This window comes from Phalacrocorax aristotelis, chromosome 3, assembly GCF_949628215.1.
Source record: "Phalacrocorax aristotelis chromosome 3, bGulAri2.1, whole genome shotgun sequence".
In the NCBI taxonomy this organism is placed as follows: Eukaryota; Metazoa; Chordata; class Aves; order Suliformes; family Phalacrocoracidae; genus Phalacrocorax; species Phalacrocorax aristotelis.
In genome coordinates, this window is record NC_134278.1 from 105,584,420 (window position 1) to 105,728,598 (window position 144,179).

At 40.7% G+C, this 144,179-nt stretch overlaps 1 long non-coding RNA gene across 1 annotated transcript; it reads right to left on the minus strand.

The window, feature by feature from the left end:
• Positions 1 to 6,215: 6,215 nt before the first annotated feature.
• Positions 6,216 to 69,183, minus strand: LOC142055813 (uncharacterized). Its single transcript, XR_012660066.1, has 5 exons — positions 69,125 to 69,183; positions 65,784 to 65,920; positions 24,964 to 25,091; positions 6,861 to 7,003; positions 6,216 to 6,444 (listed from the first exon to the last, which is right to left on the minus strand). It is a non-coding gene; the product is annotated as an uncharacterized LOC142055813 (long non-coding RNA).
• Positions 69,184 to 144,179: the final 74,996 nt, after the last annotated feature.

The window sequence follows — 144,179 nt, forward strand, 5'->3', positions numbered from 1 at the left end:
AAGGCTCCCACAAACTGTTTCAGCTCCCCACACCTCTCTGCATCCTGCACTTCCCCACAGACATGTACTGCAGCAAAGACTGAGGTTCAGTCCTCCTCCTGCCCGAGGTTACCCTTCCAGCCCTCCTGGAAAGCCCTCTGCATGACAGAAATAGCAGCGATTCCCAAGGGAAGGAGACAATACAAATTATGAGAAATGGGTATTTCCTGCTGAACAGGATAAGGCAGAAGTTCATAACGTGATTCCCAGAGATGATTGAAGCCAAGGGGAGATCTGAGGTGGCAACTCGAACTTTTTATCACCACACTGCTCATGCACAACACAACATAGCTCACATCTATGCTGGAGGCTGATGTCTTGCAGGCAGGCAGGAGAGTCCCAGGGCTTACATTCACCGAAGCTGCAGGTATGCCAGCGCTGGGACTGGGGTGGGGGAGAAGCCATCAGGGTCTTGACAGCCCAAATATAAGCAGCCAGGTTGGGTACCTACAGACTATGCACTCCCAGAAGCAACTCAGAGTGCCTCAGTCGGGCTGGCATCAGTACTTGCACGCTACAGCACTGCTTGGAAGCCTCTTTTCATCCTTGCTGACTGTTCAGGCAGTCTAGACTGATAATTCAGGCACTAAATTCACAGTCTAATGCTAAACTGTGCAAAACCATTTTCTTCTTTATGGAAAATGACCTGCCACATCAGAAGTCTGTGCTTCTAACACCAGGGACCTGCAGGTACCAAACTTAGATATGGCTTTCAACTGTGAATGACTGGGGAGGGGGGGTTCTGCAAGAACACCTTTGCACACATGAGCACCTGTTTATATGCAGTTATCTGCTTTGCATGTGAAAGAGTGAGCCTGTGCATGGATACACGGGTGCAACCTCAGACATTTGATAATTTGGCCCTGGCTTTGCTGTCAGCTGCTGTCACTTTCCGTTTAGCGCAGCGTTCATAAGGCAGCAGCTAATGGGGCGGGAGCATGGGGAGGAATTCTGGCAAAGACCAAGTTGCCGGGATATTTATTTGGCTGTCCTTATGTAAAAGAGTGCAAAAATGGGGCAGTAAAATATTGTAAAACTTAAGCTGATACTTCCACTAATTCAAAGTGGCAGTTTTTAAATAGGGTTGCTTCTGTTTGTCACTTTCAATCATAGGATGCTGATAGTGGCACTTAGAAGGACTTAATAGTCTTAAGAAAACAAACTGGCCCCCTCCCCCCAGAACAGAACAAACAGAGCCATATTGTCATGCCTTGAGATACATCAAGTGTGCCGCACAGGGGGATGGCTGCACGCTTCCTCCTCGGCCGACTCAAGCGAAAGTGACAACTTGTCAACTCTCTCATCCTATTCACTTTGTGCTCTCTTGCCTTTCCATGTCTGGTCTCCCTGTTTCCACTCCCAGTCTTCAAAAGAAAAGGGCACTCCTGCATCGGCAGCTTTTAAATGCATTTTATTTGTGCACACCCTGTTTCTGAATTAAAAATAACTCCTTTCCCCCACTAGTTTTCATGTATCCACAGGACTTGTACCTTAATTGAACCAAGCCACAGGCATGACTTAGGCTTACCGAGGGAGGGAAGGTATTTTTGCAGGTAGGTTAAGACAGAGTAGGAGGTGTAGTGCCTCATCCCCTCCACACAGGCCAAGCTGGAAACAAGGAGCAGACCTGCCGTGAACTGGGAGGCTCCTGTGCCACATCCTCTTTCCCAGCAGCAGAATGAGTCCATGCCATTTGCAGTCATTATTTACCAAGCCAAGAGAGCTGTGCAAGGCCCCGCCAGGTGAGGCCCAGGGCCATGCTTCATGCATAACTCTGGTCTTGCTAAAGGGTCAGTGATGCGCTGCCTGCTCAGGTTTACGCTACATAGGGACCATTGGGCAGCACCAGCCATAATACCAGGAGTGCACTTCACTTTCCACATAGCCACTTCTTATTCATCGTTACACACCCTGCTCCCCTCACTCTGGCTGCAGCCAATTGCAAATCCAGTACCTTCTTTCAGCAGCAAGCAGAAGTGATAAATGAAACAGCAAATAAAGTTTGTTTTCTTTATGTTGAGTGGGCTTCCCAGACTGTAGTGAGGGAAGTGAGCCTCTGATCTGCCTGGAAGGACATGCACAGGTAAAACCCAGGCATGTCCTCCTGAGTATCCTTTGTCAGCTCCCTCCATGACTTGTTCAGAATTACTTCCTGAATGACTTTGCCCAGCAAAGGCAACAAACACCAGCAGGGACTGCCGTGGAAAACCTGCAGGTAGTGGGCAGCGGGGCATGGGGTGGGGGGTCCTTCAGTATGGAAAGCATGTTTGTAGGACTGGAAAGGGACTACACAGCCAGGAAACAAGGAATTCACCTGAGAGAGGAGATACGGGTCACTCTGAATCTCTTTCAGATCAAACCTTTTTGCCTAATAAATAAACAAGCAACAAAAAAGCAGTACACTTTAATAAAAGTTTCATCTGAATCAGAATAGAGGCAGGTTTATATTTCAAAGCAAAACTAGGTCTAATAGCCAAGATAAGAAAGCATGTGTTTGTGCGTGCATGTGTGCAAATCCAGGAGGGGGAGTCAGATAAGAAAGAACGATTAAGTTCTTGCCTGAAAGTAGTTAAGCTGTCATCTTAAGCTCACTCGGTTAGAATTATTGCTGTTTATTCATAAGACCACTAAGGAACAGATGTTCACCTGGCCAAGCAAACCTCCTGAAAGGAAGATACCCATATGTGGCAGCGATCAGAGTGTGCTCTGATTCTTAGAAAAAAAGTTTTATTCCCTGGTATTGGTTGAAGCTTAGTAAAAGAGTGGGAGGGAGAAAATAAAAGGTAGGTGGAGGAGCTGGAGGAGAAAACCAGAGGGAGAGAGTGCAAAGACACAAATAAGAGCCAAGGTGAAATTATAAAAGGTAGGAGGAACTCAGGGACATTTCTTAAATGTCACTAAAAGCATTTATAAGGACAATAGCTACACAAGAGACTGGATAATTAAAAGAGCACAAGCAGGAAAAAGAGAGATGAATTTCTTTTCATAGTTTCTTTCTTCATGTTGTTTCAAGTTAGCAGGCAAAATGTGCAAGCAGTGTCAGTTCTTCTCTACTTCCTAATGCATTTTCTTTGCTTAGCCTTTTGTCTTATTTATCTAATGGATTTAGAGCATTGGCATCCTTTTGTGTTGAAGTTTCCTGAATCAGCCTGTCTGCTACAGCCAGGGACAGGCACATCCTCCAAACACAGTCCAGAGTATAAACCAAAGAAAACACAAGAGACAAGAAAGACATAGTCTCACGGGTACCTCAGATGTAACAGGAATTTCATCTTGTTTGATATCTGTGTGGCTGCTCACAGCAGCTTGGGGTTGTTCGGGGCATGAGCAGTCTGAAAAAGAGCAAAAACTCAGAGGGGACAAAGAATGAGGGAGGGAATACAAGGCTGAAGAAAGATTATGGATACCTGCACCAACTAGGGTCCTGCTCCCTCTGAATTCACTATCTGGCAGCTCCAGAAGCACAGGGCCAAGGAGATCCTGAGAGAAGTTTCACTGTTCGGCACATCTCCTCATGCAGTAGGGAAGCAGGACATAAGCCTTTTCCCCACTGGCAACAAGTGTTCAGGACCTGAATGATAGTGTGGGGAAGATGCAGTGACCGTGTTTGCACTTAGAATATTTTTTAATGAAAAAACCTTATTATATTATGGTATTGCATAATCATCCTTGGAAAAAACTGCTTCTTCAATTACTACTTTGCAAGAATCCTATTAAAAGGCAATAAGGCAAAGTGTAAGTTAATTTCAAGTGTTTTTTCACCCAGATGGGTCCCCTTGTGTTCAGAGCAATGGGTGACAAAACTATAGCCTAAACCATGTCAAGCTGCTCTGTATACTCTGCAGTCAGTCAGATATTCCTTCTGTTGGAAAGATCACTAATTATTCAGTCGGCATTTGCCTGAATAAGGCCTCAAGATTTGGTCCAAAGACAGCAAATGTTCCTTCTTGATTATTTTTGCAAATTAAATGAGAAGAATTTAGAAAGAGAGCATATGAAGCTTATTTGTAAGACAGATGTTAAACAGACTAGCAGCTTCCCAGTATCCCTCTAATACTTATCCCCAGTACCAAAATATATTCTCTTAGCTTTTATAACGAAATGGAAGTACTTAGGACTTTATTGATAGCATCCTGAAAACCTTTACAGGTCAAGAAGCACAGAATTATTTGTGCTACTAATAATATTTTACATCAACTTCAGGTCATTTTGGAGTGGAGAGAATTTTTCCATTGATTAATGTGTTCACTGAGAAATGCAGTTTTGAATCAACCAGAAGTATTCATTAATATAAAGAGTCTCAAATGGGAAAAAAGAAAGAAACATTTTGGAAAAGTCTTTTATTTTTTACTTTTCTTTTGGATGCAATGCTTTGGTACTAATGGGAAACGATCTTTTTCATTTAAAAAGGGATATATTTTTTTAAATGTCTCATTTTGAAATTCAAAACAAGTTTTAATATGATTTTTAAGAAGATCATCTCTTATATCAGCTGACCTGAAATAATACTCTCTATCTTATGGGGGTGCTTGGGCCAATAACTGAAAAAAACCCAGGTTTTCCTACAGCTCTGAGCCAGTCGAGCCTTTGAGCTACCTTGAAGCAGGACTGTAACTTCCTTATGGTGAGCTCAGGGTGCTCCACCCCAGCAGCAATGGGGTAGATGTGCGCCAGTCCCTTCCCCCACTGTCCAAACCTACTTCACCTGCTCACAGCAGCCTCTGACGCATATGAGATATAACAACCGTTAGCACACAAGTTAATGAACATACATTGTCTTTCTTCCCAGCCCAGCCAGCAACAACAGTCATAACAGATTTCAAGATACGGCATATCAGAATCGTAAAGCAACTATTTGTTAGCCCTGGAGGGAAGTCAAAATATTACTCAGCAATGTTAGGACTGAGCAACTAGTATCTGAACAATATTAGGACACTAAAATAGATTTATTAGCTTTTGCTTAGTAAAGTGCATCTAGCCTTCTGAAAAGCAGCAATGTAAATAATAAAGAGGCATCCTATATAATTTTTTCACATTCCGTGCCTTCCATATGAGCTTTTGTTCTGTCTGCAGACCCAAAGATGCTTTTCCTAATTGCCAACTCTGCCCTTTCATCCTAAGACTTAAAAATCTAGCTGTGATCTCTCTGCTATTAAGAGCCTCATCAGTGGAATGGTTTCCACTGCTCCCACCTTCCTGGGATCTGCACTGACTTGGAGGGCCAAGAGAGTCCTGTTTGCACTTCCACAGCTGTGTTGGACATTGAAACACCAACAGGGATTCAACCACACAAGACCTAAGCAGTTATTCTACAATTTGGCACATAGTCTGCTTTCACTACAATAAGTACAAGGGCACTGGTTTTAGATGGCTACTTTGTTATACTTCAAACCAAAGCATCTTTTTACAGGGAACAGGAAGACTACATGCCGGATCTTTGGCTGCTGTAAAGGAACATAGTTTTTCTAACCTCAGCAAGGTCCCACCAGCTTACACAAGCTGAGAAACTAGCTCAGAAACCAAGGGAATGGGCATCACGAAGGAACACAGGAGACCTTTTTAGGCTCAAACTTCCAAACGCTGTATATGCAATCTTAATTGAAGTGAGTCATTCTTCCAACACACAGAGGGCTCCAACAAGCTCCACAACCCATAATGAACTTGTCCAGGCTCAGAACATTTGACACTGAATCTGTCATAGATCAGATTACTACACTGTCCTACTTCTGAATACATGGGGACATTATCTTAGCATTCTTACATGCCCATCTTGAAGATGATAGCCAGGGCTGTCGGCATGCAGCAGTGATGGATGATGTTTTGCTAAAGAGGTGGCACTCCCCGAGGACGAATTCCTGAGACCCAGAGATATGAACAACATAGATACATGTTGCTTACAATTGCCAGCAAATCCAGAAGCTTCCATTTATTTCTTTTCATATTAGGTCAAATAACTTGATTTTTAATCAAGATCAGTAATCATGCAAACATAATGTATTCCATCTGTAGCATCATTGTAATATAATGGATAAATATTGAAATACTGAATGCTTTCTGTCATATAACTACTACTGTATTCTCTGAAGGCTGGACTGAAGCACATAGTAAACCAATTTAAAAAGTGAGGAAACTCAAAGAAAATAAAGGTGAAATTTTTATAGCGAGGGTTTATTTAGACACACAAACACAAATGAACTTTTGCAAATCTCCAAGTTGAAACTTTACCATGGCTGTTCAAAACACTGTCTTGCATCTGTCAGTGGCCTAGCTGATGCTCTGGTTTTCTCCAGCGTGGAGAACGAGGTCTTATCACTTCCTGCCTGTTTTGAGTCCTCTCCAACTTTGCTCCTTCCAGCAGCAGTGTTTCTAGGACCATTCTTGATAACACCAGGGAAGGGAAATGGTCTGGAGGAAGAAGAGGCTATCGTGGCATTTGAATTTCCCAAGAAATTTCTTCATGTGACATTTTAAAGGCTTGTGAACAATCTCTGTAACATCCTGGTTCTTTTTTGCCTACAGATTAGCACATCAATGTTAGTAATTTCCTCCTTCCCCCCCACCATTCCCTCTTTCTTATGCTACCTCATCCCTCTTTCCTACCATTCCCACTTAGCTTTGAAATTAGACTGCTTTTGCACATTTCTTCATTAAAACCCATTTATAAAGTGAAGAAAATCAAACCTAAAACTGATTCTTGTTTCATTTCGCTCTTTACCCTTTCCCTTTTGACCTGAATCCTGTCCACCTGCAAATGCCTTCTTTGATATCTGCACCAGTCCTTCATCCATTGATACACCTCATATCCAAACCTGCCTACTGACCTGAGAAGCAATATTTTGTGTGATACCAGATCAAAAAGGTTTCTTGAGGATCAGATCAGTTATAGCCAATCCTTTCTTCAGCCAGTCTTTCGTGACTTTCCTTAAAAATTCCAGTAGATGATCTCTGCACTTAAGGACAGCATCTGCAATAATACCACAAGCCTCTTATTCTTGTCCTTCCTTCAGACTCTGATTTATGATTTTATTCTCTTCCAACTACTAAAATCAATCAAACCCACAGACGTGCAATTTTCTGCATCTTCCCTAGATATATTTTTGAGCTACTAGCTGAATTTCCTGTAGCCTGTGATACTGGTACTGTGGAATATGCCGAAGCATCGTTCCCTTATTGCACAACTGTGTTTCTGAAGCAAAACTTACATGTTATCTTGCTGACTGCTATGCTGGTGAAGATAACCTTGAACATATTAATGGACCATAAACCAATATTTATCTGACATTGCAGATAGCTTGAAACTGTAGCTTTGAGAGGTGTGGACAGCCCCATTCTCCTCAATAGTGTGTTAATTCTGAAACAAAAAATGACAATTTAAATTCCAGCATTATTAATGATTCCACTGATGATCATTTTAGCAGAAGCATCCAGGCAATGCGTTTACTCCACAATCGCAAACTGCCTCCCATGCCTTCCCAGGTGCCAAAAGCTCCAACTGTCCCCTACCCAACTGCCAAAGACTTCAGCTTCCCCATGGCAACTCTTACAATGCAGTTCTGCATTTTCGTTACAACATTGAACCATGTAGGGAGTGAGCGTCAGGAAAATAGCATCAATTAAATTGATTTCAGTATCAAAATAAATAATACCAATTGTTTTATTCATTTAGGTACTTAATTGAGTAAACTTTTATATAAATTTAATTTAAACAAATCTGCTGTTGAACTGCAGACTGCTTTACCAGAAGGCTGCAGGACTAAGGACCCTGCCAAATAATGGAAGTCCAGTTTGTTACAGAGTCCATGTGATGGTTTTGGCTGAGAAGGGGTTAATGCTCTTCACTGTAGTGCCTGTGGTGGTCAGGGACCTTTTCAGCTTCCCATGCTCTGCCACGTGAGTTGCTGGCTAAACCACAACAGTCCATAATCCCCAGAACAGAAATACTGCTTTAAGAAGTTAAACTCCAACATTATAGGCTGCTTCACTTTTTTTATATATAAACACTTTTGATGCAGTCCACAGCAAGGTGACAAACATTACTCCACTAGAACCTTCCCATGAAGTCCACAGAGTCCTCCCAATTCACAGCAGCTAGAAATCTGTAGCCTATCAGCCACCTCCCTCACCTTGCGCTCTTCTATAAACAGGGCCTTAAATGTGCCTGCCTGGGGTTATCCAACCTTTCCTGATGTTTTCTACTGAAATCAGACTGCGTCCCATCTGAACAAGTTATTTTGCAAGTCCTCAGATATTCTAATTTCTTAATAACCTGATCTGGCATGACCCTGATTTCCTTCAGTGTTTCTTTGTCCTCCCGAGGGAAATTTATGCTTGTTTCTGACACCTGTGTCTGCCACCACTACCTTCTTTTCAGAGCACGAGAGCAATAAACGCATTGAATATTTTAAGCAATACCACCTTTCCTTTCAATAATTTTTCTCTGCCATGTCTTAAAGGCCCTTCTGTCTCTTTCACATATCTCTTTTTCCTTGTGTATTTGAAAAAAGTCATTATTTTTCACAACCTCCTGTGCAATCTTTTTTTCATTCTCTATCTTTGCTTTTCTTATCAGCTTTAATACTTTCTGAACTTCACTTTGTAATCTTTCTGGTCTTCCCCTGTACTTGATGTTTAATACCTCACATATGCCTCATTCTTACCCTTGATTACTTTTTTTTGGGAGCTTGTTCATCATAGTGTGAATGTATTTCTTTCAAGCCTGCATACTGGATGGCCCTTGGGCATATATTAATTTCATTTCGGCACATTTTCAGTTTCTCATCAATGTTCTTGTCCTCTCCATTACTTTTCTGTCAGCTCCCTCCCACAGACTTCTGAAACTCATACTGAAATTTTGGAAAGCCGGTTGCAAGTCCAAAAGGAAAACTTAATGTTGATCAACACCGTTGTGACCAAGTTATCCTGGATGTGCCAAGCAATCAGACAATTTCATGCCTTTCCCAGGCTTAGGATCAACAGCGATCAAACTGGAAGCAGAAGTGTCTTGTGAGCTGAGGGCCCCTTCTGCCAGAGGAGGATCACCAGACTGGAGCACATCTCTGCACTGTCCTTTCTGATACTGCTGTGCTCCCTCCACATGTGAGGAGGTGGGTGAGTGAGCAATACACAGCTAACTGCATCAAGGTAGTAGTCTATCAAGGAGATAGACAGCTCGTTGCCTTATTCGCACCATGAAAGTTGAGCTAAAGCAATTTTGCTGGGCCAAGGCTGTGTCTTACTGCCTGTCCAGAAGTGCTTTAGACGACCTAGTCTCAGAGCTGAAATGGGAAGTCATTTAAAGGACATTTTAAAATGTCTTTGGGTCTCCATGATTTTCAGCAGCAATGTCCAGGCATCAGGGCAGAAAATTTAAAAAAGCACATGATTATGAATCTACCTTTGACACTGTCTCCCACAGCATTCTCCTGGAGAAGCTGGCTGCTCACAGCTTGGACAAGTACACTCTGTGCTGGGTTAAAAACTGTCTGGACAGCCGAGCCCAGAGAGTGGTGATGAATGTAGTCAAATCTAGTTGGCAGCCAGTCATGAGTGGTGTTCCCCAGGGCTCAGTGTTGGGGCCAGTCCTGTTCAATATCTTCATTGATGATCTGGATGAGGGAGTTGAGCACACCTTCAGTAAGTTTGCAGATGACACCAAGCTGGGTGGAAGTGTTGATCTGCTGGAGGGCAGGAAGGCCCTACAGAGGGACCTGGACAGGCTGGATCAATGGGCCGGAGCCAACGGTATGAGATTCAACAAGGCCAAGTGCCAGGTCCTGCACTTGGGTCACAACAATCCCGTGCAACGCTTGAGGAGGAGTGGCTGGAGAGCTGCCTGGAGGAAAAGGACCTGGGGGTGTTGGTTGACAGCCAGCTGAACATGAGCCATCAGTGTGCTCAGGTGGCCAAGAAGGCCAATGGCATCCTGGCTTGTATCAGGAATAGTGTGGCCAGCAGGAGCAGGGAGGTGATAGTGCCCCTGTACTTGGCACTGGTGAGGCCGCACCTCGAGTACTGTGTGCAGTTTCGGGCCCCTCACTACAAGAAGGACATCGAGGTGCTGGAGCGTGTCCAAAGAAGGGCAACGAAGTTGGTGAAGGGTCTAGAGAACAAGTCTTATGAGGAGAGGTTGAGGGAATTGGGGTTGTTTAGTCTGGAGAAGAGGGGGCTGAGGCGAGACCTTATCGCTCTCTACAACTACCTGAAAGGAGGTTTTAGTGAGGCGGGGGTCAGTCTCTTCTCCCTAGTAACAAGCAATAGGACAAGAGGAAATGGCCTCAAGCTGCTCCAGGGGAAGTTTAGGTTGGGTATTAGGAAAAACTTCTTCACCAAAAGGGTTGTCAGGCATTGGAACAGGCTGCCCAGGGAGGTGGTGGAGTCTCCATCCCTGGAGGTATTTGAAAGATGTGTAGACGTGGTGCTTGAGGATATGGTTTAGTGGTGGACTTGGCAGTGATAGGTTAGCAGTTGGACTCGACGATCTTAAGGGTCTTTTCCAACCTTAATGATTCTATGATTCTACCCTTTTATCTCCACTTAGTCCTGCTGAAAGCAGATGTTTTGGCTATGTGCACTGGGAACAGCTGAACAAGGCAACAGATGTGGACTTTCACACAGAACAGTTCACCCAGTGTCTCAGTAGGTGATTCTCCTCTCATCTCCCCCAGCCCCCACATACAAAATCCAGCAATCAGAGGTGCTGTGAAGATTCACAGCCTCCCTACAAGGGCCTGTAATGAACAAGTGACACCCACTGCCTGCAGGTCCTTCATGTGTGATAGATAGATGGACTAGCTATCTTGAAAGTGATTTCATCTTTATTAAGTATTTTCCAATATAATAGATACTATTTTTCCTTTTAGATTCCAATTTTCTTTCAATAAACACTGGTCACGTGTACAAACCAAAGGTCTGGCTGTCACAACCCTTCTGAGGCTTCAAAGTCCAGAAGGGCTTTCTTGGTTCAAAAACCAGAAATAAAGATGTCTTCCACCACCACCACCCCACAACCAGGTCCTGCCTGGAGACCAGCTCTGGCCTCAGAGGAGAGTGTGAGGCGATCACTTACTGCACTCCTCAACAATGGAATGCTCAGGAGCAAGGAATAAGGGGGCACAGCTTCCTCCACACACTCCAGTCAGCACCCAGAATAGCAATGATGTGGCACACACGAGTAAGTTTTCCAGTGGAAAGAGCTGAAATACCTTGCTTTCTTACCCAAAGTGGGGACAGAGCAGAAAGTCATAGTCTGTGCTATGTTTGCACTGCTGAGTCAGCACAAACATCAAGGACCCACTCTTGTTAGCACTCATTCATACAATCCTTCACAAAATAAACTTATGAGAATATTACATGTTTTATAGCTGGACACATAGAGTACAAGGAGTATCAATATCCTAACTCTTGTAAACATGCATTGCAGTTAAAGCTCTCTTCCTGTACAGAAAACACAGACCTGATTTAGTGTGAGTTCAGTGAAATGGCTCAGAACAAATAAAGTTCATCACACACATACACCTTTGCAAGATCAGTAAAGTTTTTTACCACCCAAAAACATTTTTGTTATTTCTTATGGAAGATGAACTAATTTTCATCTTTAGAATAATGCTTATCCCCTTCCTTCTTCCTATGCTTATTTTTTATTGCCCCCTAGAAAATTCTGTGTAAAATAGGAAAATTTAGGAAACCAAATTTTCAGGCTTTAAACAAATTCTGATACTTCAAATTCTGAGACTTAATCCTGCCCCTTGTGGTCAATGTCTGGAAACGTTCTCATACATACAGAAAGATGACATTTTGCACAAGTTTTCATTCAGATTCATAGTGTACTGTACTACCAAGTAATACAGATTTTTCATGAGTAATTTTCTGAGAACCACTACCATTTTTTTTCTGAGAGTTTCCATGTGAGATACCACACTGTAGCTATTCCAAGAGATTCTTTTTACAGATGTGGTTTATAGTAGACCTTTCCTGGGAGCTCCAGCCACAGATCAAGGCCATTGGTACCTAAATGCAAGAAGGAACATAGTCCCTGCCTGAAGGCCTCACTGTCAATCCAGCTGGGTGTGAAGATAGATAATTCAGCAATAAGTAGGTTTGAGTAACAAAATAGATATAACATAAACAGGAGTCTGACATAAAAGCAGAATCTTATTATCAGCCTAAGATATGTATTGAAAAAGTAATCTTCAACTGAGATGGCATCTTGCTGCCTCCTGGGACCGAGGTAAGAGCCAAGTGGAAGGTGGTTGTTGAGAGAGATGCAATATGGATCATGTTTGACTTGCGTGTGGCTAGAAAAGCCCTGCTCACTGTCACATCTGCACACCCCCGCACAACAGAAGCAGAAGATGACAGTGTAAGTTCCTCCAGACCTTATGGCATGCAGAAATTCACTATTTTTCCTAGCTATTCTTTTTTGTCTCTTACAAAGTTCAGATTGAGCCCTAAGGGCACTAACAAAGGAAAAAATGCTTCACAGCATTTTCCCTTCACTATTGCTTTGGGGTATGTGTAAGATGAGATCAAGTCAGTGCTACATGAGGAGCATTCCTAATTCACTGTGCAGTCTGCAGGCAGACTTGGATTTGACGATTTATCGCATTTTGAACAGAAGCACTGTGAAGCGAATGCAGGAGGCACTCTCATCACATCAGCTGGGCATTTGCCATATAGTCTTCTTGTAGGCTGAGAGAAAAATGGGAAGATTTAGTTGCTTGCTTTCGGCTGCCTCCACCCTGAACTGTGAGAAGCCTGGTACCTTCTTGCAGAGAGCAGCTTTTGCTGCTGCTGGCTGCCCTCCTCTTTCTGATCTGCCCCAGGAGTAAGGGAGGTGGCAATGCAAACACACAGGCATGCCCCTACTGACATCACTGCCTCTGGTCCTTACAGACATGTTCCTAAGACTGCATCATGGTAGGTCACCTTTAAAAGGTCAACATAAGCAATACCACCATGTGCTGAAGTGATGAGCAATTGTTGGACTGTGCTAAGCAACTTATGGTCTCAAACCTTAAATCTGTAGGACAGTGTTTATATTTGCAGTTACAGACAAAGGTAAGGCATGTCCCTCCCATAATGAAAAAGCGTTTAATGCAGCAAATACAATGCATATCTCTTAACCAGAAACCCCTCAGATCAGAAAGCCACTGACACAGTCTGGTCACAGACATTGCTCAGGAGAACCTGCAAGCAAAGAGAATCCCTTTCTTGCTCTGATCTGTTTTATCCGCATGCTTCTTCTCTAAGGTAGGCCTTTTATCACCATTTTCAGAGGAGAGGAACAGACATGCACAGGAGTTTCCAAAGTCATCAAGGAAAACTGTGAGGTACCAGGAACTGGATTACAAAAACAGTATCCCATTCCCCATGTTCTGTTGTCAGTATCTGTGGTTTTACCATCAGTTTTCTTTACACTTTTTTCCCTCCTCCCTCACCACTCCTCACCAAATCGTTCTCCATTTGCAAAAGACCTGGCTAACTCATAGATTCACAGATTTTAAGGCCAGAATAAACTACTGTGAGCCACCAATCTGTGTTTTAGGAAATCAGAGCACTTTACTCAGGAATTCCTGCAGCAAGTCCATGGCTTTGGCCAGAACACAACTTTTAAAATGACAAGAACCATTAATTGCTCTTTTGATTCAAGATTTGTTCCCCACTTCTATTCCATATCTATTTGATTTCTAAATGGCCATTAAAAAGAAACAGTGAACCTGATTGGGCCAAACTGATATTAAATTAATAAACTAAGTAAGCTGAAGGAATTGTGATGAAGATTTGATTTCCCAACTCACACTGTTTACATGAAAAGCGCCTCTTTAGTTTTATCATCAGATTTAGAAACCTAAAAGTACTTTAAAACAGTTACATACAATACTAGCTAGTGCTCCGCTTCCATTACAGAATTTTAGGATCAGGCAAATGATAGACAACTCAAAAATTAAATTGGATATTGACATACAGTGAAATTTCTACATTGGATTTCCTCAGAGAACCAGTTTCTGACCTGCTATTTAGAATGCAATAGCTTTAGAGATGTCTGCCTCTAAAATCCTGCATGATTATTGCACCTGTCTTGTTATTAAACAAGTCATTAAATCCATAGTGTTTTATAAACCACAAAAATTACATTGTTTCAACATCCACCACCCTGAGCCTGAAAAGGGTCCTGGTGTTCATTGTGTATTGGGGAGCTACATTACTATTGCACCAGACAAGTATAGAGTATAAGCAGACAAGGCTCAGAAATTATTTTCATAGTGCTGTATCTGTCAAAAAAAAAAAAAAAGAGACATAATCTTATTTCAGAAATGATGTAAAATTACAGCATTACAGATTGTGACATAATATGCGAAGACCTTCCACCCTGCAACAGCTAAATGAAAGTTAGTCCTCAATAAGCAGGGCTGGCTATTGCCCTACATTATTTAGCATGCTGGTGATTCCTTCCCTAGCTCAGGTATATCTACACAGTGCTGTACAGACAAAAATCTAATCAGTTTTGCTGAATAAGGATAAATTTCTGAACTGAAGCCAACACATAATTTATTTCTCACATTCACAGCTATCACTAAAGTGTCCATGTCCTGTGACTATCTTGCAGCTGCTTGTGAGAAACAGTTGTGCGTTATTTGGAAAGCAAGCTAAAAGATATAGGGAAATCTCAAAGAGTCAAAGCATGTTGCATCTGCAGTTAAAACATTTTAAAGGATCATAGTTATTAGAAATTCAAGTTTTTCAAGTATTAAAAATAAATCTTTAATTCCTCTACAGATTCCTAGTATCCAGAGTATTTTATAGAAACATCTGGATAAAGGAATAAAGGCAAATCCATTGTGTTTCTAGACATTCCTGGAGCACTGATGTTCTTGAGATTATGCTATTGGATTACTGGTATAAAAATAATAAATATTTTCAGTACTTAAAGCTGTAATGCTTTATGTTGGATTTGGATTTGGGTCTCATTTTAGTAAAAGGTGGATGGAGATTCAGAGTCTCTTCCTTAGCCAGAAGGATGTAGAGAGTTTATTGCTTAGTGACCTATATTTTTCTCCTCTACATATTTTAAAAGTTATTTAGCAACTTCCCTGCCCTTCAGTCAACCTTTCAAAATAGCTGTCAAGGCAAAATATGGTTAAGCCTCTGTTCTTCATTCCCATGACATATGAAAGTGAGGGTTTGTTAATCTATGCTAAGAATGCTGTAAAATATCCCGATCTGCACAAGATGCATTAATTTGTGTTCATTGGTTTAAATGGAGGGCAATAACGCATCAAAAAAAAAGGCTGGGTCTCACATGGAAGGGGTGAGAGAGGCACAGAAGTGAGATCTTTGGATATGTTTTCACAAGTGTTTGCAATATTACAAATATATTTTCTACAGGTCACTAAGCTAACTGGGAACTTAATGATGCAACTGGCTCAGGCTCCTGTTTGTTAGCAGAAAATGTATACAACCCTTGCCAGAGGTCCAAGGATTAAATAGTTACAAACTTCAGACTGTGCCCAGAATGTCACTCCACCATAAACATCTGGTACAGTTATGCACCCACCCTGAGCCTTTCCCTGCCTGAGAAGAAAGCACGAAGTGTGGCGGCACAGAGCAGGCTTTCAAAGCCCCACTTGTGCAAGGTCTTCACCCTTCCCGCTTGCCATTTCTCTAGGGAGCAGCAGTGTGTTGTGGAAAGTACTGGTAACCAAAGACAGCAATGCAATGCCTAAGCCTGATGGCTCCAGCCCAGTTCTTTCACTTTATCCCTTTTACTGTTCCCTCTCCTGTTGTTGCCTTTTTTTTTTTTTTTTAACATGCAAGTTGCCATGAAAAATTTGTTAATGAAATATTTGCTTAGAAGTCTGCTCTGGGCTAGGCTGATAACCTATCTGTGTTTGAGTTTGGCTTCCCATATTCTAAATACTCATCTTCTCTCTGTTTAGCTTATTGATTGGTTTGGCAGGAAAAGCAGCCTTGTCATCAGTGACCAAGGTCAAACCAAACAAAAAGGGACAGGAGGGGGAAAAAAAAAGAAAGAAGTTGGATGGATGAGCTCAGCGTGACAGGAGTGGAATATCTGACCTCCCGCAACTTTCCTTCAGGAGATGGGTCCTGGTCCGCCCAGGGGCCTGCCGGCTTTCACAAGGTCACAAGAAATCGCTGACATCATCACAGCCAGCATTTGTACATCACAGAAGAGCCTAGAGCAGGGACTGAGGCAGAACCGACAGAGGGATAAGGTGGACATGACCACACCAAGGACGGGCACAAATACCACAGGAATATGTCCTGAGAGCTCTGGTGCAGAGCAAATGAGGCACTGAGTCAAATACCTCAAACATCTAAAATTAGAATCTTAAAGCCCATGTCTACATATGCAAGCAAGAATCACCTGTTCCCAGAGGTGCCTGAAGCTCTGTTTCAGAGCACGGCAGCTGCATGGAAAAACAGGAGTTGGTGGTTGGGTTTTTTTATCTTGAACATGACTAGGTATGGACTTACAGATCTAACTCTTCAAACACAGTTTACAAATTCTGGCCTCAGCTTCTCAGTTCCACTCCTAACATCTGGAAACAGAAATCTGTGGAAAACAAGTCAGGAAGTTTACAAAGGGCTAACCCGGGACACATGTAAGATGTAAGCACATGCTCTCACCAAGGCAGCGTGAACCTTCCTATCGTGCCAAGTTCAGCCTTATTTGGGGGGACCTTTATTTTGCCTGAAAGTCCTGATTCACAAAATGCATAATGCCTTTACACCTATACAGTGTGTTCTACCTAAAAATGCAGATGAATCAATGAAAGATGTCCAGAACTCATTGGAAAAACCTAAGAGTAAAGATATGCTGCACTATCCAGCCATTTCAAAACACACTGCAAAATAGTCCTATGTTTATGCAATTCCCTGTGAATGGCAGTGTACAATTTCATAGAATATATGTGAAACTATAACAGGGAACGTTTTATCACAGCTAAGCAAACTGAGATCAACTGTACTGTACTGTGGTACCTTACTGTAAAGAAAATGTATGTTCTGGATGTTGCATACAGTACAGGTGAGGTTTTCTGAAAGGAACTGCAACAGACTAGACCTGCTAAATAAAATACCTGACAATATTGTTATCTGGCACAATACGTTCATGTTAGTGGCTTTACAAATGAGTAAGAGAGTGCCAGAGGCTAATAATTATGTGACATAAACTAACTGTTAAATCCTGCAGTTTTTACTCAATATTTATATAGTTCTGACTTGCGGGGAGTTTAGCTTGATAAATGCCAAAGTAAAAGAAGTAAAAGAGAACTAAATCTATTCCCAGGTTTCTCTTTAATCTTGTTACTTTCCTTCCCACTAAGGAACTAATTCAGTGATTAGTGTGTTATTCACAGTATATTGGAAACACTATTTTAGCATAAGTATTTCATAGTTTTTAGCACATGACTATAACAGTTGAGAAATTCAGCCTCACTGGCCCGGATGAACTGATGAAACAGAAGTCCAACTTCCTACCTGCCAGCATGGTCTCATTAATAAACTGAATAAAAAGGGTCCTCACCACAGCAAAGAAAACAGATGCAGAAAGGTTCTGCTTGTCTGTAGAAGGTGATGCCAATTTATCAAGGAAATAATTCTTCTTTCCATATCCCAACCCACATTTCATAAAAAGGACCACATTTTTCAGGGAATGCAGAAAGCAGAACAATGTTTTTGCACCCAAGGTACTGGAAACAAGGTTAGCTGACAACTGTCTGATTTGCATAAGCAAAGGCCAAAGGCTGTACAAGCACATAGACCTCTATTTTTAGTAAGAGCAAGTTTCTTTGGCGGACCAACTCTCTGAAATACATTGCAGAGGATGATTTTAAGGATGGGGTGCAGGCAACATCACTGAAAATCAGGCCCTGTCAAGATGCATCACTGGGAGCTCTCAAAATCACTAGTTGTTCATCCTTTGGGGCAGGAGGACCTGGACACCCCAATGGGTTGCAGGAGGAACCTCATGAGACAATTTCAAAGGCCTCTCTAATAATCTGGGCCTCTGTGTCTGGTGCTGATTTCCACTGCAGGAAGATTTACTCAGGATTACCCAAAGAAGATGGAAAACTGGGTAACAAGATCAGAAGAAATGTGATGTCCCTAAATAAACCAAGGCTCTGGTGTCTGACATGTGGATTTAGCTGTCCTTTGCCAAGAGTGCTTTAATTTGTATCACTGTAATCGGGTTAAGAATTATTGTAGCCAAAGTAATTAGCAGCAAGCTACCAACCAGCTTCTTGACACAGAAAGCAAATGGGTTTCTCCTCCAAGTGTGTGCCCCCCTGAGGGCTGAGAGGTAAAGAGCAGGAGGAGGGAATTAGGGGTGACCTTGCATTAATGAACAGGAACATGCTCCTGGATCAATGGGCAAACCTGGCATAGCTCAGAGAGGAAGCATGAACTGTTTCATAGAAGTATCTCTGATATCCATGGGGGTTTCGCAATGGATGCTTATGCAAAAGAGGTAAACACAAATGAGGCTGGTGCAATAGAAAAAAAGATCTACAGGAAGAGAGAAAGAAGGTGTAAGGATGTAAACTAAAAATAAACAGAGAGATTGCTGTGGAATGGTTTATTTAAAGAGCCTCTACATTTGCGTTATTGGATTAAGCATTTTGACCAAAGTTTGTAGAATTTATTTTGGCCAAAAATGACTAATATGAATATTGGCCTCATGCCTGAATAAAGGAATGTAGTTTGTCTCTCTAATCAGGTTGCAACAGATAAAGGCTAAATAGAAATGAGTAATTCACCGTGACTCAATATTACATGGGCTGTATTTTAAGAGCTGAATTTCAAGTGCATTTCTGTTCTGTATTTCAGCTGTGCTATCTTTCGCTCACCCTCACTACACTGTGTGTCAGTCTGGCTTGGCAAACTGGGAATAATTTTCTTCTGTAAGTCTGATGTACTTTTTAGGAGAGTCTGTCTTCCTGGAAGCAAAATCAATTCAAGTATTCAGGAGGCCCCTAGTGGCTTGTAGTTTCAGAGGAAGTTTCCTCTGAAGCCTAGCCTGTGAAGCTAGGAAAATATACAAAAGGTCAGGGAAACAAAAGGGACTCCCCACTTGTTGATTAATGCCATTGACAATAAATAGCAAAGCTTGGTCTCTGACTTCAGTATCTAGGAATCTGGCCTTCAAGGCCTGAGATACATTTGCACAAAATGCTCAGAACGTGCAGAAGAGAACAATAGACTCTTGGGCTTGTTAGTGTTTTACATGTTTCTAAGCATATAGTGGGAAAGAATTACAACGTGATGAGCTGTATATTTGAAACAGCTGTCAAAGGAGAGCCTATGCCAGTTTCATTTTGATCCACAAATGTAGATGCTTTCTATTACTGACACTAGAATACGCAATAGGTTTCCAATGTGGTGCATGGGTACGTAATTCCCCATTTGCAACTCCTTACCCAGTTCTCACACCAAGCTGAGCAGATAGGGCTGATCCTGACTGGGGTAATTGGCATCAGTCAAGCTGTCACTGTTTCCAACAGCTGAGGCTCTGGCCCATAGCCTACTATATACAAATACATAATATTACATATTAGGTGAGAGACCGGATCACCTGTATGCTATTTTCACATGCGGGGTTATTAAAAAGTAAGAGAAGAGAAATCATAAACGGACATGAGAGAACTGAAGTCCCGCTGTTCCTCTGAGAAGTTTTGGCCTAGACAGTCAATTCTTTCTTCATCACATATGTATTTCCCTTGGCCTATTTTTATATGTCATAGGATAGTCAAAGAAATGTCCTTAATTCCTGGCACTTTGATTCACCTCCACAAACTAAGCCTTGTTGTAGGTGACTTAGCAACCATGTGATCCACCTATTATTAGAACAGAGTTAGCCCTCCAATGCCCCAAACTCCTGCCTCCCCTTGTCCTTATATATATCTGTCTCCTAGCAGAAAAGTGGCACATGACCTCCTATCCTCAAGAATACTTGGCACAAGTCCCTGCTTCTCAGCCGAACCTATTGTTCTAGGAGAGAATGACACAGGCGTGTAAGAGTCTTGCTGACACTTTTGACTTTAAACATGAAATGCCATTAATCAATCAGCTGCATCTGTTTGGAAAAATTAAGTGGCTGGAATCAAGGCAAACACAATAAATAATCCTTAGGCAAACAGGAAAGAAAATAAGGGAAGACATGTTTTTGACTTCTTGCTACTTCAAATTCATTTGATTTGTCTTTCACATCCTCCTTACAAATATTAGGCTTACTGAGTGTACAGCATTAAGATACCAAAATCAGAAGGCTTATGCAAAGTACTGCCATCAAATTAAAGGTGCTAAGCTTGCAAGATATATGTGTCTGCAATGGAATTTACACATGACGTGGCAGCAGAGGAGGTCTAAATTCGCAGATGTGAACCGGACCAAACTAGCAAAAGATTGTGCCCAGGCATCACTTGAAAGGTTAATTTCTCTTGCTATTCAGCAAAGCTGAGGATGTGATTTATGGTCTCAAGAACATGTTCTTTCCTGCTACAAATACTTCAGAGACTTGATGCTAGATGGAGTAATTCCTGACAGGTGCTGATATCTATCAAAATCAGCATTTAGTGGAATTTCAAACAACCCATAATTTCTTGCAAGATGGGCACCCACACAAACAGCACCTCAGTATTTCAGTACCTGCTGCTGTCACCTCTGCAGGAATGAATGGTCAAGTGGCAGGATGCACCAAAGGTCCCTTACAGTGCCCTAGTGGGAAAGCATCTCTGGCAGGGAGGAGAAACAAGGAATAGCTGTGGACAAAGTATTGGGCTCAAGAGGATCTTTGACTTCCACACAGTCTCCAAATTGAGTCTAGTGCCCCCCTTACTCCTAGCTCCCATCTGCACAGCCTAGAGCCCAGGATAACAGTCCAGCTTTATTTGCCCCTAAAACTGGTTCAACACACAGGAAAAGAAAGGGTGTGAAACATTGCTCGCTGCTAATCAAGCAGTGTTTAACACTTCCCTAAAACAACCAAGCTCATTACCACAAAGACCTGAAAGCTTGGTTTAAAGAAGCCACAGAGAAGTCTCATCCCCATCCTCAGCTCTGAGGCTGAAAAGTGCTACTGGCCCTGGCCCACACAGCTTTGGAAACACAAAGGCAACCAGCTTACACTGTGGGCACATGCAGGAACTGAACTGAATCCACCTACCTATTTCACACAGGCCATTAAAGGAGAGCCATTTCAGCCTAGGCTGATGACACCCTTGAATTTCCATCTCACTGCCAATTCCTGCTACAAGTATTGGCCTGAACAGTGTAAAGTAATGACAGAAGTGATATAAACTGGTCAGAGTGCTACAGGAGCAGCGTGCAGGAACAGACACTCACAGGAGCAAAGCACTGTGAGTAAGGCCCATCTCTATTGTTAAAATAGAAAAAGAAGTATGTATTTGGCTTGACCAGAACTATTTGATTCGGCTCAATCTGAAGTCAGAATTTCTTTCACTTCAGGGGCTGCTTAATCCTTTTGAAAACAAGATTTCAAAATGAAAATGTCACTTTGAACTCAACACTTGCTTTGAACTGGCTGAAATACATGGGGGCAAAACACTTCAACTTTACAGAAAAACAAACAGAAATCCACTGTGAAGAGGGAACTAATCTATAGATATTTTTGGTCCCTTACACAATCCGCATTTCGGAGTGAATTTCCTGTTTGCTCAACAACAGAGCTTGTCAAACTCTGTGTGTTCCTGGAAAGCAGCATTTAGCTATGGCTCAGCCATGGACTGAGATTCAGCTGACATAAGTTTAACTCTCAGCTCTGCTAGTGTCCTTACAGAATGCACTTTACTTGTGATACCTCTCTTTCCTCTTCCACCATTGTATTTAGGGCAGAAACACTCCATTGCTCTTGTGTTTCTGCCATACAAGCCCCCAAAATGTTCATTTTACTGATAATAATATCTAGATAAATAAGGGTTTGTAGGAAGAGCTAATATCTTTATTAGACTAGCTGATATAACCAACACAAGTGAACAAGTTGTGGGGTTAAGGATCCTTCACTTACGCTAGAGTGTAAGTGAACACTAGAAAATATGCTAGAGCACTCCAGTTCCAACAGCATTACTGCTATTGGCTAAATAAATAGATAGAAACCTCACTGCACAGAATGAAGTGCACCTCTGAGATGTCCCTGATCACTTCCTCCAGAAACAATAGAAAAAGGAATAGAATGACATACAGATTTTTGAAGGAAATAAAATGTTAAGAAAATAAGTGTGAAGAGTCTTCTTTATCCCCAAAACCTTTTATATATGTAAAATGAGTCTGCAATAACAGCTCTCCACAATGCCAAAAAATCCAAACTGCTGTCAGTCATTCCACTAGTAGTTGCCTGGGGCAACTGCTTTCACAATTATCAGTGGATTCATGAACTTGCTGCAGTCACGAATGATGCAACTGATTTTTTTTTTTCAGTGGTCAGGTTGGAAGTGAGGGCAAGAATATTTAGATTTTCTAATCAGAAACTTTAAATAAACAAAAAGAAGTCATCTTTGTATCAGGCACATCTATTAGGCCAGGCCTTGTCAATTTGATATCTGGCAAAATACATGGATCACAGAAATGAAAACTAGATCTGTCACCATAGTGTTCCAACCAAAGTAGCAACTCCAGTGAGACTAGGATAAAGCTGGGACACAGGACAGCATGAGTTAAAAAAGCCCTGATGGTACCTTCCTTAGCAGATTCCTTTGACCTTGCTGATAACCTAGTGTTCTATAAGCTCTTTTTTGTAGGAATAAGAAGCTTGGTTTACAATCTCTGATCTTTAAAAGAGCACATTCAGGCATGAGTCCTCTCATATCATGGGTAATAAAACATACTGGGGGGTCAAAAAGTTCACCATAGGAAACAGCTAAGAGTTTTCATCCAGAAAAGCCAGATCCTGAATCCCAGTAGAGGGTGACATTCCTATATGCTCATTGCTGCTTTGCCACAAGTGCTTCACAAACTCCATCGCTGCCACAGAACACTCCTAAATACAGGAAAATCGAGGTTACACCAAGTTTAATTTAAGGAAAGAAGCTTCCCCAATGGATACTAAATCACTTCAACTACTGCAGTAATCACGTCCCTTTAAGGTTTACAGGGTGTTTGAGTTTTTTCCTTAATGTACTGTAGTTTTAAAATCAGAGTTTATCAAGCCTAATTCCTAAATGTCCTATCTTGGGCTCAGGGGAGCTTTGAATGAACACACCAAGACTCAATAGTGAAAAAAAAAAAACAGTAAAAGCTTTTGCAATACTGGTTATCTGACATGTCTGCATAAAACTAAAGGTCCAACTAATGACACAGTGCAGTCCCTTACAGATGACAGGAGCAGCCACAAATTCCATTGTGATTAAAATGCTTGGCACATCAAGTTAAGGGACCTTTTTAAGAGGCAGAAGACTTTTTAGGGGCCTAATGCACTAAAACATGAAGCCCAAGATAGATCGGTGGGAACTCTACGACTGAACGACAACAGACAAAATCCTCAGTGGCCTCATGGAAAAGACATCTAAATGTGCCATCTTTTTCAAAGCCATCCTTCTGGAGGCAGTTAGCTTCTATGCACATAGTGATAATTAAACCTTTAAAAATTAGTAACAAGTTCCATTAAGCCTGGCCAGAGTGTGCTGCTTCACAATTAAAGTTATGTCAGAAAATAAAAGAGCCTTTTAGAATCTTATAGGGACCAAGTTTCACTCTCATTTACAGCAGTTTCACCTAGAGACATTTCCATCATTTTCTCTTTGGAAGGCTCCTTTCGAGTCACTCCAAAGTTACATGAGATTAATGAGAATGAAAAAAAAGACAACAGGAAGAACTCTGATGTGTACAAACTTCTACCCAAGTTTCGATGAGAGGGCTATGTTTCCAGGAGCCTTGCAGCCCAGACTGGCAAGGCTGTTTGTTGCCTTCTGGAGGAACTGCAGTCTCTCAGTGCTTCAGCTGCAGTCAGACGCAGATCTGCTGGAGAATATGAAATATGGACCGGTGTGTTCTTTGCCAGCACTACTTAATAGTGGCTTTACATGAATTGGACCGATTGCAGATTCTCTAACAGACAAAGATTTCCATCTTATCTGGGCTGTGTTTGAGCCATTTCCATTTCTACCTTAGTTATACGCAGTTATAGTTATAGTTTCTAAGTTTAGTTATACGCAGACATGTACTTAATCACACCTATTTCACACAGATTTAATCTCCCCCATTTGGTTTCTGTATTAAACAGCTCTGAATTTGCAGTCCCTAACAATGGCCTCCTCTAGACCCAAGTGTCTAATAGTGTCACGGAGGTCCAGAAGTGCAGATTTCCAAACACACAGTGAGGCATTTGATGAAAAGACTTATACATTCCCAGATGAAAGTCAATTTCTGCCTTTATTATTCATTAAATGAGTTAAACCTGTGTTAACTGATTCAAGAGGCTGTAAGCCATGGTCAAGCCAGTAGCGTCATCCTTTCTCAGACCTCAATCGAGGCCGTACTGCTGGGCATAGACTGACAGGGAGGACACGTAGAGACATCTTCTGGGCTGCCACAACTCAGCAAAGCAGAGAACTTGGACCTTCTATAAGGGGAAACAATGACTCAGATCTTTTTGCAGTCTACAGACATTTCAGACATATTAACCCCACAGGAATGGAAATTATTACCTGTGCTACACGGAGTTACAGCTGGGAGTTGTAAGATGAAACTAGGAAGACCAACAGTGAGAGGAAACTTTCCAGGTACCATGAGCAGAAGTGACCAAGTTACCCCAGTTCTCAGCCATCAGCTGAGATAGCATTACAGACTATTTAAGAGTTTTTCTTCTAACCCAGCCATGGAACAAACCATGTTAACATGTGGTATTCAGAATATCTCTTCTTATTTACATCAGCTGTCATTTATGCTTACCTGCTGTATTTTGCTGTTGGGGCAGGTTAATGTGTTTTTCCTCATAATTACAGTGGGCTACTTCATTAAGCCTCGGTAACCTGACTGTCTTTGCTCACAAGTTCACACTCTGAAGCTGAGCAAAAGATCTGTAACGAGAGCACTGGAAAGTTAGTTGCTTCAGACTTTTAAAAATAAATTAGAAAGAGCATCACAATATGCAAGGTAAGGAGCATTGTAATGGCAAAGAGATGGCCTGAGTGATCTAACAGGTCTTTTCCATCACTAACATTCTGTGTCCAGGAACAACCCATTTAATTCCAGGCCAGTCATTTATTATGACAGAGAAGCAAAGTAGAAGGACATATATTCTACTGAGGAAAACAGTATTTTATTATGCCAGCTGAACTCAGAGGACAGGCAGTGAAAACATTCTTTCATTTTGTACCATTAGCTCAGCCAGGCCTCTGCAATGTAACATTCTGTCACTTTTTGTGGATTAGCTCATTTACAAAAACGTGCTGTTTTACTGAAATTAGCACAGAGAGAATATTGCACTTCTCGAGCTGCTGCAGCATAACTGTTTGTCAGTAGATTTATGTAATGGATTGTTTTCCTGCAATCCAGGATAAGGGAAATACTTAAACAATAACTGCCATGGGGAGTGGACAAGGCAATAATTACTTTCCATGGTGTTAATAAACCTCAAGGCTACTGGCCAAAGTATATTTGCACTGAAGGAGATGTCTATGGAGATTACATAGGAAATTTTAAGATAGACAAGGGTCAGGAAGCTCATCTAGCTCTGCTTCCTCTGCTGCATTAACAGACACCCCCCCGCCCACTCGTAACTGTTCCCAGAAAGTTTTTTTGATCAAATCTGTCTAGTGTTCACTAGTTCCTTCTTTGATGTCCTCTGGTGAGTGACTTGCTTAGTACAGCAACTAGGAGCAGACATAATTTGGTTGTTATCATTTTGTTTCCTGCTTAACTTTTTGTTTACAACTTTTTAGCTGGAAAATTGGAACTGCCACTCCACAGGAAATGCCTCATTTCTGTAAAAATAAAATTATTTAAGAATGATTGAAACTCTTCAAACCTGAGTGATACCTGGAAGCTCAAGTTCCACAGCTCAACTTGATCATAATTTCCATGAGTGCTGTGCTACCAGTTCTCTGCCAGACCTAGCAGGTCATGCTGGGGAGCCCCACATCCCTAAGACTCAAGCTGGGATTTTTCAGGCTTCCAAGGCTCCCGTCACAGCAGCAAAGAGATAAGCCTTGACTAAAATTAGAGATCTCAGACCTCTGGAGAAGCAGGTAGCCAAAAAGCAGGCTCAAGGCCTTCCAATGCCTGCAAGATTCAATAGTGCCTCATGCTGGTGTTTGCGAAAGTAACACAGGCTACATAAGTTTCTGTTTGCAGTGGGACGTCTCCAGATGTACAACTTGTCATAGCAGTCAGACACCTCAGACCTGATACAGACCTCTACCTTCGCATGGAGGTCCATCCAAGGGGATGTTCACACTTTGACCACTAGTCTGCAAGACATTTCCATGGAAACCCATCTTCACAGCCACATTCTTTTGTAGCAGAACAAACAAGGAATTAATTTACTGATAGTGAAATTAGTGCAAGTCTGGAATGAAATACAAGTCAGGTCCTCTGTACCATCTTCTGAAAGTTCCAGAGTTACCGACAGATAAAGCTTTGTCTCTGCTGGTAAATTAAAAGTACCTCGGACTGTTCTCTGGCACTGAGGCCAGCTGGCATGAAACAGATTGCATATATGCCATAAAACTCCCCTTGACTCCAAAACGGGGTGGCTGCATCCAAAACACCTACTGGGAAGAGTCTCTGGGCTGTGCTAACCCCCAGCCATGCCAGGGAGACATTTGGATGGTGCTAGGTGGCAAAAGACAAAGGTTTTTCTAATAATTTAACCATATAAACAAGCAGATTCCAGTGCATGGTCCTATGACCTAGCACCACCTGATTTATTGGGATAGGCTGGCCTATCTGTGGTCTACTCGGGCCTCACACATGCTAGTATTAAGCAGTGCAAAGCTACCAGTTGCTCTGTTTGCCCACATCACCAGCAAGCACGGCTTTAAAAGGAGATTGTCAGCGTTCTCAGCATGCTGGGACTGGCTATGCCCATAGAGGTCTCCAAAAAAATGTGCTTCTAATTTAAAAGCTGAGTCAAATAAATAAGTGGTAACCAAAATTAAGAATGGATATTGTGAGCTACATTCAACTGAAGCAATTGACTTAGACCATCCCTCACTATGGGAATGACTAATCACACAACTATTTGTGGGACAGAGCACATCACCCTTGTTCACATGAGTGAGCACGCACTAGCTCACACACATCACCCCCACTGAAGTGAACAGGAATAATCATGGGAAGAAACACTCACCAAAGTAAGGGCTATGTGATCTGGTGGTACAGACTCAACCTGCCTGCAGTGAAGGACATGAAAAAAATTCCTGTTGCCTTATGAACTCCAGACTGGCTTCCTTTTTCATCTGAACTGCCCCAGGTGAAAGGAGAAGCCATCTATAGCTCTCTCAACTCTGTTGCATTCTGTGTTGTGCTGCTGGAGCAAGCACCTTCACATCAGCTGATGACTGAGCAGAACAAAGCACAGCTGTATCCTATTCCCAGGACACTCCCTGTCTTCTGCCTTATGCAGGGCATGGAGAGCACAGCTGGTGCAGGGGGAAGATCCAGTAACTCTCATCCTTAGAGATTCTCCATTTTCACATAACTGCTTCACAAGAAATTGTCAGACAATATCTGAGAAAGGGCTTAGGAGAAAAAAGATTCTGGCCTCATAAGTCTAGACTGAGAAAATGGCTCTGAAAACCATAGGGAGATTTTATAAGGGCCTTAGGAACAGCAAAATGACACACAAACATACTTAGAGTATTGCATCAAACTCCATTTTCCATTCATTGCAGCAACACTAACTTGCACCAGCTAAGAATCAAGCCCCAGGTTTTTTCAAGAAAAGGTCTTTTCTATGAATACCCAGGAACATCTGTAGAAAGTAAATAGCAAAATGCAACATTTTAAAGGTAATTTGACTGAAGCTTAGAGGTATATTTCTTGCTTTCCTACCATGAGAAAGTTCCCTATGTGCATTCATATAGTCACAAATATTTCTCAATGAGTAAAAAAATTTTGGCTTGAAGCCCTGGTGGTTATCAGTACCATGGGAAGTCATCATTGCTTTAAACGTATTCTCCACAACAGTTAAGTATTTCCCTTATTTCACGACTGCAGGAAAACAAGACATATATAAATTGAGTAACTTAAAGCTAGCTGTGACTTCAGAAGCATTTTATAGTTTTTTCCATCCACATTTGGCAAAATAAATTTCAGTTTCCAGAGAAATTGGTTCCCAGTGAGGCCACAGGATGCTGCACAGAAGACACTTGGATGCTTCTGTGTGCAGTAGTGGCCCGAAATGACAGACTGGTTTTGCTTTCAGTTCTCTTCAGTTCAGCTGGCACAATGATAAGACATTATTTTTCTCAATTAATATCCCATCCTGACACTGTTTGCCAGTCTTCGAAGGTCACAAGGCAGTCCTGTGTCAGCCTGACACTTTCCTCCCTTCCCCATATTTCTTCTTCCTCCCTGGGGAAATTTATGTCCGCCTGTGGCATCTGTCCCCTGTCCTCCTTTTGTGAGCATCAAGCCACAGCATACATTACATTTAGAAATGTTTTCTGACAATAAATTACCTTTGCAATGTCTTAGAGGCCTTATGCTCTCCTTCACTGACCTCATGGCCCTTACACTCTGAAAACATTTCTCATTATCTACCTTAACCTCCTGTAAAATCTTCCTTTCATTCTCAGCCTTTGCTTTCCTTATCACTTTTTTGCACTCTTAATTTCATTCTGTAATCTGTCCAGTCGTCTTCTTTCCCTGGTGTTTTATACCTTATGCTTGGTTACTCTTTACACATCCTTGTCCATCTCTACTGATCATTTGAATTGCACGCAGGCTTCTGTTCCCCATGACATATGCAGCCCAGGCAAGCTCCCTCATCTCACCAGTTTCCCTTATGCCCTTCCCCATCATTTCAGGCTTCAATGGCTGAACTTTGAGCACCATTCTCAGTGGCTGCATCTTCCCTAAAACTTTAGCAACCTCCACCTCATCAGCACACCTCTGTTAACTCAGAGGGTGTTCAGGCTCAGCTCAAGAAGTGGACAAAGCCTCCAACTGATTCTCATTTTCCCCTTCCCAAGGAGAGGTGGACTAAAGGAAAATGTTAAAGTTGATTCAGAGAAAAAATAGGACAAAGAACATCAATCTCAATATTAATAATGTTAGGGTTTTCCTATGGCACCCTTTTAAATTAGTGGGATAATACTATTTCTACTGATTACAAGTAAAACTAATCCAATTCACGTCTGAAATTAAATAATAAACTTCCCTTTCTCCACTTATATTTCCCTGGAGATGTTTTCCATCAGAAAAATCTCTTCTACTGACTGAAGAGGGAAGCAGCCTGCAACTTGCTGTGAAGAAAGTTAGCTTCTGTCTGAAGCAACATCCTTACAGTCAACACCATGAAGCAGAAATTCCATATTGCTCACGCTTCCAAAACCTTACAAAAAAGTGACTTTCCACTGGTTTACCAACAACAACTTGGTCTCCTTTCACACTTGGACTGCTTCACTGCCTGGGCTCACTTTAAACATTGTCTTCACAGTCACTCTCACAAAATGTGAATTTGAACAAAGTTGTAGAACTGATTACCTGGCAGATAGCTAATGTATACGTATGCACACACTCAGTTCAGATAAAAAAATTATTTTGCTAGTGATGTTGTTTTCAATACTTGATCAGCCAAAGACATACCCTTCCTCTTCACCTCCTCAACAAAATGTGATAAATTTAGTCCTGTTAAATACTAGAGACAGTGATCTCTTCTGACTACAGCTGGTGATCAGATTATGCCCTGAAGCATAACGACTGATAACGCTTCTCCTTTTCATCCCAATTACTGGCCTTTCTGCAATGCAACTACCCCATTCTTCTAAGAAGCTACTGCAACAGGCAAAAAAATAATTTCCAATTGTACTCTGATAGCTACTCTGAATATATTTTTATATTAATAATTACTGATTAATGAACTGTGTTGTAAAGATGAGAGAGATTTTTCAGCAGAACTGCTGGGGAAAAAATCAGTTTCCCCAAAACTGCAAAGATTACATTTGTCAATAAATAAAATGGACCTTTCTTAAGTGTAAAGTAGTGAGGTTTTAACATACTTGAATTGAAATGTCACCAAAAACAACAGAAGACACATCTGGACACTGGAAACCAAATATTTCCCACTCTTAAAAGAACTTAACTTTGAAATTATTTGCCCTTTAAGAAGCAGGAAAAAATCATAAAAACAGAAAAATATTTTTAGGGAAAAATGCAAAGCAGTTTTAAACTGGATTAGGAAAGAAGGAACACTCAGGCAATGAGCAATACTGTCAAGGTGCGAACACATTTCAAAGACAGGAACACAGCAATTATCACAGTGTTTCAGACCCAGAATCTAAGAGGTAGAGAAGTACCCTGTCTGCCACACTGGATTAGATCTGAAGCTCGTCTGCTTCCAGTAGCTTGAACCAATGAATCTCTAATAGCGGATCAGTGTTCAGCAGATCTCAGGGCAGATATAGAGTATTTAATTTTAAATCTTTGCCATTAGCTATTATATAATTTTTAGGAAATTCATTAGCCAAACAGGAACCTATTCTAATCTTTAATCTCACTGAATTAATACTCTCCAACATCCTGTTGCAACGATGACTACAATGTAAATGCTTTTTTTCCTATATGTTTTCCTGTTTTTTGTCTCTTTCCTAAGGAAGACAAGTTGAATCCTTTAATTCACTCTCATTGAACAGTTCTTTCCACTCTTTCATATCATCTCCATTGTCTTATCTGAAGAGTAAACACCACTGAGGAACATCCCTGTGCTGAGGAGCAGCTCCTTCTGACCTTATGTAGGACCTTTTTAAAACAATGTTTCCCCTTCTTGGCTCAAAAAATACACAGGTATGTGTATATACTTTGCAAGAAAAAGCAATTTAGGAACAGTGCATGCTGTTTAACTATTTAGGAGAGTACATGGCTAAAGAATTGCTGTCTTTGGCTTTTTTAATGAATGTGGCCTCAGAAATCCCAGGCTGCCAAAGTGCAGTTACAGACTGGTGGAAAGTGGCCTGCCACAACCTAGGGATAGCCCCAGGTGCAGGTGAGCAAAGAGGGGATTCACACAGCCATGAGAAGTGTTACCAGGCCATTTAATTATGAGCTGGTTCTTCCCGTATACATTTATTTGCCTTTACTTGCAGCTTTTTCACTGCCACTATACTGCCTAGTCTCATGTGACCCAGCCAAATCAACACACTGTGTGCAGTTTTGTATACTAGCACAGTGTACCAACACGATGATGTTCTTTCCTTTAAACTCTTGAAAGTAACAGTGTTGATTTGTGGCTCTGTTTTCTGAAGTCATCCAATAGATACTCACTTTTCACACTGAAAACAAGCTCTCTATTCCCTTTTACTTACCCAGCACAGTATCAGTGTCAAGACAAACTGAGATTAGCTCTCTCCACTGAAGTTGACTGCTTACCCTTCTCCCCATCCATTCACTCCCTGGCATGCCTGATGGCTCTCCCAGCCACACTGCACACTGACATCACCCCTGGTCAATAGTTTGGGGTTAATTTCTGTCTCTTGCTGTGCCTGGCCATTCTCAGCCAGCTGAGCTCCAGACCATCAATCTGTTCCACACCTGCTTCTCAACAGCCTTCAGTTAATAAAACTCTTGCTTCTGACCCACTTCAGCAGGGTGAACCAACAATGTAGAGATGTCTGCTACCCAGGACAATCCCCCGAGTCTGCATTTGACTGATTTTCAGTAAAGCTTTTGATTTATGTAACAACCTTTTTCCTTATCCTTCTGATCATGAGAACATTAGGAAATCCCCCATTGCCTATTTACTGTCTCATTGCCTCTGGTTCTAAGATGTAAGAGTTACACTTCAGCCACCATCCACTTCCAGACCATCCTTCACCAGCTGTCACAAACTACCCATCCCTGCTCTCCCTGCCATCCCGCCCATTGAATTTTCCTTCTTATTTACTAAACCTTCACTTTCAGTATAATAAGCAAACACTCAGATCAAACTGCTCCGCACTAAAGATCACAGACAAGGAATTAAATATTGTATGTTCTTCATTCATCTTTAATATCATTACAAGTCTGTTAAAGGATTTGTGTCCATTGAACAAAAAAGCTAGAGGCATTACTGTAGCTGAATTCAGATTGCTAAATGTTTAACAAGGATGCTGACATTACAAAAGCTGGAGTCTCTGATCTTTCCTCTTGAAAGCTATTCAGGTTGGTTGCAGGGGAAAACTATGTCATGGGCACCTGGGCACCTGCATTTTATTCTGTCTCAGTAACCCCCTCTCAGAGGAAGTGAAGCCATAAGGTCCTGTCCCAGTAACAATGAAGAGAAACTAATGAAGAGCTGGTTTATAGCCTTTTCCCAATCCTGATGTCCTGTCTGTGTCTGGAGGGCAAGTATAAAACATGTTTTTCAATGCTACAGAAGGAAGTACAAGTAATTAGTCCTCACCAGGCAATTCACACACGAGGTTAATCAGGCCCCTCACCGGTTTTAAAGCAGGGAGGACAAACAGTTAGCAGGCTCAGCGCTCAGTGAGACGAAGAGGTCAGCACAAGCATAGGGGAGGCAAATGGGAGCCCATGTGCATCAGCAAAAAAGGGATCTGGGTGAACATTTTTAGGGAGCCTACCCTGTCCCTTTCTCTTATCCATTTTCTGGCTTGATCAGCTCCGTGCTCTGTGAACAATTGCCAGAAGAGCCCATTTAACCTGCCAGTCATACAGCTGTGCAGAAGGGCTTGCTGCTCTGCAGACGTGTTCCCTCAAGGACCCAGAGAAGACACCACACAAACTTTGCTCCATCCCCAGACCCAGCAGCCTGCTGCCCTCCTCTCATCAGTAACTGGAGGCAGCACTTTGGCCTCTCCTCAGGTGAGACTGCTTGGCTCAGAGCATGCCAGGTAAAAACTCAGGGACAGAACACATGGGAAACTCTTATTTCTGTGTTCAGAAACATCAAAAGTAGAGGGGTTTGGCTTGGAATAGGCACAATTCCTTCTCAAGGTGGGAGATTTTCCTCATCTTATTACCCCATGGAGGCTGAATACAGTTTTCTTCCTAAAGCACAGCGTGTTGTGTTCCCTCAAGAGGCACACGCAAAACCAAGCTAGCTCCAGAATGTCTTATCTAAATCAAGGATTTTGTAGTGAGCAGCAGAGGCTCTCATGTTGCTAACCTTCGCTCCAGGGCTCTGCATAGGGCACAGCACACCTGGCTGCACCGTGGGGCATGTCCACCTTCTGTTCATTGTTGTGTTTGGCCACTGTTAGAGAAACTGGACTAGGAGCCTACTGGGCTCATTAAATTTCATTATCATAAGATACCAGAATTTCTCTGGTCTTGAGAACACACCATTCTCTGAAATTAGGCATCTTGACTAACAGAAACATAGTGCTGAGCTGGAAACACCTACAATGTCTATTATTGGCTTTAAACTCTAGCCTCCATTCCAGGTTTTTCCAATTGCAGAGCATTCTCTCTCCACCACCATCTTTAGCTTTCTTTGTTAAGAAAGTATATTAGCAGTATCATAAAGATCCTACTATATTATCTGAGGTCAGGAGAATTCATCCAGTGGTTACCTTCAAAAACCACAGAGCTAGGACTTTGCTTTAAAAACACCTGGCTCTTGCAATACAAAGAGTAGTCAGATGCTGTTCATGGGTTTGCTCAGATGGAGCAGCTCCCCAGCTTTATGAACACAGGGTTCACTGCCTGTACCATAAAAACTGCAGCAAGATAGTATTGCCTTCTGCAGAAGAACCATGTGCAGTATTTTGGAGCCAGTAAAATATTTTTGCTCAGTTTCTACAGGACATTCACAATGCTCTTCTTTAAACAAGTATGACTCAACTTCACTTTGTATTGAGGCCTAACAACTGTGTGATTTTTACAGTAGTAAAATGTTCAGTCTGCACTTATTTTACTGGGCAAGATTTCCTCATTACTAATGTATTTGCCTTAGCAGTGTGTTTTCACCCTGACTTCTGTCACCCTCAGTTTGAACACCCAGGTGTAAAATCTATGTGCATATTCTATAATTGCATACACATAACCCTTTCAAATTTCTCAGCAGCAAATGCAGTCCAAAGATTCCAAGGCCTGTGTACACAGTCCTGCTAAAAAGCAGCAGAAGAAACCCTAACCTCAAAAGTTTCTGTGTTCTGCTAAATGCAAGATGAGGTTGTTCCTCTCCCTCTTTCGGACATTGTTCATGTAATATCAGGTTTTCCTCCCAATTCCTTTATTCATCCTGAATAGCATTTTACTCCTCAACTGGTCCTATTGACTTCAGTGGTACTCCAGACAGGCTAAAGGATTTGTCAGTGGGGATCAGATTGCAAGGTCAGGGCCTCTGATTGTAAAACCTTCCTTGCCTGGCATACTATTGTAAAGCACTGTGGACACTTACCTTACTCTGAGATGGATCCCCAGCACAACAGTATCCATAGTGCTGGAATTATTCAGAGTGCTTTTCAACAGTGTGCCAGGCAAGGAAGATTTTCAGTCTATGGCCCTCACCCTGCAATCCAATCCCCACAGACAAACCCTCATCCCTATACAAATCACTGAAGTTAATGGGCCTCCAAACAGATGCAGAATATTCCTGAGTGATGCAGATGGAAAGACTCTGGGTTTAAGGTACAAAGGGGCTAAAATTTGACAAAGCCAGTTCTGCCCTGTGAGAGTGGTTCTGGTTTCAAGAGCTAGAGGACTTTAAAAGCAAGTGAGATGATCATAAGGGTTTTGAAAGTGACAACATAGAGAAATTGGAAGGATAAATGGATGGTCTCCTCCAGCAATTATTTACATTATTGCCCACAATGCTCAAACACTCACACAACTCCTCTTTTTACTTTACTCCTTAGACTGGAGCTCACACATACACCCCAGATCTGATCCTTTACTTGCTGTACAGCAGTGCAATGCTGATTACTGCACCCATCGTTTAAGCTCCAGTCCAGTGAAGAGCTTGTGCCCATGTTACTTTAAGCATGTGAATCTATTCCATTGACATTACTAAGTCTGACTGAGTGTCTGCAGTTACACACAGGCGTAAGTGCTTTGCTGGATGAGTGCTTTGCTGGATGAGTGCTTTTTGTTTCTGGAAGGTAGAGGAGATGCAGGCCTGGAAACACCAACCAGCACAGGCCCACCTCTCATTTGTTTCACTTTTATAACTTTGAAACTCTTCCTTCACTTTGGTAATAATGTAAAGTATCAACTAAAAATTGCAATGCATGCATTTCATTTGAGTTTTATTGCCTTAACAGACAGCATTAGATTACAAAAGAGGACATTTTTCTTCTCAGTTTTAGCTTATTCTTATGATTTATGATTAGATACAGCAAGAGTTCATAAACTTCCCTGACCTGCTGACAGTTTTTACAGGCTCCTTGATTTATTTCCATCTCAAACTTAACAGCTTTCATGTGACTGATATTCCTAGAGTCCTGGCATGGCTGCAGCACAGCCTGTGAGAGCCCCTCTAATCTCCATGTTACTAATTTAAATGAAGTCTTGGTCTGTTGTTTAAAAAAGACATTCGTCATCTCACGGAGGTTTACAGATCCTCTTGTAATGTAATGTCAGACACTTCTGAGATATGAGTTTTATAAAGCCTCCTGATATTGAGTGTTGTAAGACACACCAAGGTCACTTCAATATGCCAAAGGAAAAAAAAAAACCACTTGCAAAACAAGAGAAGAGGAATTCCTAAGAAACTGCATTGTACCGAGGACATTTAGAAATGATTTATACCATCTGTGAGTACATTTCAAAGATAAATCTGGTATTGGGGAGAAAAGGGGGGGAGGATAAATTTGAATCCAGAAAAATCCACAGACATCCAGCCAACGGCTATGAGTTCCTGATAAAAAACAACTCACAGAGCAATATTCTCACAGTCATAGAGGTTGCAGCATCAACAGTTTCCCAGTGTGCTCTGAAGCTACTGTGCTAACTAAGGCTGCTCTTTCAGCAAAGATGCAGCTGGCATTCTGTTTTCATTGTACAATTTCCAAAAAAAAAAAAAAAAGAGGATACATTTTGTAATAACAAAGACCAAACTAGTAAGAGAGAGAAAAGGGAAAGAGAGCGAGAGTGAGATAAGAAAAATGGGTGTCTTTCTAAGCTCATATACCCAGCTGAAGGCAGAAAGATACCATTATTTTTGTCTCCAGAGCATTTAGAAACTGGCAAAAGATAAGTGACATGAAGGTGTATGAAGGTGGAAGGAACATAACTGGAAAATATCAGGTAGGTTTTCTTTGACGCTGATAGGTACAGCAGAGAGAGAACAACATCCGTAAATATTCGTGGAGCTTTGGAGGTTCTCCAGTGAATATGCTTAGGTGTTTGAGGTCAACTGTGATCAAGCCTTAGTCTGACAGAAAATTGCTTTTGTAATATTTGTAGATCAGATAAGAAAAGACAAGCAACACTAGGTTGTGACACACTGGAGATATAAATACAGGTTGCCCAGATCATATGATTGATTGAACCCTTTTATTTTTGCTGAAGAAATTTAGCTAGTGTTGCTGGCAACACACACAGAGCACTAAATAAACGTTACATACAGTAGCTTGTCAGAATTTATAAAAGAGCAATCGACATTTGCTTTACTGTCAAAACATCAGCCTACGAGTTTCCTCTCTTTGGAAGGAGAATCTGGGAAATAAAAGAATGCTATACAGCGTAATACCTTCAAATCACAAATGCCATGGTTAAGTCTGAACCAGAAATGATAGCTGCTCTCATGCAATGAGCTCCGCACGTCCTCAAACAAAAACAACATGCTTGTGAGTCTCATTGCAGCAAGCCACCAACAGCAGTTGCTGTATAGCACAAAATATAGAGACAGATCTGGATTTATCATGGAACTTCCTATTCTACAGTCCAAACTCAGATACTTTCACTGCAGATAGTGGTGGAAAAACAGTATCGCCAGTGCCTGCAACTATATTGCAGCAAAGCAGATTATTAAGAACACAATGAGATTTTATGCCTAATTTCAGAGTTTGCACACATATAGGAATTAAAGTCCAAAGATCTCATTCACAATTACACTGACGAACTTCTAAGATTTCTTTCCACTGTCCAAGCAATGTAAAAGAGTCATGTTGCACATGAAATAAGAACTCCCAGCAGTTTATCTTTCTAGGATTACGTGGTGTTTTCAATGTAAAAATCACATCCTCTGTTGGGCAAAGGTTCATTTTACAGACCAGATTCATTGGATCAAAACAAAGACAGCAGTAAATCAGCTTTGAGGAGCTATGCTGATTTTCCCTTGCTGGTCTATATCTCAAGAACCACCTTTCAGCCATTTGTGTAGGAGGAAAAGTTTGTTAATACTATCACCCTGGGAGATGGATATTATTCTACAGGGAATAAAAAAGAAAAAAAAGTCCAGCATCCCAAGAGCTACCTCTTTTCACTCTGATAAGGGCACAGAACATGTCTGCAAGAAGAGATCCATTGTCAGCAAAACTACTTCCCTGCTGAATTTAAACACATTGCTCATTCTTAATTTACATATTGCTAAAGGAGTATTTTTGTATCTATGTGTATATCTGTCCTTTCTTACAAGGACCTCTCACAAGAAATTCCCCCTCTCTCCCTGAGTGGTGAACCCACCTGCATCAAGCCTCTAGAGAACAGGGAGTTCAATGGGTCTCTGGCATCCATCAACAAGACTTCTAAACCCCCTGAAGATGTATATGCACAGACATCATTTTCCTTACTTCTTCCCACGGGCTAGCCAGGGGACAACAGACCTGGATAACAGGTCAAGGAAAACCACTTTTAAGACCTAATCCTTTTTTCATTCCTAACTGTACCTCACATTAGTCCATTTCTGCCTGTTTTGAAATGAGTAATATCTTCATTTTTGGTCATGTAGAGCAAATGCTGCCTCTGGCTGGAGGGGTACCCATGCCCTGCTATAGAAAGGTTTGAGGTCATAAAATCAGTAGCGTAGCCCACTACCTCTGTGTTAACCCTCTTCTCCAAGTTTTTCATTCCTTCTTAGAGAAAAAGTAGACTCCACAATAACCTAGTACTTTATCAACAGTCACATTAATGTCTCTGACTGTGGAAATATCAACAGTCAGGATCTCTGAGTTTTTTCCACCAGCTCCAATGTAAAAAAGGGTATGTTTGGAGCACATTCCAGGCCACACAGTGTAACAGCAACTCAAGACTAGACAAATTCTTCCAAACACTCTGAGTCATATTATGAACAGCTTCCACATGGCAAAATACATCTATCTCTGGGGCAGCGTAGGCATCATTCAGCTTCTTCCTTTACTGGATGGAGCATGCATGTGTCAGGCTGCACACAATCTCTTCTATCATGGTTAAGAATTGGTACCCATCTCCCAGATTTCATATCCTTCTAATGGGAAAGGTCAATAGATTGGTGGTAAGAGGCAAAGCATGAAATAGAGCTGAGAACGTAGCAAAAAAGGAGAAGGGAAAAAAGAAAGAATTTAAATACCATACACTAAATACCCAGATGTTAATAAAAAAATCCTTAATGGTTACTTGACAGGGTCTCACATAAGGAAAGCTTGAAAAAAAACCCCAGATCTCTCCATTGTGCAGCATTTTTCTTTGTAACTCAGTTGTATCCTTTATATCAGCCTTTCATCTTCCCAACAGGTAACTCAGGGCATATTTACAATAAAAACAGAAGTTGGGTTTGTTACAATTTGTTGAGACTGCAGATTTCCAATTAAAGGTGGTGATATTCCTTCTGTCTGAATAGTTTTTACTTGGCTACTGAATGTAATTTAACTGACCCTTTAGAATAGCCTTAAAAAAAATCACAAACACTGGTCTCCTTGAGAATTCACGCTGGATAAAAGAGGACAGTTGCTGTTTTGTTGTCTAAGGTTTACTCAGTAAAAGGTAGAGAATGTGAGACTTCACTAGTTGTGTACTGATTGTACGGCTTTATTTCCTAGAACAAAGACGCTGTTCCTTCAAAGAATACTACTAGTAGCACAGGAAAATCATTTTAATATTTGACATCCATAATATTTAACACTGTGGCTGGATTTTGTTCAAGTGAAAGGAATTTATCCATGCCAATTAAATAATTCATCACATAGTTCAAAAGACCCTGATTAGAGTTACACCACAAACCATACTGCTTTTCCTGCTTTAATTACAAATTTGTAGTTAGAGCACATGACAGGGTTTCAGGGCTGGGTTCCATTTCCCGCACTGTGACGGGTTACTGGGGGCAATTTCCTTCGTCTCAGCCTTCCTGGGCCACATCCTTTGCTGGTGCCAATCAGCAGAGGTCCACCAACTGGAAAGGCACTCTGCTGATTTACACCAGCTGTGAATTTGATCTCTTGACCAAGAAAAAAAAAAGGAATAGAAATGCATTTTCTGTGTCAGAACTTGTTGATGTGGGTCAAGGCATTTAAGAAGTTTCATTCTTTTTAACAAATGAGACCAATATCTAACTTCAAAGATAGGCATACAAAGAGGATGCAGTTGAGTATTTTAGTGTCTTTAGAATGACTAAACTGTATACTGCATTTAAATGATGAACAACATACAGAAACACATTCCAGGAACAGGATACCCAATTATGCTGTAGAATTTTCTTTCCATTTTCTTCATTATATTTGATTGAATATTTTCACTCTATCAGAACAAGAGAAATAAAAGTGCCTAAAGCAGCTCTGAAAACAATGTCTTGCTGCTTTTCCTATGGCTGCTCATATTTTTCAGGTGTTTAACTAACATGGGGAAATGGCTATTTCTTACTGATGGGGCTATAGTATGAGTAACCAAACTTCAAAGATGCCAGGCCAGACTGGATAGCAAACATCAAAAGCTTTTGACTCGTGCTGAGTAAACTTTGTATTCTGACACACAAGTTCTTATCTGTTCTGTTCCAGACTTGAGAGAGAGAGGGGCTGAATCTAACCAAATCACATTGTTTTTCCTTACAGCTGCCAACTTGGAAAAATTTCAGGGCACAAAGGAACCATTAAAAACAAAACAAAAAAAGACATGTTTTTGTTAGTTCCTAAGCAACACAATATTGCCAAGATGGTGGCTCCTATGAAAATTATAAAATATTAGTTACACATCACACTGTTATTTATTTATACTGCTCTGTGAAGCACTTTTTTTTCCTTCTTGCAAACTGACAGATATTATGGAAAATCTGTTCTTTTGGGCAGGGTGTTTACACCACAACTGTTATGTATGTTTTGTCAGCAGCGTATTCCATTTGTCAATTCCCATTTCTATTTTAACATTTATTTTACTAGTTACTGGTTTGAAAAAAAAAAAACAAGGAATGAGAGAGAGGGGGGAGAGGAAGAAAGAGAGGGAGAAAGAGAGAGAGAGAAAGAGAGAGAGAAAGAAAGACAGAGAGAAAGAGAGAGAGAAAGAGAGCGTGATAGAAAGAGAAAGAGAGAAAAAAGGAAGGAAGGAAGGAGGGAAGGAAGGAGGGAAGGAAGGAAGGAAGGAGGGAGGGAAGGAGGGAGGGAAGGAAGGAGGGAGGGAAGGAGGGAAGGAGGGAGGGAGGGAGGGAGGGAAGGAAGGAAGGAAGGAAGGAAGGAAGGAAGGAAGGAAGGAAGGAAGGAAGGAGGGAGGGAGGGAGGGAGGGAAGGAGGGAAGGAAGGGAGGAGGGAGGGAAGGAAGGAGGGAGGGAGGGAAGGAAGGAGGGAGGGAGGGAAGGAAGGAAGGAGGGAAGGAAGGAAGGAAGGAAGGAAGGAAGGAAGGAAGGAAGGAAGGAAGGAAGGAAGGAAGGAAGGAAGGAAGGAAGGATGGAAGGAAGGAAGGAAGGAAGGAAGGAAGGAAGGAAGGAAGGAAGGAAGGAAGGAAGGAAGGAAGGAAGATTTAAAACTTTAAATCCACCAAATCAAATCTTCTTGTTGAGACTGTCAAAGTCATTTAAGAAAATTGGAAATCTTATCCCATTACTATTATTTACACAAATTCAAGAATAACTTTTTAAAACCTCAGCCTGCTTGTTCATAGCACTCTAGGTCAATGTGGGACACAGGAAACAAGTGTGTTTCATTCCACCTTCTTCATCATTCAGCCACAATGAATTTACCACATGGATCCTCCTACTCATGACAAAGCTTTGATTACACTGATGATGCTTTATGGTAGTGAAGGATTGAAATTACAGCCACACCATGCTGGTGAAGGATTGAAATTACAGTAAGGTGACAAGGAAGTTTAATAGCTCCTGGGAAACGTAATTGCAACATCTGCTTTGGAATCAAATAGCCAGCCCTTACATTTTGTAGAATTTCAGTCAAGAATTCAGCCTCTGAACCTAGAAAGTCTGACTGCTTACCTGAGAAGGTGGAAGTCACATCATGCATCATTTCAGCATTCTGATGGAAAGCTTTAAAACACAGTTGCAAATGAACAGATAGTAGAGAACCATTTCTGATCTCCATGGAGCACTTTATTTCTACAAATACTCCACATTAGTTGTAGCACGTGCAGTCTTTCCATTATAACTGAAAGGTAACCTATCAGAGATAGAAGAGAGAGAATAGAAAATGGAAGCTGCTCTTATTAAAAACTTTTCTTTTCCTGATCCACAGTTCACAGACCACCTGTGACACTAGTCTACTGTACAGAACTCCCACCTTTGAAATAGGCTGAGTAACTGCTGCAAGGATAAATTCCAACACAAACACAGAAATCTGAGCACATATGAATACAAACACATTTCAATATGTTTCAGCTGCACTTGTTATAATGAATTGGGTAAATGTGGAAAGAGGCCTTTAAGGAGCAAAAAACACCATTAGTGCACCCCAACAATGTATAACAAAAGACCATAGCTTTTTCAAGGAAGCCACTGCAGCCTACAGTCAGACCCCTTCCAAGACATGCTTCCAGGACTTGGCAGAAACCCTCCAGCAGCACTCAAGGTGCAAGGTGAAAAATGGTTTCTGCGTGGAGCTCAGGCAGCACACCATAGCAGTGACCAGGGATGCAAACCAGAAAGCAGTGGTGCCACTACTAAAGTCATCACAGGGAGTGCAGCCTTTTGGACTGACACAACTGCTGTACTAAGACAGAAGGGCCATATTTTGACCTTCCTTCATATTAATAGGCATGGGGGAAACTCTGCCTGCATCACAGTATGAGCAACATCCCTTGGAATGGTCTTGTCTTCCAAAGTAATAAGGATCGTTCAACAGAAATGTTTAAAAACCTGGTTTTGAAAGTGCATAGGAAGGACATAAGAGCAAACAGCTCATCCATAATCAGGGTTTGACATGAGGAGATATGTTGCTGTATTTTTCAGCTTGCTGTAAATTCACTTCCAACACATTCCTGTCTTGTGCTTGATGTCCTGCAACCAGCACACTTGGGATGATTGAATTAATTGAATGAAACAATATTAAGAATTTTAGATTTCATTCAGCTTTAGGGTAATCCTAAACCCCAGTGATAGACTGGAAGTTTAACGAACAGTGTGAATAGACCCACCTTAAGGTTCTGAAACAACTAGGATACGGTTTCATGTGGACTTTCAAAAGATACCACAAAATTAATTCAAAACTCTACTTTCAACATTTACTAGCTTGTTCCACAGAGGACTTTTTTTGGCTTCAGTACTATTCAGGTGTTTAGGAAGACCTGAGTTTGATTCATTAACGTAATTGAGATTTTCTGTGTGATTTTTGGAAGATGTTGTTTATAGGCCTCTGTCCCCTGTCCATGTAACATGGGTACTAAACTGGTTTTCTCACTGGGGTGTCATGTAAATTAATACACATAAGATCAAGAGATGCAATAATAATAGCACTAGAATAAAACAAAACATTTTAGACAAATTTTCATGTGCAGCTACCCAGTTAGGGACCATTTTTAATCTCCTTCTCTATAACCATATACTTTAGACAAGTGTAAACCTGTTCCTTTACTTGCGTTGACATAGAAAACCATGATTGTACAAACACAGTAAAGAAAAAACTTGCAAAAAGAGAGAAAACATATTTCATTTGGAAATAAAAAATAATTGAAAACTTTAAAAAGTAAGCCATGTAAATGGCCAAGACTCAACCTAATTTTTAATATTTCCTTCAGCTGTATGCTTTTTGTAATTTAGTGGAGAATCCTTTGAAACCATTCAAAGATACAACCTTACACCTTATTCTGCTGTAAGATTAACTTTTGTGGAGATGACAGGCAAGATGCAAAATGCTGCATATGAAGGATGCAGATTTTTTCAAATAAAAGAACAACGCTCAGACTCATCTAGGCAAGAAAGGCTGCAGATGTATTTCAAGAACCGTTAACAACACTTGAGTAATCAAGAAGGACATTAAACCTGCCTCCTTATCCATAGTTGCAATGTGCCCTGTTGACACAAACTCAGTTCTCCAAACTAAACAAAACCATTTCCAAGTAAGGTTGGAGATTCAGCTCTGCCCTCTGCTGCAGGACTGCATGGAGAATATGTGACGGGGAACAGACCTGGGTTCTCTTAAGCCTTCATGTCAAGAAAGCTACTGCTGGATCTGTGCAGAGACAAGAGAAATTGTCCCAGGAATTCTTCTGGGACCTCTGAAGTCGACCTTTCATTGCCGCCCCCCCCCACGCCGCTAACCACTCTGAATCTTATCACTGGCATCAATTTTAGGCTATGCAGATATTCCAAGGCAGAATATAGGACTCCTACAGACATACTGAGGAGTATGAGAAATACTTGCTTTGAGGGAAAATTTGGAGGGCTATAGGACAAGTCTTAACCACATCTTGAATTTTCTTCCCACATCTAGTCTTTAACAAGTAAATTTGAACACATTTTGAGTCTTCACTGCTCTTGTGGCAAAACCAACTCATATCTAGTTGAATGATGAATTTGCAAGTACCCAAAATGACCTGAAATGAACAATCATTTTTCCTGCAGAGTTTGCAGAAATGTCTGCTTATTGGAGCTCTTAGGACTAAGGTAAAAATCATCAAGACAGAATAAATATTTAGCTTGGGCTGCAAGGGGAGAGTATGTTAATACACCTCTGTACTTCTGGATTTTTGCTGGAACTCGAAGCAGAAGTGTCAAGAAACCACAAGGAAAACTGATTTCACACTATGCTCAGATTAACTACAAGTAAGACATGCCATGAATCACTCGTTACATATCTGTTTTACTGAATAGAGAAATTCAAGACAATATAAATCTGCACTTTTCAGCATACACTAAGCAAAGGTCTCCAAGCACCTTAACTTAGGTGATAAATCTAATCTCACACTTTGCTGTGAGGCTTGCTGTGACACAGCCATAAGCACCATATTGCAGGTGAGGAACTAGAGCATCCAAGAACAGCCACACTGAGCAACATAGCAAAGCGATTTATGGCAAAGACATGATTTAACCCAAGTTCCCCAATCCCCAGTCTGTCCCTGAAAACTAGCTTGAAAGTTTATCTGAACTGAATCAGTGGGTTTTTTTTCTGATTCTTCTCACTCTACGTCAGTTTGGGACAAAATAAAGTAATAAACAACCAGGAATAATATAAGTCATATTTCTTAACTGCAAGGTAATAGGCACCTGCCCTTTGGGTTGGGCACTTCCAGGTGTCCCCTGTATTCAGGATTGCCTTCCTGAAACCCTGTCTCATGCATTTTTGCCGTGTCTGTGGAGAAGGACTTCCCATCACTGCAAAGGCGATTTCTGCTTAAAACACAAAGACCAACGTTCTTCTAACTTGGCTATCTGACAAAAGCCAGTTTTGTCATCCCAGACCCCAAAAGCCAGCAGCACCTGAAGGCAGAGCCAGAAGGCTCTGCTGCTTAGGCCAGGCTTCACCCCCGCCAAGCATGAATGTGGACTTTGTTCCTTTGTTTCCTTTGTTCTTTATGTAATGAGGGTTTTCCCCAGGTAGGGCTCTGCTTTTTTTTTTTTTTTTTTTTCAGTTGAAAAGCATTCTATAGGAAAAGGTATGCAGGGATATCAGTTTTCACACTGTTATTGACATGTGTCTGACTGCCCTCTTCTGTAAAGAGCTTTGGGAGAGAACTATCACCTAAACCAGCTCTGTCCTACAGCCGTTATATGCTGTTCTCCCACCTGAAGGTCTGACAGTACACTACAAACATGGCCTCAGTCCTTGCAGTGCACCACTGAGCCAGGCAAGGTTGCCATATTTTTAGAAGCAGCGGGCTCCCTGGTTGTCCAAGACTCCTCAGATGAGCAGGGCCATCAGTGGGTGAGTTCACACCCAACTGGGGTTCAGGGTGTCTTTGGAAAGGACACCTGCCTCAAATCTAATTTTACATGTCTTTTTCCTCTATGCTGACCGTGGCCCAGGAACAACTGGGTGAGCAGGTGCTGCTTGGTGAACAGGGGTGTGTGAAAGAGGATGCACATGCGTGCTGGTGTGTGCAAATGTGGCACCTCTTATGAACCCTTGGTACTGTTTCATTACCTGAATTCTTTTAATTAACAAACATCTGCCAACTCCTGCACTCTCTCAGAATATACCACTGATGTTTCCTTTGTAGTGCCTTTCATAACATATGTAAACAGGTGGAAGACAAATCTTGCTGTTATCATCTTTCGATTTTATGAGTAGCTGGGGCTGTTTAAACTATAAATTAACTTTTAATGGCCCATCTCCCTCTCCAACCACCACCACCACCCCCAGCAATGTTTGAATAGCCAACTTTCCCGTGCTGGTGTGTCAGATAAAGATCATTTTAGTAGGTGTTTAAGAGACGGAGTCTTGTTTCACTTAAACTAAAATCACAAAATTCATTTCATGCCCCCATATATGGTTTCTCCCCTCTCCCCCCAAGCAGTCTTGGATGAGTCTATACTCTTTGGGCCGAGATCCCAGTAATGTGATGAGTATCCTGTGTGCTACCATGATTGCAATGTTGGGGGCAGGATCGTTCAGTGTACTGAAGAAAATGGGTCTTTTCTTGCTTTTTCCATGTCAATACATTTTCCAAAGCTACATGTCTTATGCCATACAACCCAATTCTCTGACAAAGGAGAGACAAGACTGTGAATATATTGTCTAGCCTAAACATGAATTACATGTCCAGGAGATCTTTCTACCACACCCAATGGTGATATACCTCAGAATGGTAAAGGGTGTCTATGACAGTGATTATTCCGAGTGATGTTGTGTGAACACTACATGTACAGGTCTGCAAGTTGGATTGCATGGCCAAGCATATCACAGACTAGGTGCAACCTATGTGTGCTGCTTCTACAGCCTCACAGCTCACAGAATGTTTTTTGAAGAGATATTACTCCCCCACCCCAGCTGACTAAGATGCTTTTGTTTGCATCCCACCTGAAAATTAGTTGTGGTTGAAAAGTGGAAAGAAATACCATACTTTCACTGACCTCCATTCCCTGACTGCCCGTATTTCTGTTGCATTATTATTTGAATTGTCTTCCTCATAAGATTGCCCAAAGGACTAAGTGCAAAGACACACAGTAGCTATGCTTTTTAACAGATTGTCTGCAGTTGTCTTCTCTCACACTTCTGTACAAAACAAGCAGAGTATATATTTCCAGGCTTCCGCTTTAGGTGATGGAAACCAGCAACAAGAAATAGAGTACAATATACACAGTTTGAAGTGCTGAAGTGACTCAAAGTCCTAATCCCCTGCTTCGTTTCCCACATACCCTTTCCCCTTTAAATACTTGCCCTTTCTCTTGGAACATTATTTCACCTTAATCTGCAACCTTTGCTTCTAGTTCTGAACAACTCCTACCTGCACAACCCCTTTGTGCAACCAACTCTTCCCCTCAGCCCTGAAAGGAGCCTTAAAATCTGCCAGCCCCATCTCTGCTTGCTAACCCCTTTTTTTTTCCCCATTATGCTGCTCTTTCAGCTCCAGTCAGTCCTGCCATTTCCATGATCAGTTCCCAAGAGGACCTCAAATGAGGTCCCAGGTGAGACGTTTACTATTCTTTTCCTGGTCACATCATAAGTTTCACGTACTCTCCTGGGCTTTGAAGGTTCAAAGTATTTTCTATTACTCATTAAAAGTGAAGTCAGCAGCTGATGTGGCTGAGCTAGGTTTGGGTAAAGCACCTAGGTGTGCTGGATGCAGGCAGAAGGAAGTGCTTGGACAAACATTTCTTAATTCAGGAAAATATACTGCCACTCCCTCTGAAAATACAAAGGCAAATTTAATTTTCCCCACAAATTTCCTGCAAACCACTTTTTTTTAAAATCCAAGATATTTGCAGAGTCTGCTCTGTGCTTGGATTAACAAAGTTAAACTATCAACATAAGCACTTGTGAAAAAACGTCAGTCCACAGATACTACAGAGAGATGGCTTTTCTACATCAACCTTTTCTAAAGTGCTTGCAGCCACACAGAACATCTGAAGTGTTTGAACTTGTGCAATTAGAACAAGTTGTCAGGGACACAAAAAGCTTTTCAGAAGAGCACAGAAGCTGCCCGTATGTTATCTACCAGTGTCATATACCTTCAGCCTAGGAATCATCAGAGCCTAGGCAGCAGGGTATGAAATAAAAATCTTCTACGCCAACCATATTTCAGCAAGCTGCGATTTTTTTCTCTAATAAACCCTCTTCCCTGCAGCTTTTCCTTCTGTCTCTAAGTTCTTCTTTTTTTGCTCTCTGCCCTCTGTACTTTTTCTGGTTTTCCCCCACTTCTTTGTCTTGTCCCTCGTCTCACCTTATTTCTTTTCCCCTTTCTTTCTCTGCTTCTTGCCAGTGTATGTTCTCTTACCCCAGTCCCTCCTCAGCCCCAGTTCTTTGATTCTGTTCTTCTTTCTTGCCTCTTCCCCATTCTTCTCTCCTTTCCATTTTGATCTGAATTGCATTGCTGCAGATCTCTGTGCTGAGTCAAGATGCCCTCACTTCCTGCCTCATTCCAATGCACAAACCTCTTTCCTATCACAGAAACCGTAGATTCTTTCAAAATTTATAATTGGATTTTTATAAAAAAGTGCAAGACAGAAAGTTCTCCTCCTTTAAAAAGATTCAGCACTTGGATCTAGAGCTTTGGTCCCATGCCCTGTGAAAACTGGGTCCAGTTGTGTGTCAAATGAATTTTTCCAGATTTTGGCAATGGTTGGTGGCTGGCAAAGCCTGGTGGACGGCAGACTTCCGGTTCTGGATTTCACATACTGGCTTTGTTCTGAATCTTGTAGGGGAATAGACAGGGATCGGCGACCAGAAGATCACAGGATGTGACGGAAAGATAGACTCCTCCCCATAGGAGTGGCAGGAACAGGAAGCGCAAGAGCTATATAAGCGTGTGACACAGCTAAATAAACGGACATTTTGTATCCATCATATTGATGTCTGTGCATCACTGTCCCCAGGGTGGGTAGAGCCCTGTGTCCCGGAGATATGCGGCCCAAGATAAGTTCTCCCATAGAAGTGTACAGCAACAAATCTGAACAAAATGCCCAAATTTTACAATGCTACACAAAAAGTTCACTTTGACTCATGACATTTAGATTAGAGAATATAATAAGGAAAGGTTTATTTCAAAATAGAATTGGAAACGCATCCTTCCTTCCTAAAGACTGAAATGGGATGTCCTCCCTATATTTTTATCTGCACAAAATTTTCATAAATTCCAGGGCATTTTTCAAAGTGCTGTCATAAAAGAGAGGAAGAAATTGTGACAGGCTGGAGATCTTTGAGAAACTGTGTTGAGATTTTAAATGCCTTACATATATATGGTCCCCTGGGCACACACTGTTGTGCACTATCATGACAAACAGGATCACGTATCACCTTATCCTTGATGTTCTGTAGACAAAACTGAGCTAGCTTTAAATTAGCAAATGTCACCTCCACTAGCACCACAGTTATGGTAAAATTATAATCCCCATGAACCTAGGGAAATAGGAAGACAGATTGCCCAAAACAAGACCTCTTGTGCCTTGGCCTCACAGTTTAAGGTAACACAGGTTTGGCTGCAACAGCAGGAGTCACCGGGTTGATTTCTACAGGGCCTGAGCTGCTGGGGAGGAACAGTTGTGTACTGTGCTCTAGCTGTGCATACGCAGCCTGAACAACATAGAGGGGATTTCATCTGGGATTTGCAGTCAGCAGGAGCTGTGCGTAAGCAAGCACTGCATTTTGTCCTGGTCTGAGCGAATATCCCTGCACAACCAGAGTAACAATGCCTCTTACATGACAGGAGCCCTGGGACATGAAGGGTAGTATCAGTAATGGGAACTCTCCTGCATGCAGCTTGGGGCTGTGACCTGGGACAGTGTGCTAAACTCAGCACTGGTTCTTGTTAAGGGACAGCTGAAAGGACAAAGATGCTGCATGGAGATTTGAGGTAAACATTCTGTTTCAGCCATTGGAATCTAGAAGGCCCATCACGCAAGAACAAGTATGGCATCCCCTTTTCCACAGCCAGAGATGTGTTCCCACACACGCCTATCTAAGCAGAAAATGACCATATGAATTTACATATCAACCACTGCCCATGATGGACAGAATGGCTAGGGCATCTGCATATCCTTCTGAAGTGGAGTTTGAGGCACAGACTTCTGCAGACATCTAAAGGGTGTCACTGGGCAGAAAGTTAGGGGCAGACTGATGTGAATACTGGTCCAAATAGTCAAAAACATGTACAAATACATGGATGTGTCCAGCAGGACAGTTCAGTATATCCACTTAAAGAAAGCAGCGCTGCTTAGACTCCCAAAACCACTTCCCAGTGACTCTTCACTGTAACAGGATTCTTTCTTCCTTCCTTCTCCCACAGCCCACCTCTAAATGGCTCTGATAATTTTCTGAATTTTGAAGCTTACTCTGAAGGTTCATTATATGAAATTTCTATAGACCAAGGAAAAGAAGAAGTAGAGGTATGTCAACAGGCATCTCTGAAAGAATCCACTGAAGAATGGCTGGAAAGAAAATACAGATAGGAGTAGAAAAAGATGGAAGCGGATAGAGTCAGGACAGAGAGAATGGACGTGGAGGGAGGACAGAAAGATCTGGTTCACAGGAGAAGCTGTGGAAATGTGGTCCTTAGTAACGGAGCAAATCTTTCTAAGGTGTTGGCTATGAATTCTGGCCAGGCCTTAGACTGTGGCCAACTCATTCCTACAAACCTCCTCATGTACCTGCAAGACAAAACTCCACTGCTGAGTCAAGAGCAGTTCACAGACTTTCACTGGTATGTACTAAGTATGGAACATATTCGCTCAAGATGGACATTTTGCAGAGACTGCAGGGTAGGGGTGCCTTCCCTTGATCTAGTCCCTGTCACCGGCAGAAATAAAAACACAGCTCAGAAAGCACCACAGACACAAGAAGCTTGATGACTATTTTAAATACATCAGTCTCACAGCATCTTACAATGGAGGGTATTTCTCATTTTGCAGATTATGAAACAGAGCTGCTGAGGGTCCAAGTGTCTTGACTAAAGATGAGTGAGCAAAAATAGGGAGTGAAGTGGCCCTCCTGATTTCCAGCTCACTGCCTAGGCAGCCAGAGGGAACTAGCTTGAATACAGATATTATAAATGCTGCTGAGGGATGAGAGGACACCATCTGAAAAGGTTTTTCCCTAATTTGCATAATAATAAATACATGTATAAGTGGAATTAACTAGCAGGTATTTTTTTCGTCTGTTTGTTTTAATTATTTCAAACCGTAGTGTTTGTAAATGTGATCGACACTAAACCTTTATTTAGACTGTGCTTTGAATAAATGTATTGACATTAAAATTAGTCACTATAACCTATAAATCACAGAAAGGGTTTGGTTGTGAATGTTACAAGTGCTATATTAAGCTTCCAAACAGAATTAATTTCTTGCTCTAGGAGACCTTGAGAAGCTGTGTATTTCTAAAACAGAATGAGATACGCAACTTGGAACAGTTTTCTGAAATAGCTTTAGTTTCTGAAAACTGGATTTTCTTATTGCAGCCAGTTTAAGGACATGCCGAGAGACAGAATACTGTAAGTCAAATTCCCAGTATTGCATATGTGAACTCTGCCACAGTAAGAGAGATTTTCAGAAGTACAACTGAAAATTTGGCATCTCACTCCTTTAAACTGCCACTGGGAGTTGGATGCCTTTTTTGTTGTTGTTTTTGAGCGTCCAAAAAAAGCCTATATGTAATTATGTATTTTTATGGAAAGGATGGAATTCAATTCCTAAATACCTGCTAATTTGTACAGTATCCAAAATCCATAGGATATTAATTATTCCAGAGGGAGATCAGTTTATTGCCTTTTTCTTCTGTGATTCTACTTCTGTTTAAGACCAAAAATCAAGATGATGTTCTCTTAAGATTATAGTTTTCTATACTGATCCTGCCTTTGTTATCTCAATGGCTTAGTTTTTAGACAGAAAAGATATGACTAGGCATATATCATTGTAGAATACAGGAAAACTCACCGAGATTGATGCATAAGCAAAGGACAAGCGCATTAACAAATCTAGCTGTCCGAAAGTCAGGTCTAATGTTAACCAAGAAGCACATTACTGTGATTCCATCAGAATGTTCTTTTATTTATTTAACTTTCCCATTTTCATTTTTTATTTGGGTAAGATAATTGCCTGTGATAAGCTCTCTCTGTGTAGGTTGGAAGCATGCAGAAAGCCAGCCTTTAGAATGGAATATTTACGCTAAGCCTAAGCATTAATGATGTGTAATGGCCAGACATATTTGCATATTGAAATGATCTCAATTAAAATTCTTTATCAGATGACTTCAAAGACAGAACCTCTCAAACTGCAATATATTTCTCCATGAAACACAGCTTATTAGGGATGTAATGTGTTTATCTGCATTTCTAAAGACAATAATTTTAGTGTTGATTTTGTAAGTAATAAAAGATACATTTCTTTCCTTAGGCACCACACCCCAAAATTCTTTTATCTTTCTTTATAATGCACTTACCGAGCCCTGAACTTATCTGAAGGACAAAAACATAAAATAGTCCACAGAACTTGAACTAAATAATGCCTTGCCCTTCGATACTGTCTCTCATCCTGAGACTATAAGTACATTACAAAGATTTACAATGTCTAAAAGAGATAAGAGACTTACAGGGCTCTCTTCACCCACCACTGGAAGAGAGTCATCTCTGAGCAGGCACACAAAAACTTTATGGCACCGAGGAACAGAATGCAAGTAGAGAGTCTTTGCAAGAAGCAATGAAGTAACCTATGTAAAGAAGATAAACTGCTGAAAAAAAAAAAGGAAAAAGAATTCACCATTTTTTTTCCATTTCTTGATAGCTTTCCATTCATTGAAAAAAAACTCCAGCCACATGCGAATTTTTAGAAAATGCATTTAAAATCTTATGTTTTAAAAGGCCCATGGTACTTTTAAAAGGGAGGATTCTGATAATTTTTCTAAGGAATTTCAGTTATTTTCACAACATTTAAAAAGATTGGTTTGTTAAAATAAAGACAGTAGCTGGAAATCACACCGTTTCATTTATTAACAGAGAGGCACAGAGGTAATGAATGAAGAAATGGGGGGAAAATATGCCATTTAACATAGTAGACTCAAAGTTAGCGCATACTAACCATTGGAAGACTGGGTTCTGATAACATAATTTCCTGTCTCGTAGCTGGGATCTATCATTGAAAACCTGTATGGCAAATAATTTATTGATTTTTCATTCTTCATTGTTTTCTAAAGCCACATGAGTGATTATCAACTAGGTCCTGAACAAGAACTGCACACTGTCATAAAAATAACCATAAGCTCCAAAGAAAAAAGTTTCAGCACAAAGATTTTTCATCCAGAATTTCTCAAGGGAACCGGTGCCACCTGCAACTCAGACATCCAGCGAGAGGGAAGGAATGATACCACACAGTGCTTTGAGTGACCTACCACCCACTGCAAATAAAAAATATCCAAAGCAGAAGCTCTATTTCCTCAAATCTAATACAACATTTTCTCACACTGTAAGGAGCGACAATCCTGGAATCACCTATTAGGGATAAACTCCCTCAGATTATCTCCCATATATCTCACAAGACACAGTGTGCACAGGGAAGCAGCTGCCACATATCAGCTGCTCTGGGGTAATTACCAGTATATATTCTCACGGTAACAGTGAGGATACTTCCTCATCTTTCAATTCAGGGTAAACTACCTTGCATTTATGACCGGGTAAGAGTACAGAGAGCCTAGTTACCACACAGCCACTGATTTACAATAGCTTACTCCCTTGTGTATGTACTCTTGCTCCTCAGCAAATACAAAGTAAGTTGAATTAGCTCACCTTGAACTTAAACATTTTCATTATTTGAAATCATTTGTTATCTCGTATGCCAAGGGTCTTTCACTAAACAAGAAAATGAAAGCTATTAAAATAAATCATTTGTTGTTGCAAGAAAGTGCAGGCAGAGGTTTGTTTTTATCTAAGCTATGAGAGAGAAGGATTTGTAAGAATCAAAAAAAAAAAAAAAGAAACAAAAAGGGTTAGTTTTAAAATATAGGCAAAGTCACAGATGTTGCCTATGGTCTGGATAAGGCACTACAGTCTTCAGCTAGTCTTCTGACTATGAAATTTGAAGTCATGGAGTCCAACAGAAAATCAAAGAAGAAAATATCATTGAATCAAACCAAAAATACTGGCTGAGACTTACTGTAATTTCTCTCTTGAACCAAATGTGAGGATTTATGGGATCAGCCTAGATTTATTTACCCCTAAAAAAGGGTAAATGTGATCGACTTTGAAGAGTCTATAAAGTGTATTTATCAAAAGAATTTATTTTAATACTAAACACTATTAATATACTATATATTCTATAGTGTATTTAATACTGTTATTACATAGTATTAGAGGGTAGCATTAGTATCAAGCATTTAGTACCACTAGTGCCTAGCATTAGTATTAGTACTAGGTTCTAACAGTACTAAATAGAAGTAATAGTACTAAATGTTTGTACTAATAGTAGTAATATTTATATGTTGTACAGCTGAACACACCAGAAGACAATCAAGAGTAACCTACAAAGCATTCATCATCAGAATGTTGCTGCTGAAACAGAAATAGAGACACCAGTGTCAGGGAATTTGGCGGGGTGAGCACAAATTGGCCCACATTTTCTAACACACATTCATAGCATTTCCAGTGTGCTCTTTAGAGATTCTTATTCTTATACAGATAACCAGCCTTTCATTATTAGTATCAGGTAGCAAAAAATCTCCATCACCCGAGGTAGAACACCAAGTTACCACCTGTATTTTGGCAGGTGCAACATTCCCCTCAGGAAATGAAAGCAGTAAGAAGGGCTACTGAGGGAAGAAATTCAAAGGCATTTGCAGCAGAATAACAATATCCCATTTAGCTTAATGTTTCTCATTTTATTTAGAAGCTTGAAACATGTTACCATCACTCATGCTTTGCTGTAATTGGACAAAGTGATTAGAACACCTTTTTATATTAAATGCACATTTCCTTTTCAGTAATATCCATGGTAAATGAGAAGAATACTATTCAGCCAGTCAGCTGGGTTTGGAGCAATGAACTATTTTACCCTCATTTTTAAAGCTTTTTCTAATCTGTGGTTTTGTAGAGAAACTGTACATGAAGACTGTCAATATACGCTGACTTAGCAAGGAAAAGAAACAGAAGAGAAACTCTTCAGAAATATAGAGGATCCTGTAAGGAGAAGAACTGATTACTGCCAAATAAGATTTCTGAAAGTTTATCATTTAAAACAAGAGGTCACAAAGACTGGCATTGACAAGGGAATGACTGCAAAAAGCACTACAAGGAATTCAGACAGAATATCCTTCTGCAAAGGACTGTCATTGCACAGACTAAAATGATCTTTGCTGAAGTCAGTAATAGATGTAAACCGTGAACGTCAGTTCAAGAGGGAGGTTGAACATGTTTGGAGCAGGGAGTCAATGCTATGCAGTCATAAGAGAGATAACTGTGCATAAGATGGTGAGCTACCATACCTGGTCATTTGTATTTTTTGTTGCCAGAGGCAAGGTTTTGATGGACCGTGTGCTTTTCTCTGGGCTATTATTGCTTGTATGTCTCTAAAAAGTGCCCTCTGCTATCACAGCAGCCACAGTAATAAAATGTAAGTTAATAATATTATTTATCCTGTAACCATCACTCATGTTTACTGTTCAATCACTTCTTTTTCCCTTCCCAATATACCCCCCTCCTATTTGCATTTGAAGGTTAAAATCTCAACAAAAGCTATTTAGCGTACTAGTCTTTTTCAGCTCACACTGTCCCAGTACTGCTCTGTTGCCACATGCACAATGCATATACACATACATAGACGCCGTGTGCTCAGATACTGTCTTGAGATCTTTCTCCTCTTCTCTCCCCTATCTAGCCAAAACTGCTTGAAATTACTGTGCAAGATAGGGTCATGAGTCTCCCCCTGTTTTGCCTCTAAAGGGGCACACTTTTCAGAATCCAGCTCAACCAACCGTTGCCAAAACAATGAAACTCAATTGGCAAAGCCATGACCTCCCTCAGATGCTTAAGCCACCTTTGCCACAGCTGAATCTAAACTGGGATGTTCCTAATATCTCCAAATGGAGGCACAGTGATTTGGAAAAGAAGTTTAAATGAGACACAAGCTAAAGTCCATCCCAGCCTGAGAAACCGTCCTGTCACAACTCTTACATGTGCCCAGTGTTTTCTCCTTCCTCCAGAGGGCAGGAAGGAATGGCTAAATGCAAACCAGAGAAAAGATACCAGTGGGACTTGCAGGTATGCTAACAGTATTATCGTGCTGAATCACACTACTTTCAATACAGTAAGCATACATATAATACCTATTTGTCAAAAAAAATAGGAGACACAGAGCAAGTCAGCAACTTTTTCAATTATATAAACTACATAAAACAGGGGAGTGACTCCAAACAGAATCTAGAAAAGTTGACTACCAGATTTTGAATTTTTATAGAAAATAAACCCTCTTAAATGGTCTTTACATTACTACTCTTTAATCCCAACCAAAATAATCCTTACTGAGCCAGACATAGTCCTCTACACGCAGGTCATGCAGCCAGGCAGACAAAAGACAGAAGGGGAGCGCAGAGATGAAGCCACACGTCCATGTTCACCCAAACTCAGCACCAAGGCACAGCAGCCTTGGTCCCAGCTAAAATAAGGCCTTTTTCATTTCACACCATTCAGGAAACAAAATCCACAGCTTCATTTCAGTCAACACAGCAACATCAGTAGGATTCTAAAGAGAAGGCAACTGCCTCCCATCTGTTCTTGATATGAAATCTGCTGGGTAGACCACCTACACTTCATGCCAGGTCTAGAACCACCATGTGAATCCAAGGCACTCACTGAGGGGTACAGTCACCCTGGCCTCCCTCTTGCCAGTGTCTCCAGAGGGGCAGAGACAGGAATCTCTAGGGAGCAATTTAAACGACATAAAATCTGAACTGCTCCCTGAGATGACTATTACCCTTCACTGACTAAGGAAGAAAACCAGGTATCTGTCCCCTTAATGGATGTAGTTAAGTACCTTGTCTTAGATAAGATGCACCTGGGCCTATCTGAGAATATATTTGACTAGACAAACAAAATGGATTAAGGTGCTTTGCTTGTGATAGCATAGGATAGGCTAGGAAAACAACCATAAATGCATTGTCACGCACTGATAATACCGATTCTCCGCATTTCTACTTCAGCTTTCTTCCAACCATCATAAAGCACTTTACAGAACCAGAAGCCTTGACTATCTAGCAGAAATACATCATCTAGGAACCACTTCGGCCCACTTAGTGCATTGTAAGATGTCTTCTAACCATGAACAAAAGTGCAAAACCACTCACTCTCCATTTGCCTTAACACCTCAGACTCACTTTGCGTTGAGGGTTTATGCCCCTGCACTAATCCCCTTTAAAATCCCACTTTAAACACACTTTTATCCTGAAGAGTTTACCGTCTCCCTAGGAGAGTTAAAATAATCATTGTTTGTGCTCTGCAGAAGGGGAACTGAGGCCCAGGAAGTATTTATCATACCGTTGACACACAGTACTAAGAGTTGTTTCTCCACTAAAGTGTAGAACTATCAAGATCCCATAACTTAAGTGGAGACTGAACAAGGCAATGTAGAGGCATTGGCTTTTTAAAGGGGCATGGCTTTTGGCAAGATCGATGGCAACTAAGACTGGCCAGGAATTACACAGGGCCCAGCACTGAAATTTATCTGGTGCCTGGGAATGACGGCCAGGCAGCAAGTCAACATTAGAGCTGTTGCTTGTGTATGCTGGCCTACACTGTTAGGGTTTACTAAGTTATATACAGCACCATGCAACCGAGTGAGTTGTTTTAACTAGCCCTGAAAGTAGCTATCATATACACAAAAAAATACCTTCTGCAGGCTAGTCAAGGTCACATTAGTAGTCCCTGTTCATGAGGAAAGGAAACCACACTTCCTGAATCTCAGTGCAGTGCTCTTCCCATAAGTTTATTTGCCAAAATCTCCATACATTTGTAAGTGAAGGACAGTCTCTGAGCTCAAGTAATAGAAGCATTACCTGAAGACCCCAGTTGTAATGACACCAACAATAGACCCACAACAAAACTGTAGTGGTTCAAAACATAATTTTACATGACTAGCATAGCTGCATTACATTTTCCAATCTCAGTGCTACAGAAAAGAGGGTTTCTATGCTGAAATCCAGGCCTAAAATTGTGCATGCCTCTGAAAAATAGCCTGGTATTTCTATTTCTGTAGATGGGAAGGCTGAGGGGCAATGACATGAAGTGAGCTGTATGATGTCAAACTGACTTTGCTTCTGAGCACAGATATGTCTAGGGATCTGAATCTGACAACATTGACATGAGTGAAAGCAAAAGTCTGTAGCAGAACATAGAAGAATGATAACAGCATCAAGTGCAAGTCTCTTAGGGCTGGAACCATATAGGTATTGAAGCTACCACCTCCACTAGCCCTTTGGATCGTGGCACCAAAACCTAGACTACCTCTTCCCTATTTAGAACACCTCTTCTAGGTGTACATGGAGTCCCTCACAGACACAACAGAGAACTTTCTCTTACAGACACATTTATACATGTTAAATTGGAGCAATGTTTATTAACAGCAGAACTGCAAAATGCCTGCACCTTCACCCAGCTGAATGGACCAGGATATTTTTCAGAACAGGCAAGTGAGGCCTCTTCCCCATTCAAGGAATCACACATTAAACAGATGCATCCTCTCCCAACACACAGAACCTATCTACCTTTCACTGCTGGCTTACTAGTAATCACACGAACAGGCAAGATGGAAAGGGGAAAGAGAAGGACATAGCACACAGGTTTGTTTTTCAGAAATGGTATTATGGGAAGATCAGCTGGGGTAGGGAAAACAGGAAATCAAATACTGACAAAATAAATAAACTATAAAAACACCTATTGTTGTATCAGTATTTTGAACTGAAGAGTTTCTTGTGGGAACTATATTCTCCCTTAAGAACCCTGTGCAGAAAGAAACTTCCTATAAGAGAGTCCAGCGGTTTTCCCCATGAGAAGATAAGGGCTCTTCACTTCTATCTTATTGAAAGAAAAATAGCTGTTGTTTATCCTTTAACACTCCTTAAACAGTTAAAATGCAGGAATTAATCTTCAGTAATGTCTTGTTCTCCTCTAGGTGAATTTGTTTCCCTCTTCTGCAATTCCCCTTAAACCAAGATTCACTTCATTAGTTCAACAGATAGGGCTGAAACCAAACCCCAATGCCAAACACATTCTAAGAAATTCTGAGAAAATTCCACCCAGTGACAGCTTTAAAGGTTGATTCTGAAAGGCATTAAGCAGTCTTATGGCAGCCACAGAACACAAGAACCTTTAAAAAAAAAAATCCCCTTTCTCTTCATCTGTGCTTATTAGAGCTCTAGAGACTCAAATGACAGTATTACTGCACCTGCAGCTTGTCAGAGAAACACACCCTTCTTCACACTGCTATCAAAACCAGGCCAGCAACAAGAAAGTAGTAAAATTTCGTCTTGAAAACAATGAGACTACAGGTGTGAGAGAGGTCATAAACCAAAGACAGTGCAGTTCACAAGTGAAAATGGGGACAGAACTCAGCCTGAGTTCTTTATGGTGATGGTAGATGAGGGCTGGCTTTAAATTACTAGGCAGAATTTAGCAAAACTGAGGTCTGATAAACCCCAAACCCAGTGTATTTTTATTAATAAAATAAGTAAATTAGCACTGGAAAGAATAAAGATACAAATATAGAGGTCTGCATTGCCATTTTAAGAGTCAAGTTTTCAGAAGAATGGCTCATGAAGAAGTATATTAAACAACCTTCTTTTTTTTTTTTTCTCCTGTGTTAGGATATCATAAATGCTCCTTTGTTTCATTAACATGGAGGGATATTCCCAATATGTATGCCAGACTAGGATACCATACACTTCCATTTCAGCTTTCTCTGAAAATGCTTTTTTGCTGAATGTGAGTCCTACAGATAGGAGAGGGCAGAACCACAATACAGTGCTCTTTAAACACTGCATGCTTTTTTTTTTTCTAAATATGCCATTACTTCTCAGTGTTAGGCCTTCTTTGTAAAGACATTTACACTAGAAAGCTAAGAGTACTTTACAGAACCCTGCAAATTTCCATAAATAAAAATTGGCCATGAGAGTTTCTTTTCACCTATTCCATAGAGGGGGACTTCCAGACAACAGCCAGAAAAGGTGGAGATCGCTTTAAAATGCTTTCCTCTGTCATTTCCAGTACCCTGCCTAATTCAGCTAGGCCAAAATCTCACTTGAAGTGAGCTGAAGTAGAAGCTTTTTGTGTGTGTATGGAACCATATCCAGCTGGGAGAGCAGTTAAATGCTTGCCCATCCCCTTAACTCTGGGCATGTTAAATTCAAGACGAAGAGAGCTGTTTTGACGTTCTTGGCTGGAAATCACTCTCCACACCTATACTTTAATGCATCTACTGTACGTGGTAGTTTGGCTGCTTTCTCTCACTACCATCTGTTCTGATGGCACAGTGCCTGCTCACAAGTTGAATGATATATAGGTGCCAAGCAACAATGCGTTTTGATGGGCAGACTGCACAACACTGCAATTGTCATCTCTTGTGCATGAAGGCCACACTCTGTGCCAGCAATGAAACATTGGCACTTCATACCTCCATACACTTGTTCACACCTGTTGACGCTTACGTGCCAAAAAAGGAATACTTGAACGAGGGAGTTTGTGGGCTCTCTTAACTCCCCACTAACAATTAGCATTACCTGGAAGTATGTTCGGCCCCTGGCTCAATCATCATCCTGTGCCTCAAGCAGACACTGGGTCACAGCCTGGAATATTTCTGTGGGTCTTCACCTTAATATTTTCCTAGATCTGTATGTCTGAAGGGAAGAAGAAAGTATCTGCTCATTCAGTTGAAAACTGACTGGACCAGGAAAGTATTTTCTCTTCCATGGTCCCATCCAGACATTTAAGTGCAAGCCTATGCAAACCTTGTATTTTTCTCACGCCCCAGCTAAGGGCCCAATTTTAACATTTATTTCACAAGGTCTTCCACAAGCACACCCAGGCTTGCCACAGGTCCATGCCAGCATCACTCCTCTTTTCCACATTTCCATAGTCAGGTAGATCACCACCCCAAACCTCGCCTACAAACTCTGTTTTTTTAGAGTTCAGATCAGTCCCTCTTCACCTGTAAGATTTAACCACATGCACCAATCATTCAGCCCCATGAGTAAAGCTTATTCTTGTGGCTTCTAAAGTAGCAATTATTTATACTGATGGAAAAGAATGTCAAGAAAGGAAGTCAAGGTAAAACATCAGAGATGAGTTTAATGTGCTTTAAAAAGTGGTATGTTTGGGGGAGGGGAGAGTTTCCAATCCCTGCATTGGGTGGACACAGAAATTCAGTGATTTAGGGAGGAAAAGAACTTCCACACACTAGCTAGAACTAAAACACACAATTTCTTGAGGAGTGTGGAAAGACCTGGGAATGTGCAGGGACTGGACCAGAGCGTTCTGCTCTAGGAAATAAAAAAAAAAATTAAACCTTAATCTTAATCCTCACCTCTAGCAGAACAGATAACTAAAATCAGGTTTTTTGCATATCCTTGTAGCTGAGAAAACAGCTTTGCTGAGAAGGTGGGGGTAGGGACAGGTAATGGGGCTTTGCTGATAATATCTGGCAAAACAGACCAAGAAAAGGACAGAGGAGGCTCTGTCAGTAGCACACAGACCCATGCGTCTGCAGGTTCAGAGTATCTTTAGCAAAGACAGTAGACAGCAGGAAATCAGTAAAATGTTTCTCTGTTGCAAAAGCTCTGGAGAACTGGCCAGAACAGGTGGAAATTTCTCCAAAATGCTTTTCTCTCTTTCTACCATCATATGCCTAATGCACCTTGTTCAAAATCTTATTGCAAATGATACTTAAAGTGCAAGGGTTTTTTAAGGAGAAAATTCATCCACTGGGAGTGTCGGTAACAGTTGTGCATTACCTCAGCTCGGCATGACAATAAAAGGTGGTGAGAGTGAAGAGCATGGAGAGAGCCTTTCCAACAATATGTTGCCACATCTATGTAGCAACTGGCTTCAGAACCCACAGCTGGAGTATTTTCAGTCGGGACTTTTGCTGGATATTGCTTTGGGTGTCGGTGTGGGTTTGTCCCAGATGTACGTGCCCAAGACTATCTATACATTTTTATTAGACTACTGAGTATCATAAGATTATAACTTTTGACTAGTACAAGCCTGGCTTGTAAATACAGACGGAGAGGCTGAAAGGCTGTAGAGGCCCTCTCCAGCCTCCATCGTGGTTATACGCTCTTGGTCAGAGGGAGAAGATCCGTTGAAGACATCAGCCTCTGCTCTGCAGGCATAAAGCCAGTAGCTACTGGTTTCCCTGAGCAAGGCTTAGGTTACTGGGGGGCTAACCACCCAAGTCTTGTATAACTTACGTGTATACTTAGTAGGAAATAAAAGACATGCAATCATGTGAGTTACTGCATATTTGCTGCCAGCCGTTACCAGGTAGCTGTTATTTCTTTTCTATGAAATATCATAACTATGTAAATAACTCAAGCAATAATTGTAAATAGATGACTGTACTAAGGAAGGAGGGGGCATGAGCCATAACTGCGCAGCTGCTATGGCTGTGAAAATTCAACCTTAAGCAGCCTAAACATTCATTTTACAGTGTACACCACTGATTACTTAATTACATCTAAAATATAAGTCAGACTCACTAAAAACCCCAGGGAGTAAATTACAAACAGCTATGAAGCAATGTGCATGCATACACCCTACTTTGACTCTAAAAAAATTATTGTTTTCCAATGAGTATGAAGGATTTTTCTATTTCTGTTCTGGAAAACATCATTATGTTACAAACAGGTAAATATTTCTAAGTAATATTAGATGTGCGTGGGAGCATCCATCTTCAGCCTTTCACTGTGGACTCTCACTAAAGGTTCTTATCTTTATGTATATTTGAACAAGAAGATCTACATATGCTTGATCTCGGTATGAACCTCTGTATGACCTGATTTTGTTGCCATGGCCACCAATTAGACCAGCCTTGTTGACTGCAGAACAACAGTCAAAGCATCTCTATTAAGTTCTGAAAAAGAATGTCATATTTTATCAGCACGTTACAACAGCTTATCCTTGTGGTAGTGTTTGTTTCTTCCATTAGCTCTATATTTAAGTGTTTAGCTTAAAAGACAGGAAAAGTGGGGGGGGAGGGGGCAATGGCTATATCACTAGCCAGAAGCTCACTTTTTAAACTTTTTCAATATCTGCTGTTATTTTCTAGGTTTTCTCCTCTAGGAATACAGAAGACAAAGGCTGTGGTTCATCTGTGCTTCATGAGAACATTGAGATGAGCATAAAATCTTCCCTGCAGTTGCACCTTTGAGGATTCTATCAGCATTTTCCCAAATGCATTTTTTTAAAACATTCTCCATTCCAATGTGTGACAAACCAGTAGAGAATTGCCTCAAAGCCTCACTTGGCAAACAGTGTTTGTTAAACTACCTTTGCCCATGTCCTGGTTTCAGCAGTAGGTGTGTGTAAAGATACTGAATACTGTCACATGTACAGGAAAGACAGTTCAATGCCATCAGTATTATATTTTGTTAATGCCTACTTTAAAAAAAAAAAAAAAGCAACCAGCTTGTAATGTACTCAGTTTACATCAAAACAAATAGAGGCTGGAGGATCGCAGAGTTCCACAACTAAATCTTTTATTTCTCAGGCTTCCTCTTTGGAAAATAATTTTCTTAGTATTGTTTTCATAAAAGCTTTCAAATGCCCTAAAATAATGCAGAGAAATTGGCTTTTATTTTGAACAGGATTTCTCAATATGTACTGCATCTCTTGGCATATCTATTATATTAACTCAAGCCTTAATGATACAATGGTTAAAAACAGAGTACAGATGTGTATAAATGAAAAATGTAATAGATTTCCCTCTTAATGTAATAGAATTGGCACGAGGTATTGGAAACAGGAGTGAAAGTAGTCACTCAAGCATTGTGTTTGCATGTTATTTAAATACAAGTGGTTGAGGTATAAGTACCTCTAAGTACACCTGAAAGAGATGGTGCCTTGTAATCATTGTTTCAGCAATTGACAGTTGTTTACACAACAGCAGCACATTCTCTACTGATTTGAATAATAAACATGTTTAAACACCAGCTGGATAATAGAAGGATAATTGAAACATAGTTTAAAGCTCTGATTTACAGGCATTGTGGCAACAGTTTTATTTGTGGTACAATGCTATACTTCTGTGCAGCCTCTTGAAAAAATTAAATAGGCATTGTTTCAAACAACTTTGGGTTATATTTAACTCGATTAATCTATCGTACATTTGTGTGCCTACATGGACAGACAGACAGACAGAACAAAGAACACACCATCAAAACTTTAAAAAGTCTTGTGCTGGTGACTATATGCTGCTTGTGCTGCTTGGTTTCATGATATGTCAGCTGGGCCCTTACCTCGTGCGTACACTTCTCAAGCGTGAACTGTAGTGCTTACAAAGTTTAGAAATCTCACAGACCACAAGAACCCAGAGGGCTGCAAAGTAAAATTGCTGCGTAAATCAGAGGCAAAACAGGTGGAAAGAGAAGCAGTCCTACTTCCATCATTACATGTGATAGAAGATGCACAACAAAGGGACAGTAAAAATGCTGTGAGGTTAGAGGTGTTATCCACATCTCCTCCTTTCTTGTCTACACCAGAACTTTAACCCCTCAGAGGGTAGTGTTGAGTGAAAATATGGAGAAACAATGACAGTTTGGGCCTGTTTTCTAAAATGAAAATTCAAAGAGAAGCTGAGGCAGTCCTACTAAAAATGTACCTCTGTACTGTTCTTTTTTCTTAAAGACATCACTGCATATACATTCTTAATGCAAAACCTACTAGCTGAGAAGCCTAAATATGTGGCTGTAGATTGCCATCAGATCACATACTTCTTTAATTCCCAAGCATCAGATAATCAGAGGCAGCCTATCTGTCATTTTTCATCCTGTTTCTGATCCCTTACCCCAGTTTTGAACCACAGTTAATTCACTGACAAGTTTGGAGGTGTGGACAGTTTCCACACATGCACTTAGGTCCAGTTCTCTGACTCTGTCTGATATTTTATTCAAATGCTGTGGGGACTGCTTGATCCCAGCCTCTACAAAATCTATAACTCAAGAAGATTACAGATACCATGACTGGCTTCTTTTACATACCAAGGCCTATCAGTTCCTGCTGACTGACCCCTAAGTTAAAGGCTCTCAAGAATCACACCAGCTCAGACCCTAACTGAGAAAAGCTTCAAAGGAAAGACCTTACAGTAGCCCCTGTTTTCAAGTTCTTTACTCTGTACAATGTGTGAATCAGGTGTCAGGTACAGACAGGAAGACAGAGAGACTCAAGTCACTGCCTTCAGCACTTGGTCATGTTTTGAATATATAAATACAATAGGCAAGACAACTTTTGCCAACTTTTAGGAAAGATGTCTGACACTTCCATTGGAAACTTGTTTTCATTGTACTTATTACCAAAATTAAACAAATCAGCATGAGATTTTCCATATCTAAAATGACTTTTCATTATTATTTCTGCTTTGATGTTTTTATTTTTTCTAACGTTCTTAAGACAGTGGATCTCCAGAGCCACTATTTAAAAAATGGCCCATTATTTTCCTTACCATTTCTCCATTGATCTTACATAGTTATTGACAGGAAAACCAGGGTAGGGAATGGATACCAGGCTTGTGTGTTCATGTCGACCTGCTGCCTTTCATTCCATATGGAGCTTGTTCAGGGCATGTGACTTCATTCCTAGATATCCCAACTTGTACCTCTTATTAACTCGCAGAAAGCTCAAAAAACTGAGATCTTCAAGGGCAAGCCCGATAAGACCGTATCCCTATGTATATCAGTTTCACAGTATTAAAATTTTGAAGAGATGGGAAACAAAGCATGAAAAAGAAAACTACTTCATAATAAATCCTGAAACTTAAAGCAGTGGGAAGTCTTTTCTTTAATTATATTGATATGTCTATAACTGAACTTTTGTTGCAAACGAAGGTAAAAATATACAGGACTGATAAATAAACCACAAATACTGTTAAACCTGACAACAATTCAAGAAATGCTCTGCCCCAGGTATACAAACCTACTCACTTGCTCACTTTGGGGTCTCTCGTGTGTGTAGTATATCTGTAGATGTGAGGAGACCTTCCCTGGAAATAGTCTGCTAGCTATGCCAAGGAATGGACAAACACACACACATATGCTCCAGCAAACTTGACATGGATCAGCTGAAAAAGAGTAGGATCCAGATGTAAAACACAGAAAAGAATAGGACACGTCTATACATACCTCCCAGTTAACAAAAATGCAGTCTACAGCTGCATCTGGAAATTATGTTACATTAATTAAAAGACACTAATCTCTTTGAGATATGGAGCAGAGGTTTGTACAGTGTTGTTAAATACTATGGATGCCATACATTTTTATTTCTGGAAAAAAGAATAATCACAATAAGGAAGTCCTATCACCATATGACGGATGGATGCTCTGACATAGCCTTGGAAGAGACATAAAAGAAGAAATACACCACATACAGTGATATAGGAAGAGGCACAATAGCAGAGTGTGGATCAGACTTAGGGAGGCCTTTATCTAAGGAACTAACAAACAGAAGCTGCACTTGATAACAACTTACAGCTGGATAAGATGCATGGAAAAAATCACCATGAGCTTCCACAAGATATGATGGGCAGACAATGGCGTGTTGTAGCTGTGGGATAGTGTTAAGCAGTTTCAGTAAGCTGCATGTGTTATGGTTCCTGGGCCAGATTTTGGCCCTTTTGTGCTAGGTCTCAAGAGTGCCCTATAAAAGCCGGGGGATTTTCCTCAAAAAAAAGGAGCATTGCCAGGTGGCCAAGTGCCAGGATGACTCACTCTGCACTACCCATTCCTTACAGGAAGACAGAAGTTCCTGAATAGGAAAGGATGAGGCAGGAGTGCGCATAAATCCAGCTGCCCTGGACCCCAGAGAGCAGGTCTTGCCTTGCTAGCCCTGTTTGGAATTTTGCTCTTTGAGTGCTGAGGGAATCCAGGCCAGCCCTTCCATTCCTCTCACTGGCAGAACTTCTCTATATTCCTAGACCTAGGGGCAGAGGGGAAAATAAGGCCCAGGGCTGTAAAGGAAGCTATACTGATTAATTCTAACACACATAGAGAAAGGGGCCTATTTCAGTAGCTTTCTGAAACACTAAAGAAACAGAATAATAAAATTTGCCTTCATGTGATAAACAGCAAAGTTCAGAGAAAAGCTATGTTTGCAGTAGTGAGAAGTCTAACCCTAGAAAACATACTCGGGCCATGGACCTACACTGTCTGCACATGATAGAAGGCATTCACAGATGTTCTGTCTGCCTGCTTGACCTCTCTAAGGGTGCAAAACTAGTTGTTTCAACTCCCCTAGGTGTTTCAGAGTAAAGGAAAATAAATTCTTCTTCATCTAACCCACCTTTAAACTGGGGTAGTCCTGCAGGGGGGCAAAAATGTAAAAGGAGCAAGAAGGGATTAGATGAATTCCAGGCTGCTAGTGTCAGGATTAGTGAGGGGGGCTATAAACTATATTGCTTGGATGCAATCTCCGGGTCTGGAAATTGTTTGCCAGAAGCTCGGTAATGACATGTAGACAAACATACATGTGCATGCAGAAAAACTGGTAAGGCGAAGACCTCCCCAACCTACATGCCTTGCACAGCATACACTTTACTGGCATTACTGGGCCTTAGTGTGAGTCAAAGCACCGGACTAAAGCAATCTTCTGTTTGACTCTGTATAGCACTTGCTATGTTTTAATACCAACCTAGCTGTGTTCCTTAACACTGGATCCTCAAATGTTTACTAATTTAGAGGAAATCATCACACTGAATGCATAGGAAAGGAGACCCTCACTACCGTCTGATCTTCTCCAACAAATTCATGATGTTATTTTAAATATATTTTGCCAGACAAACACTTTGAGTCAAAACATCTTGTTTTCAAGAGTGTCTCAAGAGATATTAGCAACAGAGGGAAAATGACATTTCTTTATCTGCTATAATACACATAATGTGACATTCAAACACAACAAGTGCTACTCAATAGCTTGTAAGTCACAGAAGGTGAATGAAAACACTTACCTCTTTTGTTAAAAAAAAAAAAAAAGAGGTGGAGAATCCTCAACAGAAAGATCCACTTTGACTTAAAAAATAGGGTAGGGCAGCATTACAAATTTATAAGCACAAAGCCCATCTATTAAGATTCTGAACAAATAGTAAGTCTAGCTAGGAAGAAGTGTTCCCGTTAATGTATGGTTAGTTATGTCAAGGACAGTAAATGAAGCTGCCTTTCATATATCAGATTGATCTATCTAAATTGGGGCAAGCTGTGCCACCAAAAATGCATTTTCATCGTGTTACAGAAGATCAAATGTTAACAAACACAGAAAAATAATTAATAAACAATAACTTCCACTCCCCCAGTAGCTGTTTAACTCACACATACTGTTTATGTGATATTCATCTCAAATGAATGTTCTAGTAAATAAATTGCACAGGTAATGCTACAGAACTCCAGAGAAGCCAGAGAAAAGAGATATGCAGTTTTTAAGAAATGCTTGGGTTGAAAAACTATTCCCACACAACTGTGGGCAAGCAACTGCAGCTACTCCGTGAGACCGTGCTTCTATCATCTGCAAATGAAAGCCAGGCAAATTCAACTGAGGAATAAGGCACATAATTTAACATGAGTGTAAATAATTGGATGAAATGGTGGATTCATCTTTTAGATCCTTCAAATGAAAACAAGATGACTTTCTGGCTGATATGTTCTAGCCAAAGACAAATTTGTATGGCTCCATAAAAAAGTGACTGGATGAAATTAAATGGTTTCCTCTGATATTACAATGCACTATTTTTGGTCAGCATTCAATAAAGTGTTCAGGAATTTACTCACAGAACTAGGCTATATTTGCACTACAGAGGATGTCCCAAAGGATATCTATCTTTGCTTGAGCTGGCCACCTGGGCATCTCTTCTTAAAGCTGTTTGGGATTTAGGAAAGACAAAACCCAGTATTCTAAGTCCCTGGAGAAGCTAGGTATATTCCAAGCACTCATTACTCACACTGGTGATGGTGCCTACTTCTTGCCAAATAGTCTGGCACTTACAGCATTTATCTAAGTGTGAAGTCAACATATTGGGCCTCACTTCAGCCTGAGGCTTTTGAACTCCAAATCCCATGAGAGTGCACAGACCGTGAAGCTACAGAAGATTTTGCAACTGCTGGGCAGCCAGGAATGGAAGAATCACAGGGCCAGAAATATCTGATCCTCATCTAGTGGTTAAGCTACTCAGCTAGGAGAGGAAGGGCTTAGGGCTCTCATCCTTCTGAAAATTTTCTGTATTCAAGTCAATAATTAGCTACTATGGATCAGATCATCACCCCCACAGGGGTAACCTTACCTCTACACCACAACGTCTGACTCCATGTGTCTTCGCTTCTCAGCTGACCGGCAGTCTCGTTCCAGCAAAAGAGATGAAAAAAGTTTTGGTTTCTTTTTCTCTGAAAATTGCACAACTTGCTGCTTTGTACATATTCCTGGGATGCAGAACCTGTCCTTCCTCTTTATGTACAAGTGCCACAGTCGTCGGATTTTTGTGAGAAAGTGACACTTCCTCTCATCCTCTCTAAGAGAAGAGTGTCCTATCTGGAAAAAGACTCTGAATACCTCATTTACAGAAGTAACCTGCCTGCGGTTCTGAATTTGGTACCATAATTCATAGTTCCAGACAAATCATCTCGTTGGCAATTTCTACCAGCTGGCAGAGGTGCCTCAGAAGTTAGCTGCAGGTGATTCCCTGTCTAGAATCCTAACCCTCAATACTACACAGCTTTTGGACCTTAGGTACTGAACTCAGCTCTGCCATCACTCCTGGGATCGACCACTTTACTCTCTGAGGCTGCACATTGATGTCTGAGGACCTCCATGCCTTTCTTGAACTAGAGCTGTAGCTCTTCAGTCAGTTGTTTTACAGGCAGAAATGCAGCCCAAATCAATCAACTGTATGATCAATGTAAAACCCCTCAGGAACATCCTGTTATCCGATTTAGGATCTTCATCATCAGTTTGACTCTTACTGATAAGAATCCTCCATAACCTCAAATAAAACACAAGATTTTCCCACAGCTGGATAAAATATGCCCTTGTAAGAAAACTGTCATGCTCTGGTAAACAGCTGCCTGAAAACAAAATGTAGGCTAGGTCAGGAGTAATATATTCTTAGTAAATATACCCAGAAAGTCCATAAGACTGTAGAGACTCTTACCCATACATTTAAATACTCCTCTGGGTTACAGTTTTAATTTTGTGTTTCATAACTACAAAAGGGTTCATTTAAAATATAGTTCAGAACACAAATGTTAAGTGTGCGTTTTCTTTGCCCAAAGCAAAACGCACACAGACTCTGTGGAAGGTGGTTTAAATGAATAGCTCAGAAAAAGATGTAGACAATGTCTACTGTAAGGACCCTACCCAAAGGTTAAATACAACAGAAGACAGACTTAAAATTGATTAACATTCACATTGAGACCCATAGTAGTGTTAATTGCCATGGCTCCAATGAAATTCCATAGTCCTGTTCTAGTTTGCATCAGACAATGATCTTGTCCATAACAGAAGATATTTCCCTGTGCACTTCAGACAAATGCTTTGTGTATTTAAATGGACATGTCTAAAAGGAATATTACAGAAAGATAAATTAGTTTTGCATTCTGGCAGTCTCTGGGATAATGTTTCTGATGATCTGTTGAGAAAATAAAAGTGGAATGTTACTATTCCCAGCAATCATTTATCTACTGAGCCAGAACTTACTTTCCAGGAGCTGGTTCTCAGGATTCCTAATGTGATTTCCTCTTGTTTGTACCACTGGCGGGAAAATTAGGTTGCAAAAATCAACAGGAAAATTAATATAATCTCTGGTGTTTTCACAAGCATCAAAAGCTGCAAATGCAGCTGTGCCTGCTGAAGCCTGTGAAGCACTGAACATAAACTGTTGCAGCTTACATGAGGCCTGCCTAGGCTGGACCTATGGCACAGGTCATAGCGTAAAGCACCATCAGTGCTTTGTGTCATCAAAGTCCAGGACCAAGGTTTTGTCTGGGTAAGCTGAAGAGTGAACTTATTTACTTGACAGATTTGCAGACTTCCAAGTGATCATTATTAGTGTTTGTGTGTCTTCACATAGACATTTTTAATCGACCTGCACAAAGGGAGTATCAATTTCAGGGGTCAAGTGAAGGTAAACAGAGAGCATGAGTGAACTGACAGAACGAATACATCCATAAAGTAAAATGAAAACGTCTATATTCATTTTATGTTAATGTAAAATAGTAATAAATATATTTTATATTAATAAAAGTCCTTAATGGGAAATGCAGCTTTTGAAATGTTGACACTCTGCATGTGCAGTTTCCACATTTCTTTTTTTTTTTGCTTTTGCTGCTAAATACCCACACTTTTTTCCCCCTGAGAAAACAAGTCTTGGTCATCACTGATTGTATTGTACTTACTAGCAAAAAAGGTAAATGTTGCTGTGGAGAATGGACAAGGGCAAAAACAAAACCCTAAACTGAATATTCATGCTTTGGTAAACACCAAGAACCTTTCCATAAAATGAAACTTCCAGGTGAATACTTCCTCCGAAGCAAATTATTTCCTATGCTGAGAATGTCTTGTTAGTGAAAAAAAAAATCTCTTTTACCTAAGAGGTACTTATATGGTTGTGATCAATACACTATCCAAAAATGTATTAGGCAATGATCAGCCCATCTCCATGCCACCTGCCCTGACTCGCAGGATTGTGTAATCTTATCTTGTGGAGAAGAAATTGAGAGACAGGAAGAGTAATGATAAGATTTTCAACAATTCCCGGTGATCTGCACCATCTTGGAGTTTGAATGCTCAGCGCAAGACACCTAAATATTATTAATCCAAATTTCCGTAAGAAGTCTGAATCCAGATCTCCTGAATCTGAATCCAGTACCCTCACTAAACACATTGGCATGGATGCTTCCCAGAATGGCTCACTGCGGCTACAGTACTGACTTGGGTTTAGAGCAGCCTCAAAACTCCTCTAAATTGCACCATGGTGTTGGCAAAGTTCCCAGTTATACCAGGGAGAGCAAAAGTGGAGTACACACATAGCTGCACCTTCACACCATCTGTGAAGGAGATCTCGTGCTTTCTTGCAAAACAAGGTGAAAGTGTCTAAAGGGGTTTTCCCTTACAAAAATACATTTCTTAAAGATAACATGTCAAAGTGCCTTTGGAATCACCATACTGTGCTGTTTCATTCTTCAGATGCTATTTTCAGATATTCTTAGAATCAGTGCATTCGGTCAGTGTTATGAATATGGCCAATTTGAGTGTCATGTAACATTTTTAGAAGTCTTGCAAAGACTTAATAAATTTTGCAAATATTTACAAAGAGAATTAATGTAATATATGTAAAGATATGCACATATTTGATAATCTTGAACCAATTTAATAAATCCTGTCCAGTTTTAATAAACACTGGATTAGGGTTAAACTTATTACAAACAATAAATTAATAATGAAAATATTTAATGTGGAGTGTATATACAGTACTTTTAAAATTTCAATTGTTTTTCAAAGATCAGAATACCTGCAAGCCGTGTTACAGTTCTAAAAATTTTGTTATCCAGCAAAATATGCACACAACCCATACTGTCAGCAACACGACTACTTCTAACACACTACAAAACCATGGTTTTTTTCTTATCCTTACAGAAAAAAAACATTGTTAGAATCGCAACTCTATAACAAGAATCTAAAATCAACATGATTATGATTTGGGTGAAGACAGGACAATTCAGGGGGGAAAAAACACTTACTGAATATGTGAATGTATGAATTAACAGAATAAGATGCAACTAGAAGCATGTTCTTAAATCTACCTCTGTTCACATGTATAGCCACTTCTCAAGGGCAACACACCTGACATTATTAATTTGTAGTGAAGATGCATAACCTTGTGCAGGGCCATCCCAAGCTTCTTCATAATGTTCACCCTGGGGTACATGAGATTTCCAATTAAATAAGGAACTGCTGCTGTTGGAAAAATGGGACTGTTACATTTCTCACAGAAATGTACCAGTTTCAACAAAACTTTAATTGTGGAAAGTTTTCCACACCCCCAGTGGAACGATTAGTTGATGTAAAAGAGAGCCACAAAAATGCCACAGTACCCTCCATTTTAAAAATTAGCCAAATTAAATGTGGTAGATTGGTGATTTGGGAGTTTTGAACAGGGATTTTTAGAATCAGATTCATCCTGATGCACAATTTCTTAGATTATTTCATTTTGCTTTTAATCACAGGACGTTTAAAAGATATTTAAGTATCCTGGGACATCTGATCCAAGGGTGCTTGGTTATGGGCCTGCATTTCTGGAAAGTCCTTAAGATATAAAAATAAGTGAGGATCTGGGTGAAACCCAAAAGAAAGCTTTAGTTAGTAGGGAGTTATGTGATAAATGAAAAAAGAATTAAAATACAAGGTAAGGATCCGGAGAGGATGTGGGAAACTAGCTAATCTATAAAACAGCAAAATACAGATCCAAAGAATTTGGATGTTATGATATCTGGGGGATATCTGGAGAGAATAAAAGGAGAGTCTTGAGGGATACCTGTCAGTATGGAAAGACAAGGGAAAAAAAAACACGAAACAGGACACTGAAAGTATCCTACTGACACCTTAAGAAGACTCTTATTCACCTGTCTTTTTCCCCTTAATAATGTATTTACTACAGCACATGAAATCCTATCCACGCTGTAATGAGACACATGCCTGCTGCATAGAGGACAGAAACGATGAGCTTCATGTCAGACCAGGACAGCTGCAGGGCAAAGTCCATGCTGGTCTTGCAATTTGATTTCCATTTTACACTTCCACAGATAATTTCTGTGTGTTTGGAAACCAAAGGCTTTTTCTGTAAATATATCCTGTTCTAAAACACTATCAGGAGAAATGGCTTAACCTATGACCAGTGACTTGATTTCTTAAGATATTCAGGAGGGAACCAGCAAACTCAGTCACTCCTTCTGCTACTTTTCACAGTGAAAGCAGTCCTAGAGGTACAGCGAGCAAGCTGGCAGCTCATTGGAATGAAGAATTAGCTGTCTATTATTAAACAATTATAGGAACCAAACTGAGGAAATCGCAGTGATTCTGTAAGCAGAAAACCAGGATACATTCTCCTTTGGGCTCTTCTAGTAACTAAACAATTAAATGATATCATGCATATAAAAGTTGGGTGGAACTAAATATTCACCTTAATTAGGCAGAAAGATGGAGCAATATTGTTTCTGCCTTTCTAATTTTCCATTGGGTAATGTTGTTCTTTTTTACGGCAGAACTAAATATCTGAAACAATTCATTATGGATCTTGGTTTATGAAAGCTAAGATCTGTTCTGAGGAATATACAGCAGAGTAAGTGAAGAAATGTCTATTACAGAAATGAAGAGGAAGACTATTACTAACTTGAAATTGCTGTAAATGAGCACTTTATTGCCTGAGATTTGAAAGCCCACCAACCATAGCATCTCAATGTAGACAGAGCCAACAAAGTGCAAAAATCTTCCATTGCCTTCCTCCAACAGTGATTTGTCTGGTTCTCCACAGGCTTCCTTAGTCTCAGTAAACTGGTATTCTAACAGAGTTGTTTCAGGCACTGAAGTCTGCAATGGAATTATATTGATCTTAACAATCCCTCAGCAGAGCTTTAGAATGTATTCTGTTATTATATCCCACAGTGCAATAGCCCTTGTCCACCTTCACGTAAGAAGCAGCAAGAATTGCATTTTAACGAAACTGCTAATCTGATCACCAGCACCACTGTAGGGAGAGGGTCTTTGCATCAGTATAGCAAAGTTTGCCCTCCATACCGCTATAGATCAGTGCCTAATAAAATCTTTCCTGAGCAAATACTGACAATGAGAGGAAGTCCTGAACAGATTGCTATAATCTGTCAGATACAACTCTCTGCAGGACAGGCATCATTCCTCACACTTTCCTTTAAACACTTTGGCCCTTCCTGTACAAATGAACTGGAATGGTACAACAGCATTTTGCTTGGCAGGAACAAGGTTAACTCTGTAACACACCTTGATCACCAGCAGGTATCAAACTTTGTCAGGAAAGGAGATATCCTCCAAACAGGAAGAGACACAGCACTGCTAAGAATCCCCCATCAAATACAATAGAACATGAAGGTACAGCTCAGTTTTTAGCTTTGCCATCCAATAACAAGTCAGAACCCCGAGGACATTGTCTTACACAGAGATGTGAAATGCAAATGAACAGTAACATTGACAACTCAAGACCAAGCAGAAAACAAAGGACTTGAAAGCTACCTGGAAAGGTCTTGTGTGAACACACAGCTTTTTGCTTTCTTGTTGCCTTTTTTTTTTTTATTTTTGTGGGGCAGAAACGTACTCATTTATGTGAAGAAGTTAGACAGGTAATTTTACTGATCACTGGAGTCCCTGAGAATGTTGTAGCAAAAACAAAGCCTTGAGATGGTAGCATACAGAAATCACCTAACAGTGAAAGTCACCAGGAGCTCAGAAAAACTGGTTCAACATAAAAACTTGTGGTGTGTGAAATAGAATGGACAAAATCACTTTCCCAAAACTCAGTCACAGGGCTTTCCAAAATATTTTCCTTCTTGAAGATTTATTCCTTAAGGTGAGAAAATCTGTGTTAAATCTTCCTGTCTGCCTCTAGTGCACTGTCCTATATTCTCTAAGAAAGCCAGAGTAACACTGTTTCTACCTGTCTAATTCTCCTTTGGGTCATGCATTTGCACTCTTTTATAGTAGAAATAAATATCTGAAAAAAAAATCAGTATGAATCTTGGATTATGAGGGACAAGAATTATTCTCAGTAAGCAAAGAAATGTTAAGAAAAAGTAATGCAGATAAAGAACCTGTTTGGTTCACTCAGCAAGACCCTGAGGGATGCTACACAGATGCTTCACAAGAGGGATATGTGAGCATGTTGGCTGCCCACATCAGCCCCCACCATGTCATTGGCAAGACCAAGCCAGGAGGAGGGACAGCCACCATGCTGAGCTTTCAGTCCCAAGATACAATCCAGCCTGACGGGAGCACTGACGATTCCCCTCTTCAACCTGGGCATGCAGCTCAGAGCAGTTTTTCATCAGGGTACACACCAGACTTCCCTGTCCCCACCGTGGGAGGTACCCAGGGCACAAAGGGTGCCACAGCACCCTTGGCACCCACCCCACAGTGGTCCATCACAGAGCCACTTACCCCCTGTCTAGGCAGAGACCAAGAGAAGAAAGCAAGAGGATGAACAGCGGTCTCATGCTCAGCACAACATTCACACTACTGAAACCTGTGAGGAGGGTTTGCAACAGAACTAAAACCAGGTTGTTCCGGGCTGGAGGTTTGTTACACAATGAAAAGTCGTCATGTTTACAAACCTTCCAGTGAAAGTGGGGCCAAATTTCAGTAATCGAATGTCAAGGCTGAATTTAACCATCTCAATATAGGGTAGAGGGCAACTTGTGGCTTCAGAAAGAAACAGGACAAAACTCATCATGAGAAAACACTGCCTGATCTAAGGTGGAGGACATGCAAAAAATTAATGTGTTTCACCTGATTCCACCCCAGATATAGCTCTATTCCCAACATCCTGGGGAAAAAGATATTTTATTAGAAACTGAGGCCAGGGTCATTCAAATTTGGCCTGTGCTATCTGAAATGTGATGAATATAAAAACTTAGAGGAAAACTCAGGAGACCTAAGACTAATAAAAAATACAAAGTTTTTGTGAACCCAAAGACAGGAGTGTATGAGGAACAATAGCTTCAAAGCTGGGGGAAGGGTAATTGTTTGCTGTTAAACCTGTAGAAAAAACAGTGGAAGCTGTGGCTGGGGGAAAGATGTCAAAGAGCAGCGAACTAATAAACACGTGGAAAAGAAATACTGAGAGCCCTTCCTGGACTGCAAGCACTCTCCTCTTTTTTCCCCAGCAGCTGGTACATTTCCTGCTTTCTTGTCCTTGCGTGTGTGTGCACTCACCTCTCTAAGCGTTTTTTTTTCTTAGCTAGACCGCTCGGAGGTAAATTGGGAGGTTCAAATAAAATGCCTCTTTTGTCTCAAAATGTTGAACGTTGGAGGGACAAAAGAAAACAGAAAGTGGTTTTATGGCACATCAGACAATTCAGCATGGTAAAGCACCTGGTATTGGCACATCTAAGAGCTGTCTTGCATATGTCCTAGTGCAAACATAGGCACACATCTTTATTCCATCAAGAGATTTCTTGAAGTTTTTGTCTTTCTGTCTCCCTCCTTCTTCCTACCCAAAGAGACCAAATTCCTTTGTTGACACACAGGTCCTAGTCTGAAAGCCAGAGACCCTCAGATGCCCACTCATATCCCTACAGCTGTCTTATCTGTTTTCCACTAATAACCTCCTTCCCACAACAGGAGGACTGAGTTGTGAGCTGCTGAAACTCACACAGCTCAACCAGTGTTTGTCTAGTTTGCACTTAAAGCCTACCACTTGCTGCTGCTTGCACAGTATCCAAAGCAAGTCGGCTGACCAGACAAGTCAGATACGTGAAGAAGTTTGGGCTGAATGCCTCATCCCAAAACCAATTACCAGAAGTGTCTGACTGTTTCTACATGATGAATGGCTCTCTCCTGGCTGTACTGACGATGGAGGGAGCCTAGACACTTGGCTGAAGTGCTCTGAAACTCATTGTGAGGGCCAGACATTTACCTGCCTTGTACTGAAAGGGCAAAGTCAGGCTCTGAAGGGGGCAGTTTAAATCTAGCTCATTCGGCCCAGGAAGTCTCAAAAAACTATGTGTTTTCCTCATTCTTTCTTAGGATCTGATACTCAGAAAAACATCGCACTACACAAACAATACCTCTGAGCAATTCCATGTGCTCTGCCCACAGAACGTGCCTACAAGTGCCTTAAGAACCACATGGGGAAAAGCATACAGTTTAGTAGAAACATCACTACACACAAATGTATTTCATTCCTTTCCCAATAAGGCCTTTTGAATTTGTTAAAAAATATTTGCAGAGAAAATGAAAGGAGCCCCTGGCATCAGGAGTCCTTGGAGAGTGAGCTATGCATTGGCTAAGGGCTCTGCTGATCACAGTTGGAAGGACACCCTGACTTTATCAGGAGGATCAAGGAGAAAAAGAGATGGAATATGGGAAAGGTTGGAGGAAGATAAAAAGGAGGAATTTATCCATCAAGGTCAGCTAATTGGAGAGAAGTTTCTGCATTGGGGTGGCTGGAAGCAGTATTAATCCAAGCCAAAATTTTACCCTTTGGAACCTTGTGCATTCGTCCTGTAAGGCTTTTACATTGCCATAGAAAAGAAGGGTCTATTTTGATACTGAATCATTCTGGGGCAGGTTTTTCTCTCCATATGTTTGCATAAATCTACAGAGGGCAACGGAGTTACACCACCGCATGTTGGTGTGAGATCAGAGGCAAGCTCAGTATCTCTCACCTTGTCTGACAGACTCTTTGACCCATTTCACTCTTTTTTACTCTGTCAGCGTTCCAAGGTCAAAGACCATGCCCAAATCCAAAGCAGATCATAACTCAGATGCTGTATTTTAAAGACATAGTCTCAGTTTTTAAAATAATGCATTATTTAAAATACTCTTTCCTTTGTGTTAGCCTTATTACTACATCCAAATGATCTTGACTTGTGCTAGGGGGCACATGTGTTTCCAGGAAGAGGGATCCCATTTCCTTCTCGCTAGTTTTCATAGCAGCAGCAGCAGCATCATCTGCTTATTTCTGCCCTTGATCACATCCTCTGAAAAGCCGGCAGATGTGTAACCTGAGCTACCCATGGGCCCCCACACATCCCATAGCAGTAGGTATCCAAAATGGTTCAGATGATCTCTAATTTCTCTGTGGATTGTATGTCTCCTTCAGCAAAAGGGTGGGGAGCAGATGTGCAGAAGAGAGAGACAGAGAGACTATGATAATCATATTTCTCTTTCACAGAAGAGAGGGGTAAGTCTGCGTATTGGATTGGGGAGGGAGAAAGAGAGATTATATGCAGAAGAACAGCAGAATCTAAAACACAGGTCAGATTGGATATGTTAACTGTGTGCAAAAGTTTCCTAGTGAGAATATTTCCTTTTGGATGATTTAACAAATGTAAGCTGGATCAAGTCTCCATTATGCAAGAAATATGTTAGATTTCTTCTCTAGCTATGCACAAACGGCTGGGAAAAGCCGGATATAGTCCCATCCTATAAACTGGAATCAGAAATAAATTGAAAGATTTATAAATTGAAGGTGCAATTCTTCAGCTACATTGGTTTAAAGATGGTGAAATGAATGACTACAGCATTCACTCACAGTGTTTTATGAAGCAGATCTAATGTGCAGGTTTTGTGACCTGCAGTGACTTTAACTTCTCAGTAAATCAAAAAGCTTAACAAATATTAAGATGGCAAAGATTACCTGTGTGTGCCAGATTTTATCTTTTATCCGTTATCATTTAGGAAATGAAAAGCTTGAGTCGGAAATCAGACAGCCAGTCACGTGACTCAGGCGGTCTGGCAGCCCCACAAGACAAGAACCTGCAGGAGACACAGAAACTACACATTCGCTGATTAGTTTTTAGTCCTTAAGAAATGGCTCTTTTTATTGTTATTATTATTAGCAACCAATAAGCTTTAGAATCAGAGCAATTCCTTTCTAAATTCCACTGCAGTGAAAATTTATTATCAGAAGCTAGAGGAAGCAGCTGGGTGTTTAGCTCATCTCATGGCCAGGCTTAGGGGCAGCTCTATACACACGTGAGTTTCAGAGGTGTTGAGATTTGGCATACAGCACACCAGCACCCATTTGACAGCACAGAGGCCAAGGAATTCTCCTTTTTCAGCCTTGGCCTAGAGCAGCAGGAAACTGGCTGCCAGATGGGATCTTGGCTAAGCCACAGGTTAGAGATCCACAGCACGTGGGAAGAGCCACCACGGTTCAAGCAGAGCATGCCCTCAATTTGGTAAGACTGTTGCACAGTTACTTCCTGAGAGTGCAGAAGGTAGCTGCCCCAGAAGAGGTGCCGCGTTTTCATGGCTAGTCCTCCAAATATGCCACAGACCTTCAAGGTGAAACAAGTATTTATATTCTATCCCAGCTCTTAACATTTTCTAAACTAAGGGCTGAGGGAGTCAGCGTGAGATTAGTATCTAATGCTTAAGAAAACTCGGACATTTTCAAAATATTTTTGAAACTTTTGCTAATATATTAAATTAACTTCAGGTCTACTGGTGGGATACTGGATAAGGCCTGCTTCGAGGCCACAGAATAATGTAGAGACCAAATCACAACAAGAATTTAAGCCTTTCTAAAGTCCAGCCACAAACCCAAACAAAATAGCACCATCGGCTCTATTAATTTGTCACACACACGTGAAATATTCTTCCTTTTCCATACAGAAATGAAGATAATCCCAAAGGTTAGACAACCTCCATAACAAAATCAGACCTTTAACAACCACATCAACTATGGGTGACGCTGAAGGATCTAGGTTTGCTTAAGCTGTCTTCGCTCCAAGATGGTCCTCCCCTACTCCCACCTCTGCAGCCCTTTGTCCCAACTACCAAAAGCATTTACGGTCATCCTTTCCTCTTTCATCTCACAACTGTAAATGAATACATGTTGAACATATATTGAAGTGCAAGGAGAAAGAGAATGGAAAGACAGAGTTTCATAAAATGGAGGTTCCACTTTTTCCTCAGAATGTAAGTTGTCAGTTTCAATATGGCATCAGTTTTCTTCAATTCTGAAGCACACTATAGCAGTTTAATAGCAGGGAGGTGCTGATTTAAAGCACAGAAATTAACAACCCATTTCTCCTTTCAGCTGATATAAAAAGAGTAAGAAAGATAAGAAAAGCATTCAGTGTTGAAAAATAGGACTGGGTTTACACTGTCATTTCCTATGTAAATGTCCGTCTGCCACAGCCTGAAAAGGACCATTGGCCAGAAGCTGAGAAAGCCAAATGCACCATTGCCACCACTTCTCCTTGGTGCACACTGGTCAGGAAAAAGAGACAATGCCAAGCAACCCTGCAGCTGGGTAAGTAAGCTTCATTCCAACAGCATAAGCAGTTCATTATCAAGCAATATTTGGCTCAAAGTCTAATGCAAAAATAATACTACATCAAAAATAAATTACCAGGCCATTTGCAGGTAGATCAACAGAGAAGTTTATACATTAACTAATAAAGGCCAGCAATTAACAACAACAAAACAGTTCAATAGGAAGAGAATCAAACCTCAAAGAAAGAAACTATGGGACCATATATGTTAACTAAACAGGTTTGCTATAGGTATTAGTCTTCCGTTCCTCCAGATCCATGCAAAAACTACAGTGGAAACTCAGCATTAATGACTAAAATTTGTCCTGAAAGTCAGGCCACCTCCTGTGGAAAAGATGGAAATGCAAGTCTCCAGGGCCAGGCAGACAGACATCTGTATTATAAAATCCTTTCATATGGTATTATATAATAGATATATTTGATATAATTAATAATAAAATATTCATGGAATCCTTGCACCTGCCTTCTATTTTTAAACTTCTGGATTTAACATTAAAGGAAGTTGTGAGCTAATGTCCCTAGATTGCAGTGTGAACAGAACAAACTCTGTCAACAACTAGCAGAGGGCTAAAACGTAACTGTACAATCTGCTCTGAGCAAGGGGTGCTGTGTATCTCTTTTCTGCCAAAAGCAGATTGCGACTCAGCAAGTCAGCTTTCTACCCTGCTCTCCCTGACTTTGGGAAGTTATTTCATTGCTTCTCACAGCATGCAGTCACCCCTGCCACATGCCCAGCCTGACACCTATGGCCAATGGAAGGTGTGTGGTGGTGAGGGCAGCTTGCTTTCTATGTCCTACCCACTTCTGTCTCACTCCTACCTTGATTGCTCTGGGATAAACCCTTGCTGTTTGCACCAAAAACATGGCATCTGCATCAAACTGAGTCTGACCAAAGGAATTAACTCACACCTGTCTTCACTTACTAGTCCTGGATTCCAAAGGAAAGATACCAACAACTAAAAGTCAAAAAAAAAAAAAAAGGACAAAAAAACCCACCCAAAAAACCCCAACAAAACACAACTCTACAGGGCACAGTTTGACCACCACTTCCTGCCCACCCTACTTCAGGACCTGAAATTACATATAAAGACATGCTTGCTATTAAGACACCAGTATTAGTTTGTGAACACAGCAGGATGGGGTAAAATCCTCTGTTTCACCAGGGGGTGGGACAGTATTCCTTAAAGAAGTGCAGCTGTTTGCATTAGTACACGTATCTGATCCCTTATTTTCACAATCTTTGTTTAAATTCATCTAATTCATCATATTGCCTTCTGTTCCCACACATTACCAGAATCTGTTTTAAATGGTGTTTGCTCACATGCTGCTGGTTTTGTAGCAGCTCATGAATGAAGCATTACTGATCAGAATCAGGAGCTGTGGCATGAAAGCAGAGAAGCTGCAAAAACACAGGAAAAAAAAGAAACTGTGTTAACAGATACATGTAGGAAGCTTCCATCTTCTATGAGGACAAGTCTGAGTAAAGTGCATGGCATGTCCATGAAGACTTTAACACAAACTACATGCAGGGGCACTGCGTTCTTGCTAGCTGCAGGGTGAGTCACTTTAATTATGAAAGTTCCGCTATTAAATGGGCTTTAATAACTAAATGCATTGCTATTTCTTCAGCTTTTATTACGATTTAATTTACCTATTCATTTTTCTGTTCTTTGAGTTCTTAATAAAATGAATAGCTGGCATCTCCTAGGCCTGCTCCCTTTTGTATTCTTGCCAATAGAATAACATCACAGTATTTTGCAGTAATGCTTTTTGGGCCGTTAGAGAAAGAAAATGTCAAGTACCTCTTATATGCAATTCTAATATTTGCTTTACTCTCCCCATTGTTTCTAATATCCCCTGAGAACCTTGAGAGTAACATTATTTCCTTAACAAGTTTGGCCTTTCTTCCTTCTAGCTAGCAAATCATTTTCTTGGGGCCTTATTACTTGCTGTTATAGAACGCAAGCAACTACCATAAAATATTGCTGCTCATATATGTCTGGGCTAGCAAAAAGAATCTAGAAATAAATAAGCACGTATCTTGTTTTCTTCCTAATTTGTTGACACTCTGCAAAGGAGAACAATGCAGAACATTTCCCCAAATCCTGAGTTATTTCCATTTCAGTTAAACTTCTATAACACTTGAGAAATCGCTTAATACTTTGATCCTCCAGCTATAAAAATGGACCTGTGATGATAAACCCATCCCACCTTGTTGTCATTTAAAATAGGAGCAATAGCATTTATTGAAAAGTCTTATGGAAACCTCTTTAAATTATGAGAAAGTTGGGTCCCAGCAGATAAACTCACGCATGGGAGCCCAATGTGCAAGATGGATACCAGACCATACTACAGATGCATAACTTAAGTTGATCAAGTCGATCAAGTTAAGTGGACTCCTAGCTTTCATTTTCTAGGTTGAAAACTCCATGCTTTTGCTTCATTTTCTTCAGCAGTTTTTTGTTATTGCCACTTTGGTTTTTTCCAGAACACATAGATTTTTCACTTGGAAATATCTTCGTAGTTACCAAATCTATTTTAGCTGTTCAGTGGCAGGGGTTACTTTCCTCAGAATGGAACAAGACACATCAAGTCCTTCATCAAAGTCCCTTAGTACATGGCACATGGGGTTTAAAATCTTTCCATGGGGCTGCATGGGCTTAAACTCTAGTCATTAGGCCCATAGGATACCATAGAGCTGTGTAACACAGGGACCTGACTTCCAGCGTACGAGCCTTTCCCTTCCCTGTAAACCTATTTGCAAAGCATTTAGAGGACCTGAATCCCCAGGGTTCCCTCTTATCTATTCCTTTTTTTGCCTTCTAGCCTGCCAAAGAGAAACCGTTCCCAGGTTTTCTCCTCTGCAATGTAAGTGGCAAAAGAGGCAAAGGTAGTTAAACAGGAATTTACTTGTGACAGCTCATCTGCATAGACGCGCTTCTGGACAATACTTTTTAGCACACAGTAATTTTTAGGACTTGCATATATTTAAGAGCCACAGAGACTGGAAGCTCCCAGATCTTCCTTCTCTCAAGGTTGTGGCAGGTTGAGGCAGGAAGGAGGCTGAGCTGAAGTGTTTATGGTAGGTAATGCATGTAATTGAATCTCACTAGCATGCACACAAACTGTCCAGGACTCTACTTGCACAGGCAGAGGGACAACAAAGAACAGAACGCCCTGTTCGCATTTCACAGTCCTTTATTGGTTTGCTTCGAATGCTGCTTTCTAAAGGAAGGACATGGGATAAGTAACTCATCCGACAGGCCAAAGGAGTCACAATGGCTACTTAATTATGAAACTCTTCTAGGCACTTATATATTAATTCATGGTCTAATGTGGTGTCAAGCTGAGGCGAATAAAGGTTAACATATTCTATTAGTCCCAATTGTCACAAGAATTTCATCGAACAATATGGTTCATTAAATGCTGAATCTAATAATTATGTTCACCATAATAGAAATTATTCATATGAACATGATCTGAATAGTTGTGATTTATTAATTTAGACATAAATTTAATTAGTAATTGATTTCAATTGAGTCTCAATCTGAACAATAAGTTGTGTTGTAAGCCACGTACTGGAAGCAATATCCAAAATGAAATACGGAACTCCGAGGCAGAATGCTTGCCAGTATCCTTGCTTCATACCCCCACTTCTCACTCTGTAGGAACAGCACTCCTGTCCAGCACAGAATTCCATTTTTTTCCCAAAAAAAAAAGATGGGAAAACCTGTCTTCCACTGAATTCCATCAATTAAAAATCTCTTTTAGAAAGTGCTGGTGAGTAGAAGTTAAGTGGGCTCTCCCAGGACAGAAAGCAGCATGGAACAGCTCAGCCACCATGAATGGGAAGTGCTGTAAGAAGCCCATGTTGAGGAGCTGCAGTAAAACACATCACAAGATAACAAGATGAAAGAAACTGCTCTTAGCCACAAAACACCAGTGCCAAACTCATCCTCCTGAGGTTCTGCTTCACCACATCCCTGTGGCATTTCCCACTCCTCACAGTCATGTCCATGATTCCCTACAGAGCTGTACTGATCCAGGAGCACCCTGCACAGCACCACCCTTTGCTGTTACAGCAGGGCCACTTAAATTTTTTGTGACTTGGTTTTGCCTGTCTATAAAACAGGGATAAAACTGCAGTCTTGGCAGAGATCTGAGAACCTTAATTCACTAATGTCTATAAACCCCTCTGAGGTTCTTATTCAGAAGGCACTGTAAAAACGCAAAGTATTATCACTGATTCAAACTGACCTTCCCCTTGAAATATCACCATTTGAGCTATAATTCCAAATCCTGACTCTAACCAAGTGCTACGCTGTGAGATTAACCACATTAATGCTTAAAGCTGTTGCTCTTTTTTTTCCCCTCAGTGTTCACAAGCTAATGCTTGTATGGGTCTAATCTTGGACAATTCCTTAATGATACAGATTTTCAGATGAAAATTACTGCTATGTTTTCCTGACTTCTAACAGATTTTAGTCTCACTGCATGTACAATGTTGGAATGTTATTTAATTATAAATATAAAATTTTCTGGATAGTCCTTCCTAATTTGAGTGTATCTATCTGTTGCCTGCACACAAACTGTAAATCATTGTATTAAGAGTGATTACACACCCACTGACACAGAAAATTCATGATCTGGTTGTGAGACATAAGAGGTTTACCAGATTGAATGTGGCATGACCACATATTCTACAGAATTTATTATTATTTCTAATCAACTCTCCTCCCCCAAACCAAGATCCCTTAACTATAGGACTCTTGCTATACTTAAGAAGGAGATTTCAAATGGGTGTATTTTTAAAATACACTTACATAGCTACACACAGGAATGCTGTGGTCGTATTTTCAAACACAAGGTTATAGGTAGATAGTTGGGTTTCCATCCTTAGGCCAAATCTGGCTTCACTTGTACAGGGCTAGGATGTGGTCTGAGTGTATGTTGGCTGTTTTACACCAACAAAATACCCCAAATTACAGGATGCAAAGCAAAGGTGGTGTCAAACCTACATTTTCAATGTGTTGATCTGCCATAGAACTCTGCTCGGGCAATGCTCCTGCTACAGTCATTCAGGCTGTCTCCAGTGAGACCTCGAGCTTGTGCAATTTAACAGCACTCCTCACCCCTGCAATGCCAGGCTGCTGTGATTTTATCAGGTGCCCAGAAATTAGCATAGCGGAGTCATTATTATTATTAAAGGAATAAATAGTCTTAGATCTTGTTAATCTGTGAATCTTAATAAATAAACAGACTAGACACCTGTGGTAAAGGACATAATGCTGATTTGAACAATAACAAACGTGGCCAAGGCAGAAGGAGCTCCCCAGCCCCATCCCTGCCAGAGCCAGGATGCCATGACAGCAATGTAATTATTAAAATCAGGCATACCAATGCCATTACGTTAATTCTAGTATAGAAAAGGTCATTCCTGGGGAGGGGACAGGCCCAGACAACCCCCTTGGCATGGGCAGCCGTGTGGAGGGCAGGTCTATGTCCATCCCTACGTCCTGGTGAACTCATGATGTGAGATGCTGTTCTGGCAACCAACCTGTTTGGCTGCTGTGAGTGATCAGCAGCCAACTGTTCCTAAGGGTCTTCGGGGATTCCTGCAGTGCACAGCAGCGCTGCCATGTGCAGTTCAGTGCAAAGCCATCCTACCTGAGATGTGATTCAACAAATGGGGAAAAGAAGGCAAATTGACCCCTGCACCACAGGCAGTAAGGTAATCTCTACAGCACACTGCATTGTGCTTTGGGGCACGCTGTCAGGGTGCTCCAGAAATACCTCATGAAACAGAATTTTCTCTCATGAGGAATGACTGTAAGAGGCTCTGTTTTCACTCACCTACTAAGCTCACTGGTTTTAGAGTGCCCAGAAACTTGGCGTTTCAAGAAATATCCAAAGGACAAAGGCATGTACATATTTTGTCCCAGAATCCCAGACTGCAGAAGTCTGACAAAGGGGCAGACAGAGGATGAGTGAAATTAGCAGGCCAAGTAGGTCAGGACCAGTGTGATTCTCAGGCCAGTACAACACAGCACATTGAGAAAGCTTCCAAGAAGCGTAAACAGGAATGAATGTTTGAGACAATGAATATCCTAATTGGTTGCCCATTCTCACCGCTTCCCCCAATTAAAAAGAATCATGGATAATTTTGCCAAGATATTGATGGACAATGTAAGCATTGGCTTGAACACTTTTGCAATTTAATGAACCAAACCCTATCCAGTTGTGAATTACAAGCAATCTAAAAATAAACCCAGCAGAAAAAAGACCAGTAATGGTTAAGTCAAAAAGTTACAAAACGGTTAGACACTGAATCTTAATAACTTCTCATCAGAGATACTACAATGCAGAGCTTTTGATTTCATGTGTTGTCTTCATCAAGTTTTCTCAAACCTTGGAAGACTGGTTATGTTCCTGAAGACAGAATAAGCAGCTGCTTGAGCCCTTTAAATTAAGAAAAAGGAGAGCCAATATTTGCTCAAAGTGGAGATGAGTAATTCTGCTGACAGTCTCACAAAATGGCTTACAACACAAATACTGAGCCAACTGTAACCACATCTCAGCCCTGAAGTGAGAGGTAACTGATACATCTTCTGGACAGACCAATCCACAGTGACTAGTACATACGCTTCATGGAAAAATAGCTGAAGGCCTGTTGGAAGAACAGTATGAGATTAACCTGGAAATGACATGTGAGAATTTAGTGGCCGCTTGTGTTTTATCAATGGCTTTGAGGCCAGATTTACTCACTGCCCAGGCTGTTAATCTGGAGGTCATTCTTGCACAGCTGCACTGGAACAGCTGGAGAAAGTTCTGGGATGGTCCTGTGGTTTTAGAGGCACCCGGGAACACCATCCCTGAGAGGAGAAGGCTCCAGAAACTCCTCTACACTTCATCTGCCCTTTGAGGTTCATTATTACAAAATCAGCCCAGGCCCTGGCATTGCCTACAAATCCCACCTTCCTCTTGCAGCAGGAAGTCTACAAGGGCAGTGTGAGCATAGTAGCAGGGTTTGGTACAACTAATTTCTTTAGTGCCAAGACAAAACTCAGGAGCCAAATGGATATAGGCCATATGTCTAGTGGAAAAACTTCAGTGTGGTGTAGTTAGCTATGCCATCCATATGATGCACTGGCTGACAGCAGAATGAGGAGTGCATTGAGAGATGCTCTTCCACTGGAATTACTCAGTATTTCATATTCTAAGACCAAATTAAAAGGAAAAAACCCCTTTTAATACTCATGTTGAGAGGAACTCAAACATGTGGATAAGAGGAAGGAGAAATTAAAGAGCTTCCAGAGTCTAAAGTGTCTCAAAAATCTGCTGCTCTGATTTCATTGCAGACCATGCAGTATTTTGCTGTTCCCAATGCAGAGTCATTTTATGCTAGCTGAGAGCAGTCAAACCCCTTGCTTCGTAAAAGAGATGGGAAGATTGGCTCAGCAGCATCATTTAAGCTTGCCCTCAAATGTTTGCAGATAGACCTTGAAAAACAGGACATATAAAAACATGACCTTGTATAATAGTCCCATTCCTCTGGCTTCTCTGCATAAAAACACAGGCTCATGCAGATTTAACAGTATTATATTAAATACATTTTTGCAAAGTTTCAGTCTATTGCAACCTTTCACTCCTGAAACTTAGTGCACAGCACTTCACTGTGAAGTCAAAATGGCAAGAAGCAGAACAGAGGGTTTGGGTTTTCCAACAGTCAGCAGTAACGCTTCAACACCTGGTACTCTCACTTGCACTTTTGCTCTGTCTGATGTGTGCATAGGAACATTAAAAATATACTGGGAATTCATGACTGCACTGGCTCCTGGGAAACCTGACAAATCGGCAATGATACGATTGCAGACTGCTGACAGCAGCAATGAGACATGTATTTTACTGAGTACACCAGGGTGACCAGACTCATGTGGTTAGAAGAACTGACCAGAAATGTGGAAAGAGGACACAAGCAGTGACCTAGGGAGCCCTTACTTAAACAAGAACATCCAGAGAGCTCCAATTAACAAGCAAGCTAAAAGGGAACAGGCAAGAGAGAATCTTCAAGGTGGGGCATCGGTTCGGTGAACCAGCAGGCCTGGCCGGCAGCAGAGCAGTCAGAACGAATTGGAGAAGAGGAAGCTGGAGGACTCCCCAGGAACCACAGCTCAGGCAGCTGGTACAAGGTCTAGGTCCATCTTTGCCCTGGGTGATGGAAAGAAGGAGATATCACACTGAGAGCACCAGTGCTGCAGCAGGCACAGAATGCATAGTCTGTAAACAAAGAGAAGGACAAAACAAGATGAGCTGCCTCACAAGGGATGCCATGAAGTATGCAAAAAAAAAAAAAAAAAATTAAAAGAACGGGCTTTTGCCTTTGCTGACATTTGCCTTGGTGCAAGATAGTCTTTTGAAATGAAGGGCTATATTATTAATGTTTGAATTTTGCTAATATGAAAGACATAAAATGTATATTATTGCTTAGTATAGCTACATACTTTGAACACAACTGAACACTGTCAAGCATTTTAAATCATATAAAAACCTGTGGCTATTGGGCTGTATGATTTAAAAAACTTGAAAGCACTCAGAAACTATGCCACTTCTGGCAGTCATTTAACCCATATTTTCCTCTGCTTGCCAGCACACCCAGGTGTTCATGAATTGGGAGGGATAAAGCGTTGCAGATTTGTCTAATAGTTCATGCAAAACATTTCTTCCTGTACACAGTGCATTCAGCTGGACTACTAACTTTCTATACCCCATTGCTCATAGTGCATAAGAGTCTCCTAAAGTAGATGATGTTGTTACTGTCCCAGATTGGATTATGTCCAACCCCACAAGACCAAATTCAGACAAGTTCTTAAGCCCGTGTCTAAACTAAGTACATGAATAGCCCCCTTGAGCCAAAGACTCATTTATTAGACAAGTTACTAATAGGCTACAAGATGTGTGTAAAGGCTCTAGAGAGCCTTTAAGAAGACTATGCAATGATATCTGAAGAAAATGTTAATGCAAACTTGCAAATGTATAAAATATTTGCAAGCAACTGAGTGTAAGTGTTTGTGTGTGCACATGCACAGAGTCACCACTGTGACTGTTTTAAAAAAAAAAAAAAAAGCAAGCTCTGGTAAATGTTTCCAGAAAATAAAAATGATTACAGATAACAGGATTTAGTCACATTTTTAATTGAAATGAATACTCTCTATTCTTCCCTTACTAGCTCTGATGCTGAGTGTCCTTATCATACGATCACAGAAATGTTCTTGCTATCCAACATTGCTTTAAATTGCTAGGTTGGGGGTGGTGGGGATGATGGTTTTGTTTTGGTTTTTTTTAAGTCTCTTACAAATTTTACAAGGCTACATATACTTAGCAGGGCTCCATTTTCAGACGTGTCTCTCTCCCATAAAAGCTGCTCACTTATTTTAAATATAGCTACAAGCCAAGAGAAAATTATTACAAAGAACACTATCATTAGTTTGGTACCATCAGGACAATGTTTATATGAGTTTATACCACAGAGAAGCTCATATTTGAATAACGTATGCACATCATCCTCAGACAAGAAAAAAAAAATGTCGTCCAACCAACCATGTAAGCCAAGTCACGAAATTTAATTAGGAAGATAAGAGTTGGGTTTTTTTTTTTAGGTTATGGAAAAAAGATAATTTTAGGCAGAGAATTAGCATCTTCTAATAATCTTAGACAAAAAATGATTTTGTTTTGCTTTGGTTTGTAAATTAGCTCATGATTAAAGTATCTCTCTAGTTGAGCTTCATTGTCTTTTTGTGCCTATTTTCTGAATGCAACCCTGACCTGAATACTTTTGTAGCTCAAGTACAAGATTTGAGAGCATGAGAGGAACAATTATTATAAAGTGAAGTACTTACAGTTTTACTGCAAAATCAATGAACTTCCAAGTGATTTTTATCATATTTTGCAGCTGTTCTGTTTGCTTTGAATGATGTTTATCACATCAAAACTGAGTACTTTTAAAGGATGCTTTCTCTAGAAACTTCCTCCACCTTTATTTTCTTGCACCACCCAGTGCTGTAAATGCTGCTTCCCAAGGATATTTTTATCCTGTGATTTTCCCATGCCTCAGAAATTATGTCCCTCAACACTTAGGCCAGCAACTTTGCTCAGTCTCTGCCCTGTTCTCTCTCACTGTTCCTTAAATGAGGAAAAGTTCCAAGTTCCCAACTTAATTCACAGTTCTGCAGCAGTTCAGTTATCTGTCACCATTCAAGGCTACCTTTCTGACACTTTTACTATCTAAAGGAATGCTCCACGTGATCTAGGTGTGCAGGAGCTCGGACCACTGTCAGGAGCCATACAGCGAGAAGCAGGGAGGTGGCACTCTTCCCATGGGACCTGACCCACAAGGTCATCTGTGGACATTAGAGGTAAACATTCCACTGACTTCAGCGGTATAGAGTTAGAAGCAGCGCTTGTCTTACTTTCAGCTACATCTGTTTCCAAATCTATCCTTTACCTCAAGCAAAGCCATCTCCTTCCTTCAAAGTGATTGCAAAAGTCAGGCCCTTTATGAAAAGACCTGCTTGGTTACCTTTCCCCACCTTGACCCTTCAGCCAAAGCTCTATGCTCCTGCCCATATTTACCATATATCTGCTGCTCATTCCCAACTGCTATGGATTCTGCTGGATATTAACAACCTAATCCTACAAACCTTTCTCCCTGAGCAGGGCTCCATTAGCAGTCCCTTGGGCTCCAACATGACTAATAAAACTATTGTGGTACTCCACTGTATCAGACACTACACGTGCACACAGTACTAACCGGATGGCCTCTTACCTCAGATAATTTACAATCCAGGTTACAACCAGATGCAAGAGGGGCAAATCAAACATGAGGGGACGGGAAAGACAAGAGAGAATGGACTGACAATAAAAGGCAAACAAACAAAACAAACCCAAAATATGTATCAACTGGCATAGTCTTGTAGGCATTGCAGCAGAAGAGAGTTTATTCATGGTGCTATACCCAGCAGCATTGTATAATAAAATTATATTTTGTACATTTACCAGTACATAAAATTAATGCAGCTGTGTAATTTCTATTATACTTCCTTATGCATTTCATATCACTCCTGGCTCCTTTCTGTTTAAATCAATAGAAATTTAATTTTACTTAAATGCTTACTGATCACCAGTAAAACCTTTGCTTTCTTTTTTTTAACCTGAATTATTTGTTTTATCAGAGCTAATACAAAGAGGTGCTCACACTGTTTCACAGTTCAAGTAACTGGCAGTCACACCTACTTTTAAATCACATTCACTGACCTTCTAAGACCACATTCTTGGATGCTTCTGACTGAAACACAGATTATGGAAGTTTTACAATGCATCGTTCCACCACTCAACTTAGAGTAAATGAGCCTTAGTGTTGCTACTCTGGGGTACCTGACCAGATAGGTACCTCTGTTATGGTAAATAAGGTAAAAAGTACATCAGCTAAAACCAAAGTGAAGGCAATGACCACAGCCCATCTATTACATGGTAAATTGATCATACACCTGAGCCTGAAGAGAAGAACAGAAAGACTTTGCACACAAAAAGTATGAACCCCCTGAAAGTTATATAAATACTTAAAAGATGAAGCTCAGAGGAAATGCTACTTTGAGTACTGGCAGCTATGCCACTACAGGGGCATTCATTTAATGGATCCAAGCTTGGAGCCTTTGAACCATCTACTGCTTGTCTTCTGACCAAGCAGGATGATAACTATTCCCTTAAACTATTCCCTGGGGCTGCCTAATTGGCCTTTGTTTAAATTTACCTCGTTGTAGCCTTGCAATCACAGTTTCCAGCCTCTGTCTTATTTCAGCCAGCATTTCATCTTTTCACTTCCTTTTTCCTCTTTTTCAAAACTGCTGTTAATTAAATTTAACAATTGACAAACCTAAACAAGAATATAGGACATCCAAGTGGGATTATATCTACAGTACAAGTGATTTCAAGTGGCAAAGACATTTGAATCCTTGAAATGCAGATCTCAGCCTTCCAAATGCAAAAAGGCAAGTCCCACTTACAGCTGTTCCAAATTATACTGTTACAGAGGTACTCCTACAAACATAACCATCTTGATGCAAATAGAAAAAATATGTGGATTTTGGTGAAAATTTCACGAGGAAAAAAATCACAATGAAAATTTAATTTGGAATACCTTATATTTAGGAATTGCTTATTTTCAGAACTCTATTTTGAGTTCTTTTTATGTTACCTTAATCTATTGGTATTTTCTCTAACATATAAATATTTATACTGAATTACACATACAAATATAGAATTATAGTTGGTGGGGTTTGTATGTCACCGTAAAAGACCGAGACAGTTGCCTTCAGGAATGGAATCTTCTCTCCAGTTTGGGTGTCTTAGAACTGTTTAGCATTAAAACAGGTCATCTCCTTAATAATTCTTTTTTTAAAAAGTTATTTTAATTCAGATTAGTAGAAACACTGTTATATCATAAAACAAAATTTAAAATGTAAATAAAGAACAAAAAAGGAATTTTTTACTTCTCAAAATAATTCTAAAAAAAAACCCATATATTGTGCAAATCAGGCTTGATAAACTTCACAGAATTGTAACAATAGACAAGCACCAGTATTATAATTTATTTTCTTCTCTTCCATACTGTCTGAAGCCCTATTATCTCCCAGTTTGAATCCAAAAGCCCTGATTAAACTGGAGCACATCTTACAGCACAACATGCAATATTTTCCTGTGTCAGAGAAACCACTTCAGCCCTTAAATTGTTCCAGCAGTTAATTATCCTCCCTAATAAAAATGTGCCTTATATATAGTCTGAATTAGTCAAGCCTTGCCTGCCAGCCCTGGAGTCTTTTATAACTTTTTGCTTGTGTTACTGCTTGTATTTTTTTTTCCCCTTGTAGATATTTTTATCACTGTTTAACCTTCTCTTTGATAAACAAAATGTATTAACATCCTTGACTCCTGCATTCCAAACCAGGTTTCCATTCAGGTAATTCTTTCTGTCACTCTTCCCTGAACTCTAACCTTTTTAACTTCCTTGTGAAGTGTGACCCCTCAGAGCGGACACAGTAGCAGCTGCTCCTGCTTAAAGCCTTTCCCTCTCTCTAAGTCCAGGGATTTATTCTTCTGGCCACATTCGGCTATTTGCCCACCTGTAATCCAGAATTTCTTTGCCGGGGCTTCAGCAGAGTCAGACTGATGAATTCAGATGATTTTGGCTGCTAGAAGAGCCAGGTAAAAGGAAACAGAAGGAAAGTTGGAAAGAAAGAGAAGTCTGTGCACTTGGTTTGTTTCCACTGCTGTCCTGAACTCAGCGGTGCACAGGTGCAGCTTATAAGCAGCTTTCTGCAGCTTTCAGGCTTATTTCATTTGTATCGCTAATGTTACAGTGGAAGGAGCCACAGCAGACCTGTTAGCACCAAAATCTGAGCATATGCAACATCTCCTTAGGTAAGCTACCATCTCAATTGTTCCCGATAACCTATTTTAGATAAAGAGTATAAAAACATATGATCAAAATCTGTAGGAAACATTCACTATAGATAGCCTACAGCTCTTGTAACGAGAGCACTAAGTTTGGGAAAACCTGTTATCTGGCACAAATTCTAGAGCAGAGTGCTTATTTGAGCTGGTTGCCGCACAAAAGCTTTAAAGAACATTAAGGAGGAAAATGACAATGAAAACGGTTCCCTCTGCAACATTACCTGCTCTCGGCTGAGCTAACACCCTCTGTGGTTTTGCAAAGCGTTAGTGGAAAAAAAAAAAATCCAACAGCAAGTAAAGAGCCCTCAGGGTCTGGGACAGAAATTCATATTAAAACAGCCTTGGTAGTGACTATAAGTCTCTCTACTGAAGCTTACAGAAACAAGAAAAGTAGTCAAGATGCTTACAATTTTTAATGGATTGTTTGTCTTTTCTAAGAAATAACTTGCAGGGATGAAAGCAAGCCCTGCAAAAGCTGGTGTCATAGGTGTTGCTGGCTGACTGCTCTGTGTGCTGTCCCCACAGACTCCCTCGTTAGCTTGTGTGTAAACACAGAACTGAACCAAAGACTTTGTGAGGTGCCAGGGGATGCTACAACACACTCTTCTGGAGGAGTTTTAAAAATCTACATCCCTTCCAAACTATTTATGTGTATTACAGAATCAGGGGTTTTTTTTACATAAATGCCCTTGTATAGATCAATGCTGTCATTCACAAACATTCAAGTATCTTGAATTAGGTTCCCTTAAAGTCATTGTGCTACTGTAAAAAGCTTCTACACTTGATATATTTGATGCTGAAGTAATGTATTTGATGAAATTTCTATTTAGATGAAAAATTCTCAGGCCCTATACAGCATCTATTAAAAAAGCATAACTTGTAGCTCTGAACTATTCTGGGTCACACGGACCACATACAAAGGAGTGGGATCTCCCTTACTCTGTGTAGAATATGGTGGTGGACTATGATGGCATGTGTTCTAAACATTAGGGAAGGCAGACTTTACGTAAGTAATAAATTGCTGTATGTATTGCCTTAGGAGCAGGTTAGAAATTTCCCTTGTTCACTGGCATTTACAACCCTCCCCCCCCAAAAAGGACAACACTTCTGAAAGCACAAAGTTTAACACTAATAAAAACACATCTTAAAAGCTGAAACCCCTGTGTTTCAGTGCTTAAAAAAAGCAGCAGCTTGACAGACCTGGAGACTGACAGCAGCGGTGTCAGCCTTCCTCACACTTCTCTGCCAAAGCACCTCAACCTTGACCTGAGGAGAAAACCACGAAGGGTTTGAGTGGGATTTCATGCCCATTCACTCTGGCATCTCTGCTGAGATTGCCAGCAAGGGGGCCAATTAGTGCCTGCTTCAGAGGATCGTTTTTTTCACCGTGTGGAAATGACACCTGTCCATTGAAACTGGGCAGAGACCCACCAATTCCCTGGGTGCCAGCGACTGCACAGGTTACCGCTCCTGGTTACTCCCTTTGCACCAGGGGTGCAGCAACTCCAAGTCATTGTCCAAGTGGGACCAAATGCATTTTCATTTCCCAATAAGTAGTCCATTCGGTTTAAAATATCAGCTTTGTATTAAAGATGGAATTTTAAAAGTGATCCTCACTATTCAAGGTCCTGGGGCCTCACTGAAGATCAAAAGGCCAGTTTTGCTGTGCAACTAAGTAAAAGCCCATCAAGAAATTGCACCAGAGAAGAAGGAGATGAAAAGAGAGGGCTTAATCCTTTTTTATCAAACAGAAAGAAAATGCCACTCTCCTGCTGGGCTCTTTCCCACCTTACAAGACCTAATTGGCAAATACCTTGGGTGCTTCCTTGCCCTTCAGTACAACAGTAGCTGCCTTATCTGTTTGTAGAAGAGAAAGTGTTACAGAAAGGTTGTCCCCTTGCCAGGAGGTGGACAGGCTTGAGCAGGCTGGTACAAAACATGCAATTGTATCATAAAGCGATCAATTGGTCTAGTGGCCAAGAAGGGAGTAGTTGCCACTGTAATATGGGTAGACATAGCTCTCTTCAACTTAGACACTATAAAAGTCATCACACTTTAATTAATGACCTAGCAGTGCAAGCTGAATAGGAGCCCATTTGCAGTGTAAACTGTTGAAGTATTACTTAATGGAATGCAAAACTTCACTATGGATTAAAATAATTTTCTAAAAATTATCTTTCATAAATTCCAGTTCATTCAGCTTCATTTTGTCCCACAGAAAAAAAGGCAAAAGTAATTCTCTTTGAAATCAGACATCACTCTCCAGTTCATCTGTCACCAGGTCAGGCTTGCTAACCTCTCTAAGGATGTCATCTGACTGACTAGAGTTTTCTATCACTGTTTGTCATTCCAGGTGCACTTCTTGACAATTTTTTTAGGTTCCTGTCCATAGCCTCCTCCAGGAATCCAGAAGGACCATGAAGATTGCATCAAGGACTTGATTAAACAACAGATAACATGTGTACCCAACACACTAACCTCATTTGCAAGCTCTCACAGTAAATGATTGACAGCTGATGCCCTAAGCAAAACTGCTGTTTATAAAGTCCTTTTCAGTCCAGCTACATTAGTCTCTCCACATAGCAGAAGTCAGTACACTGCTATCAAAACCAAGTCTGTGACTGATAATATTGAACTCTTCATTACCCCAAGTGTTGCTGCAAGTAATACCATGAGTTTGGACACCACTGTTCAATAAAGGCTCATTATTATAAATATTCAGCTTATGTCATGACAAGAACAAACAGCTTTTCAGCCAAGGTGAAAGGGGTGAATTGCAAATAGGTCTAGGTTCTGATAGAGACAGTGCCCTATTTTTATGAAGTGTCCTTGTAGCCTGGTGTCAAACACAAGCTCAGTGAAAAACACGGGATCCTGTGTATTCAAACAAAACTGGTTGGTTGTTAGCAGTTTTCAGGAAAACTAGATCATGGAAGGAAGAAGTGCTGTCAAATGATGCAGACCAGGGTTTTTCTGTTGTTTAAATCTGATATTTCTAATACTTGTAGTAAGGTTCAAATCTTAGCAAAGATTTTTTTTTTTCCCCTTAAAATCCTGTAATAGTTTCTTAAATTAGATAAGACACCACAGATAAATTGTTTCTGGTATTACACTTCATGTGGCTTATAAGAACTGAGACTTGTCCTGGCCTCCTCTCCACTCCAGAGGTGGCTGCATGCAGTACTGGCTGTTTGGAGCTGGCTATGCACCAGAATCTCTCAGCAAGAGAGCTGCTAATCTCTCCCTGGGAACAGCACCCAGATTGCTCTGCCTGAAGTCACAACACACCCTTCTGGTTCCTTTGTCCACTCTGTATTTCAACCTAATTAACCAACAGTTTCTAATGATAAAAATAATAAAAGAAAGACATTACTTCCCAGAACCATGAATACATTGATTCACATGTGCTGGGCAGTTGCCCTGCCAGCTTTGTTGCAAGAGGAAAAAGGAATAATGGAACAGACTTTCATATGACCAAGTTCCTTATTGCAGTTGTGTGCTGTGTGACTCAAATTAATCAAGAACATCACTGGATCTGCTGATGGGTTGTTCCCTGAAAATCTGGGGCTGATAAGGGTGCTTGATCATCTAAGATGGACTACAACAATGGTCTGCGTTTACAAAATGTTCTCAAATCCTGCACAACATCTCAAAAAGCAGCAGAGAGACAAGGGACTCTAGCAATACACACACCATACCCCTAACCCTTCCATATTATGTCCTTTACATTTATCACCTCTGAAGGCAGCCTGTTTTCACCTGTCCCAGGTATACCTAGGGTTCCTCTTACCTCAGCATCTGAAAATCTCACAACTACACGAAACAAGTACCATCCCAAGAAAGTACAACTGTTATTATGATGCACCAAGAGTTAAGTGGGGACCCCAAGACAACACCAAAACACTGCGGTCAAAGGGGAAACTGAAACAGACCACCAATGGCATAGCTGAAATACTGATGGCCAACAGAGAGCAGAACTAATAAGGAACTCAGATCCATAAGAAAAGAGGATGAAGCACTGCCTTGTCTTGTAAGAAACAATTATAAAGGCCAGCCCATCCCTCTTTCATAAAAGGAGAGCAAAATTAATTTCCTGGAGGCAGGAAAGCAGGAGAAAGAAAGTACTTATTTTTTAGGGAACTCTTGCACAGGAGTGCAATGAATATCAAGACAGAGTGAAACAATTCAATCCTACTCCAGCAAGAAAGTCCCACTAATAGCAGACATATGTCTCAGAAAAAAAAAAAATTAGACATGAAACTGAAAACTTAACTTCTTAGAGAATTTTTCTAAAAACATTAAGCATCTTCCTGCTTAAGGAGGAAGGAAAAAAATGTGTGCTGAGGGTCTTTCAGTCATTTTTTTAAAGATTAGATCCTTAGAAAGTTTTCCTTTCTACCTCATCAGCCATTCACCCCTTACAGAACTGCAAAAAAAATTCATTCTCCCCAAATGACCCCCCCTTACCAAAGTTACTGCTCTCACATGAGATGTTCAGAACAAGATGAGTGTCACCCCTTAGCTGCTGAAATTTGGTGTGGTACCTGCAATGGAAATAGGCCCTAAAACGCTCAATGTGGCAGATGAAGGAGGAGCATTCCTGTCAGGTTCTCATTATAAACCAAGAGGTATTTTCCCTAACCCGATTCAGGGCAGCTTTTGGAGTCTTCAATAACCACTAGGTCACTATATGTTTTGACCACCTCACTTTATCCTGTTCAGAATCTTCTGGTCTGACAGACAACATTAAAAGAAACGGCATGGCCACTCCTGAAATGTCAGCTTCTCATTCATGTACAAAGTTCATTTCCCTGTCAGCACAGGGGGTATGAGGCAGAGTATCTGCTCAGCCATAACACAGGCCATTCATGCAGTTCAAGACACCTGAGACAGTTCCCATCATCAGCTTTCCCACTGAATTAGTTCCAGCTAATGTGGATGTATGTCTGAAAAGGGGAATCATATTCAGCAGCAACATCTGGAGAGTAACTCAGAAGAAACTTTTTGTTGGTCCAGCAGCATAGTTTTGTCACCTATGATGTCATTCAAATTTCAGTCTTCAATCTTTCCAAACAACAGGTCCTTGGATGGCCAGCGTAAATCCCTGCTGTCACTGGTACGGGCTTAACACAACCCCACAGCAACAAACAGAGCAAGTCTTGAATTGTACTTGCTGATGCCTTCAGCTGGGATGATGCAGTGACTCCTGCCCTAGGACACCTGTCTGTCCTTCATACTGGAACTACCCAGTCTATGACTGGGGATAATAACCTCAGAGCAGGGAAGGATCAGTTCTTGAACTGCTGCAATTTACAGGCCAATATGTGAAAGAAAACCAGAGCCAATGCCAGTTTACTGTAATAAGCTGGGCTATAAATGGTAACAGTTCAAGAGTTGCTGGGCCATCCCTGCTCTAGAGCTAGCAATCTCAGGAGAAGGAAGCATAGGGGAGGGTGGGTGGTTTGGAGCAATGACACTTTAGCCATACCAGTTTAATCTGAAGCCATAAGTGAGTCAACACCTCCGCTGAAGTGATATGTCTCACCAGAGATTGCACAGCTTTTCCCCCAAAGAGGTCACTAGAGAGAAGGAGAAGATAAAACACAGAGAAAGCAGACATTTGACATAACAGTCTCACAGTCCTTATTCATACAACCCATACCCTGAAGAGCAGAATGCCACCTGAGCAAGAGCAACATGCATAAGTAAGCAAACCTGAGTTATTTAAGGCACTGTACTATTTTAGTAGACAGATAAACACTCAGGCAGTTGACAGAGCTACATTACTACATAGCATTACCCAAGGCCTTGCCTCAGTTTTGCAGACGATAAAATGGGGACACTCTTTCATATTGCTACAGCTGGGAATCCCTTGATAGCATTTGGTGGAGGTTTGGGGAGTCTAGAATGCTAGATGCCTTTCAGCTGCAAAATATTATTTAATAAGACACAACTAGTGACCAGCAAAAAATATAGGACCTCATGAAATTACCAGGGCTGTTTCTGTGCAAAGGCAATGCAGGCAATTGTCTGTGGCCACAGACTGCCAAGGTCAGCAAAACAGGCAAACAAGGGTAGCATAGACTTGGCTACATCAGTTCTCCAGAAAGCCAGACCAGCTGTTTCTGTCTCCAAGAGAAATATCTCTGTGCCCAGGGCATTGGCTACTGCTGAGGAGAGGAAGAGGGTTCCCCCCCAGGAAAAGCCACCTCTCTCCCAAACCCACTGTGAAGAGCCACATTTCTGAAATCAACCCTGCATGGCCATTTCTCCTGCCTCTCTCCCTCTGGGAGCCGGCATGGCCTCTCCTGGCTGCTTACACTATGAGCATTCAAATTCAGTGGTTCCTATGCTGCTGAGAAACTTTGAACCAAACCCACATGTTATCATTTCCTATGTGAATGTTACTCACACGAGCCACCCATGAAAGTAAATACTGTGATTCATGTGACAAAGAACTACTACCTTGAGTAAGCCTCATAGGATCAGGTTCACAGATCATCTGTGATAGCCTAAACAATTAGCGTTTATGCAGAATCAGAAATAGACACGAGAAGAATTTGCAATTTAGGGCCTCTATCCAACAATCCATGCTGGCAGACCTGTAAAGGGGTTTGGACATAGTACAATGAGCGATAACAGTAAACAATGGGAGAGAAGAGAGTGAGGGTCATAACTGCAAGACCATCTGGTTGTTTCCATTTGCTGTGTACACATCTTGCTAGTCCTGCCGCTAGAAAGGCAGAGGGTTGTTGGAGTACCAAGTTACTAACGAATAGTTGTGTTTGTGTCTTATATACCATTATTGATATCAATAGTTGTAGCAGCATTTCAGATACTGGTTTCTGAGGAAGGCCAAAGCGTGAACATTTCTAACTGGAAATGTATCAATATGCAAAATAATTTGGTACATGCGACAATTTTGTTATAAGAATTTTTAGGCATTATTTCATGGGTGGGTGTTTTTCCTTATCCTTTAAGATTTTCTTTAAGAGTTCTTAATTCCCTTGCCAGGATCATTAGCACTTGGATGGTCAAGCCCATAACTAGAATTCTAGGTACTAGGACAAAAGAATAATTTACAATAAAATGAGGAATACTGATTAGTCTTTGGTAGGACACATGAAGGAGACTTGATTATTTGCAATTCATCAATATGGATCAATATTGGCTTTATCTTTAAAGAATCTCCACTAAGCTTCCAAATCAATGAAAAGAAAACAGATTAGGCAGATGCATCTTGCTCTGTTCTCTACCTGCAACCAGATGTGGGCTTTATGAAACCACATGTGGGAGTGAAAACAGAGCCAAGGGCCCTTCTCAGAGAATCACCTGCCACTTGACCATATGTTTTCAACCTTGGAGTCAGGTAGCAAGGGCATTCCAGCCTTTTGCAATTTGCAAGCTGCCAGAGTGGGAGACATGCTCAGAGAAACTGTCAGCTACCCAGGAGGGGCAGAACCAGGGCTGGAAGTAGAGAATGGCACCTCTCTCTGCGGAAGACGAAATCTTAGATTTGAGCATCTCCTCACTTAAATTAGTGTAGTTTCACAATAGCTCCATAAAGGTCAAGAGCGTAAAACTTCAGGAAATAGAAGATACAAGCCTGAGGTTTGTTTGAACATCCTCCATCTGAATTCTAACAAGGCTGCTCCACAGCTTAGGTACCCAGAAAACTTTTTCTAATCCTTAAAAAGAAGTGAGGGGAAACTTCGAGTTGCTCAGGAGATAAATCCCACTTTCCATACTGCTATTTTAGCAGACAAGAGGATGTAAAGCAGACTGCCAGGGGGCTCGAGGGGCTTTCTTTCCTGCCACTTGTTTTTCATCACCAATCCTGAACAGACCCCAAAACTCAGACTAATTAAAGACAAATAATTAAGCACATTCAGACTGGGAAGGTTGGCAGACTCCCACTGTATTGTGAGACCACCTTGGCACTTAAATGGTTAGGGACTATATCCCACAACATCATGCTCATCTCATTGTGGTAGAGAGCTCTTGAGAATGTTATTAGCTGGGTGTTCGCCTTGCCGTTTTTCCACATGAGGCAGATGGGTAATTACGAAGCTAATAGTCTGATTGAGAGAAATCAGATGCAGTGGTTTGCCCAATTAGATGATACATTAGCTTCCTTCTTTGTAAGCAGCTAATGTGTGAAGCAAAGTGGTATTTTTGAGGGTCAGAATCCTTAAACAAGTGCCGAGTTGCAGATTATTGTGTCTCTCTTTTTTTTTTCTAATGGAGGGAAAGTGCTAAGTCTTCATTACTAAAAGCATAGAAAATGCAAATCAGGCTCTGAAACAAAAGAGTGAAGGGACAGGCGAGAATATTTGGTGTCCAATGTGTCAACCTACAACATCAATTACATTGAAATGCAATGCATGGGAGCCTAATCAAGGATAGTATAATTGTAATAATTGCATGCTTTTGTTGGAGAGCTGCTGCCATTGTTATTGTCAACCATTTGTTTTTCTCTATTGTTTAAGGGGAGAGTATTTAAAATATATATATGTGTGTGCATATATAAATGTATAAATTACTGAAGAACAGCATAGGTAGAAGGTTGTGTTAATGCACACAGAATGTATGAAGTCTTTCTTATTCCTGCTCTCAGATGGTGGAAAACCGACAGCCTGAACTCTGGGAAGGCAGGTAACGCCCAAAACTGAGAAATGGACGTTGACTTACAATCTGTGCCAAGCAATGAGAGTTACTTTTCCTCTTGCTGACGTGTCCCCTGGTCCGAGGAGGTGAGTTACTCCCACTGACTGGCAAGTCATGAAGTGAGCCAGTAGTAAATCATCCAAACAATCCCCAGGACACCTCCAGTCTGCCTTCTTACTTCAAAATAAAAAGAGAAGAGGTCAAAATAAACAGTTTCTCTCTTGTTATATTTCCTCCAGAGCTGCAATCTGTTTCTGCCATTTAACAGGGTCTTAAAAAAATCTACGATCTTGACGAAGACATTCAAGATAAATGAACACAAAGGAGAGTACTGCATGGAAAAAAAATGACAGCATGAGTTTATTCAGAATCTTCTCAAGGGAGAAAGAGGGACTAAGAGCCTCCTGTAAATAACCCAGTGATATTTTCTGTATCCTGAAGTTGGGCTGGAAATTCTTCTTATAGCAAAGTGCTCAACATTCAGATCGAATGAGAGGTTTATTTTCTCGCATCACTTGGGCTTGCCAATAGGTTGAAATGGAGGCACAATAGAAACGGGCTAAAACATTTAACATAGCTGTTAAATCTCATTCTCCACAGCTAAAAAAGAACAATGCTGTACTGTCTTTACTGAGAATACACTCTCCTGCCATAGAAGGCTTTTCATGTATCTCTAACAATCCTGTACATACTCCAAAACTCACACTAATTAAAAGCAAATAATCAAATACATTCAATTTGAAAAGTTGGCAAACTCGCTTGTATTATTGTGTTAGCACCTTGGCACCAAAATTATCACATCGTGCTAATCTCATTGTGCAGGAGAGCTCTTGAGCATGTTATTCAGTAGGTCTGCTCCCTGCCCCCTACCTTCCAGACCCATCCCATCCTCCTCTACCACCAGCACTCTCTTTCTTCAACTAGATAAAGAAATGAAAGCATAAGCAAAGTTAAGCAAACCCAGGACAGTATTTTCATCATATTTCACTCAGAGGCAATCAGAAATTGTGCTACCTTTTACAAGGATTTCCATTCATCCTGGTTTCAGTTTATCCCCACAGATACAGCTGGTAAACCTGAAAGGTGCTTTAAAATAAACTAAGTAGACTGCATTTGTTTCTCACTAACTCTCATATAACATTATTATATTATTGTACAGGGTACTGGCTACCACAGCAGTGTGAAGAATATAAATGCGATAAATAAAAAGCTACATGAGTTAGCAGCATATGACTGACCAGATGAAGAAATGCAGAAGGAAGCATATTAGGATTTCTTCTCTTTAGAAGTTTATTTTACAGGCAAAATTTCTTCCATTTGCTGTGCAATAAAAGCAAAGCTGTCTCTGCTAACAGCAACATAATACAAATGAAAAAACAATGTTTTTTCATACACTGCGCACAAGAAGGCTTTGTTTTCTTGACAGGCTTAATTTACACAGAGGAAAAACCTCTCTATAGTGACACTTGTAAAAACATGCCTGCCCTCTTGGTAAGAGGCCACCACTTTCTGAAGGACATGATATATTGTAAACATAGAATGGATGATATTGTAGAAAGGCCGCTAGTTTTATGGCCGAGAAAAGTTGCACAGGACAGCTTATACATATGACATTATTGAAGCATCAGGTCTCTCTGGGGACTGTGTTTTAAGGTTGTGAAGTCTTTCATATACAGGCCTGTGCATCCACCTGAAGCTAATGACTGACACCATATAGATGGTCATTTGTGCACTATGAAGAAGTATCAGATTAATTTTCTGCAACCGTCTGGGAGGAATTTTCTCCAAACATTCCAACAAATCAAGACTGAATAAACTTTCATGAGAAAAGATGTATTCATTGCAGTGTTTCTAGCCACTGTATTTTTTATGACCCCAATGTCTACCACAGTACCTATGACCAAGGCTTGGGTATGACCATGAGCTGAGGTAGGTATGATCATTCATCACTCTATTTTCTACCTGGATGGCTTGAATCTTTATATTTCTCCCAACGTTGTCCTGTTCTAGGCTAAAGGGAGAATTGTCCTTTCCCATAAAGTTTTTGGCTGAGGTCCTGTGTCAGTGCTTGGGTATATATTTGTTTATTAAACATATGATCCTTATGCGTCCCTTCCAACTTGAGATATTCTGTGACATGGCCTGCCATCCTCCAGCTGCCATTTGCTGTGCAGGTGATATATTTTTCCCTGGGTTACAGAACCTCTTCTGAGAAAGCACGACCTCTAAAGGACAGTATGTTAAAGGCCTGTGTCAGGAGAAATACACATTTTCTTAATTTCTTAACATTTATTGGAGAAAAACACATTCAAATTAGGCAAGGGTTCATGCTGCAGAAATGCAAAGCCAAAGACCACAGCATTTCAAAGAAGAAAAGGGGTCACCGATGGACCTTACTGACAGGACTGGAAGGGTGCCACTCAGCTTTTACCACAAAGACACGCACAGGAGAAGATGGCATACTGATACACTCTTTAACTGGGGAGGGTGCTACATAAAAGAGTCCAGTTAATTTGTGACCTTCAAGACAGTTCATAACTGCCCATTTGCACTTCATGACTGAATAATGAAGGAAACCCATATGGCTGAGCCTCTTACAAAACAAAAACTATTGGAGAGTCAATCCCACTGAATAGTCCCTGAACTTCACAGCGGAGACTGTGCTGTGCGCACTGCACCACCTTCTATGGTCCATCCCTGCTAGCAGGGTCTGAGGGCTGCCCAAAAGCCTGCAGACAGACCTACATCCAGTGGGCCCACAGGGGTAAAACCAGACTCATTTTGGAGTGAGGCAGTAAGGGTGCCCTAACTGTACCAGAGCAGCATGGTAAAGCAGCACAGCTTCCATACACCCTGCTCCTTTAACTAGAGTTTTTAGGTAATTGTAAGCCTGACTTCTTAAAACACACATTAATAGTTCTGTTGACTTCAGCAGGTTGAGATCAGACCCCATATATGGACAGGGCAAAAGATGTATATTGATGTTATTTATATTAACTACTATTATATATTTGTAGTACAATGTCTTGTTCATAAAGCTTGCAGTTAAATCTTGCTAAAAGGAAAACTGATTCTCAGCAAATAAAGAGTTATTTGACTAAGCAAGTTCTACTTTGAGTTTTTCCTAAATTTGTCTGTCATGAAGAAATGTTGATCAGCCAACACAAGAAGTATCGACAGCACTGCCCAAGCTTGGAAAGCCCTCAGTCTCCACAGGGAGGGCTCCCATTGATACTACCAGGAGAAATGCTTGTAGACAACAAGATAGCATATGGCCTCTGAAATCAATACTGGTTTGCAGCTTGACATATGGATGGATAGATACCACAGAGAGATTGAAATAAATATGACAAACTAAGTCATACAAAGAAAAACATGTATACACAATTGCACTTGAACAGATGCTTTGGCTGAAATAGGTGATTTAGAGGAACACATTGTAGATCTGAGAAATGGAAAATTAATCTAAAACTTACAGTAGCGTAAAGCACTTTTGCAAGCAAAACTGAAGGAGGACTCATAGAAACTCCTCAGGGACAATGCTAAGTGAAGATACTGGTGAAGTTGTTGATGAACCTGCTGCAGATTTAACAGCAAATCTAACAGAATATTTCCCTCCCCCAGCTTCCATATCAGTTGGAACAGAGAGCTTTCAAAAAAAAAAAAAAAGAAAAACAACAAAAAAAACCAACCCAGCCCCATAGCATGAAAGAGAAGGAGAAGGTGGATCTGTCCTAGGCATTAAAACAGGCTGATGCAAACACTTCCTTCTTATTTGTGGTTTAATGCATTACCCCAGAGATCTGAATGTGAAATCTGGACTTAAGGAAGAAAATCCTCATTTAGCAAAGAAGGCACTACAATAGCTATGTGTGAAAGTTCTTCCAGCGCTGTTTTCTGCTTGCCATATGGCCAACTTTACCCACATTAATAGCAACTACTGAGCAAATCCTCAGCATTTTGAAAGAGAGAGAGAGAGAGAGAGAGAGAGAGAGAGAGAGAGAGAGAGAGAGAGAGAGAGAGAGAAATGCAAAAGTCTCATCAGCCAGTATGACCTAAGGAACACCCAGTTGCCTATTTACGCTGATCCTTTATCTTTGTATAATGTTAATAAAATAAAAATATAGGAATTATCAGTCTCAGAAAATTTGGAATACATAGTTCAGTGGTCTCCTAGCCACATTCTTAGTTTTGAACCATGTAAACCATTCTAGTGTCTAGTGTCGCAGGTCTAGTGACTGTTAGAGAAGTCCTAAGGTCTTTCTATAGACTTATGAGGCTCAGGAGCTAGCAGAAATGCCCTGTTTCTGTTACATACATACATATACACAGCCCATACAGAAGAGAATTCCCCCAGCCTTCCATCCCGTGAAAATCACTCCTCACCTGTGCTTATCCCTGAAATGCAAGCCAGGAGGAATGTATTTCTGGTTTTCAGGGGAAATGGATATGCACCGTTCACTCAGAATCAAGATGCCATAAATGTATACCAATGGGAAAGAATTTTTTACCTCCCTTGTTACTGGGGATTCAGGGAAGTGTTAGCTGAGCCAGAAAACAGGTCACTACATCCCTCTAAATCCAAATGTCTATATTTACAACAGGTTATACTGTTTACCTGAAATGGGCTGCCTCACACTTTTCCCCACACCCTCAGTAGCACAGCCCTGTGTAACACAGGGAGGAGTGTGATCAGCACCTGTAGCTGCAGGGGCAAGGAGCTTCCCTGTTACAGAGAGAAGTCCCCAAACCTGGTGGTATCATCTGCTCAGCAGTGTTTGAGACTACCCAGGCTCCTATCTCCTGTTTATCTTACACAGCATCTCTTAGCTGGAAGACTCCTTAGTCAGGGCTTTCAAAGACTCAACTTTCACATTGCAACAAGTCCTGAAACAAAGAGAGTTCTGAAATAAAAGACCTCACATATGAACTATTGTTTTATATTGCTTTCTCTTTACTGTTTGTTAATTATTGAAGGTAATATCTGAGCATGTGCTTTCTTCCCTTCAGCCTCCTTCTCCCTCATTTAGATCTCCCAGTGAAAGTCAGAGTCCTGGCCGTGCCACAGTATAGTCTGCTGGCAAACAGACACCTCGAACATCACAGCCAGAGAGCACTGGAAGTTCGTTGACACATCAGTAGGAAGAGGGAGCCTGCAGCAGTTAATAAACAGCTTTATAATGTTCATAAATGAATGCTGTACTTCTAAATGGACTCAGACCAAAGAAAATCAAAACCTGGTTTATCTAGAGGGTAGGTACTCCAGGAACAAACCAATTGTGTCTGAAATTGCCCTGCAGAAACACACCTCAGTCCTGAGCTACAGGAACCAACTTTAATGCCTCTGTATCACTGAGATTTTCCTAAAAAATTCCCATTACTGTTACTGCTGACAGGAGCTTTAGTGTAGACAAGATATTCATCACTGCCAACATTTTTATGATTATGTCTTCTAGTCTTTCTGTTTTCGAGGTTGGATGACATTGCTTTGCTTATTCATCACTTTTACTTCTGGGAGCTGTGCTTGGACCTATTTAGTAACAGCAGGAAATTTTAATGTAGAAAAAGGCTGCTCTGCTGCAATATCTGCTTAGCCCTTGGCCTCTCTGGTGAAAGCATCATCAAAGATGGCGGTAAAGTGATGTGCAGATTAAAAATTTAACAGAGACCACCCATTCATTCACCTGCCTCAATGAATAACCTTCACACAATGTAACAAATTTCAGGCTCACAAGAAGGCTAACCCAGCCAGTTCCATAATCCATCCCTAACTATCAGGGCCTGAGAAAAGTAAACTAAAATTTTTTGCATAGGTGTGAATATTCCTTTTAAGAATTAAGCAGAAATGGTAAGCTTGTGTGCGAAAATCAACAAACACTAGCACTGGTGCCATTCAAATCCAGATTGTAGTTATATTTTATATCATATTTGGAGAATTCTTTGGTTTTAATCCTGGCAAATTAAAAATAAAAAATTACTAAGGTAAAGAACAGCTATGTTCAGTGAGCTCTGAAGCCTGGTAAATATTCAGTTTTTAATGGCATCCACTTCTATTTTGTTCACTGAATTATTGGGCTGACCTTAAATTAGAGATCTGGATGAAGCTGAATTGAATATTGTGAAGATGAATGTAATTACCTTGCTTCCCTTTATTCCAATTCATTTTTATTTTTTTAATTCTTCAGCTGTGTGACAAACTCAATGTCAGAGTGCTTGTGGATTTATACTCACAGTAACAGAGAGCAGAACTGATAGGCCATACAGTGGCACAAGGAAAGACATATCTGCAATGCGGTCAGGGGTGTGACTGCAGAACCTTCCTGTCTTCCTCTTAGTAAAAAAGCTGTAGTTGTATATACTGTCCAGCCTTTAACATATGACAAATAAGACTGCCAGGGTTCTGGCACCTGCAAATGAGGCCCTTGCCTTCCTAGAATTTTCATCCAAACCAGCTGCACCTAAGATTAACTCAAGTGGTTCTGCCCACCTCAAACCACGGCACCTGGGAGGTAACCCTTGCAAGCGAAGCAGCGTACTCTCTCATCCACTGCTCCATAGAGCCAACTTGGCCTACACCAGTTATAAGGATGAAGCCACCTATGCTCAGCATCACAAGAGTCATACCACAGACCACCTTCATTCTGCTATCAGTATGGTAGGCTTGCCTTACAACTGACTAATAGATCTGGGCAAATAAATCTATATCAGACTTAACTGTTCTTATTATCCTGCCCTTGAGTCTCAGTTTCACCACTTACAGTCAATATCATTTTGTACCTTCTAATTTACTTCCAAAACTTTCTGAGGTATTTTTTGGGTCTGTATTTAAACCTTTAAATATTTCCTGAGCATCTCTTACAATTAGTGCTGCCTGGCCTCTACATATTTCATTGCTGATATCTTATCTCACAATTATTTTTCCTTCAGCCAACCTCATTTTGTGGAAATATGACTCAATATTATTTGGTAAGTCATCAAGTAACCACAGACTTCTCTAGTTAGTCAAGGAAGCTCACATTCACCAGCATGTATACAGATGCCTAGCAGAAGTAGATGTAGAAATAGAGAGACTCCAACTGGTTAATGAAAATCTATACAGCAGGCAAAAAGGAAGAAGGCCAGCAAGAGCTCTTGATAGCCCTAAGAATATGTGCAATGGCCCTAGCTGTGTTTGATGGTAAGTGTCACATCTCATGTCAGAGCCTGCCTGGATAAATTACCCCTGAAGACCATATTGCCTCAGAAGTTAAGTATTAGCAGCTGCATGCATGTCATTAACCCCTCACCTGCCACACAACTTTGTACTTGCCCAGGGCCAAATACTTTAAAGAAGGGTTGACTGACTTCAAAGTGTGGGGGTAAGAGAGCTGCAGGACATACAGTGTACAGCAAAGAGTGTCCATGTACGTATGCCCTTTTGTAGGACATTTGTGATGATGGCACTGAATATTCCAGCAGTTTCAACTGATTTGAAGGATAAAACTCCTATTAGCTGTTCAGCTGAATAACAGACTATATTCCATGTTCTCCCAAGTATTTAGTAATCATGTTTAAATATATTGTTTTATCACAATACAAAAGGTATGGGAAAACTTGTCTACATTGTCTTAATTGTTTTGTGGCTGTGTACATCTTTTTTATTAAGTAAACTTGAGATGGATATCTTGACCCTTAGTGCTTGAGATAAGTGTACAGAGATGGTGTCAGTAGGAAGGCTAAACTACAATACAAAGGGCAAATCTGCAAAACAGTTGCACTGTCCACAAAGAGCCATGTGGAAAACAAAGGGCTTCATCACCTTAACCCTCAGCATGAACTGAGATTTAGTCCACAGGCAACAAACTCAGTAGTGAAATCAGCCTAGAACAAGGCATCGGGCTCATAATGCCTAATGTAAAAAAGTAGAAATATTCATATCAACTCCAACCTGAGAAAATGGTCTTATAATTTAATGCCAGCATAATAGGATGTGTCCAGGATTTTCTATTTTAGCCTTCCCATGATGTCCAAGACTTCACAACCATATTTCTAAAAGCACAATATCCTCTCTTTTGCCTGCTATTCTACAGAAACATTTTTAAAGTTTGCTGAGGGCCATGGCCATAAACTTTGATCCACAAACGAATTCACCGTAAATGTGAAACAGTATGGGAGGGATTTACACTGTCTAACTTAAAAATCTAACCTCAGGTGCCCACACTAAGATGCTACATAATCAAGAGAGAGAGGTGAAACAGGATTTTCCAGAAGGCCGTTCAAAGGACTGAACTCCAATGTTCCACAACTACCTCTAATTTTTTAAAAGTTTTGGTTCTATTTTCCCTTTTGCCACTTGAATCATTTTTAAGATCTGAGAAATTTAGAAATGTGGAAAAAATGATTAAATTATTCCTGGAATAATTCACTTAACAGCATTTAGAAATCAAAAAATCAAAAAAAAACCCAAGAAATAACAAAAATGGCAAACTATGAAAAATGTACCTTTTAAATTGAAATTAAAATTTCCATTCCAATGAGTCAAAGGAAAATAACCATTAATACTGACTAGTAATTAATGAAAACTATTTTCCTATGAGAAATGCTGGTCTTCAGTAAATATGTAAATACATACATACATATATATATAGCTGGAACTTTGTATTACAGCTTTAGGTAACACAGAAGACCTTCAAGGAATCTACTGAAATACAGTTAAGTCTTAACTATCACATGAAACAATCACAACAACTGACCTCATATCCAAAAATGTAGAAATATCAATAAAAAACAGTGAAATAAGGCAGAATTTTCAGCCATGTTAAATAGAAGAAAAATGGAAAAAATCACAAATCCTATAGTCATGGAATGTTGAAAAAGGCAGAATGGAAAAGTTCATTACAACTATGCAACAAATCAAGTGTCATATCTGACAACAGTAACAACATTGGTACCTGATTTCTGAAGCCATACAAAAGCCGCTCCTTCCACGAATTCTACTAAGTTGTCTAGACATGAAAGCATAGGGTCCTATACATGCTCCCCAGTATGTAACGTCTAATAGCTATCAGTCCGTATGGGTAAGATTTGGATTGATACTTCGGAGTTCATGCTTTCAGAATAGCATTCTTGGGCTCCCTGATTCACGCTTGTACTTTCCTCTCATATTATCTCATACAAAGTCCATGTTGTCTCTCTCAAGCTAAATGACCTAGCATGGAACTATTTTGGTGTAGTGATAGCATCATTAGATAAGGATGAGTTCAATGTGTTAATTTGTTTTATCTCTTCGTAATATTCTGTTTAAATAAAACCACAGCCTGATCTGAACAAGGGGATATAAGTCACTAGAGACAGAATAAATTTTACTGTCAGAGAAGAAAGAGAAAATAAGTGGACCTTCATTGACCTCAGAATACCCAAGACAACAGTGAGCTTCAGGACATTGCCTCAGACAGGAGGTGGAGGAGCTGTCTGCATAAACTCTGAGCATACTGTTGGGCCCCACTGTTACAGTCAAACACGCATCACCGAAAAACACTCTGTCATTGCCCAAGATAGAAATAAACCTGCTATCATAATGTCTAGAGAACATACTGTGCAAGGCAATACAGACAGCACAGACTGAGCTATGGAGGCAAGGAAGAGAGCAGAGAAGAACTGGAAGAGTAGTATTTTATCTAAGCCAATCTTTTTTTGAAAACCTTTTATATGCACAGCCCACAGAAACTTTATTAACAAAATCAGAGAGCTCTATTCAGATACAGTGCAGATATTGCCTCTCTCCAGGGATACGATGTCATGTATCTGAAGCTGAAGCACAGGCAGATGTTGGTCCCAGCAAGTGGGATGGGAGGGTTAGTGGTGTACACCCACACAAGCTACACACACTGCTTCTTTTTGCATGGAAAGCAGGGCAGTGAGGAAGATGTGATGCCCCAAGGTTTGGCCCAAAGGTGGAGTCAGGATATAGTCAAAGCTTCACATCATGAGGGAAGTAGCCCAGGCTACTTCAAAACAAAGCTTGGCTCCTGTACTACATCCTACAATATAATATCACACATTATTTCTCAGTAAGTAGCCCCCTCGTTTACTTCAGTGTGGTCAGCTTTGGAGGGATACATCAGTGCCAACACACTTGTTGCACTTGTAACCCGACCGGGTATGACATGCCTAGCAGAGTCTGACTGAAGGATTGTGACCCACATTTTCAATATTCTTCCACTTGTTAGATTAGCACAGAAAGGGGTGCAAAGATGCTGCCTTATTCTATTCTGTTTCAAAGAAATAGCTGGGACCTGGAAAGTCTTCCTGGGCTGCCCTAATTAAAGCACTGCTGCTTGGATCTTACAGAGGGTTCATGGAAGAGAATAATCAAAGCACACCTAACTGATGCAGTGGTAAATGCTCAAAACTAGTGTGAGAATGTCAGAAGCAAATACAACTCAAAGAATATGCACGAAAATTACGCACAAAACCTTGTCATTTTGCACCATTATTTCCCTCAAAATCTACCACAAGCTTTCGAAACAAAAGATTACTCCATTTAACATAATAAAACTGCTCCATACTCAAAGCTATTATTATTAATGGATCTGAACATGCTCAGCTATGTCAGATCTCTAAGCACTCAGTGGAGAAATACCCATTTCCAGCAAGCTCCACAAACAAGAAAATAGTGTCAGATCTAATTCCTCCAACTCAAAGAAGCAGTTGCACAGTTTACCATCTTTTCTAATTCCCATTCAGAAATTAATGGAGAGGCTTTTAATAGAGCCTTTTTGCTTTTTCTAGAGCAAAACAGGAAATGACTAATAAACTGGGATTTATTAACAAAACATAGAGAAAACCGTTAGAAAAGCCATATTTCATGTTCTTCATCCTCCTTCACTGGCAAACCTGGATATGAGCAGCAGAACAACTTCTTTCCATATGAACAGCGTTCACCAAAACAGAAAGAAAATTATTATCTACTGCCTGCCCACAGAATGACCTGCAAGTTTGCAGTCTTGTAGTGCTCAGATACTCAAACTCAAGGATCTACCTTAAGCATCTGAACCAAAATATATGCTCCATAATGCCAGATCCTATTTGTACACAGGGTCCAGGTTTTAGAGCAAAAATTCATTGGCAGACATTTGTACGGTGTTGAAGATGCAATCTTGGCTGAAGTCTTCCTTCTGAATCAAAGACACGGCAGTTCTCTCCAAGACAATGTGCTGTTCATCTGAGCCCTTCCTGCCTAAACAGTACATCTGACCCATCAGCAGCTTCAACTAAAGATTTCTGGGAGCGGATTTCTGTAGATATGGGCTTAAATTGCAAAATCTGGGTTATCAATCAATAGGTCAGATTTGAAAGCAAATGTAAGCACCAAATTGTAATGAAGTTTTTTCTGTAGGTCCCTATGAATGTACAGTCACAAATGCTTCAGCATATCTATCGTTACCCCCACAATTCTTCTCTATGTTGCTAGTAAACTCAAAAAAAAAAAAATCCTTCAAGGGATTTCTGGCTTATTTCTACAGTGCCAAGGCATCAGTTTGTCTTACTAGCTTCGGGACTTCCCTCTGGGTATCAGTAAGGCTTTATTATCAAGCAGCAATCTTTAAAAGTAGCTATTAATGACTACTTTGCCGACAGATTTTAATTCCAATGACTAAAGGATGGTTGACTGCTAAGCAAATTGGGCAACCTAGAATCTATTTCTAATACTCCAGTACATTCAGACCTCCATTATGCAGCTGAAGATTTGGTCACAACCATCCAAACTGGCTATCCAGTGGCCCCTGAAACAACCCAAAAGTACACACAGTTCCTCCACAAGACCAGAATGACACTTTGCAGTATTAAATTTAGGCCTTTGCAAAGCTGGCTACAATGTTTATTTCCTTCTCTGCTATTCCAAGCCACATTGAACATACGGGAAGACACGTCGAAGATTTGTAGGTAAAACTCAAATTTGTCTGTGGGACAGCTTTCTGTCACAGCTACAGATTAAAGGGCATTTTGACTTCTTAAAATACAGCATGATAAACTGAGATGCCTGTAAAGGACCTGTTATGGTTCAACACAGTGACCAGAATTATTTTCAGCATTAACCTGTGTTATCACAGTGGAAATATTGGGGTGAGAATTAATTCACACTCCTGGTTGTCCTTGTTTCCAATTGTCATTGATATCAAAAGCCATCCTGCATCTGCTCTGAAAATAAAGTCATCATTGTATTAGATATTTTTAAGGTATCTAAATAGATATTTTCCCTAATAGATGGAATCAAATCCTAAATTCATGACAGTCCATTTCACTGGTTTGGTCAGATAGTGAGTTCTGTGTGTCTGAAACCTTAACTATTATTTTCTATTGTATCAGCTCAGCTAACAAAGGTAAGACGTTTCCCTACAAATCTCTCAGTCGTCTCTAATATTCTTAGACTGTCACAGATATAACTTTATACTTCATGTCTTTTCAACTAATGTACTCCTCCTATTTCAAATAAAACCTAAATAGAGAATAAGCTACTTTTGTTGTGCTAATAGACCACATTCTGAGCTTGTTAACAATTTGGTATAAATTGAACTGCAGAGAAGCTATGTCAGAGTAAAAGAGGGGAATCTAGTGTTTTCAACCAGGTTTGAGCCAGCAACGCCAGTAAATGCTGAAAAATCTTATAAACAGCAAGGTTAGGTGAAAGGGTCAGCTTTAACTTTCTGATGTTAATTGGGAGATGCCTTTCATATTTAGTGATGGCAGCTCATGCCATTAAAGCAATGGGAAGAGGTGCAGTGCATTAGATACCTCACCGCAGTCCATTGCGTTAGACGGTAGCAAGCTGAGATTGACAAGCAAAGTGCGTTATGTAAAAGCCAGGTATTTCCACTGATGGGTTTGCACCACCATAGATTTTTGTGTTTGGGAGTAATTTTTCTTGTAAATATTCATCTAGCTTTAAATGTAGCGAGACATATTCTGATAGTCTGATTTCCTAATCTGCATCCATAATCATAAGAACTGCAGCAAAACCTGGCTCTAGAGATATGTAAGAAATCATTGAATCTCTACCTGTACTTAAAAAACTTTACTATATCTTAAGACGTTTGTTTCTGCAGTGAGGGGACATGGTTGTAGAAGGCTGAACCCCCAGGTTCTCTCAATCACATCTATCTCCTTGTACCTCAGATTATTTCTGCCAAGCTGGTTATATTTTTTTCCAAGCAAACCCTAACTATCAGGGAGGTCTAACACACTGTTCCTTTACCATCAGCTTTGTTTTCAAACATACAATGGTTTGGCATGACTCCAGTCACCACCAGGTGATTTTTGGCCCTTGCCCTTTTTATTATCTGGTATCTCTTAGGGAACCACAGATGAAACCAATAGAAAAGGAGAGAAAAAGAAAAAGCAGGAAAAAAGAAAGAGCTTCTCCTTTGCTTTCCTGGTAACATGACATCTTGCCCTCTTGCATTATATATTTTTGTCCAGCTGATGCTTTGTCCTAGTGGAATCGTGGTTCTAGTATTAGCTCCAAATGGTAGGCAGGCATTTTCATTAAAAACAATTACTATTTCCAAACAGGAGCTGGTTCCTCAGTTCCAGCCATTCTTGCTGTAAAACGTTCAGCAGAGAGGAGCAGATTGTTCCTGCTGAAAATGAATGGAATCTGGCAGGAAAACCTCATGTTTTTCCAATCCTAGTTTTTTACAAAGAAAACACTGGGATCTTGTTGAAAAATTACAATTGTTTTGGTGGGCACATTATTTTTCTCAGTTGAACTGTTTCCAACGTCGGGAGACAAATCTTGTGCACATGAATGTGTGTGTGTGAGTATATATGTGTATATCTACACATACACACAATTTTTTGTATATAATTGTTATGTAGAAAATTATTAATAAGTCAAGGAAGAGTAAACATATTTTTGTTACTAAAAAGCATTTATGCAAATTAATTTTTTTAAACAGCTTCCACATTATGAACTTTCAAAAGAAAGTCAATGAGTAAAATACTATATCATAATAACAGCTAGCCTCACTTTTAATACTAGGAGAAGAAAGAGGCCAAGGTGACTGAACTGTTTATCCCTTGGTTATTCTCACTAACTTAAAAACATTGTCAGACTGAATTATTCTGATAAAAATATCAAAGGAGAGAAAACAGAAGACACTATTACATTCATGAAATGAACAAGCCACAGAGGTCCCCATATTGATCACTTGTATGGATGCTGCCATTTGTTAATAAGTGATTTTGTTTAGCTCAAACAGAAATAGGTAATAGGTCAGACTGACCTTGCGTCCATAGTGGGGTGCAAACCTCTCCTTCTACTAGTTGCTTTTTTCTCTTCCATATGAAACATTCATCCCAGAGCCAGCAGACAGCCAGTGAGATGGGACGTTGGTGTGTCTTGCGCCTGCTGCACCTTAAGAGTTTAAGGGCACTCTCCAGGCAAAGTTCAGCCCCCACATTAGCAACAATACATTGCAACCTTCAAGTCCACCTCCTGTCTCAGGTCCTGACCTTCTGTGCCAACAAGCAGGCTGGATCCAGACACTTTTTAGTCTATGGCATCTCCACCCACAACCTTCAAGATAACCCAGCTGCATTGACCTGCACCTGACAGTCAAATTCAGATTGGGGCAGGAAAGGGACAGCAATGAAACTTTCTCTACCAAAAATGTGCAGCAGCTAGTACAGTAGTATAGACCAGCCCAAAGATGATCACTTCAAGGATATGGTGCCCAGCCCTCTGATGCACTTCGACTGCAGATGCACAAATGTAACAAGTAATACAAAACCCCCTTGAATTTCCTGAGACTGAGAAGCAGAGTCCCCAGCGAAGCCAACTGCAAGTCACTGATTTTCACTAGTCTTTTGGGTCACCTTTTGACCCAACATCAATAAGTGACAGAGTTTATAATGGAAAGGATGACAAGTATTATAGCAACTGTTCATTTTAAGAGTGATCACCTGATAGAAAAAGGAAAAATGAGAAGCATTTCCCTTTTCTGTTACTGCCCAGCTAACAGAATTTCTTGTCTCCCTCTCAGTTGTTCTTGACCAGAATTTCATCATTATAATAATAAATTTAGATAAGTTTACAGCCAAAAAGAACCTCAAGAGATGTGCTGGCCCAGCTCCTTGCAGCCAGGCAGGATCAACTACACTGAGACCTTCTCTGATGGATTCAGGTAGTCCAAATTCAACTTGGACTTGAAAACCTTCATAGAAGAGTCCAAAACATCCCTTGTGAGTTTGCTGTTTCAATTGTTTGTCCTGGAAATTAACCTGCAAATCTACCCACTCAGCACAAAAACTACAACACGATGAAGCATGGCATCACTTCTGCCCTCTCTGCTGTCTTCTGGCCTCAGCACACTGCTCTGTTAAGCCCTAAAACCTCCCTGGGTGGACAGGGCTCAGCAGTTTCAGACTGTAGGGCTGTGTCCCACTTACCGCTGTCCCAACTCTCTGGCATTGCACAAAGGCTGCAGTTTTATTGCTCTGCTAGGGTATGGGACTTCACAGACAGAATTTGAATGGCACAAAGTACTTAGAATAAGTTCACTTTTCTCATTTCTTAACATAATTTAAAATCAGGCTCTAAATAAGGTGTCAGCAGGCTTCCCACAAGGATCCAGCTGTTAAGTCTTTATAGTTGTGTTTGCTTTGAAGTCGAGAGGGAAAAAAATCTTGTTTGCCAACTTATAATTCAAAAAATGCCAGAAGAACCTTCTTGCAAACAAACAAGATGCAAAAGAAATGCTGGCACAAAAGTGGTGCAGCCTGTGAATTATGGAGCTACGGAATCATTTTGAAAGCAAATTGTATGATACATAAATGTTCATAAAATTCTTTCTGTAAATAAGAGTAGATTTCTTCCAGACAGGGAGACACAGATCAGAGGTACCAAGTGCTGTTCGTGGTCAGCCATTAAGGACTCTTCAGTTTGTACATAGATATGCAGCACACAACAAAAGAGATATTCTAGTGTTGAAGAACTATGCAATAAAAATTAGGGGAAACCTTCTCTTTTTGTAAAGCACAGATGAGACCAAAGTCCTGCAACTCATACTGCGTAAAAAACTACTTCTGTCACTTACAAATCAAGAAGCCTGCCTTTGTCAGCCATTTGTACATGTTAGGGATCCAGAGTGTGTATTGCTCAAATGAGTCAGTCATTTTCAGGTGAAATAAATTAAAGCTCTGATCACTGCTGAAGGACTCCTTCTGTGTTGTTCCAGCAACTTCTTTATATACTCTATTTGTTTTGATTTTGTCTGATTTATACCGTTCTCCAATGATTTAGCCCAGCAGCATTCATTTTACAGAAAAACAAAGTATGGCGGGGACACTAAAATGGCAGACACCAGATACCACCCCTTCAGTTCAGTTACATGCACCAGAGCATTCACCAGCACCTGAACCCAAACCTGAATCCCACCGTGCCCTCTAGGGCCTTGCACTTACTTGTCAAAAACACCTCATTGTAAGCGCTGTTCCTGTTTTCATTGTGTGTATGTAAACACACACACAGATTTTTCTGTGAGCACCTCATAGGCCTGAGGATGTCTCTTAAATGTAAATGCAGAAAGCCATATTGCAGGTTGCCATTCAAAATGTCCTTTTGGAGCACTACCAAAAACAAGCAGAAAACAAAAGCTACGTTAAGGTAGAAAGAGCCTGATGTGGCTGTTGAAACACAGCTGTTGTGAGGTACCTGCTGCAACACAGCTGTTGTGAGGTACCTGCCACCCTCTGAAGGTGTGCTGAGCCCACAGCACAAGAACATATCATTAGCTAACCACCCACCCCACCAGCAGACCTCACAGCAACAGCCTGAGAGCCTCAGCCTGCAGCAGGAACTCTGTGGGAACACCAGGACCAGCAGAGAAGGAACACAAGGAAAGACTTTTCCAACATGAATATAAGACCCAGAGATCAAAGTTCTTCATTTAGCCTTGGGAAGATTTGGCTCAGGCAAGCTGTCAAACTCCATCTAGCCCTCTATCCTTTTAAGGTTCTTCCTGTGAGTAATTAGACCATTTTACCTCCATGTGCACATAGCTCTGGTAGATAGTGCCCTTCAGCCATATCAAGCACACAAAGGACCCGGGGGTGGTGGCACTCTTGTGATGACCTAAACTATGGGTGCTTGTCATTTCTTGACCCAGAATTTAACACTCACAACCAATTCACCACCTCCTGCTTTCTGCTTTATCTTGATCTGTGGGCTACGCAGCATGTGTGAGCACTCCCTATTTCACTCCAGGTCAAATATCCCAGCTGAAACCACAATTTCCAGTTTTATAAACTAACCTGGTTAATTTTCCCTTAAACAATTTAAAGAAGCAGGAAGCAGTAACTTCTGAGAAGGAGGACAGTAATTTCTTCTATTTGGCACATTTGGATTCAGAGGGAATAAACCCTCTTTGGGGAGGCTTTCACCCTAAGATGAAAGATATGCATCCATAAAGGTGAAAGGTATGGAAATCCATGGAGCTCTTCCATTCCCTCAGGAGAAGCCCGAGTTGGTTGCCTGCAAGATATCTCCACCTCTAAGCTCAAATGGAAATCAGACATCACCAGTCCTGACCCCAATGAAGTCAAAGGCAGTTTTGTCATTGACTTTAACAAAACTAGGATTTACCCTAGGGTAAGGGGCATTGTGTTTTTCAGCAGTCACCCATGTGGAAATTTTGCTTAGATGACTGACTGCCTGGAAGGTAGCAGTGCTAGGCCAGAAAATACCAGAAATGCTTGTGTTAACCCACATACTCCAGCATCTGAAACGGTGGATATTGGAGTACACTCTTGTCCTCTAGAAAGAGTATGTTCCTACACCCTTGGCTTCTTTACTCCACCTGAAACTGGTTATGCACCTGATATACCTAACCTGTTGTTCAGCTGTGCTACTGGGTCTGACTGTTTATCAGGAAACATCAGAGAGGTTTTATGTTCTCACATTGTAAATAATGTGACAGACCTTGAAAATATACTATGTCTTTTTATAGCTACTCTATGCATTGTGAATGAAAACAACTCCTGAAAATAGAGTTGAAAGTAGGCTATTACATTCATGCCTCATGTTCACTCAAATTCTGATTAAAAAATCCACTTATAATGTATGTTCAGAGCATAGGGAAATGGATAAAAACATAGGACGCAGGAAGCTAAAAAAGAATCCAAAAGCATGTCTAGGAAATTCCTAAACTAATTTCAGGAATTCATCTGGTACTTAGGCTCCAGGCTGAATACTTTTCCAAGCTGGAAAGATCCAACATACATATGCAAAGTAATTTCAAAAATGCATCTCTGAGCTGTGAGTCTGAACTAAAGTTCTTGTTATTACGGAAATGCAACAAAACTCCTTGGCAAGATTGCTTGCACACTGGCTTTTCAGTATAAGGAGTCCCACACTTGGTAACAAAAGCAAATTAATTTGTGCACATGCAGATTTGGTTTGGTATTAAAACTGCCATGAAAATGCATACTGTGTGAAGTTATAAACCACGTTGCAGTGTAATAAACCTTGTGCTTAGCAGAGCTGTTTCTACCTGCTTTAATTACAGAGAGCCTCACAAAAAATAAAAAATAAAAGTCCGAGATGGAAGGAAAGCATCAGAAAAAGCAGAAGGGTTGTAAAAAAGGAGGAAAGACAGAGAGATCCAAATTTCAGGCTTTGCATGTTGGGCTTCTTTCCAGTTCAGAAGCACTCACAACAGCTTCCACAAGGTGGGTTTCTTCTTTCAGTTTCTTCAATCTAGAAATTAAAGCAGGAGAAAGGGTGCCTCACAATATTTTCACCGTTTCCTGCTTCTCCCATCTGCACTGTGCTCCTCCAGGGCACTTCTGTGCTTCCACTTTTGGGCCAAGCCACAGGGTAGTTCAGCCATCTAAAAAATTAAATCTATCATAGCAGCTAGAGGTGAGCAGGCGTCTCCACCTAACATCTGATAGATGCCACATTTTATGGTTCTGAAGTGAGTCAAAAAGGAGTTTGGGGAGAGCAAATGAATCAACCTTCTTTGCTGCATCTGCCTGCAGGCACTGATCTGAAGGGCAGAATTTAAAGCTGTGACTGTCCCATGCAGTTTCTGCAAAAAGGAAGAGAAACTCCACAGCTACACACAGGCCAGTCACAGTCTTGCCCAGTGTAGCTGTCACTGGCACCAACTATACCAGCACCTTGCACTTCTTTAGCATCATCCATCATGGGTCTCAGAGAGCATTAGAGTTCCCAGAAAATGAAGGGATGGAGAATGACTCAGTGCCTTTTCAAATAGCAAAGTGTTATTTTCATTTTACAGATGTGAGGCTGAGGCTAAAGGAACCTGAGTGACTTTGGCAGACACAACAGGGCCAGAAGTAACCTCAAATTTCCTGAACACCATTCCTATAACACAGGAAGGACCACTTGGATCCCTCATTTTCCTCACTCCCACAAAGAATTCTTCCATCACTACACAAATCAGGGAAGATATTCTCATACATCCCTATCCCCACTTATGAACTGCCTCTCTTTGAGGTGTATTTTATTTCCATCCTCCCTCTTCAGCTGCCAAAGAGCTTTCTACCTCAGTACTAGCACCTTACAGAGCAACCACGAAATCCTGCAGTACAGCAGAGCAGAGGTTATATGGCCAAGACAACTGCTATTTTCATCAATTCTTCAGCAAACCAGCTGATCATAAAAGCTATTCTTGACTAGCCTGCCTTTGTAACACCAGTCACCAGGAGAACACAGCACATACTATTGGCTGTGGCCCTCACTAAAAATACACTGCATTCTTGCACAACAACAAAAGCTCCCACTAGGGCCAATGGACAGCAGACTAAAAACAGTAACCAAAGGCTTTAAATTGCACAAATTACAAAGGTAGAAGAACTGAAAGCAGCATGCCACTAAAAGCCATCTGCCATCTTGGCCCGCCCATGTGTCCCTTCTCCCCAGCAGTGTTTTATATTAGTAATGATGTCTCTGTATTATGTATGACAGAGTCTCTGCTGCTTTGAGCAAGCAATAATATAGATGCTCCTTCAGTCTGATGCCTTGCATATACACACTAGCTGGGGGAGCAGAAGATCTGCCTTCCAGTCTCTCTCTCTGGATATAGTTCAGTTGGAAGGCAATGTTCACATGCATATATTCTCAAAATCACATCTACAGACTGTATTATCAGGACTCCCATGCACATTAATAATACACAAAAATATACAGAAATAAGCATGGATTCAGCCATGATGTGAATTAGATAAGATTGGACAATGTAGAAATACAGGAGGAAAATCAGCAAATGTTTAGTCTGATTATGGGCCTGTTTCCAGGATATAAAAAATGTTTTGGGTTTTTCTTAATAAGTTATTTTTATTAGTAGGTTAATGGATTTACCTGTCACTGAAGCTGTCACTTCTAAGGATCTTTGAAGTGAAGACTCAGAAGAGTTTTGAAGGATAAGGAAGATGAAGACAGCCATTGGGCTAGCCTGAAAGAAGCTGCAGAGATGGATGTGGAGACAAGGCTGGGGCACAGCAGTTCTGCACAGAGAAATACCTGAGATAACTGTCAGCGATCAAGCACAGGTACAAGAAACAGTCTTCTCAGGTTAACACACCCTGTGAAGGAACAACAAAAAAAAAAATTGTTAGCCCAGAAAAGGCAACATACTGATCTGTAAAAACTGCTTTCAGTACCTGAGCTAACAGGCTAACTCAGGTGTCTTCATGCAGCCCTGCAAATAACACCTGAGCCAACAGCCCATACTGAGAAAAGAGAATGACCAGGGACCACAGGAAAGACAGAGGAAAAGGTGAGAACAACACATGTGGATAGGCAGACCATATTATGAATCAGGGAAAAGAGCTTATCAGGAGCTGGTTCAAGTGAAATTACTACTTTTGCAGCTAACTTCGGAAACCACTGGAGGGAAATGAAGTGGGTTATTGGAAAGCTCATGGAAAAGTTTGTTTCTAATTTACAAGTTCATTTATTGAGGGCATTTTGCAAAATACTCTGCATAACCCACTTTAGGCTGATGCACATTGAAAGTATGCAAATACAAAACAGTTTAGCTAGGGTTCAGTGGGAGTTCTCACAATTTACAGTGCGTGTAGCACTCCATTACCACATGACTACAGACGTTGGTTAGTTGACCTCCAACTACCTGCTCATAGAGATTTCCCCCTGCTCCAGTTACTTCCTCAGCTTTCCCAGGGACAGTTGCAGAGACCCTGACAAGCATCTGAGTAGCTGGGAGGTTGTGTAGAGACATCTCATCACCACAGTTCAGCTTTCCTCAGGAGATGGGTTGAAGGCACAGGATATAAAAGGAGATACCCAGGGTGAAGGCCAGAAGGATTGAAGAGGTGCATAGCACACAGAAGAGGTGAAAAGGTATAAAAGCAAAGGAAGGAGGAGGCAAGGAAACTGTGCTGAGAGAAAGATGGAGAGAGAGGAACTAGCAGAGAAGAAGGAAAACAGAAAACCAAAACCTGACAGGTAAGTCAGATGTAACTGTGGATAACCAGCTGGTGAGGGAAGAACAAAGTCTTCAAATAACAGAGATGGCCCCATGGAGTAGTTGGGCCAGGATCAGGAGAGTAGAACAAGCTGTCCAGGTTCAGAAAAACAACAGCAAAAAACATGTATTAAACATAGTTTTCTTTCTCCCTGTTAGAGCAGACAGATGATAGCACACAAGAATTGTTCTACAGCTGAGCCGGGGATCCCAAGCCAGCACAGGATGTTATATATTATCAGACATTCTGATTTTCAGAGGTCCTGAGCTCCCAATCATGTCTCACAGCTATGAAAGCAGCTGCTTCCCCCGAAAACCTGTCCTGCAATACTGCATCTGAAAGTTATTTCGCTGGACTTTTAGTCATGCTTTGGATGCATCAGGCCTCAGTTTGGAGGACTGCTGGACAAGAACAGCTATTTGGCTATCACACAGTATGGGAATAAGGAGAGGTGAATCTGTTTGTGGAGGTAACATGTTTCAGGTATTCTCCCAGGCAAGCTGCTCAACTGTGTGGTGCCTCATACATGTAGGATGAGAACATCTAATTCCATAATTCCCAGGAATATTGGCCTGGGTCTATAAAGTGCAAAGAGATCCTCAAAAGAAAGGACTAATTTTAAGTCCAGAGAGTTGACATTTACTTGATTTTTCCCAATCTGCTGTTTCTTAGAACTCTAAATCTGAAGGGATGGAATGGTGCAGGCAACTGGCGATATCATTGTCATAATAGCGACATCATGGCACAGACAGCCCCAGCTCATAAGGCGGTAGGAAGCACACGAGTTGGTATATAAAAAAGGACTGGCAGCACAATGCAGTGTGTGGATGCCAAATTCATTGCTTGCTGAAAGCTGCATTTTCAAATCCAACATTTGCTTCATGTCTGAGTTTAAGCTGACTGTTATAGGGAAAAAAATATTAAAAAGGAATTCTAAGCCTGAGACTTTGCGTTGCTCTTGATTCTTGCAGCACAAGGAGGAAAGCAGGGTTTCTACACTGAAATACCATTGAAGTGTTTGTCTGAACCAAGCTTTCTCTTGGCATTCTGCTCCTGCCTTTGTGAAAACTATCAGGCAAGGGTTTGTTTCTTTGTGAGAGATTTAATGAAGCTGCAGACATCCATTTTAGCCAAAGTGATTTCATCTGTTTTTCCTCCAAGGCTGCCCAGCCGAAGAGTTATCATCAGAATTCTTCTCATTGCAGTTGTTAATGTCACTGGTTGGTACCAACCTACTATTCACTTCTTCCAGCCCCTCCCCAGACATTCAATCATCAAACAGTTCAGACATTGATCAGAAAAAAAAAGTACAATCAAAAACTAGTAGAGAAAATAAAAACTCAAGCTACTCTTCAGGGATCTCAATGCATTTTTCTTCACACCGAAGGTATTGAAGAGAGAGGCTACTTCCCAACTTCTGTGGATGCTGAGATTCAGACTCATGGTTTGGCCTTGTTTTTAGCCAGGATAGCACAACTACAGGAGAGAAGAACTGCCTAAGGATCTGATTACAGGACCGAGGGCCAGGAAACCACGAACACCATTATCACTATAATTTTCCCTTGTACATCACTTAATTTCAATGCCTCATCATTCCTCTGTCTGTATGAAGACAGACTTGCCTACTCTTAAATAAGTCTCAGAGTTACTGGCAGAGAAATCCTTAGGCCAAAGTGCAAATTTGATTCTTAAGCACTTGTCAGGAGTTCAATATGTAAAGTACTGAGATTAGAAAGAGGAATTTCAGGTAAAAGGGGACCTGTCCTCAGGCTCTGAAGATGTTTCGGACCAGGGAAGTCCTTCTCTTACCGGCTTGAAATTTATGTTCTTATATTTATCACTGGACCAAAGCTAGAAGCATTTCCTTGCAGCCATTTGGGCAGGCAGAAAAGATGGAAAATTGTTCACTCAACAGTCAAAACTTTTTTTGGCACTGAGAAACATAAGAAATGGTTAGTGAAAAAGTCCTAAGAAACAGAAATATTTCACATCTTTACATAGGGCTTTATTTCTCACCAGAAAAACTATATGAGGCTCAATATTTGACAATACACTCTTATTCTTTAACTCTCATGGGGTATTACAAAGAGTTAATTCATAGGCTGTGATATTACAGGCTGTGCAAGCTTAATTTGAGATTGAAAATTTGCAGAATAGAGCAAAAACACAGAAGAATTAAAAAAAAATAAATACTTGTCAGCCACTGTCCGTTTTTATCAAGTAAAAGGCTGGCCCAAGAGATGTGAATTTTACCTGATGTACTCAGTGCAGAATGACTGAATTGGTAATCAAAATAATTAAAAATTAGGGGGAATCTACAGAAATTCATAATAACATAAATTTATTTGGCAAGAATCACCTCTTTTTTAAGAATATGTTACAAAGTGACTTTGCTTGATGAAAGGTACAGTTATAAGCAGGTATTTGAAAAATGTACAGACATGGATCATCAATCCACCAGCATGAGAGACATAATGATTTACTTAAATCGGTTGCACTGCCAAAAGATGTGTCTTCAAAATTCAGAACGATTAGGTGCTGTCCATATGCAAGAGAAGCAGCCAGCTGCATTTTCATTAAGATCCCTAAATGAAGCAGGAAGATCAAGATGATGCTGCTGGAAATTGTGTACAGCTGATTTAAATCCTAGTAGCATTTGCTTAGGAATGAAAATAACTATAGAAGCCAATTTGAAACTAATGGAGAGTTTGTTTCAAAAATTTACTTTTCATCATGTAATGTTAAATTTGCAAAGATGCAGTCCAAGTGTGAAATACTAGTGGGGTATAAAAATACCCCTTGCACATTTGGAGAGGGATCCATCTTATATCAATGCAATGTAAACAAATATAAAACATGTAACAGTGCAGACCTCTTCCTTATTTAAATAAGCTGTATTCCAAACCACAGAGAGGGAGTTAACAATTCTGTAAAGACAGCCTAGAGAAGCAACAGAATTAAACTCCAAAACAAGATATACTTATCACTTATTAGAGAAATGTTTGCTGAAAACAAAAGACTGGTTTCTCCAGCAGTGTTGGAAAAAGACACGGGCGTTAAAATAAAAAGCAATATTCAATGTGATGAAAAACGTAAGCAGAAAGCAAGAGATTATGTTCTAGCCTGAGATGAAGTGTTTAGATAACAGACAAAATAGCACTTTGTGATACACGTAATTGCTCACAAAAAGCACAAGCAGAGTGTGAGGTTATGAAATCCCCCCAGAAATACGGAAAGGCTAACAGGAGTTGTTGCTGAGCATAATAAAGTATTTGCAATAAATGCTACTCTTAAAGCATAGGTGTCCAGAAAGAGTCCAAAACATTTCCAATTTATGGGGGTTACACTCCTTGTTTTCTAGGCCTTCAGAGGACCCTCAGTAGCTGCTACCTCAGCCAAACTCATATAAAATATTAAAGAAAGTGAAAAATTATTAAACTGAAAATGGAAGGTGAGTTGAAGAGGCTTTAGAACAAAGCAATAAATGAATAGTAACAAGGCATTGGGATTAGAAAGTACATATCCAGCTCTAAAACAAAGACAATACTGAGTTACTCGCGGAGGCCTCTAACCAAGTCCTCAATTCTGCCATAGTGTCTTGAGAAAGAAAAGGTGAAAAATGTGAAAACATTGGGGTTTTGCCTAATGGCTCCATAGAGGACTGAGGGAATAATGGATCAGTAAACCTGATCTCTGCAGTGGATAAATTACTGGGGAAGGATCCAACAGTTTCTGCAAAAAGAAGTCATGTCTCACAAGTTTATTAAAGTATGCGATGAGCATATGGTCTAGGACGCTGGCTGGTCAATAAAATGTGAACATCTCTGCTTGCAATGAAGATAAGCATTCCTGGAATAAGAAGAAATTAGTAGCAGGAAACAAATTGTACAATTAGTTTTCCCAGTGGAAAAAGGTTTCAAATATGTTGTTTACTATATTCATAAACCATCTGCAGTACAAGTGAGGTGACAAAGTTTGCGAATGATACAGCATTGCTCAGGACAGTCAAAACTGAAGCTAATTGTGAAGAGCTGCAGAAAGATGTTGTGAACTAAGACAAAATTCATTGGTAGTGAATGCCAACTAATGCACGTGGGGACAAATAACACTGGTTGTACGTACATGATGATCAGCACTGCTCAGGAGAGAAATCTTGGAGTCACTTTGAATAATTAAAAAAGGTCACCTCAATGTTCAGCTGCTGTCAGAAATGCCCAGAGGGGCTTTTAAGAACTGCTAGGAAAGAAAATGAGAGAAGAACAGAATGAAAAAAAAAATTTGTCTTGCAGGATAAATCCACAATGTACCTGCATCTTCAATACTCCTAGTCTCTATCTCAGAGCACAGAATGCAGAGATGTTATAAAGAGGGGTGGAAAAGTTGACCATAGGCACAGAAGAGCTTTTTTGCTGTGAGGAACAAGACTAACTCATCAGACTGGAAAAAAGACAGAGAAAGAGGGATGTGATAGTTTACAAAAGCATGAATGGTATTAAGAACGTGAACAGGGAATGATTATGTTAATACACAGAGTTGGAGGCATTCAATTAAATTATCAGGTAGAAAAATTAAAACAAACAAAAGGAAATTCTTCATGCAACACAAATTGTGATATTTGCTGTCACAGGATGTTGTGAAATCAAGATGTATAAATGGGTTCAAAAAGGGATTAGACAAATTATTGGAAAAATAAGTCTACCAGGGACTACTGAATACAATGCAGCCACCAGTTCAGAAAGTTTCTAAAGTCCTAATTGCTGAAAGAATGGAGAACCTTTGGGGTGCCTTTTTGAGATTTCAGAAGGTGATGCTGTTATTGCTTTATATTATTGATGCTCCTTGAAGGTCACAAGTAGATGCAGGGTATCTGTTATGCTAAGCATGTACTCACATAACAGAGACGTTCTCTGCCCTCAAAAATATATGCTCAGCTTGCTAATTACTGGGACCAAAGCTCTAAAAGTCAGGATACTCAGCTTCAACTTGCTGCTGAACCTGAGAAAACACAACTTTGGATTTACATACACTTTGTATGCCAAATTTCTCCATTTACACTGAGGGAGTTACAATTACTGAACACAAACTCCAAATAAGTTGAAAGGTTAAAAAAAGCAGAACTAAAAAGCGAAGTGGCTTATATTTTGGCAACATTTTTTTAAGGTCTGCCTTTAAAATGTAAATAAAGCACTAATCATTGGAAATTTCCCATGCCTACTAAGACAGTCTAACATCATCAGCCTTAACTCTAAATGGCAACTTTAGTTATAATATTCTAACCATTCACCTGTATGGGCCAGAGACATGTTAAACAATATTGCTATATTACATAGGCTAATAATTTTCAGAGTGGTTGCTTGTACTAGGTAATCAGAAATAGTGGGATTGGATAAAGGATAGCAAGATCTTGCAAAGGGGATGGCTCCCAAGAGTGTCAAGAAGATGCGTTTAGCTTGGACTTATTTTCAGAAATAAGAGAAAAGATCAACCCATAGGAATGCTTCACACCACAATAAAATCTGAAGCAGCAAATTTGTAGTTCAACAGTATGAATGAAGGAATCGGCTCACGTCAAGACTAGCTGATGCTGAGTGACCCATGTTTTAGTACATAGTGCACAAAGTGGACTGAACTGTGGTAATACCACAGTAAGGAAACTGTGAAGTGCCTTATATGCTACTTTTATTATGCATACAAAAACCACGCAATGCCAAAAGCTATCAGTTCAGAGAGCAGGATCTGAGCTGAGCAGCTTCCAGCAGCAAAACTTCCACTCATCATCAGCTAACACTGGATGGGCTTCATTGAGCATAGGGATTTTCTCTCAATGACTACACCTGAGTGAAGGCAGTGCTGCTAAGGATAGGAGCAGGTGCTTTTTTCCCCAGAGAGATACTGGAGCTACTGGATACCCCCAGGCTGTAGGACCACAGGTGCTTGCTGACACAGGGCTGCAAGCATGATTTGGTGCAAGGAAAATGGGGAAGCAGCCTTGCATTGAGACCTTTCTTACTGGCAGCTTGCCATAGGAGGTAGGGCACCCATAGAAGTTAAAGTTAACATGAGTGCCTGTTTTTCACTCGTCATTCTCAGGTACAGTTGTCACATATCCAGAGGGATGCTCTGTTCCCTCCTCACAGGGAGGATTTTGTGGGTTTGTAGCCAGGAGTAAGACCATCAGCATGTTTCAAACAGACAACAGGTGATGCATGGAGAAATAAGCAACTTTTAGAAACGGCTTTGAAAGGAGTCTAAACAGTGTAAGCTATCTAGCAACAGATGGAGAAGTTAGAGAAGGAGACTCCTGCTTTATGTCACATCTTCTGTTACCTCTTGCCCTCCCCTATTAATCATTTCCCACACACATCATCCTCTTACTTCCCTGCTCAGTATCTGATATCACTTCTTCCTTACTGGCAGGTAAACACTCACCACCTTAGATTCCCCAGGGTGGATTCCAACTAATGACCTGAAGGAAAAGGTTTCTAAGCCTGTTAAAAATGCCCTAAGCTACTTTGCCCTTCCTCTATTTAATTTGTGTGCACTGCAGGGCAATAGTTGTTCTATTCTCAAACATGGAAATCATTAAAGGCAACAAACAAATAAATCACAATAGAAGACAAAGGAGAAATCAAAATCTTTCTTCAGTCTCAAGACCATTTCCATTTTCAAGAGAAACCTGAGGTCATGTGGATAAAGTAATGTATTGAGAGAAATTGCATCTGATACAGAGCATGAACAATGAGCAGGAGAACTTGTATTGCCATGCTGCCCTTCATCCCCTGTCATCACAGACTGTCTCATAAGCAAAAAAATATATTTCCCTTCCACTGTGGTGCCCTTGCTTCTGGGGTGGGCCACATACAGACCTCGCAGTTGCCTGCAACAGCCCTAGAGAATGGTTTCTGTACAAAATGTGAGGAGCACCCGTTCAGCTCAAATTGCAATTTCTTTACATTTATTTGCCCTGAAACATACCTGACATCTGTCAGAAATGCCACAGGGTCTGTAATAACCACCAACAGCACCTTGAGTCTTACCAAAAGAAAAGTCCAAGGCGTGCTGTGAGAAAGGAAACCTAAGAAGATGAGTTTTCTCCATGGGAGAAAGCAGTGTCCTGCAGTCCTGCATTACCTCCCCCTTCCTGATTCAGCTGGCGCCCCTAACAACCTCTGTAGCTGCACTGCAGCTCACTCTTTCACTCTTCTTCCTCATCCACCTCAGATCCCACACACCAGAGACCCCCCTTTCTGACTCTCTCAAATATGGGTGAACGAGAAGTACCCGTACACCTTTCTTGTGCATAAACAGAGCTTCTCAAAAATAATCATACAGGACTGATCTAGGAATATTCACAATATAGATTTGAAGTATAGGTATATTATCACGCATTTTTCAATAGATTCATCTGGACAATCATTGCAAGCACCTGAAGGTTTTCGTTGACAATCTCAAAGTTGTATGTTAGTGTTTTGGAAGCATACAGGCAAATCACAGACATGTCACAGCACAGAACAGGCTACAGAGTCCCAGCTTCAGCAGAGGAGTAACTAAAGATGGATGAGAGAATACTTCTTACTTCCTGCAGGGATGGAGTTCCCAAAGGAGCTGCCATAAATATTTCCTCCATAAGATTCTGACCCTCATATTTTTGCACCCTTCAGGGTCAGCATCCCCACAAAATGCAATGAAAAAAAATGAGATTTTTGGCAAAGAAAACATAAGGAAGTCAGATTCAGTGTGTTACATTTCAAAACCACATTTCATATCAGGATAGGTCTCGTCTCATTAGGGAAAAGGAACCCATTTTACAGAGAAAAGCTCACAAGCCATGCCAGTGCGTGTGGTAGAAAAAAAGAAAGAGGTCTATTTTCAAGTTCAAAACATCATACAAAAGCAAGGTCATGTTTCCAGCAGTTTTGTTGGGGTTGAGTTACATCCAGTTCCAACAATGCTATACAAGGCATATCAAACATTAAAATGATACCTCACTTGATCTTACTCAATAGAAAAGGCAAACCACATAAAACAGGTGCTAGACAGCGATGCAGCCTCCCCATAGTTATCTGGTCTACAAACAACAAACTCTTTAGCCCTATTATTGTTTCTCTCATTTGCCACATTCTAGCTCCAAAAGGCACTCTAGTTCTCTAAATTGTTAGCAGCTTTTATAGCCAAAGATAAGTATCCATCACTTTTAATTTTCATCGTTGCATCTGTTTTGTCATTTAGCTGCAGCAGGTTGTATTACAAAGATTAATGAGGAAATGGATACAAACATTTTTATTTCAAATAGCAGCTCTCGGACAAGATCTGGAAAACAGAACCAAGCCATATGATTGTTAAAAAGAAAAAAATATACACACACACAAACCTAAACTAGTGGGCATTGTGCCACTATCTGTGAACACCCTAGAAATACAAATATCTCTACCAAGGAAGAAAAAGGTGCATTTTTTACATTTGCCTGGGTGATGGTTTGTTTGGGGTTTTTTGTTGGGGGGGGAGGGGTGTGTGTGTGTGTCTTGGTTTGTTTTACAATTAATTTGGCCCTTTTCATTTCATATAAATGTCCAGTTCAAGTGTGGCACATCAACAAATAGGTTCATTTATCTTTCAGAGAAAAGCCAAACACGGCATTTCTATTCAGAAAAGGCAGCATATATAAAATGTACTGCTAATAACAGAGACCTTTAGAATTAAAAATAATAATTTTTATTGCTCTCTCTAGGACATTTGCTGTAAACATGGTTCATCTGTAATTATATTCAAAAAGAAGTATTTTTTACTATTATAGTTACCTATAAACTGAGAAGCCCCCAAAAAAATATTTTACAGTTCCTGCTGGGTGGGGAAGAGTGTGAGTGCTTTTTGCAGAAAGCAGAAAAGTCTTTCAGATGCAACCCCCTTCAGAACAATCCTTCAATTCAGAAGAATTAATTAAATTTCTTTAATGTTAGTATTAAATTCACTTAGTTGTAAGATTTTTCTAGGAAAACAAGAAAATTTATAAAAATATAGTCACAAGAAACAACCATTCATCTAACGAACAGAATGTGAAAAACACAGATGAAGACTATAATATTAGACTGAGATAAATAATCTAGCTGGAGACCTATTGGATTCTACACTTTCATGTCAATGAAGCATTTGGCCTACCGATGTATTTTTGACTACTCTGCCAGGCAGGGCTCAGGCTCTGCAGGAGAATACAGCCGTGGATCTCTGCAGGAAGAGAAGACCTTTTTTTTCCAAGTAAAATGTTCCCTAACTCTGCTAGGGAGGTTGGCAGTAGATCTCAAACTCTGGCCTGTCTTTTTAATACCCCTACAATAGCTCAGTTGGATTGAGACCAGCTGTTGGTGCATTACCATTTGTAAATGCTTAAAGCAACTACTCCTTGTTTTCTTGGCAACACGTACTGTGGAGGAGAAAAAAAAAAAAGCACTTTCATTCAGACATTAAGAATTGCTGGATGCCAGCTTTGGCTTACACAAGCTATTGTTTGCACAGCTCTCTTCAACAAGTTTCCCCCCCCCCAAAAAAAAAAAAAAAATCCTGTAGGGATAAATTGAGCCCCTAAAATTCTGATTTACACCATCCACTTGTCCTTCACTGGAAACAAGAGTCCTTTTTTAATCCAACCATTTCAGGTCACAGGTCTTTCTGGGTTTCAATTTCCACAACACCCCCACAAAATCACCCAGATTGTCTTAGGAATTACAGTTATAACTTCCTTACTCACTGTTTAAAAATAACAGTGATTTTTTTTTTTTTTTTGCCTGCTAATATAAGCATAAGAAAAAGATCTGAGTTTGCATTACCATGTTCTAAAATCAGAGTTTCAGCATCAAAATCTTGGGAAAAAAGAAAACATAATTACATTAGGATTATACTTCGGCATTTTAGAAATACTAAGACACTCAAATACCAGAAAGATCCCTGGTTTGGTTGCCACAGTAAAAAGAGCCTAGTCATAGTAGGGAACATACAGCAACATTTTTATTATTACTATTCAGATGAAAACAGCTCCAGTGACCTTTCATTGCCTCATGCTTTCCAACCACCCCTACTAGAGCTTGGTGTACTGGAAGTGTCTAAGCATGAATGCTAGCATCTCAGTGGTTGCAGCTGCTAGTACAATAGGATTAATTTGCCATCTACCAACTCTAATGCCCTTCTGTTTCATCTTCTTTCCCCACCAGGGGCAGTGGTGACAGCATCTGTTCCACTGTTATTTTAGTGGCGCCTTTCGTGCTGTTATAGTTAAGGGTCTGTCAGCATTTCCATTACACACACACATGCACACATGCATGCATTTCTTGAGTGAAGGGACAGCTTAAATCAACCTCCAGAAAAAAAAAAAAAAGAAAATAATTAATGCATTGGGGCTATTGGGGCTGAAAATGGTATGAGAGTCTTAGAAGAAAGTATATACTTGATTTTATGACATTGTTTGAGAGAAAAAAAATGGAGATATAAGATGTTCCAAGTAACCTATTTTGCATTTATTAATGAAAAATAATGGTGAAAGTTGATTTGGATTTTTCTAGGACCTTAGAGAAAGCAACCATACCAAAAATAAAACAGAGGGGAAAAAACCAAACCAGGTGATTGTTCCCTACCAAATGCTTTCTTTTATTAGTTTCTAGGTAACTAATTTAGATGATAGGATTTTACTTTAAAAGCATCCCAGACAAGATTTGATGAACAGGCCATTGACTGTGGGTGACCAACTCTAAATATATAACAGGAGCCCCAGATCTCTAAGTTGAGAGTGATAATAAGAGGAACATGGTGTCCTGCAGGCACTCAAGCATACCAAGAGGTAAAGAACGTCTCTGCTACCAGAAATGGTTTGGGAGCCTACAGGTGGGTGCTCCCAGCCCCGCTGATATGTGTGGGATATAAAGAGTAACACTCACTGCAGTGTGCAAGACAAGGGCTCATCCCACTGTAGCTTTGTGGGAGGTGTTGCCCACGAGCACATCTGACTCATGAGCATTGGTTTTGCTCCACAAAAGTGTATAGAAAAAAATGCAAGTGCTGGGGAAATCAGAGAACAGGTCAGCTAGTTTCAGCAATGAAAACCCTCTGGAAGATGACAAGTATCAGGTTAACCAACACAGGGCTGCTTCACAGACCCCACAGGTCTTTTCTCTCCTCAAGCTATGCCAGCCTTTCCACATGAAATTATTGTGCCCATGCAGGTTTCCACCTATTCAAGAGAACTTTGAACTAGCATAGCTCATCTGAATTCTTAAAATAAACCCTTCTTGCTCAGTATGCTTCACTACCACAGAGACATATGGCTTCTGCAACAGAAGGAAGGAATTACATCTTTCCAGAAATCTCTTCTTACAGAGAGAAAATCATAGACATTTTAGAGGGCCAACATGGGCCTTTCCTAGCACCAGAGTACTCACTGTAGGATTCACATAATCTGTAACGCCAGATGTGAGCCTTCTATGGGTGAATTAAAATTTGCCTCCACTCCTACCAACACACTACCATTTACAGCACTTTCTGTAAATCTCTTCAACATCCTGAAATAATAATGATGCATTTGTCTTCTTGAAAAATACACAAACAAGGAGATTCAGAGGTAATTGGAGATTTTCAAATTTACAGCATAGTAGGAAAAAAACCCTGTTAAGCAGTAAACTTGGAGGCAAGGCTCTGAAGCCATGTAAATTTCTTCAGTCACATTAATGGGAAGCACAGCCCAGTCACTGTGATGGTTAACAGATTAATAACATGCTGTTTCTTTTTCAGGTTCATTATCAAATACCTAGGTGTCCTTTGTCACATCACTTAACTGCTCCACATTTCAGCATCCTCATCTGTGAAATGGAATAGGTAATTAAACACTCATGAATGCTTTGGGACTCTTTGGTGGAAAGAATTATTATGGTGTCTTATTACTGTGAGACAACATGCAATTGTCTCAGGTCTCTGTAACAGCTGAGCCTAAACGGTAAAGGAAAAAAAATCTGAAAGCTCAACTGAGATCTTCTGCCCTATCCCCTGCAAGATGCGGCTACTACTTCAGTCCATTTTCCATGCTGGGGAAATTGTTCTGAGGCTGATCACACTGCAAAAATATTGTCATGTTACAGTACTTTCAAAACTAGACTGGGTTAGAAATGAGGAAGAGAAAAGAGAAAAGAAGAAACATATCTCCCAGAAATATTACATTCATGAACTGTAGGAATTATTTAAGAGATGACTGAAAAGAGAAATCTCAGAAGAAGAGCACAAAATATAAAGCCTTCCCCTCACAAAAAAAACCCCACCCTAAAACCAGCAGAAACACCCCCCCCCTACAGTGCAGACAATTTCCCAAAAGCCCATGGCAATGAAAAACATTTTATATTGCCCCAAAACTTGCCAGCAGAGAGATCTAGGTAGCTACTGCCCACCTCACAGCACTGAAAAAGCAAGTGCCCAGTGGGTATCAATCTCCATTATCTCTCAAACCTTTGCCACCAGTGTACAGATAGAAGCGACAGAAAAATGAAAAGTGTGTATATTGTAAGCGTTGGTTAAACAACCCCACAGTAATTCTTATTTGCTGGAGGTTTTAGAGAGCAGATGTAGGATTGGCAGGGGCTGGGAGCTGGCTATATTGTTCTAGCACATTTAGAGCCAACACGGAAAGAACACGGAAAGCTGCATTTTTGTGTGTGTGTGTGCATGTGAGTGTGTGTGTGTACGTGCGTGTGTGTGTGTTTGCCTTTTGCCATTGACTCATCTAAGGTTTCTTGGATTCACACTGACACATAACAAAAAAAACCACTAGGTTGGTTCTCTTCCAAAAGAAATATGACTTATATCAGCTGCTGCATGAGAGTCTCTCAATTGCCACTACTAAGCTGCCTATTTTGCAGTAGCAAGTGGCCATGTGCTGTAACACACTGATTGCCTGCTTTGGTGGTATCGGTTGCTAGAATAAGGGCAAACAAATGGGGAACCAAATATAAAAAGCAGCCAGCAGCACTGAAGAAGCATTACAGCTGCCAGGCAATAACTTAGATAGTTACAGCTGCCATCACCTAGTTCACGCAAGCTTTTTAATATCTTTTGGCAGCGCTTGGTGTCACAGCACAAAAGGAAAGTTGGCACTTCCTAGCATACTTTGTTTGACATAACTGTAGGCAGAACCCAGCTGATACCTTCATCAATGTGTATGTGTTTGCTCTTAAGGTACGTTTTAGCAGATCAAACATTGTTTTTCTCTTTCTGTTGCACACACCACTGTTAAATCATAGGTTGGGAATCACACCAGATAAATGGGAAAGAGCTCAGTAAGCTGGAGCACATGGCCAGTCCCAGCAGCACCTCAGATAAGGAACACAAAAAAAATCCTAAAAAAAAGAAAAATATAGTACAGCAGGAGGGGCTGTGGAGGGAGGTTTAAAAAAATAAATATACTGCATTGCCAAAACGTTCTCCCGCTTCGCCAGTAGCAGCAGCAGCCTCAGAGCCAGGCCAGATTCTCTTCTCCATTTACCATACTTATAAAAAACCCACAAGCACAAACACATAGACCATCACATACACATAATTAAAGCATCGACATCTCTTACTGTGATTTACAATCCACACCACCAGAAGTACACAGGCGCTCCCAGGATTTCATCAATGTCTCATCTGGTGCTCTTGGCAAACCCAACCTCTTCCTTAGACACAGTGCATTCTGCACCTCATTCTCTCAGAAATGGGGATGCAGAGCTCTTCCCCTTATGTGAACTAGGGAAGACGGGTACTAAATGTGTCAGCACTGTGTGATTTGCTGCTGTGGTACCTCATTTTGCAGGAGATTAATAAAAGACTAGCCTGCAGCATTGACTCTTGAGACCACTTTCTATCATCAAGAGCCTTCCATGTGGCCCACAAATTTGTGTTACAATATTGTACAAGGAACTGGACAGCCTCTGCATAATGATATTATTTTACAGCTCTTAAAAGCAAATATACAGAAAGAGAAGACTCTGCCCCCAGGACCTTCCATTGGCTATGAACAAAGCAAGCCCATAAACCTCTACCTGAAGTCAGCCCAGGGTCCTAATAATGTATTGAGTTAGTTTACTTGTAACTCATCCCATAAAACAAATACACTTATCTCTTAGGCCTCTGGCACTTTAACAGGTGTCAGAAAGCTACAGTACTGAGACTAACAGCTTTATAAGGTTTTTCAGGTGTAACACCACCAGGAAGAGTAGCATTTAAACTGACAAGAAGAAAAAAGGAAACAACAAATATCATTATCTTAATTTTAAAAATAGGAAACTCAGGCACATGGAGGTGAGAGGGTTGCTCCAAGCCTGACCTAGACAACGGGGACAGGGCCAGAAACTGAATGTTCATCATCCTGGGTTCACATTCACCCCATGGGCCAACTACACCACTGAACCACAAGGTGAGGTGGGCTCCCCTTCAGGGAGCAGAATTGGCTTCCTGACAAAACCTGCCTGCAGCTCCGTGGGAGCTGAGGGCTTGAGCTGAATATGGTTGGCTGAATCCAACTCCAGAAGCACCAAAGGGACACTAAGGAGGTGCTTGCATATTTTCCTAACACACAGTATCTATAATTGACATTCTTTAGGTAAGTCAGATATTGACAAATAAATATAAAAGCATGTCAAGATTCACATGAATCTGAATTATTTATCTGAAGCTGATGTAGGGGCGAACTGTTTTTAATGGCAGCATACAGTACAAGGGAACTGACTGTGGCTAGGAATGGATAAAATGCATATGGTGAGCCTAGATAAAAGGTACCCCATGGGAAGGGCAAGAAGTTTTTGCCTTGGGACCCCAGGTGACCCTTTTGCGGTGGCTGAGAAGGAAAGCTGATGAACAAAACATGCATGTGTCCCCGCAGGATGGTCCAGGCTATGAATACATTTTGGAAGCTCCTAATATGCTGTATAAAGAAACAATCATTCATGTACACGTGCACAAAAAGACAGTCCCAGATTTACAGCAACCCACCAAGGTAGAACAGGTGGCTGTAATGTAGTAAAAACGTATTGCAAGGAACTTGTCATGAATTTTAAAAACAAAAATGCTTACAGACAGACATAAAATTGATGTGACATTCAGTTAAAGCTAAAGCTTTCACCTATCTTAAAATGACAATGCAGGGGAATTCAAGGAAAGGGATTGTTCCCATCATCACTCACACAGCAAAGAGTTTCCCTCAGTTTATGCAAGTAATGTCATTGATGTCAGCAATCAATGGCATGGCTTACACCTGCTACACAGGTAGGAAATCAGACCAAAGACACCCAACAAAACCACCCACAGAAAATTGCTGTAGAAAAGGAATGCTTCAAGGTCACGGCAAAGAAAGCCAAGTCCTTTCCTTCCTCTGCCACAGGATATGACATCTTCTTTTCCTTAATTATTTTAAACATTTCGGGGGAGCTAATTCCAACTGTTAGCCAAGAATTGCTTCCTCTTTCCTTTATTATGTTTTTAGTGGCATCATACAAATTTGGAAATATTATTAATCCAAGACACTTTTCAGCAGTATGGGCACAATGAACCGACAGACTCCCCTGCTAGCCTCAAAAACTAAAGATGGAAAATAAAGAAAATCTAGATTTAAACTGCAGGCAAGATATATCCACCTCTATTAAGATGTGGATCAACAAGTTAGCCTGACAGCAGTTTACCATATCTTTTAACTGGGGGTAGGGGGGTGGGGGAAGCTCAGGTATAGTGGGATAGAAAACAGAAAGAAACTGGGATAAAGAATGAAACAAGGCTAAATAGTCAATTATGATAAACTGGTTTCCTTGGTAACTATATTTAGAACTGTAATGACCCTGCTATTCTTTTAGTAATGAACAGAAAGGTTTGATACAAAGTTATATAATTCATGCATACAAACCAGCATCTGTTCCATTGGTAAAGTTGAATCCATGCCTTAACAGAAGATGAGAAACCTCGAAAGATTTGTAAATGCTTTTAATTGGCTTCTAAATGTTTGTAAACTTCCTCCTAAGGACAGGTGAGCTCATAGTGCCGGATTTCTACTCTCCCCATCTGTGCTTGGCTGTATGTAATTACCTCATAATCTTTGTCCCTGGAATAATGCTCCAGCTCAGAGAGACAGTGGGCATAGGAGCAAAGGAGAGAAAGAGAAAAAAAAATCAGATGAGAAAATCTTGGGGATGATATTTGAGTTGTTGAGCACATAAATGCATGTGATCTTTACCAAATGCATATGCACAGTTGCCATAATGGTACACTGCATTCTGACTGCTTAAAAAAAGTATTATGTTGGTAAACAGTCCCTTCTTTTTTAAAATTCCCTTGAATTTCAACTGACACCTGAAAATTAGGTCTACTGATACCTCTCTCTGCCATTTTAAGTGTTTTGGAGAGTCCATTGAAATCCAGGTATAAATTACACTCCATCCTATAAAGGGTCCCCCCAAGGAGTCACTTTAAAGAAGCAACTTGGGGCAGCACATAAATGAAGGGAGTGTATACCTTGTCATCATGAATCTCTGATCCTGAGAGCAGGCCATGTGCAGGATCTGGCTTCCTCCCTCCCTATGTCCCAGATTTTCCCCCAGTGAATGCCAGGATTTGGGGATGAGGGGGGATGAAGCCCTCTGGGTTTCATCCAGACTTGCCATCAGGATGCAGCTGGGAAACATCCCTGGGTCCCACAAGTTAGACACATCTGCTAGCACCAGGACTGGGCCCCAGCAGTGATGATCCCTGCATGAGCTCAGGAGGGTGGCAGAGCTGCTTCAGCATTGCTTCTCCACACTCCTTCACTTCGACATCCCCTGAGATCAGGCATTTATTGCATATTCCTACTCTGCAACACCCTTAATCAGGTTCTTGGGCAGTTGGTGTTATTGCTGCCCTCCATTCACATGAAAGAGGAATGGAAATGGAAATAGCAAATCAAACCAAATCCTCCGGCAAAACATAGTCGATGCTCAGTTTGCATTTGGAAGGAAATAATCCTCCTGATGAACTACACTCTGAGATGGGGGCTGCCTGTGTGTCTGAGTGTGCGAAATACAAGCTTTCCTTGCCTGACTGAGGCAGGCTTTTCAGTTAGATGCTCAGTACTGATTAATGGAAGTACTACAGTTATAGCACTATAATGCTCACAAATTTTACCCTCTGCTGTCTCTTTAGGCCATTGCCCCAAAGGCTTTCATGTTCCTAAAGCTGTCATTTAAAACATTTGTGAATCAGGATGTGTGGACAATGGAAGAAGCTGGTAGAGCCAGGGAGTGCAGATGTGAAATAATTTAATCAACAGCAATTTTTCCATTTACTTCAATGGGCTTTGGATCACCCGCCTCATGAGTGGAACATGTATTGAGGAGGAAGCAACCCGAGCCAGATAAAGAGCCAAGATACCAAAGTAACAGAGTTCCACCAAACAAGAGGGTCCACAGCAGCTGCAGCCTGAGATGCATGGTATAAACACGGACCTACACTCAGCTAGCAGACTGGGAAAAGAATGCAAGGGAAAATTGAAAATAAGCAAGGATTTAGCCATTCAAAATGACCTGAGAACAGTGCCACAAGTTACTACTAGAAATTTTTTGTGGGAGGAAGGGTGTTACATAAAGTACTAGTGATATTCTAAAAGCTTTGCAGAATTTATCTGAGGAGGAAAGGAAGACACAAAGAAACAAAGTGAAAACCTCAGAACACAGAATTTTTGGCCAAATCAGAAAAAAAAAAAAAGCCTCAAAGATTTTTATTCCTTATATGGCATTAGTATCAGGCTATGATGCTCACTGTAACAGTTATATCACACTGTGGTGCTGAGATCATTGTGTGCTAGTTGACAATGCTTGCCTTAATTGGTGCCATTAAGTAATAAAATAATAATTGTACCTCAGATCATTGGCACTTCAGAATTGGCCATTTCCAAGCACAAGCAGTGGTGTGTCCCTGGTGCACAGTTTGGTGCTGAAATGGTTAACACCATATATTACATGCCAGTAATGAAAACTAGCACTCAAGCAAGGAAATTCAAAGCTAAGGCTGACACACCATCGTTAACGCAGCCCTTTGTGCTTAGCTACCACGGGAGTCTTGGAGCAGCACATGGTGTTGTACCCCACACAATATGTGCTACTACAATACCGTATTCATAACACAATGAATTGAGGTCAAGTGAGTGACCTTAAAAAGAGCTTTCTTTTAATTCTTTAAAGAAACACCCCATGATATGTTGGAGCCCATTAAACAAAGCTGCAAGAAGATACAGTAAACTTTAATTAGCAGTGAAGGCAATAACCTCACTTTATACTTCATAATTTCTCCCACCATGTTTTATTACATGGAACAGTCATTTTAGTACCTTTGTACCTAAGGCAGCATCCATGTGGTGTGGAAAGGGATGTGTTGTTGGATATTTATTGTAATGGGGCTTCATGTGGTTGGAGGTCAAAGTGTAGGACTTTCATTTGTACATCACTGCTCTACTATCTGCTTGTGTCTCTGGGTAACCTGATGTTCAAACCTTTTGTAAGGCAATTGCTGAGGAGGTTGTTCTTATTGTTATGAGAACTTGGAGAAAGGATGCTGGGCCCTGGCTTTGGCACAAGCCTACTGTGTGACACAGGGTACTCCGCCAAAATTTTTCACACGCTGTTCTCAGATGCTTCCAATTTTAGGGGACTCAGGTGCAGCTCCTAGGGTCTGGTCTCAGAAATCCTGGGAATCAGTAGCTCCTTTGGCCTCTCAGGACCACTCAGAACCAAGTTTGGAAATATACAAATTTGCCTCTCCACAAATTACCTTCTAAAGTTGGTCTTTTACCTCTCCGCCTTTCAAAACATCCCCCATCACAATGGAATGGGATTTACCTACCAGCTTGCAGACTGAAAGGGACACTGTTACCTTTTCTTTGTCCTTTTTATGCTAGATATTTATCTGACAATGGGGCATAATATCTGAACTCCTTGGGTAGACAAGGACACCATCTGCATTTTACTGGTGGAAAACTCCAATACATAGAGGTTCTGGACCAGACCCACAGCAGGGATTGGGCAGCTATATCCAGCCTGCATGGAAAAGATATAATACTCAGAACACCCAGGAGTCTTTTGGCACATCAATTGATTGCATTACGTTTTCACCAGTTTCTACAGTTTTGTTTCTGTACAGGCCTAGAAAATGCTGTCTTGAAAAGGCTCAGTCACTCAGTGCTGATCAAGTACTTATCCCCCAGCAGGCATCCACACACCTCCATCTATCTCAGAAGAGCAGCCTGGTCTTATAAGTATTTTTGGAATTTGTCTACTGGAAGGGGCTCCATACAAAACCATCACTGCTCTCCATTTCCTATACACCACGGCTACAGGAGGAAGGCATGCCTAGCAGTAATTGCAGCATTTGATTTCTGTTACCTGCTTCACAGTCTTGGCCACACAACCTTCCTTTCCTAAATGGGTGTGCTAACTACTGTGCTACAGAGTCAGGCTATTCTTACATCCTTTCTCTGTCCCCATTAATCCTGAATTTTACAACAAGAATTGTTTTAAGAAGGATGAAGATTGCCTTCTCCCCTCATCCTGCCTAAGACTAGCTGATAGCTTGATGTGTAGGATCTAATCCTGCCAGAAAAGAGGTGCAGGAATTAAGGTAGGAGAAAAG